The sequence below is a fragment of the Nelumbo lutea genome, chromosome 4, assembly GCF_056320005.1.
Source record: "Nelumbo lutea isolate HS-2025 chromosome 4, American lotus-T2T, whole genome shotgun sequence".
NCBI classification, from domain to species: Eukaryota; Viridiplantae; Streptophyta; class Magnoliopsida; order Proteales; family Nelumbonaceae; genus Nelumbo; species Nelumbo lutea.
In genome coordinates, this window is record NC_142687.1 from 57934343 (window position 1) to 58078521 (window position 144179).

The window sequence follows — 144179 nt, forward strand, 5'->3', positions numbered from 1 at the left end:
ACAGCTTAGGGTGAGGCAGGATTAGCAAGAACCCCAATTCTTCAGCAAGAATTGTTTAGGGATGTGATCACAGCTTCAAGATTATTTCTTCCACCAAGAAACAATATCAAGATCCAATCTTGATCACTCCAAGAGGTGAAGATTGAACAGGGTAGGGCAGCAAGAGTAGAGCAGAGAGAGAGAACTGGAAGCAGAAAGCAGTAGAACTGTGAGTGTTTGTCTAGTTCATCCTCCTCCTTTATTTAGACCTTAAAGAGTTAATCTCCTAATCTGATTAGGAGTTTCTTGATCCAAATCTTTATTTGGATCTGGACTCTTTAAGAGATAAGGCTTATCCCTCATCTTATATGCAGATCAGGATCAACTTCTCCTAATCCAAATCTTCATTTGGATATGGACTCTTTAAGTGGATAAGAGTTATCCTCTTATCCTTATCTGTTAATTCATACCCAGATTTGCCTCTATTTAATTAATCCAATTAACCCAACTAACCCAATTCAAAATGGGCTTTAGGCCCATTAGGCTTTCAAGCTCACTTCCTTTAATGTTGGCTAGCTTAGCTCTCTTTGTATGGCATGGGACCCTATCATTGATCTCCACATAAGCCACATGGGTTCAACCTAGCCTCTGTTACAAGGCCTAGCTGAATTCACTATTGAGTACAGTGAACCCCTGAGTCCATCAGTATGGGCTCTTAATGGGCCCAACATTTACACTAATTGGTCCTTGGGTCCAACCATCTTATGAAGGCCCAAGGATTGTGGGTGGATGTGAGATTAGCCCATCATGTTTATTATCCCTAAGTGGTCTTACACTTAACATCTTTGTCCATAATGATCAAACACTGCCTAACAAGAGATGACCTCTCCCTCGGTTGCAAGGTATAGTGTTGCACTCTCTACTCACATGGATCCTGGGAATTAAAACCTTTTGCAAACATTTTGTGAAACCATAATATATATGTATATCTTTATTTAAATATATTTTGCAAAACAAATTTCAAAAAGTTTGAAATAAACTGCTAATAGTTTAGGTTTCCATCAAAGAGAGTGCATTCCTCGATCATTCACTTTGTCCGACAAAGAGGTTGATCCTATTACTATGATTGCCCACTCAGGTGAATTCTCGGATTGCCTCAACATACCTAGGTTTTGCCCCCCTCTAAGTATCTCACTGATTGGCATATCAAAGATAGCCCAATCCAACACCTAGTGCAGTACCATAATCGAGTCTAGGGGTCAGGCGTAATATTCTAATTTTGCCTATCTGTCTCCAAAGTCAAGGGCAATACTGGAATTTGGTGCGGTTCAGGGTTTTAAGAAAACCCACACTACATGTACCTCAGGTCTCATCTGGCAGCTGAGACAAGCCACTCCAACCCACTTAGCGACACATCAGTGTTAGCCTTGGCAGGATAAATCTCTCCAGATCTATCCAACGGCTGTGAAGATTCTAAACTAACATAAGTCTCATAAGTGTCCAGTTTAAGAGTATTACACAGAAACACACCAATATAACATGAATCAAATATGTACTTTATTCATTTACAAAAAATGTCATAATGTACATCTAGCTGATTGGAGCTAAGTGTTAGACAGTTATGCCCTTTAGTTCCAATCAGATTGATGTAACTTTATGACATTTATTGTAAATGAATAAAGTACATAATTGATTCATGTCATTGTGGTGAGTTTTTGTGTAATTCCCTTAAATTGGACACTTATGAGACTCATGTTAGTTTAGAATTTTCACAGTTGTTGCATAGATCTGGGGAGATTTATCCTATTAAGGCTGACACTGATGTACTGCCAAGTTGGTTGGGGTGGCTTGTCTCATCTACCAAGGTGAGACCTGAGGTACATGTAGTGTGGGTTTTCTTGAAACCCTAAACTGGACCAAAATTCTAGTATTGCCCTAAACCTTGGATATAGATGGGCAAAACTAGAATATTACACCTAACCCCTAGACTTGATTATGATACTTCACTAGGTGTCGGATTGGGTTGTCTTTGATATGCCAATCAGTGAGATCCTTAGAGGGGGTCAAAACCTGGGTATGTTGGGACAGTCCGATAATTCATCTGAATGGGTGATTATAGTGATAGGATCAGTCGCTTTGTCGGACAAAGTGAATGATCAGGGATGCCTCTCTCTAATGGAAACCTAAACTGTCGACAGTTGATTTCAACCACTGAATTTTGTTTTGCAAAATATATTTATATAAAAATATACATATATATTATGGTTTCAAAATGTTTGCAAAAGGTTTTAATTCCCGGGATCCATATGAGTAGAGAGTGCAGCACTACACCTTGCAACCGAGGGAGAGGTCATCTCTTGTCAGGTAGTGTTTGATCATTATGGGCTGAGAGGTTAAGTGTAAGACCATTGAGGGTAATACCTGATGGGCTAATCTTGCATCTACCCACAGTCATTGGGTTTTCATAAGGTGGTTGGACCCAATGACCATTTAGTGTAAATGTTGGACCCGTTAAGAGCCCAAGGTGATGGACTCAAGGGTTCACTTTCTCCTACAATGAATTCGGCCAGGCCTTGTAACAAAGGCTAGGCTGAACCCATATGATTGATGTATAGAACAATGTTTGGGTCCCACACCATACAAGGATAGCCAATTGGGCAACAGGTTAAGAGGTTAAATGAGCACTTGGACTTAATGGGCCTAAAGCCCGTTCGAATTGGCTTAATAAGATTAATTAAATAAAGGGCGATTCTGGGATTTGGATCAGCTGATAGGATAAGTGGTTATCCCTATCCACTCAAAGAGTCCAAATCCAAATAAAGATTTGGATCAGGAAACTCCTAATTTGATTAGGAAGGCTGATCTTTATCTGCAGATAAGATAAGGGATTATCCTTATCTCTTAAAGAGAGTTCAGATCCAAATATAAGATTTGGATTAGGAAACTCCTAATGGGATTAGGAGAACCTCTCTTTAAGGTTATAAATAGGAGAGCAGGGTGGACCTCAAAACACACTAACAGTCTAGTGAATTAAGAGAGAAGACAATTCATAGTTTGACTACTCCTGTCTTCTGCTCTTTTCTTCCTGTTCTTACCTCCCTTACTTAGTTCGATCTCCCCCTGTGGGAGTGATCAAGAACCGTCATTGATATTGCTTTTCGCTAGAAGAGGCAATCTGAAGTTGTGCTCACCAGCCTTCTACTAAATTCTTGCTGAAGAATTTGGTTCTTGCTGAAGAGTCGTCCTGCTGATTTTGCTTCACCTCACACTATGTCATCTTCAGTGGGAGCAAATTTTGGTTTTCTCCTTGGGCGTGAACACTTTCGTTGGGAGTTACTGTTACTCCGTATCAGGTATATCCCTTTCCTCCCTTTTGGTTTCAGATCTGGTCCGGTTTGTTTCAAGATTGATCATTGAAAATACAATTTTCTAAAATAGGGAATGTGATTCCCAGATGGGAGAGTGAAATTTTTTGAAATTTCGCCTAACCTTCCTGTAGGGTTCGGCCATCCAATATAACATGAATCAAATATGTATTTTATTCATTTACAATAAATATCATAATATACATCAAGCTGATTGGAACTAACGGCATACACTGTCTAAAACTTCTCCTTGCCCCAATTTGAAAAAAAAAAAATGAAAGGCCTCCGGACTATTTGGGCATGGAAACAAGAGAATTGGACCAAACGGGTATCTTCCCTATAATACCAACCCTGAATCCATTTTTTAGGGAAAACCAAAAATATTTTGATAAGAAACAAAGATAGAAATTTGATATACACGATTTATTTTGATGTTCATTCTTTTCTTTCTTCTCTTCTACATTAGTTCAACATTTATCTAGTGAGATCTGTGAAGTTGTTTTTGCAACTCTTTTGTCAATGATTAACAAGTGGCCTGAGAACCACTCCAGTTGTCCTCTTTACAAACACAATGTTGATCATAAGGACTTCTCCACTTTCAGGGTGGCAGATGAGGGATGCTTTGAAAATCCCCACCATACCCTTTTAAATGTTACCTAACTTTTCGTTTCTCTACCATTTATCCATGATTGCCCTTTCAAGAAACAATCCAAGTTCCACCCTTGTCCACTTTTACATACTCTCTAATTGCTTGATCCCAAGACCCCTCCCCACCTTTGGACCGGGTGGAGGGTTCAGCTTTTGAACTTTTTGTCTGCAGGGAGCAAGACAATCAAGGGTCGCTTAACGTCATCTTCTCCAATGTTCTTCATTGGCAAATGGAGGCCTCTTCGTTTGTCTAAATATTGGTACAGAGGAATCAAAGCTGAAAATTCGAAACAAAACATCAAACAAGAATCCCAATAAAGATAAAGCAGAATTTGTGTCAAGATTTTCAAGCAAGTTGGTCTATGCGGAAAAATCTTTCAAACAGCCAAAGTTTTTCCATTTGAAGAGGTAGGGGAGATGAAAAAGAAAAGAGAAATTGTTAAAATCACCATAAAAAATATGTTTGAAATTAAAAAAAAATTATACAAATCACATTCAAATAGGGAGGATTTATCAATTGTAAAAGCAACTTGAATGTAATTTAAGTGATTTTTCAAACTGCAACCTAAATTTTAGTCTATTTAGGCAGAGCAGTAAATAGGGCCGTGCCGAGCCACAGATGGCATGATTTTGGACTGGCCCGACATTATGGCATGCGAGCCATGCTAGGCATGGCACGATGTTCCAGGTTCGTGTGCCAGCCCGACCTAGCCCGGCCTGGTTCGTGGCACGGCCTAGTATGGCCCATATATATTTATATAAATAATATAAATAATATTATATATTATAATTATATAATAATATATTAATAAAATAAATAATTATTTTCAATTTTATTATACTATTTTATTTAATTATTTTACATATAAACAATTATTTACATCAAAATTCAAATAAAATAAAAATTTTAAGATTTTTTTTCAATTTTTAAATTAATTTTTTAACTTTTGAAGGGATCCCGTGCAAATAAGACATGCAAAAGTCAAATTGTCAAAAATGGCATGCAAAAGTCAAAATGTCAAAAATGGTGGTGGGCAGAATAACGCGCGGTCCGCCATTTCACCGTCCACCTGAATGAGTGTAATGGCGGGATGGTAGGAATCGTAACCGTTTTCCTTCGTTGCGCAAGGTGATCAGCCGAGTCGGTTGGTTTTTCGTTAGTCATCCATAATAATTTAATCTTCTAATTTTAATGAAATCCTTTCTGCTTTTTCTCCTCTCTCTCTCTCTCTCTGTGTATGTTTGCCTTTCCTTGTTTCCCGAATTAACCCCCTCGGTGAAATCTGAAACGAAGAAGGCAAATATGAACGAGAAGGCCTCCGTCACTAAGGAACTCAATGCCAAGCACACCAAGGTATTTTCAGTTTTTTACAAAAAAAAAAAAAGCTAGTTCCAATCTTATTGTGTTCTGCTCGGTTTCTGATCGATGTTTTATAGTTATTATGATTTTTCCGACAGATGAAAACAAAGATGAGAATTTTCAACCCATTTCAATTCGGTGTAATGAGATTGGTTGGTTGGTTGATCTCTTTTCTTTCTTTGGGCCGAGAGCTTGATTGATTGATCAACTAATGTTCCTTGGGTCTGTGCTCGATTTCATATATATATATATATATTTTTTAATTTGAGTGTAATTAAGTAGAAGAAAAAAAAACGTGTTAGAACCAGCTTTCTTTTTGTGTTTTCTGGTTTTGTTTTTTGTGGGGTGGGCCGGTGGGGTGGAGGTTTGGTTTGTCGGAGCTCGCAGAGCACTATAGTTGGGACGAAGAGATAGGGAAATAACTTAAATGCCAAAAGCATAAGCGGCTCCTATGTTGTGATAATAAAATATGCATGAGAAACGCATCTTATTCATCATCTTGTTCACTTGAAATCAGGAATGACACAAAAGTGCAAAGATGGGATTTCATTAGAAATTTGTTCATACTCTAGGATTCCTTATTCTGAAGTAATGCTACTTGTGGCATAAAATGGGAAATCAATCAATAATTAAAGATAACTGCTAAACTTGCAATTAGCCTCATGTAGCTTCAGCATTCTTTTTTGTTTATTTTCATTTCTAAATTTGCAATGGTTTCTCTTTTATTAAAATGGGTTATATTATAAGCCAAGTAATGCCTCGATATTTGGATCCTCTTATGTGCAGATATTGGAGGGCCTTCTTAAGCTGTCAGAGAACAGACACTGCGCAGACTGTAAAAGCAAGTATGCATCTTTAAACATTTCTGTTTGGATAATAAGGGTTCTCCCCTTCTGTACATTAGTATTTACAAAAAACTGGTTTTATGTTACCCATCAGAAAAAAAAAAAAAGAAATTGGTCTTATGGTGTCATATATATAAAGGGCCACTACTAATGGTGGTCTTAGCTATCTCGGGTCTTGGGAGGGGTGGACTGGATTTGGACCTAACCTTAAGATATTTTTGCATGAAGTGGATATGGACCTAACCTTCAAGCTGAAAACTTCACAAAACAGACAATTGGTTTTAGAAAGTTCTTCTAATGAAATTTTAATTTCCTTTTTCTTTGTTGGAATGTAATATGGAGTTCTGTGGTAATTAAATTTGGAAACTTTATTGATTTAGCTCAATATCTAATAGTACAATGTGGTAATTAATGGCCTTTTAGTTAAAATCGTTGACTTTAAGTGTTGCTATTATCTAAATGTTGCCTGTGCTTATCATTTGGAAATGGACTTTAGAGACATTTCCTTTTGGGTGAGAAACAGAGCCAAATGTCTCTAGCATGCTTATTAGAGTCGGCTGCAGCATTTAATAGAATAAACTTCCCAACATTTTCCAACTGGGTAAGCAGTAAGCTGCTACATTTACTTAAGTGGCCTTTTGTGCTCTTTGTTCTTCTTCTCTCTTTTTCTTTAGGGGATCATCATCTCAAGAAGGAAGTCAAAGGTAATAAAAAGCCTAATGAGAAAAACAAGAAATAGAGTTGTTGTCCTTTTCAATAACAGTAGGGAAAAGAAATTGATCAATCCAAAAGTTGTTCTTTGGAAAAGCTCTGCTTATATTTGTAGCTGCAACTTGTGTATCTTAGTCCATGGTTTTAGTGAGATGATTGCTGTAAAGAAGGTTTTGAAACCTTTTTTTTTTGTTAGAGTTTTCATACAATTTTTTCTTAAATAAACTTTACATGGTGATGGGAAGTTCAAGTATAACCAGGGTTTTAGGACTGTTTTGGGGTTCAGATTGATAGAACATTAGAATGAACTGTAAGTTTGCCCAGGATGCCTAGAAAGGAAAACTTTGGGGTCTTAATATTCTGGAATGGATCTGAAAGCTATTTATCAGATTGTACAAAAATCTGAATTCGAATTGGAGACTGGGATGGTAAAATTAGTTGAGATTAGAATTGCAAACAGAACAAACATCATAAAAGGAACATAGATTCTAGTACAAAAAATGTATTAGGATTATCTATACTAGGTGTCTTTTTGATAGGAAAATATTCTCTGAGGTTCATGAATTCATTGAAAAGAGAAATTCCAGTCTTCTTCATTATGGGTTCAATCAAGGTAAAAGAAATAGATTACTGACCTAATTCTACCTTTGTCCTTGTTGACCCAAATTAATACCTACTTGCACAATAACCAACAAATAAGCTCTTTGACTGAATTTTTCCATAATTTTTGTCTCAAACTCCCTTTATGCTGTAAGCCAAGAACTTCCAAAAGTAAGCAATTTATTTTAGCTGTTAAGCTCTAATTTCCTTCAAGAATTGACATGTTTATATTCTCATGATCTGTATAAAGATCAAACTGTTTGTCATAGTTCCTTCAGTATCATAGATTTTGAATAAGTGCACAAAATTCATGTTTGTTCATTCGGCATCTCACTAAAACATGCAGAATCCAATATCCACATGGAGGCATGATAGGTTATTCCTGGAATTGATGCACTGCATCTTAACCCAAGTGCAATGAGAAATAGGCAAAGGTTCCCACACCCTTTGTACAAGGGCTGGTAAAGAAATTAATTCAAGAAGTGTAAATTCACTTGGCTACTTGAAATTTAGGAACATTAATAGGAAGACCTATGGAGTGAGTAGATACAATAAGGAGAAGGATTAATATGGCAAACTTATATGAAACTAAATAAGTTGTCAACATACTTGGCAATTCCGATTAAGATTAAGATGTGATGGAGAAGAAAATTGGGTCTGCCTCACTTAAGTAGTATTTATATTGTGTACATAAATTACACTTAAACCCTTAAATACCCTTACAATAACAAGTATACTCTCAACACACCCCTCAAGTTGAGCATAGATGTTGTACATGCCCAATTTGCATAAATTTGACTCCAACTTAGATCAGTGAACATCTTTGGTGAAATAATTTGCTAACTGAGATTCGGACTTAACAAATGGAGTCAAACTTCACCACCTTCAACGTTTTCTCTGATAAAATGCTTGTCAACCTCAATATGCTTGGTGCAGTAATTTTATATATGACTGTTAGAAATATTTATAGCTGCCTAGTTATCATAGTACAAATGTACAATCTCATCGGGCATTCATAGTCAATGCCAAATTTTGTTAGCAAATTGCACAACCATAAAATTTTTTAAACTCCATGGGCCATAGCTCTATATTTAGCTTTTGTGCTTGACCTTGCACCTACTGGTTGTTTCTTATTCCTCCAAGAAATGTGCAATAGCCTATAGTAGATCTTCTGTCACTCACTGAGCCTGCCCAGTCTGCATCTGTATACCCAACTACTTCAAGTTTTCCTCCTGCTTTATACAATAGCCCACGGCCTGGAGTACCTTTTAGATACGTCACAATTCTAAGGACTACATCCCAGTGAAGTATACGAGGGTTCTGCATGAATTGGCTCACCACACTGACTGCAAAGGAGATGTCGGGTCTCGTGATAGTCAGATAGTTCAGCTTTCCCACTAGTTGTCTATACCTTCCAGTATCTTCAAATATTTCTCCTGTATCACTGCTCAACTTAACATTTGGTTCCATAGGGGTCTCAGCCGGTTTTGCACCTAACAGTCCTGTTTCTTCTAATAGATCAAGGACATATTTCCTTTGGCACAAATTCACACCTTGTTTTGACCTGACAACCTCTATTCCCAAGAAATAATTTAATGTTCCAAGGTCCTTTGTTTGAAAATGATTTTGCAGAAATACCTTTAGTTTGCCAATCCCCAATTTATCACTACCAGTGATGACTATCATCCACATAGACCACTAATAAAATTTTCCCAGCTTCTGAGTCATAGCTGAACACTGAGTGATCAACCTGGCATTGCTCCATTCCAAAACTCTTCACCACTTCGCTGAACTTCCCAAACCAAGCACGTGGAGATTGCTTCAACCCATAAATTGCTTTCTTCAGCCTGCACACCTTACCACCCTCCCCCTGAGCAACAAACCCAAGTGGTTGCTCTATATATACCTCCTCCACTAGATCACCATTGAGGAAGGCATTCTTTATGTCAAGTTGAAGGAAAAGGCCAATCATACATAACTACCAAGGAAATTAGGACACAAACGGAACCAATTTTAGCCACCGGTGAGAATGTCTCCATATAGTCCACACCATACACCTGTGGGTAACCTTTAGCAACAAGTTTGGCCTTCAGACGCTCCACACTACCATCTGGCAAGTATTTCACAGTATACACCCATTTACAGCCCACAGCATGCTTCCCAGGTGGAAGAGTAGTAAGTTCCCACGTTTGAGTATGTTGAAGAGCAGAAAGTTCCTCCTCCATTGCCCGCCGCCATCCAGGTGAACTAAGAGCTTCTTGAACATTGTTAGGTAGGAAAATAGAAGACAAAAATGAAACAAACTGGCGATGTGATGTAGAAAGATGAGATAATGAAACAAAATTGGAAATGGGATGGAGTGTGGAACTACGTTTACTTTTCCGTAAGGCAATGGGTAGGTCAAGATCTGAAGGTTCAGCAATAGGAGCCATGAGAGGATCCGCAGATGAGGTAGAAGCAGGAGGAGGGGCCGGTGTTGTTCGACGTGTATACACTTGTCGGATTGGTGGTTGTTCAGTGGTGACCTGCACTGGATGAGGAGATGAGTCTACTCCAACAACAGCCTCTGGAACTGAATCACTGACAGGAAGAGGAAGAGGAGGTAAGGGTGAGGACAAGGGTGCTTCATGACTGGAGAAGAAGGGGACAGACTCAAAAAATGTGACATTAGGGCAGACATAGCACTTTCGAGCAATAGGATTGTAACACTTATACCCTTTTTGAGTCCGAGAGTAGCCAAGGAAGACACATTTAATTGAGCGTGCATCTAGCTTGTCTATTCCAAGACTCAAATTATGAACAAAGCACACACAACCAAAGACACGGGGAGTTAATGGAAACGGAGATAAAGTGGGAAGCAAGATGGAGAAGGGGGACCGACCATGAAGAATAAAAGAGGGCATCAAATTAATGAGAAAACATGCAGTGAGTACAACATCACTCCAAAACCGTTTAGGAACATGCATGTGGTGAAGCATAGACCGAGCAATTTCAAGAAGATGACGATTCTTCCGTTTAGCCACCCCATTTTGTTAAGGGGTGAAAGCACACGGAGTCTGATGAATAATGCCATGCTGTTCTAAATACTGTTGAAATGCAGTAAGAAAGTATTCACAACCATTATCTGAACGAAGAACTTTGATTGGAACACCAAATTGTGTGCGTATTTCAGCATGGAATTTTTGAAAAATGGAAAATAATTCACTTCTTTCTTTCATTAAGTAAATCATGTCATTCTTGAACAATCATCAATAAAGAAGACAAAATACTTGTACCCATTATAAGACTCTATTTTGATTGGACCCCAAACATCTGAGTGAACCAAAGAAAAAGGACTCAACATACAACTCTCAACTCTTGGACTGAAGGACACACGATGGTGTTTACCAAACTGACATGACTCACATTGTAAAACTGACAACTGACTCAATGATGGAACCAACATCTTGAGGACCTTGAGAGATGGATGTCCCAGTCGGCAATGCCATTGTAGAGGAGTAAGGGAAGTCTGAAGTGCAATTGAAGATCCACCACCGTCAAGGTAATACAATCCACTAGCTTCATGCCCCCCACCAATCTTCTTCCCCGTCTTGAGATCCTGAAAAACACAAATGGAATGAAAGAAGGTAACAGAACATTTAAGAGCTTTGGTTATTTTACTAACAGACATAAGACTGAATGGAAACTTAGGTACGTATAAAACAAATGATAAAGGGACAGAAGCCAAGTCAACATTACCAACACCACAGATGGGAGATGAGGACCCATTGGCAAGTGTAACAGTTTGTGGTGTGGAGGTTTCAGCAAGAGAAGAAAACACACCTGGAGTCCCGGTCATATGATCTGAGGCTCCAGAGTCAATAATCCATGAAGGAGTTTTAGATGACATGCAAACGATACCTGATTGGGCATATGTGGCAGTGGTATGTTGTGAAGTAGTTCGAAGGAGCCGTTCATACTCATCATGGGGAACACTCACCATCTCCCTCCCAGAAGTAGATGTAGATGTGGAAGGAGTTAGGTCTGCCAGTTTACTGTCACTAATAGCAATCTCGCCTGCTACAACATGATTAGCCCATTTAGAGGGAGGGCCATGTAGATCATAACAGAAATTCACTGTGTGTCCATCCCTACCACAATGAGTACACTTCCTTGTAGAGTTATTTTTTCCTCTGCCACGGCCTCCCCCTGAGTCACGGCCACCCCTACCAATCATGGAATTGCCACGGCCCCCTCTGGAATGACCTCCCCCTCTTGTACTATGTTCACCACCTCTAACAGTCACAAGTGTTGATCTATCATACTGTGTGGGGTTCTCTGTCTAGTCCAAAGAGATTCTACGAAGTCTTGAGAATACTTCTTCAAGTGTAGGAAGAGTAGAGCCTCCCAATATTTGAACTCTAACTGGTTCATATTCCGACTTCAGCCCCACTAAAAATCTTGTAACATCTAGCTACTCCCTTTGCTGTTGCTGAACTTGAATATCTGGAGTAAGGGGATGATAGACATTGAGTTCATTCCTTATATTCTTCATGCAGGCATAGTACTCTTCTAGTGTTTTGGTTCCTTGTTGCAAATCAAAGTACTCCTGATATAGCTGATATACTCTTCTTGTGTTATCTTGTCTAGAATATAGCTTCTTAGCATGCTCCCATATATCCTTAGCCGTATCAAGGAACATGAAGTTGGCATTGATTTTGGGTTCCATACTATTCCACAGCCAAGTCATGATTTGAGCATCTTCTTGTTCCCAATCATCAAACCCTGGAGAGTCAACCGGTGGCTTCTCATCTCTAACATGCTTTGCTTTCTTCTTTGCCTTGAGAAAAACTTCCACGGATTTAGCCCATGGAACATAGTTCTCCCCATTTAGCTTAATTGAGGTCATTTTACTCCTAGGTAGTCGGAAGAAATTACTACACTAGGTTTCTGATCATTGTAGCCATCTCCTATTGCTGCCATTGTACCTTTTCACAGTTGTCTCTAACTTTACTTCTCAACTACAAGCTGATTGATGTTGTTCACAGTTTGATATTTCAGCCCCTATTGCAGCCTCTAAACACCACTGCTGACTTCACACACTTGTTCTTATTCACACTACTGCTGACTTCACACACTTATGTCCCACATAATCATCAGTTTACCATTCACTAATCACAAATAGAGGCCCTCTTACAACCACTCAAGCACCACAGCACAGCCAAATCTGCTGTACCCAGTTCAAACTTATTTAGCACACTTAAGAGGGCATTACACAACCACAAGGAGTTCGGCAAGGTCACTGCATTCTACCTTATACCGTATCAAGAGGGCATTACACAACAACTTACAACAGCCCTACACATTCGGCTATTACACAACAACTTATAGCAGCCCTACACATTCGGCTACTGCACACACAGCCCTTCCTAGGGCAACAATGAACCTAGTTCTCTAGGTTCTACTCAGTACAACAGCTTCTTGTAGGGTTTCTACCCAGAAATATAAGTAACACTAGAAGAAGAAAGAACCGACCTTCCTTTGAGAATATCAATCAACCATTCACTACTGAAGTCACTTTCCTTGTTGAAGAAGGTTATGCGCAGCAGAGAGACAAGCTGCACTGTTTCTGACCTAGGGCGAACCAGTTCTCTCCATCGACTGATCAGAAACGAAGGTGAAGAGTCACGAACAGTGCTGAGGTGCTTTACCAACTGACTTAGGTCAGGAGCATTGCTCTGATACCATGTTTCGACTGTTGCTACAGTAGTCCGAACAGGAAGAAGAAGAAGAAGAAGAAGAAGAAGAGAAGAAGAAGGGTCTGTCGAAAATCTGATGGATCCCCATTCAGTCGACCCCCTTAATCTATATTAGGTTCTATTCATAGTTACAAAGACAAAAATAACCTTACTTAAGTGTGGGGCAGAGTAACTCCAATAACACTGCCACATAAGCAAGTTACTTAATAAACAGAAGAAGACTAAACTACCCCTATTCGGCACATCTTAACAAGGATGACAACTAAAAATCCCCAAAAAGACAAATTTGCCCTTGTGGCACTTACAAAACATAAGACTAACTATTCTAACATGATCAATAATATATACATGAGTGTAGGCTCTTTTCCACCAACCTTGCCTTGTACCTTTCTATTGTTCCATCTACCTTATACTTCATTGAGAACACCCATTTAAACCCTACTGGCTCTTTCCCCTTTAGAAGATCCACAAACTCCCAGGTATACGTGCTAGCAAGATACTAAGGGCATGCCATCTAGAACAAATAGCTGGATAAATGTCCTTATGTCCAAGAATCTAATGTACAACAATTGACTTTATTGGATAACACCAAAGGATGGTGGAGGGGTGCGTTAGAGAACAAGAGCGCAGTTGGCGGAGAATGCCTTTAGTGGAGTAAGAAAAGAGGGAAGTTGGAGGAGAGGTTGAATCCTCTTCAGGCAAGCTTGATAAGTAGAATAGTAGGGAGAGAAGTACAAGTAAAGGAGTTTGAAAGTTGGGTGATCTTAGAGTGGGGAAGAGAAAAGGTCTTGGGAGTAAGGAAACTACAAACAAAGCTTTTACTAGTAATAGGAATTTGCAAAACAGGTTCTGGTGGAGGAGAAATCAAAGGAAAGAGATTTTGACTTAAGGCTGGATTGGTGGTCACTGACGGTCGGAGTACTGGCAGAAGGTAGACGGACCTGCACGGCATGGATAGATATAGTGGGGATCCCACTGCATGCATGGTGCATCAATATGTTCGAGGAAATAGCAGCACCTTATGGAAGACTCATTCAATTGGATGATAGGAATTGAAAATGGGAGAAAATGGATATGATGAGGTTACTGGTCGAAGTAAAACATACATCAGATATACCAAAGCATATGAGTCTGTTATTTGCAAGAGAACGATATGTTTTGAGGCTGTTTGTTGAGGGAATGGATGACACATATTGTAGTGCAGATAAGGAAGAATGGGCGAAGAAGAACTTGAATGAGAAGAGTAAAGAGGAAGGAGGTTGGAGGGAGGAGGGAGAAGAGGTGGGTGGAAACACAAGGGAGGAGGTGCAGAAGAAGAGGAAGTTGAAGAGACAAAGGGGAGAAGAAGAAGATGATGGCGGCATTTTTGAGTAGTGGAAGGAGGGGGTGAGATGGCAGACCGAGAAGGGGGAGAGGTGGAGGTTGATGGCCTGGGCCTTTAGGGGGAGATGGTTTTAAAGAGGAGGAGGTAAATAGAAGGGGAGAGGAAAAGGTGATAGTTGGTAATAAGAAGGTAGACCCAGAAAAAGATTACTGCTTCAGTAAATTAATGGTAAACTACAAAATGGTTTCAAGAGTTAAAAAGCCAGTAACCGGAAGGGGAAAACATGAAAAAAGATCTTCATTTTCAAAGAAGACCAGGTTTGACCATTTGAGTTCTAGGAAAATCACTCACAGAGATCACAAGAAAAAGGAAGAAGATAGATGGATTTGGATGGTGACCAAGTATGAAAACGGAAAAAAGATCAAATTCTCAGGAGGAGAGGTAAAAGAGGAGATTTATAAGTTCGGTGGTGGAAGTAAATTTACAGAAATTTATTGCAGAAGAAGAGTCTGGAGATTCAATAAGAAGCAGAAGAACAACAAACTAGAGAAACAAAGAATTCTTAAATAGGCTGGAAGAGAGGGAGTTAGGCTCACAGTTAGGGGTGGAAGCAATAAAAAGGAAAGCTTCCAAGAAAGGGGCGCAGAAGAAAAGGGGGCACCGGGGAGGCTGATTGCTCCAGAGGAGAAGAGATGTTGTGACAACCAGATTTCAAGCACCATAGAAAAAACAAGTGTATTTAGAAGGAAACAAGAAAGAAACACAAGTAAGACGCGATGATGATATCTTGGTACCTCAGCATAGAAATGTCGAGGTGTGTCAATCTTGTTCACCAAGTTTTTTTGCCTTGGAAGTCACAAACAGGGAAAGAGGGGAAAAGTGAATCTCAGAGGAGGAGGCAGGGGAGAAGATAACAAAAAACAAAAGTCCTGAGTGGAGGAGGGGGAAAGTGGAATCCAAGATAAGGTATAATAATAGAAAGAGAAGGATTTTAATTACCAATCAGAGGCTAGAAGGAGAGAAGCAAGGAGAAGAGGGAGAAGTCTTAGAGTCGGGGGACAAGAATAGAGAAAGAGCTGATCAGACCCAGGGGATCAAGAAGCTTCGGAGATAGTACATAATGGGAAGGTGAATATTAACATTACTGGTGGAGAGGGAGGTTGAGGTAAGTAAGTGATAGGAATCGATCAGCACCCTTGAAGACTAATTCTAGAAAGAAGAAGGCCTTACAACAGGTCTTGATATGGCATAGTGATGGTACTTGGGATTTGGACTGAATTGAACACCCAAGGGTATTTTTGTCATTTTTGCAATTTTCTGTGGGGTCCAATGATAGGGTTTAGTTTGTCTAGTTATAGTTTGTTTATATTTAAAATTTCAGAGTCATTGCATAAGTAGGATTAGAGTTATTGACTCTTCTTTGAATTGAAATAGGATATAATAGCTTAGTTTGAGTCCTAGGATCATTGAGTGAAACAGTTTGACTCCTAAGACTATTATGAGTCTAACAGTTTGACTCCTAGAATTATTATGAGTTTAGAGTCTATAAATTTGGATGGACGTTTTACACAAAGGCAATAAATTATATTGAGTTTTCTTCAGCTTATGCTAGCTATGGTGAGTGATTCCCATGCCCTAGAGTGATTCTAGGCACCCTGTGAGTGATTACAGGTATTTTCTCTATTCTTTCTCTCCCTATTTTCTCTCTTGTTCCTCCAAGAAGCCATTACAGCCATCAATAGCCATAAAATTCTGATCCAAGAAGGCCATTCAACATTCTCTAAAGGACTAGAATTGAGCTGGTCCTACATCAGTAAGTCTCTCGGCTTAGTCTTCTGGTGAGGGGAAAGTTTTGCAAGAATAGCTTTTGAGAAATTTGAAAAAAAGAAAAGAGAAGAGAAAAAGAAAAGGGAAGAATACCTTGAAAAAAATAAGGGGTAAGACGAGGAAGGGGGAGAGGAGGAGGGGCTGGACGAGATTGAGTGAAATTTAGGGTCGAGGGAAGACGGGGGGAGGAGGGGGGAAGATGAGGATCCTTAGCTGGACAGTGAGGAGTTTGAAGGAAGGAAGAAGAAGGGAGATAGTAAGAATTTTTTTAGAAGTATCAAACTAGAGGGGGTATTACTTCAAGAAGTAGAACTGGAATATCGAATACTTCCTAGCTAGAGTGAGCAATTTGACTACAACCTGGGTTCTCAGTCGTCTAGAGTTCGACCAAGTGAACAAGCCAGATCTGATAGAGAATTTTTGGAGTACCATAGAGTTGAATACTTGTAATTTTGAGTCATTTACAATGTAATTTGTTAAGTAGTCGGTTTGTCATCTAGACAACCATTTTTCTGAGACGTACTGCTTTCTTTTTCAATTTTAATTAATTTTCCTTTTGATCCTAAAAAAGATCCTGGGTATTATTCTTATGGAGGTCATTACTTTCCTCCATAGAATTTGTCCATTCAAGATATGTCAAGGCCTTTGCAACTTTTTTAGGAATGGAGATATTGTCAATTGTAAACTAGAAGGCATGATAAGAGGGAGAAACATGATCATAAGGTACATAATGAGTAATGGGGTGTTTAGTACTGCATGACTTGACACCCTTTCTATGAGAAATTGAGATATCAAAGTCATTCACATGGTGATTAATAGAAATAGGAATAGAAGAGTCAAAAGGAATGCCGGTACCTGGTTAAGGGCTTACCTCTTGGTAGTCTGATGGTGACAGTTGCAGTGTCTGGGAACTCTACATTCTTAGAACTCTGAGGAACTCTACGGTACTTATGCAGGAAGACATGAAAGGGTGCACAATCTAGAATGAGGGGAAGATGAACTTGCCCAACTTGCTTCTCCTCCACACAACTCTCCTCTTGAGGAGAAGCAGGGTAAAAAGGTTCAAACTCGAAGAATGAAACATCCATAGAGACGAAGTACCAATGAATATTTGGGTCAAAGCACTTATAGTCTTTCCGATTAGAGTGGTACCCAAGGAAGATGCATGGAATAGACTTGGGAACCAACTTACCATGAGAAGAGGATAAGTCATGAACAAAAGGTCAACACCCAAAGACTCATAGGAATGGATAACATAGGTGACTTAGGGAGAAGGAGTTAATGGGGAGCCTTGTAGTTCAACACTCTGGAAGGCATACAGTTGATTACATAAGCAGCAACAAGCATCTATTTAAAAAACGTTTTGGTTAGGGATGCAAATGGATCGGATCAGATTTGAATCAGGGTATATCTGAATTCGATCTGATAGTACATATAGTAGATGTGATCTGAAGATCCAATCAGATCTCGCTAACATTGATTCTAATCCGAATCTGTTAAGAATGTCGGATATCCGAATATGATCCAATTCGATTTAATTTCTAGGAAATAAAAAAATATAACAGTTTAATAGTTTATATGAAGAAAAACAAAAAATACTAGTATTTTTTCAACTATTTTCATCATATATACATGTTTTTCGTAAAAAATAAATAATATTAAAAAAAATACAAAAATGCAATATAAACATATTTATAAATAAATAAATAACACACACATGTACATATACATATATATGTTTGGATCGGATAGGGGGTAATCCGAATTCGATTTGATTTTTAATTGGATCCTATTATCTGATCCGATCTGAAAATCCAACAGGGGTATCCAAATCCATCAAAATATAATTGGATCATGATTCAATCCATTTGTACCCCTAGTTTTGGTATATTCATATGCAGCATCATGCCACGAGCTACTTTAAGAAGATTCCAGTTCTTCCGCTCTACAACACCATTTTGTTGTGGTGTCTTTGCACAAGAACTACAGTGAAGGGATCCATGGGATGCAAAGAACTTATTTAGATTTCCATGGAAATATTCTTTCACATCATCATATTGGAATTTCTGAACCTCCACGTGAAACTGCGTAAACACTATTTGTTGAAAATGTTTTACAATTTTTGGAACCTCATCTCTGGTCCACATTGGAAGTATCCTTGTGTAGTGGAAAAATCATCAATCAAACTAATAAAGTACTTGTAGCCGCCCTCAGAGGGAATAATAATTCTTCCCCAAACATCAGAATGCACAATATGAAAGGGAAAATCTGACCTTTTATTACTTAAAGAAAATGAATTTCTACAATGTATGCCGAGCTGACACATTTGACACTAGAAGTTGGACACTAAACAAGACTTAAAAAAGTAGGAAACAAGTACTACAGCAACTCAAAAGAAACATGACCAAGGTGATTGTGCCACAAAAACATTACTCTTATTTACTTGACTAAACTGACTACTTGACCTGAATGTGGACGTCAAGAAACCAACTTTATTCTCAAGAATGTAAAGGCAATCTACCATGCTCCCTCTATCAATTGTCCTCATAGAGATTAGGTGCTGAAAAATATGAACTAGGGAAAAAGGTTACACTGTAATATAATTTAAAGAGTGAGTGATACTATTAATGGAAAACAAGTTAAGAGGAATTTTAAGGATAATACATTAGAAAGGGTCAGGCCATGGGTAAGGGATATTGATCCAACCTGCAATGGAAGAGAACAAACCATCTACAAGCCTCACTTTATCCCTCCCAGACAAGAGGTCGTAAGACTGAAACAAATTTGACTTACCAGTCATGTGATTGGAGGCCGCTGAGTCAATAATCTAGTTAGAATAGGAGCAAGAGAGGACACATGGAAAGCAGAAGCTGCATTTCATGCTGTAGATGCAAATGAGGTGGAGGGAGTATTAGTTGTATCATCCATCTGGTGTAGTGCCCTACCATAAGATTCCAAATAATCTCAGAAAGAGTTGATGAGGTCCTCCTTAGGATTAGAACCGGTTTATTGTTCCTGAGTGGTACCAATAGTAACACTTCCAGTTTGGGAAGCATTGGCTGCCATATTTGCTACACTAAACTTCTTCTGTCCTTTTCCCTTATTTGGTTCCTGGCTCTTGATTGCCCACTTGGGCTTCCCAACAATATCCCAACAGGTTTCGCAGGTGTGTTTGGGGCATTGACAATGGCTATACCAAAATTTATCTTTGTCATCATTCGCTTATAATCACTTTTTTCTCATACCATTGTTACCACCCTTTTCTGCTAGAGCAATCTGTTGCTCCCCCTCAATTGTAACCATCACACTTTGTTTGGATAATGGCATATACTTCATGGACTCAAGGAAGGTCACTACTACCCAAAATCTGAATGTGAAGAGGCTCATACACAAGATTTAATCCTAACAAGAATGTGAAAACTTGTTGTTGAGAGACTAATTGTTGTATGCTTTTGCATCATCATCATTCTTCCATTTGATAGTTTGGTAGTGATCCAACTCTTTCTAGACTGAGATAAGGGCTGAATAGTAAGTAGGCCAACTACGATCACCCTGCTTATAGGTAGATGATTCAACCAGTACTGATAAATCATAGCATAATGTCTCTCTGATGTGAATAGGTCAATTTTACCTGTTCTCAAATCTCACTTGCTGTATCATCCCACATAAAATTCTTCCTGACCCATAGCGACAAGGAACCAGGACATAACCATACTATTTTCCTGGTCCCATTCCTTGACTTGGGTTCTTGCACTATACTCTTGATGTAACCTGCTTTCCCCCTGGCTGTAAAATAGAGTTTTACACCCTTAGATCACTTTAGATAGTTCAGTCTGTTCAATTGAAGCCTAAGACCCTAGCCGGACCCAAAAAACACTGCTGCTACTTGGAATATACTAGTCACACAGCCCCAACATGGCAAACTGTAATCACATATGGTAGAGAGGTGAAGCAAATACTTGCTGGAACAGACCCCTATGATCCACTACAGCACCATAGCTGAGGCACACACCTCAACGAAAAACTTCCTCACAGCATCAATTGTCACAGAGAACTGCTAACCTTGGTGCTACAACTTAGAAGGAAAAAAAACGGGGGCACAAGTATACAAATCAGTCTGATGTTTGATTTGTAGTCTTTTACTGCCTAGGCTACCACTCTGATTCCATGTTTTTCACTCTAAATCTGCAAAAGTGGAGAAAGGAAGAAGAGAAGAGAAGGGAGAGAGAGAGGAGAAGCGAATAGAAAGTTTGGAAGGCTCAAAAGTCTCTGGCTGTTCGTGGTCCTATTGTTATTTGTAGGTGCGGACAACGTTACAATAAAAGAAAGGAGACAATTACATATATATTCCTACGACATAGACTAATAATAAAAAACAGAAGTAAGCACTAACAAAAGTGGAGAAAAGAAGAAGAGAAGAGAAGGGAGAGAGAGGAGAAGCGAATAGAAAGTTTGGAAGGTTCAAAAGTCTCTGGCTGTTGGTGCCCCTATTGTTATTTGTAGGTATGGACAACGTTACAATAAAAGAAAAGAAAGAATTACATAAATATCCCTACGACATAGACTAATAATAAAAAACAGAAATAAGCATTGACAACAGAACCAAAAGATATATGGCCAAGACAACAATGCCACAGTTCCAAAAGACTCAAATTTTTATTGGGATAAGACTCAATCTAGCACAACAACCCCTGTTCTGGTATGTTGTCAAAAAGATAGACTCCATTAGTCTTATGTCCACTTCCAATCGTCCTCCCCATGTTCAGGTCCTGGAAGACATAATGAATAGGAAAGATGGTCACAAAACAATTATGAGATTTTGTAAGACAACTAATAGATAGTAAATTTTTATGTAATTGAGGCACATGAAGGATAGAGCCCAAGGTAAGGTTGTTGGTAAGCATGACTTCACCTAGACCAGAAATTGGAGTATAAGATCCATCAGCCACTATAATCTTACCCTTCCTTGGAGCTAACTTATATGAGGTGAAGGATGAAGTTATACCAGTCATGTGGGCACTAGTCCTAGAATCTACAATCCAAGAGTTGTTAAAAGAAGAACAAGAAAGTGCAATACATGTTTTAGCAAAAACACTAGAATGATTTCTAGAACCAGTAGATGTAGATATGCCACTCTCTTCTAGGTGCACCAAGAGATTCTGGAGTTTATCCATTACATCAGAGGAGTCCTGAGAAGAAGGTGGAATAGAAGTAGGGTGAAAATCACTACCAACTATGGCCAAATAGGCATTACCTTCTTCCTAGACTTAAACCTCTCTGGTTTTAAATGTGGATTTAGCTTCAAGCATTTGTTCTTAGTATGTTTAGGCTTCTTATAGTACTCACATACCACCTCTTTAAGCCTTTCATTGAGAGTGTGCTTGCTTGGGTTTCGATTATATAAAGGCTGAGTGTTCAATCATTAGAAGTTGTATCATAGAATTCTCCTCTCTCCTCTTTCTACACCAGGGAGTAGGTAGCTAAAGAGAGATAATGTTTGCACTAAGAATATGTTGCCTAGTAAAGTCAAACCTAGGATTCAAAGCAGCTAGGAAATCAAAGAATCTATTCTCCTCAATATTCCTCCATTATTGCTCACCATTTTTAGGGTCCTTCATTCTAGAGCCTTCAAGTGATCTATTTCTTCCCAAAGTGATTGTAGAAAAGAAAAATATATGGCCATTGATCTCTCCCTCTGATGCATACTGCAAACCTCTATTCAGAACTGATACACTGTAGTTGTATTCTTAGCCTAGGAGTAGGTGGCAACAACCCTATCCCAAATATCTTTGGTAGTGGATAAGAACATGTAGCTACGAGAAATGTGAGGTTGCATTGAGAAAACCAACCATGACATTACAAATAAGTTATCTTCCATTCACTTAGAAAATTTTGGATCTTTAGGTTTTGGCTTCACCTATTTGCTTGTAATGAATCCCAGTTTACCTTTTCCTATGATGATAAGATTAGCTAATGGAACCATTACAAGAAATTTGTCCCATCAAGTTTCATAGTGGTTATTATGCTACAAGAGGTGTCAACATTTCCAGGAAGCACACTAGAAGTAACCAACACATCATTGGACTGCTCCATACCTTACAAAAGAACTTCTCGACAACCAAAAAGCACTCCAACAGCAAACTGACACTCAACAGACCCAAGGAGATGGGTCAAGGCTCGACTGAAAGCCAAAAATGATGGCAAAATCTGTTTGGTGGCACTATAGAGGGAAAGCAAAAAACTCCTAAAAATTTTCTAGGGTTTAGGAAAAAATGGGACCTCTTCCCATCAATCCAAAATCTTAAAATGAGTCAAGGAATCAAATGTTTCATGTAGAAAAACTCCTCCAAAAATGCAAAGGAAGGCTCAACAATGAATTTGGATTTTTAACCAATTTTTGTTTGGAAAAATCAAAATAATCCAGAGAAGCCTCAAACAACCACGAGAATCATACCAAAAACTTTCTAAAATCAGGGTGCATGACACCATATCAGATTAAAGAGTTTCTATCACCACTTGTACAGATTGCTAATGTCATCCAGTGGTGGTCTGATGCAGCAGGTCTCCCCTTGAGTCTGGGTCAGCAACAAAAGTCTTCCCACGATGAAGAGGTGCTTTGATACCAAGTTGTGAGATTAGGAAAAGAAGGATAAGAAGAAGATTCAAAAGTTTCATTTGAAATAGGTGTGCTAGTTATTGTTCACACCCTCAAATAAAGAATTTGCATTATGAGAAAAAATTAAAATAGTACCATTATTTGGGTGCCAAAATACAAAAAGAAACAAAGACCCAAAAACCCTTAGAATATATATTACTTGAATAAACAAAAAGATGCTGCAGTGGTTGATGAAAAGAAAACAGGTTCAAAAAGAAGAAAGAGAGAGAAAGAAGAGAGAAAAGAAGAGGGAAGAGAGAAGAAAGAAGGGGTTTGGTTGTTAACTCTGCTGCCCCATAAATTTCATTATATAGTTTAGTTTCCTTACAAGAATAGGAGATAAAAAAAGGCAAATTCTAATCCTATCAATAGAACAAATCATAACTAGGATAAGGCCATCCCACCCAACTTAAAAAGGATTAAAAGAAAATAACTAAGTGTAGGTATGGAACCACACACACTAGAACCTAAGTGTGGGTATGGAACCTCACACTCATTTGTTTTTTTTATCAATAACAATTTCATTAATTCACCAAAGAGGTTACATAAGGAAGACAAACACACTTATCTTCCATGTAAAATCAAGAATGGAACCTCACACTCATGGCTACTAACTATTTCTACACTCCTCAAGTTGGGAGTAGATATTTGTCATGCCCAACTTGCTTAAATTTGTCTCCAATTTGATTTTTGTGACTGCTTTGGTGAAGAGATCAGCTAACTGCATCTTTGAGGCAATGTAAGAAAGGCATACTTCTTGGGATGCAGCTCGCTCTCGGATAAAATGTCTATCCACCTCGATATGCTTAGTCCTGTCATGCTGTATTGGGTTGTGGGCAATATTAATTGTAATTTGATTATCGCAATACAACATCAGAAGCTTCTCATAATCAATTTCCAACTCATTAAGCAAGGATCTCAGCCATAACACTTCTGCAACACCATTGGCCATGGATCTGTACTCTACTTCTACACTAGAGGGAACAACAACATTCTTTTTCTTGCTTCTCCAAGAAACAAGATTTCTCCCCACAAATGCACAATATCCAGAGGTGGATCTCCTATCATCAACACATCCAACCCAATCCGCATTTGTATACACTTCTATTTTCATGTGACTACTATTTTTGAAGAGTGTATCTCTCCTTGGACATCTCTTTAAGTAGGCAAGAATTCTCTCTACTATAAGGAGAGATGTAAATCAATCCTCAAATATTAGGTGTAAATTTGAAGATTAGAAGAAAAAGGAAGAAGAGAAGTAAGAGCAGCAACACAAGAGAAGAAGATGGCGAAAAGAGAAGCTAGAAGAAGAAGATTCGAATTATCTTCCCTTTCCCCTCTAATCCTTTTTTATTAAGAATTAAAATTAGTGTAATGACAAGTATGCCCTTAAGTGGGCGGCCAACTAGGCAATAACATAAAGAGATTAAACAAAAAGAAATAACAGGCCCATTAAGAGAGGCCCATTAGCCAACAATAAAAGAAAAGATATTACAAGAGAAGATACTAGGACCCATTCGGCCTAGTCTCTTTACACTCCTCAAGCTGAGCATAGATGCCAATCATGCTCAGCTTGCTTATATAGTGTGTCATTTTCCCTCTTGGAACTCCCTTGTTCAAGATATCAGCCAACTGCTCGTCCGTTGTGATGAATGGCAAACAAACTTCTCCTGAGGAAACTCTTTCCCTTATAAAATGTCTATCAACCTCAATGTGCTTAGTTCTGTCGTGCTGAACAGGATTATGTGCAATGTTGATAGCTGCTTGGTTGTCACAGTAGAGCATCATTGGGTTCTCGTAGTCAACCCCCAATTTTTCTAGAAGGGATCGTAGCCACAGTAATTCTGACACACCATGTGCCATTGCCCTGTATTTTGCTTCAACTGAGGATCTAGCAACTACAGACTGTTTCTTACTCCTCCATGACACAATGTTCCCAGTGACTAGAGCACAATAGCCTGAGGTGGATCTCCTATCATCAATACATCTTGCCCAATCAACATCAGTGAAAGCTTCCAGCTTCATGTGTCAATGTTTAGCAAATAGAATACCTTTCCCTGGAGTACCTTTCAAGTAACACAGAACCCTTTCTGCAGCAGCTAAATGAGTATCTCTGGGAGAATGCATAAATTGACTAATAACACTTACTGCATAGGAAATATCTGGCCGAGTCATGCAAAGATATAACAACTTCCCAAGCAGTTTCTGAAACACCCCCTTATCAGATAAAAGCTCACCATCTGTAGTAGAAAGCTTATGATTAGGATCAATAGGAGTGGAGATTGGTTTAGCTCCAGTTTACCAGTCTCAACAAGGAGGTCAAGGACATATTTACGCTGAGAAATGAAGATACCATCCTTAGATCTAGCAACTTCAATGCCCAAAAAATACCGAAGATTTCCCAAATCCTTGATCTCAAATTCAGAGTTGAGAAATCTTTTTAGTTTACTGACCTCTTGAGTATCAGTACCCGTGACCACAATATCATCAACATAAGCGATCAAGAAGGTCACCAGAGAGACATTTCTCTTCAAGAACAGGGTATGATCGTATTGAGTTTGTGTGTAGACAAAGGAGACGAGCAGCCCTAAACCTCTCAAACCAAGCCCGAGGAGACTGTTTGAGACCCTAAATAGATTTATGCATTTTACACACCTTGCCTTGCATTTCCTTCCCATACACCCGAGGCAAAGACATATAGACCTCTTCATGCAAGTCTCCATTCAAGAAGGCATTTTTAACATCAAACTGGTGTAGGGGCCAATCAAAAGTAGCAACTAGAGATAACAAAACCCTGACTAAGGTCATCTTAGCTACAAGAGCAAATGTCTCAAGATAGTCAATGCCATACATTTGAGTGTAGCCCTTAGCAACCAACCTAGCCTTAAACCTCTCAATAGAGCCATCAGAGTGATATTAAATGGTAAACGCCCATTTACACCCCACTGGTTCCTTCCCTTCAGGCAAGTCAACAATATCCCAGGTATGGTTCTTATGCAAAGCATCCAGTTCAGCCATCATAGCATCCCTCCATTCAGGTTGAGATAAGGCTTCCGGTACGGACCTGGGTATCACATGGGAAGAAACAAATGCAAGAAAAGAGTAGTAGGAAGGAGAGAGAAGGTTGTAAGATAGGTGTTTAGAGATAGAATGGGTTGTACACTTCCGCTTGCCCTTGCGGACAGCAATAGGAAGGTCAAGGTCTGGGAAAGCTATAGATAGGTCAGAAGAAGGCTGACTTGTTACCTCAGTAATGATGGGAGGAGCAAGAGGCTCTTCTGTAGGAGTGGAAACAACCTGCCCATGTCTGAATCTATGCCTTTGGTACCACCTTTGGAGAACAAGAGGAGGGGGAATTATAGGAGAATGAGGTGGAGGAGGAGAAGGAACAGGAATATCAGAGGTAGGTCCAGTGGGAGAAGTAGATACCTCATGATAGGACTCAAGAGGAATGGGAAGAGGAACAACTGGAGACATAGCAAAGGTCTCTTCAGATTTCTCCCCCTCAGGAGAAATGCTAAAGAAAGGAGTCAACTCAACAAAGCTGACATCTCGAGATACAAAGCGGGTGCCACGAACTGGATCAAAACAGCAATATCCCTTCTGTGTGAAAGCATATCCCTGAAAAACACATTTATGAGCCTTAGGTTCAAAGTTGTGCCTTTGATGACTGTGAATATGCACATAGCAAGTGCACTCAAAAACATGGAAAGGAAGAGAGAAAATATCCTCATCCGGGAAGAGAAGGCTAAAGGGGGTTTTGATGTCAAGGACCTGGGAGGGCATATGGTTGATCAAAAAAGTAGTAGTAAGAACAACATCTCCCCAAAATTTTATAGGAACATGGGATGTAAACAAGAGGGATCTGCAACTTCAACCACATGTTTGTTCTTCCTTTCTGCTACCCCGTTTTGTTGTGGAGTGTAGGAACAAGAACATTGATGAATAACCCCAAATGTTTCAAGGTAGGTGGAGATGGTTCTCTCAAAATACTCCTTAGCATTATCAGAACAGAATATTTTGATACGAGTGTTAAATTGGGTGAGGATGAGTTCATGGAATTTTTGCACAATAGCTGGTACTTCATCCCTAGATTTCATGAGATAAATCCAAGTGTAACGAGAGTAGTCATCAATAAAAAGGATAAAGTACCTGTAACCCCCCATAGTTGGCAAATGATATGGCCCCCACACATCAAAGTGAACAATATGAAAAGGAGAAAGAGATCTTTTATTGCTTACGAATAAGAATGTCTACAATGCTTTGCCAGTTCACACGACTCACAATGAAGGCTCGATAAAGACACTCCCTTAAACATATTTGGAAACAAATGACTCAAAGCAGAAAATGACAAATGACCAAACCGAAAGTGACATAACAAGACTTTGTTAACAGACTCTGACAAAACTAACTCTAAGGCAACTCCATGAGGTGGTCCCAATCATCCTCTGAGATTGTAGGTCCCGAAAAACACAATGAGTGGGAAAAAAGGTTATGCTGCAATTCATGGATTTAGTTAGGCTACTAACAAATAAAAGGTTTGTGTTAAGTTTAGGGACATGAAGGACAGAGGATAAATAAAGGGTGTCAGAGGTCTTTATATCTCCTTTACCAGAGATGGGAGCAAGAGACCCATCAGCAAGGGATATTTTCTCTTTGCCAAAGAGAAGGTGGTATGAGAAGAAGAGATTAGACAGGCTAGTCATATGGTCTGATGCACTGGAATCAATCATCCAAGGGATTTTATGATTACCTGAAACTGAAGCATGGTTTGCAGAAGCACGAATACTTGAGTAAGCAAATGCTGATGAAGATGATGTGTTGTTGTTGGAAGAGTGAGATGAAGAAACAGTAGCTTCCAAGTGATTTAGTAGCCTCCCATGCTTTTCAAAATCTGCCTTCATTGCTGCCAACTACTCAATTGTTGATTTCTCTTCACCCTCCTTATTTCCTCCTTTAGGTACTGTAGCAACATTAGCTATCTTAGGCTTTCCTGCCTGACTCCCCTTCTTAGAGCTGTTATTATTCTTAAACCTATCAAGAAGAAGCTCAAGATGAAGCTTCCAGCAAGTGTCCTTTGTATGCCTCGGTTTCTTACAATATTCACGTATCTGCTCCCTTTTCTCAATAGGACCCTTTGGCTTTATTCCAGTATGTGCAAAGTGTTCTGTAGGTGGACCCTGCAACTGAACCTACTGCCTACTCTCCTCACTGCTTATCATAGCATATGCCTGAGAAAGAGTAACCTCATCTCTGGTTAGGATATTTTTCCTAATGATGTCTATTAAAGTGAGTCGAATAGGGGTAGTTTAGTCATCTCATGTTTGTTAAGTACCTTGCTTATGTGGCAGTTTTATTAGAGATACTCTGCCCACACTTAAGTAAAGGCAGTTTAGTCTTTATAAAGGTTATTAGAACTTAATAAACATTAGGGGGTCAAATGAACAGTGTACGAATCAGTTTTGACTAAACCCTCCTGTTCTCTCTTTCTCTTTTCTTCTTCTTCATCTTCTTCTTCCTTCTCTCCTGATTCGGGTTACTGTAGCTGCATTCGAAACATGGTATCAGAGCGAGGTTCCTGACCTGCTTCAGTTTGTAAAGCATCTCAGCTGTGTTCGTGACACCTTCTTCTTCGTTTCTGGTTAGTTAATGGAGAGAACTGGTTCACCCTAGGTATGAGACATCACAAATCGTTTCTCTCTACTGCGCACAGTCTTCTTCATCAAGGAAAGTGATTTCAGCAGTGAATGGTTGGTTGATACTCTCAAAGGAAGGTTGGTTATTTAGTCCTTTTGTGTTGCTGGTATTTCTGGGTAGAAACCCTCCAAGAATCGGTTAGTACTGATTAGAACCTAGAGAACTAGGTTCATTGTTGCCCTAGAACGGGCTGTGTACAGTAACCGAATGGTGTAGGGGCTGCTGTAAGTGGTTGAGTGGGTTAGGGCTGCTGTAGGTGGCCGAGTGGTGTAAGGTGTAATGCAGTGACCTAGCCGAGTTCTTTGTGGTTGTGTAATGCTCTCTTAAATGTGTTAAACAAGTCTGAACTGGGTGTAGCAGATTTGACTGTGTTATGGAGCTTGTGGTGCACAACTTCTATTGAGTGGTTGTAAGAGGGCCTACATGTGATTAGTGAGTGCTAAATTGATGCTTATGTGGTTCATGGGTTTGTGAAGACAGCAGTAGTGTGAATAAGAACAAGGCGTGGGCTCTCACTATTGTGTTTAGGGGCCGCAATAGGTGCTGAAATATCAAACAGTGAATAACATTAGTCAGTTTGTAGCTGAGAAGTCAGGTTAGAGGCAACTGTGAAAGAGTATAATGGCAGCAATAGGAGATGGGTACAATGATCAGAAACCTAGTGTGGTGGTTTCCCCCGACTACCTAGGGGTACAGATGACCTCAATTAAACTGAATGGGGTAGCTGAACAGAAGAACCGTCAACATTTTGAAACTGCTCGGTCTATTCTTCATCACATGAATGTTCCTAAACGGTTTGGGAGTGATGCTGTACTCACTGCATGTTTTCTCATTAATTGGATGCCCTCTTTCATCCTTCATGGTCGGTCCCCCTTCTCTATCTTGTTTCCCACTTTATCTCCATTCCCATTAACTCCTCGTGTCTTTGGTTGTGTGTTTTTTGTCCACAATCTGAGTCCTAGAATAGACAAGCTAGATGCACGCTCAATTAAATGTGTCTTCCTTGGCTACTCACGAACTCAAAAAGGGTACAAGTGTTATAGTCCCATTACCCGGAAATGCTATGTCTGCCCTGATGTCACATTTTTTGAGTCTGTCCCCTTCTTCTCAAGTCTTGAAGAACCTTCGTATCCACCCGTATTTCCTCTTCCTCTTCTTGTCAGTGATCTAGTTCCAGATGTTGTTGTTGGAGTAGACTCATCAACTCATCTAGTGCAGATCACCACCGAACGACCACCAATCTAGCAAGTGTATACATGTCGAATGACACCGGCCCCTCCTCCAGCTTCTACCTCATCTGCGGATCCTTTCATGGCTCCTATTGTTGAACCTTCAGACCTTGACCTACCCATTGCCTTACGGAAAGGTAAACGCAGTTCTACCCTCCATCCCATTTCCAATTTTATTTCATTATCTCGTCTTTCTACCTCACATCGCCAGTTTGTTTCACTTTTGCCCTCTATTTCCATACCTAACAATGTCCAAGAAGCTCTTAGTTCACTTGGGTGGCGGCGGGCAATGGAGGAGGAACTTTCTGCTCTTCAACATACTCAAACGTGGGAACTTACTACTCTCCCACCTGGTAAGCATGTTGTGGGCTGTAAATGGGTGTATACTGTGAAATACCTGCCAGATGGTAGTGTGGAGCGTCTGAAGGCCAAACTTGTTGCTAAAGGTTACTCACAATTGTATGGAGTGGACTACATGGAGACATTCTCTCCGGTGGCTAAGATTGGTTCTGTTCGCATACTAATTTCCTTGGCAGTTATATATGATTAGCCTCTGTTTCAGCTTGATATAAAGAATGCCTTCCTCCATGGTGATCTTGTGGAGGAGGTATATATGGAGCAACCACCTGGGTTTGTTGCTCAAGGGGAGGATGGTAAGGTATGCAGATCGAAGAAGGCAATTTATGGGTTGAAACAATCGCCGCGTGCTTGGTTCGGGAAGTTCAGTGAAGTGGTGAACTATTGTAAGGTATTTGAAAGGAGCTCCAGGTCGTGGACTATTGTATAAACCAGGAGGAAAACTTGAAGTAGTGGGGTATACAGATGCAGATTGGGCAGGCTCAGTGAATGATAGAAGATCTACTATAGGCTATTGCACATTCCTTGGAGGAAATCTTGTGACGTGGAAGAGTAAAAAGCAGACTGTTGTGGCCATGGCACATACTACCTACAAGTTAGTGTGGTTGAGGAATCTTCTACAAGAAATTGGGTTTCACATGGATAAACCTATGAGATTGTATTGTGACAACCAAGCTGCACTCCATATCTCATCCAATCCTGTATTTCATGAGAGAACAAAGCACATAGAGGTTGATTGCCACTTTGTGAGGGAGAAGGTCCTTGCTGGAGAGAAAACACAGAACATGTGGGCTCGAATGATCAATGGGCAGATTTGTTTACAAAAGCTCTAAGCTCAGGGAAAGTGAACTATCTATGTAACAAGCTGGGATTATATGACATATAGTCTCTAGCTTGAGGGGGAGTGTTAAAGTGAGCCGAATAGGGGTAGTTTAGTCATCTCATGTTTGTTAAGTACCTTGCTTATGTGGTAGTTTTATTAGAGATACTCTGCCCACACTTAAGTAAGGGCAATTTAGTCTTTATAAAGGTTATTAGAACTTAATAAACATTAGGGGGTCGAATGAACAGTGTACTAATCAGTTTTGACTAAACCCTCCTATTCTCTCTTTCTCTTTTCTTCTTCTTCATCTTCTTCTTCCTTCTCTCCTGGTTCGGGTTACTGTAGCTGCATTCGAAACAATGTCAAACTTAGGGTTGAGTCCAGTGAGAAATTCAAACACCCTATTTCTCTCCACCAACTTCCTATACATTTCAGCATCATTCTTACTCTCCCATACAACTGTCTCCATAACATCAATTTCTTGCCATAGGGATTTTAGTATAGAGTAGTAGATTGCTACACTCTTCTCCCCCTGTCTTAGGTTCTTCACAACACTTTTCAACTTATAGACTCTGGCTACATTCAACTTCTGTGAATAGGTCTCGGTAACACTGTTCCATATCTCCTTAGTCGAAGACATCCAGAGATAATGCTGACTTATGTGAGGTTGCATAGAATTGACCGACCATCCTATGACAGTATAGTTCTCTTGCATCCATTTCTCAAATTTAGGGTCAGTCTCTTCGGGTTTCACTTTACTACCTGTGAGATACCCGAGTTTTCCTCTACTAAAGACATAAATTCTTATAGACTGTGCCCAAGCAAGATAATTTGTCCCATCTAGCTTGATTGTGGTTACACCAGTCAAAACGGAATCTACAGAGCCAAGGCCTGAAACCGACACTTGCTTGAACTCACTTCCGTATGGCTCCATTAATCAAACGAAAATCAAAGAACCATAAATTTTGTCTATGTAAACTTACTTGAAGTCAAACCAGAACCCAGATGCTTGAAAACTAGGGTTTTACTTCGTCTAGCTATTGGAGAGGAAGAGAGAAGATGCAGCCGCTCCTACCAGAACTTCCCAACCTCTTCCAAACCTGAACCACCCTCCTTTAGGAGTCACAAGACACCTTCTAAGCACAGAGCGCCACACCCAAAGCTTCACCTTTACTTGTACCTTCAAAAATCTCTAATCTGCTAGGGTTTTGGGCAATAACAGAACAATACTGCTTCTTGGCAATATCCAGCTAGATTTAAACTCTCCAAACCCTCTACCAACTAGGCCAGGGATCCTTTGAACTATAGAGAATCTATCTCTCCATACACTCTCTTAATCTAAGGGTGTATGGGAAAAGAAGAAGAAAAAAAAGGAAGAAACAGACCTGCTCTGATTCCAAGATGTAAATCAGTCCTCAAATATTAGGTGTAAATTTGAAGATTAGAAGAAAAAGGAAGAAGAGAAGTAAGAGCAGCAACATAAGAGAAGAAGATGGCGAAAAGAGAAGGTAGAAGAAAATTTGAATTATCTTCCCTTTCCCCTCTAATCCTTTTTTATTAAGAATTAAAATTAGAGTAATGACAAGAATGCCCTTAAGTGGGCGGCCAGGTAGGCAGTAACATAAAGGGATTAAACAAAAAGAAATAACAGGCCCATTAAGAGAGGCCCATTAGCCAACAATAAAAGAAAAGATATTACAAGAGAAGATACTAGGACCCATTCGGCCTAGTCTCTTTACAAGGAGGTGGGTGGTCTTAGGAGAATGCATGTATTGGCTAACAGTACTGACAACATAAGAAATATCTGGTTGAGTTAGACAGAGATAAAGAAGTTTCACAACAATCCTTTGGTATATGGCCCTGTCCCCAAGAAGTTCTCCATTTTCTGCACTTATTTTATGGTTAAGCTCAATAGGTGTGTCAGCAGGTTTCACTCTTAACTTTCCAGTTTCTTCCAATAAGTATAGAACATACTTCCTTTGAGAGATAAAAATGCCATGCTTAGATCGAGCTACCTCAATTCCTAGGAAATAGTGCAATTCCCCTAGGTCCTTCACTTCAAATTCCTTGTGAAGATGTTGTTTAAGAGTTTCAATTTCACTAATATCACTCTCTGTTATCATAATGTCATGTACATAGATTGCGAGTAGAGTCAGGGAAAGACCTATCTTCTTAAAGAAGAGAGTGTGATCTGACTGAGCCTATATGTAGCCGAATTTGTCCAAAGCCAGTCTAAATCTATCAAACCAAACTCTTTGAGATTGTTTCAATCCATACAAAGCCTTCTTCAGAAGTAAAACTTTCTTTCCCGCTTCTATACCATAAAAACTAGGGGGTAACTCCATGTATACCTCCTCTTGAAAGTCTCCGTTGAGGAAAGCATTCTTAACATCCAGTTGGAATAGGGGCCATGAGAAGTTCGCAGCAATGGATAGTAGGACTCTAATAGTGTTCATCTTTGCAACAAGTGCAAAAGTTTCCGTTTAGTCTACGCCATAAATTTGTGTGAATCCCTTTGCAACCAATCTGGCCTTATACCTCTCTATAGTACCATCAGCATTATATTCACAGTAAACATCCATTTGCATCCAACAAGTTTCTTCCCTTCAAGCTGGCTAACTAGTTCCCATGTGTTGTTCTTAACAAGATCATCCATCTTTGCTTGCATTTCTTCCTTCCATTCAGGTATCAAAAGGGCTTCTTGCACCTTTCTGGGAATAGGAATAGTAGTAATAGATGTCAGGTAAGATCCATAGGATTTTGAGATACAATCATAGGAAAGGAACTTGGAGATGCAATGGGCAGTGGATGAGGTGCAACGATGCTTCCCTTTACGAATTGCAATTGAAAGATCAAGGTCATCTGACGGTGGAGGCTGAGAATTTGTAATAGTGGGATCAATAGTGGGAGCAGTAGTAGTGTCTAGATCTGGGGTTGTAGAAGATGTTGGAATTGACCTGGACTGCTGTTGAGAATGAGAATCAATCTGCCTCTACCACTTTCTGTGATACACTCAACTCTGCATTTTTTACGATCCTCTTCACAACTCTCCCCCTCAGTAACTGGAACAGGTAAAGGAACTTTTGGGGCTGAAACTGAAATCCCTTCCTCACTACTCTCCCCCTGGGGGGAAGCCCTATAATAGTAGGGCATATCCTCAAAAAAAGTGACATCCATGGACACAAAACGCTTCCCTAAAATAGGCTCATAATAGTAATATCCCTTACATTTAGTAGCTTTGGGGTCAAACTTAGAGCAATGAGGTCCAAGGATTTGAACAAAAAAAGTACACCCAAAAGTTTTGAGGGGAATAGTCAATAGGTCCTTATTTGGATACAAAAGACTGAATGGAATTTGCATGTTTAGAACCCGTGAAGGAACCCTATTAATAAGGTACATGGCTGTACGGATTGCATCCCCCCAAAAGCGTATGGGAACATTAGAGTTAAGCATGATGCTTCTGGCTACCTCTAAGATATGTCTGTTTTTTCTCAACAACCCCGTTTTGTTGAGATATATGAGGACAAGTGCTCTGATGAATGACCCCATCATCAAGGAGATAGGATGCCAAAGGCTTTGCAAAGTATTCCTTGGCATTATTGGATCTAAAAGTTTTGATCTTGGTTTCAAACTAGATTAGAACCATCTGATGGAAAGCCTGGGTCAGAGAAGGGACCTCATCTCGAGAGTGTATAAGGTAAACCCATGAGAAATGGGTATAATCATCAACAAATAACAAGAAATATTTGTACCTCCCCATGGTGGGAGTATGATATGGCCCCCAAACATCGGTATGCATAATTTCAAAAGGAAGGTTGCTTCTTTTATTACTTAAAGGATAAGATGATCTACTATGTTTTGCGAGCTCACAACTTTCACACTTCAAACTAGACACTTCGACTGACTCAACTAAGTTTGGAAAAACTCTTCAAAGACCTAAAAGACAAATGACCTAAGCGGTTATGCCAAAGCATAATCTTACTCCAAGACTGAGAGACAAACAATTTCTCCACTTCACTCTGCTTCCCTTGTGAATGTTCAAGCAGGTAGACTCCATTCATCTCACAGCCAATCCCAATCACCTTCTTCGTTTCCAGATCTTGAAAAACACATCGATCAGGGAAAAATGTTACTGAACAGTTTTGATTTTTAGTAATACTACTAACTAAAAGCAAGTTAGTACTAAGCTTGGGAACATGCAAAACTGAGGATAAGTTGATGGAATCAGACAATCTAATGTCTCCCTTGCTAGAAATTGGCACAAGGGAGCCATCAGCAATAGAAATTGTCTCTCCTAGAGGATAAACAATAGGTGCTAAATAAAGTAGATAAATAGAAATTGTCTCTCCTAGAGGATAAACAATAGGTGCTAAATAAAGTAGATAAGCTGGTCATATAGTATGAAGCACCTGAATCTATTATCCAGAAAGGTTTATTGTTACGTGGGACACAAGCATGACATGCGGTAGCTCTTGTACCTGTATGAGCAAGGGTTGAAGTAGGATGAGCAGGTGTGGTAGCTAAAGACTGAGATGTAGATCCAAAAATACCAGCTTCATTCTCTAGCTGTGTCAGTGCAGCCTGGACAACTGCTAAGGCATCCAAAGATGTGGTCCTTGTGCTGGAAGAAGATGCACTGTCAGTAGTAGTTGTTACATTAGCACTCCTCTTCTTGTTTCTAAGTCTAGCTGGCATTAGGTGAGGATGCAACTTCCAACAGGTGTCCCTAGTGTGTTTGGGCTTCTTGCAATGATCACAAAAAATATCTCTTTTGTCCTCCTTCTTAACTTCCCTTTCCTTCTCCCCTCCAACCTTGAATTTTGTTGCTGCCAAGGCTGCTTCTGTGGGCTGAAAAGATAGCATTATCTTCCTCCTACTCTCTTCATTGTGGACTAATGAGTAGGCCTGAGATAGAGCCACACTCTCCCTAGTGAGAGGTTGCTGTCTTGTAATATCAAAATCTGAGTTTAGACCGGCTAAGAACTCAAAAACCCTATTTGTTTCAATCAGTTTTCTATATGCTGCTGCATCCCTCTGGCTTTCCCATTCAATAGTTTCCAAGTGATCAATTTCATGCTGAAGGGATTTCAGAGTAGTAAAATACACTGAGACTGGCTTCTACCCTTGCTTGAGGTTTTTTACCTCACACTTCAGCTCATAAGCTCAAGCAACATTGAGGGGTTGGGAATAGGTCTCCTTCATGCTGTCCCAAATCTCCTTGGTTGTTTTTGCTGAGAGATAGTTTCGGCTGATGTGGGGCTGCACAGAATTACATAGCCAAGTCATTACTAAGTAATTCTCTTGAACCCATTTTGGACGTGGTGTATCTTCCTCTGCTGGCTTCTTTGTATACCCCCAGTCACATAACCCAATTTACCTCTTCCTCCAATGGCTATCATTGCTGATTGGACCCACTCCAAGTAATTGGTTCCACCAAATCTAACAGTGGGTAATCTGAAAAGAGTTTTCAGTCATGTTACCAGCTCCAAACAATCATTCCCCTTGTGTTTTTAACTCACTTTCAAACTTCTCCATTCCAAGAGAGCACTAATAAGCTAAAAATCCAAGAAGAAGACCTAAAAAAGGATATATATTTTTTTCTGCAACACTAAAAATTAGAGAAAACAATCCCAGAATTTAATTTCTGCAAATAAATCCTTTCCAAGAGAGCAAACACAGTCAAAGAGTCAATTCCTAGTATGAAGGGATAGGAAATCCATCACATGGACGCCCAAAGATTGTGGAATAAGGGGGCGAATTTCAAAAATTTTTCTCTCCCTTCAACTGGGAATCGAATTCCCTATTTAGAAAATCATATTTTCAAGGATCATTCTTGAACCATAAACAGAACCAGATCTGAACCAAAAGGAGTAGGGAGAGATAATACCTGATACAGAGAAGTAGTATCTCCCAACGGAGGTGTTCATGCCCAGGGAAGGATCCAAAATCTGCTCCCACTGAACATGGCACAGTGCAGGGTGGAGTAGAATCAGTAGTGTTCTTCCAAAAGAACTTGATCCTTCTCAAGAATCACCTGGACGGCTTGTGAATACAACTCCCACCAATATTTTCTCCAAAAGATTGGAATCAAGATCCAATCTTGATTTCTCCCAAGAAATGGAGATCGAACTGCTGTAGGTAGCGGCTGCAAGAAGGAGGCGGCAAGAGAGTATTTGTAGGGTGCAAATTCTCTCTTCTGTGATTTCAGCTCTGAAGACAAGAATCTCTATATTGCTTGTATGTGATGTCTAAAGGCTGCCGCCCCCTCTTCCTTTTATAGACTTAAAGGGATTAGCTCCTAATCCCATTAGGAGTTGCTAACCCAAATCATATTTGGATTAGAAGTCCCTTTAAGTGATAAGGGATAATCCGTATCTTATTTGCAGATTAGATCAGTCATCTCCTAATCTAATTAGGAAGTTTCCAGATCTAAATCTTATTTAGATCTTGGACTCTTTAAGTGGATAGGGTGTGGGCCCAATCCTATCAGCTGATGCATCTCAGAATTCGCCCCTTAAGTGACTAATCAAATTAGCCCAGTTCGAAATGGGCTTAAGGCACAATTAAGGTTATGTATTCATTTATCCTTCCAAACTGCCGCCCAGTTGGGCTTCCTTGTATGGCGTGGGACCCAAACATTGATCTACACATCAGCCACATGGGTTCAGCCCAGCCTTTGTTACAAGGCCTGGCCGAATACACTGTTATGGACAGTGCACCCCCTGAAACCCATCAGATGGGCTCTATGGGCCCAACACTTACCCTAAGTGGTCCCTGGGCCAAACCACCTTGTAACACCTAGGGACTGTGGGCAGATGCAAGATTAGCCCATCAGGTATTATCCTCAATGGTCTTACACTTAACCTCTTAGCCCATAATGATCATGCACTGCCCGACAAGAGAGGGCCTCTCCCTCGGCTGCAAGGAACAGTGTTGCACTCTCTGCTTATATGGATCCCGGGAATTAAAACCTTTTTCAAATCATTTCGAAACCATAGTTTATATACTTTTATATCTCATATAAAATATATTTTGGAAAACAAATCTCAACGATTGAAATCGGCTGCCGGCAGTCTTGGTTTCCATCAGTGAGAGTGCATCCCCGATCATTACCTTTGTCCGACAAAGGGGTTGATCCTGTCACTATGATCACCCACTCAGATTAATTCTCAGACTGTCCCAACATACCTAGGTTTTGGCCCCCGCTAAGGATCTCACTGATTGGTACATCAAAGACAGCCCAATCCGACACCTAGTGCAGTATCATAATCAAGTTTAGGGGTTGGGTGTAACGTTTCAGTTTTGCCCATCAATCTCCAAAGTCCAAGGCAATATTGGAAATCTGGTCCAGTTCAAAGATTCAATTAATCCTACACTATATGTGCCTAGGGTCTCACCCTGGCAGCTGAGACAGGCCACTCCAACTGACTTGGTGGCACCATAGTGTCAGCCTTGTCAGGATAGGTCTCCCCAGACCGATCCACTGGCTGTGAACATTCTAAACTAACACGAGTCTCATTAAGTGTCCAATTTAAGGGTATTACACAGAAACATACCAAGGGAACATGAATCAAATATGCATTTTTATTCATTTACAATAAACTCATAAAGTACATCATCTTGATTAAGGGCATACAAAACTATCTAACAGCTCCCACTTGCACTCAGGTCCAATCAGGTACTAGTCGGAGTCCCATGCTTTCCACGTGTTTCTCAAACACTTTCTGTGAAAGTGGCTTAGTCAATGGGTCTACCACATTGTCCGCTGATGCTACCTCTTAATATCATCGTCCCGTAGGTCCAGTGTTGTCATACAACAGTGGAATGGGTGATGTGCTGAGTTCCAAATTCAAGAATGAACACCTTCATTCATAAGGCAGCCTCACTTACGATAATGCGTTCGGCTTGGGTTGTGGACTATTAATTTGCTTCTTAGGACCCTTGTTTGCTGACATTCAGGAAACAGCACACGATCCTACCGTGAAAACATATCCAGATGTAGACTTTCTATCATCTGGATCCGACTGGAAATCGTCATCTGTATACCCTTGGATCTGTAGTGAATTACCATCGAATACTAGACAACTTTTTTGTCCTTTGAAGGTACTTAAGTATGCTTTTCACAGCAGTCCAGTGCTCCTGCCCTGGGTTGGCCTGAAATCTGCTTACAACACTCACTGCCTGAGCAATGTTAGGACGAGTGCACAACATGACATACATGATGCTCCCTACGGCAGAGGCATAGGGAACATCTTTCATGCCATCAATCTCCTCAGAAGTCTTGGGAGGCATCTTCTTGGAGAGAGTGACTCTGTGCCTGAAAGGAACATTTCCTTTCTTGGAGTTTTCCATGCTGTATCTCTTAACTATTTTGTCAATGTAGGCAGATTGGGATAATCCTATTATCCGCTTCGATCTATCTCTATAGAGTCGAAGACCCAGTATATAGGAGGCTTCTCCAAGATCTTTCATGGAGAATTGCTGTGAAAGCCATACTTTCACCGTAGTTAACATTCCTACATCATTCCCAATTAGTAGAATGTCGTCTACATACAGAACCAAGAAGGTAACCTTATCTCCACTGTACTTCCTATAAACACAGGGTTCATCCGGATTCTGCTCGAAGTCAAACGATTTGACAGCAGAGTCAAAACGGATGTTCCAACTTCTAGAAGCTTGCTTAAGTCCATAAATGGATCTATTGAGTTTACATGCCATGTTTTCCTGACCCGCAGCTATGAAGCCTTGCGGCTGCTGCATATAGATATCTTTAGTAAGATTTCCATTCAGGAATGCAGTTTTGACATCCATTTGCCAAATCTCATAATCATGGTATGCTGCTACAACTAGCAGGATCCTAATGGATTTAAGCATGGCCACAAGCGAAAAGGTTTCCTCATAATCGATACCCTCTTTCTGAGTGTACCCTTTCGCCACCAGACGAGCTTTGAAGGTCTCAACCCTACCATCGGGGCCCTTCTTCCTCTTGTAAATCCATTTGCAACTGATTGCTTTTACCACGGAGGGTGGATCTACTAGAGTCCCGACTCCATTGGTCTCCATCGAGTCCATCTCTGCTCTCATGGCCTCCACCCACTTCTGGGAATCTATGTCCAACATAGCTTCCGCGTAAGTCACGGGATCCTCCTCACTAGTCAAGGTTTCCACCAGGTAACTATCCTGGTGATAACCATAATGGACTGGTGGCCTAGATACCCGAGTGGATCTTTTAGGTTGGTCACTACCTGGAACTTGTGGGACATCTCCCACTGCTCTTGAGCTCTCCTCATCAAGAACAATTTCCTGACAATGGGTGTCCAGGATGTAATCGGTCTCCAAGAATTGGGCATTTCGACTGCAGTACACTTTCTGCTCACTTGGGTCATAGAATAGGTAACTTACGGAGCCTTTTGGGTAGCCTACAAATAGGCAACGGCTGGTCTTGGATTCCAACTTGTCTGCACTCATTCTTTTAACGTGTGCTGGACAACCCCAAATCTTCAAGTGTCTGACACTTGGTTTCTTTCCGGTCCAAAGTTCATATGTAGTGTTCGGAACCGATTTGGTTGGAATCCTATTCAGCACATAAATCGTAGTCTCTAATGCGTAACCCCAAAAGGATGTGGGTAACTCTGAGTGTATGAGAAGTGACCGGACCATATCCAATAAGGTCCTATTTCTCCTCTCAGAAACACCGTTAAGTTGTGGTGTAGCAGGAGGAATAATTGTGATATTATCCCATTGACCTTTAAGTAGTCCCTGAATTCGTCAGAGAGATACTCGCCACCTTGATCAGATCGAAGGGCTTTAATTTCTCTCCCCAACTGTTTCTCGACCTCTTATCTAAACTCTTTGAACTTTTCAAAGGATTCAGACTTGTGTCTCATTATGTACACATAACCATATTGTGAGAAATCATCTATGATGGTGATGAAATACACGTGTTGATTTCGTGTCCTAACACTCAGGGGACCACATACATCAGTATGTATTAGGTCAAGTGTGCCTGTACATCTTTCAGGCTTACCGTTAAATGGCCGTTTCGTCATCTTGCCTTGTAGGCAAGGCTCATAGGTGGGAAGATCTTCTACAGTTAGAAAATCCAAAGGTCCATCCTTTACCAACCTTGTGATTCGGTCAACACCGATGTGACCAAATCGGTAATGCCATAGACACGTGGAATTAACTGTATCACGGGCTCTCTTCTTGGGAATTTCAGCTGACGTAGTTTCGGTTATGTTAGTTTCTAGAGAAGGATGTAGAACATAGAGACTGTTCTCCAGTTCCCTGTATGCGATGAATCTGTTATTTCTTTTAATAGTAATCGTATTACTAAAGAAGACAAAATAACCATCTGCACACAATTTTGAAACAGAAATCAAATTTCTTCTTAAATTTTGTACATAAAGACAATCTTTCAATACAATTATTCCTTCTCTAAAAATTAACTCCACGGTTCCTATTGCCGCGGCTGCAACAGTTGCAGTAGTCCCCAAGTAGAGTGTAACTTCTCCTTCACTCAACCTTCTGCTTACCTTGAACCCCTACAGTGAGTTACACGCATGAGTTGAAGCCCCAGAGTTAATACACCAGGATGCAGAAGCTACCAATAAATTGGTTTCTATAACACAAGTTTCGAAATTACCTTTCTTGGATTCTAGGTAGGCAGGACAATTCCTTTTCCAGTGGCTGGTCTTCTTGCAGAAGTGACAGGCATCCGATGCCTTGTCTTTCTTCTGCTTCTTTCCCTTAGTGGCCTTCTTCTGAGGCTTCTTTGCCTTCCTCTTTTTCTTGCCTATCTTGCTAGCTTCAACAAGCATAGCTACAGGCTCATTCTTTCTAATAAGTTCTTCAGCTCTTTGCAACATATTGCTGAGCTCTTGCAAGCTGACATTCAGCTTGTTCATGTTATAATTCATGATGAACGGATTAAAGGAAGGAGGCAAAGAATTAAGGATAGCATCTATTTGGGTCGCAAGGTCCAGCCCGGATCCAAGAGCCTCCAGTTCGTTGATGTAACCCATCATCCGAAGACAATGATCGTGAACTTGTTGGCCCTTGGACATTTGTGTGGTCATGAACTATTTCAAGACCTTTTGTCGAGTAGAACGATTATACTCTTCATACATCGTCCTCAGACTGTCCAATATGTCCTTGGCAAGTTCGATCTGATCGAACTGCCTCTGTATTGGGTTGTCCAAGGAGGCAATGATGTAACACCGGGCAATGAAGTTTTTCTCCTCCCATTCCTGATAGTCTCTCCTTCGGGCCTCAGAAGCCCTGTCACTCGGATGCTCCGAGGCAGGATTCTTTGCCACTTTGTCCAGCTTTTCAAAAGCTAGGACCAGCATAAGGTTCCTGTACCGGTCGACATAGTTTGGGCCCTTAAGCTTGTTGTCGTCAAGAAGCTTTGCAAATAATCCGTTTGCCATTTTCTGATAAAAGAGCAAACATCAGTCCACGACCTATTTGATTCATGTTCATTACATAGATATGGATTTTAATCTACATTCCATTTCCATTTATTCACCTCTGAGATTTCCCTTCTTTCTCATTGATGGAGACTACGGGTTGTCTCTGGAAATGTGGGAAATCACATAGGGTGCATGGAGCCAACTATTTCAGCTGCATAACCCCACCACCTTTCTGTGAAGGATCATATCCACTCATCATATGAGTTTTCCCTTTGGCCTCTGTCAGACAAGGTTCAAAGCCGTTTTCAGGTAAACCTTTCTGTCCAGTGAGTGCTCACCCATCATGTTCGTGAATGCCAAGGTACCGTGAGAGAGTTCTCATTTTTTGGTGAAGCCCCTCCCACATCGGTCTATGATACCCCTATCATCTTATGAAACACTCAGACAAGCCCAACAGCAAATGGATAGCCCATTTTCTGGTGCGTTTCCTCATTACTGAAGGACCCATCCTCATGCTAACGATGGAAGGCCTTTAGAGAGTTCATCATATGAATCTCCCTATCACTTGCACTCATATCAGCTGGAGGGAACAGTTAATTACGCCCTAATTTGATTTAGGTCAAACCAAAGTGGCTCCCACTGACTTTCATAAAGTCAGATTTCGGTGGGCCTTAAATCGGCTAGGGTTCCACACGTAACCTCTTGATGAGGTGTGGGGCCCACCACTGAGGGAGGTCATCCAATGACCAGAAGGGACACCATGGCAATGATGTGCATTCAGCCATGGTGTACGTAAGAGCCACTATCGAATAAGCATGGGCCAAGTACTTCTGGACCATGTACGCAGCACATCACACATCCAAACATCTCATGTAGGGATAAATTGATCCAATCAATTAATTATCTGTAAGGCCCATTGGAAGCCCGTTGAAAATCCATAATATTAACCATTAATATTATCTAGGTATATGGGCTGATTTAGGGTTACCTAGTTCGGCCCATATAGCTTTCTCCTTTGAAGTGGGATTTTAGCAGTTTTAACTATTTAAAACTGGGCCTTTATAGGTTGGGCCGAATTAACCATTTAATTAAATATCAATCATCAGGCCCATTAGTGGAAAAATTAGGGCTGACTTTCAGCCTTGATTAAACCCTAGATTTGGTCCAAACAGTTTGAACCAATCTTGGTTCGAATGGGTCTAGGGTTTGATCTTTAATTAAATATTTAATTCAAGAAAATAATCTGAAATTAAATAATTGATAAAAGAAAATCAAGAAACTGCAAATCTTGCAGTTCTCCTTGTGCAAACCAAGAATTCGATCTCCTCTTGTACGAACAGCCCATAAATCAAGAAAATCATATAGAACTATTCTAAATAATAATCAGATTTATATAAAATTAATTTCAGATTATTTGCCCATCAATTTTGGGAACAAATTTCCCAAAACCCATATCTGCGCAAATTGGGTAGAACGCCTTCTCCCTATTTGCGCAGGTTCATATATGAAATAGAATGGTTCAAGATTTGAACCATGGCTCTGATACCACTGAAGGGATAGGAAATCCATCACATGGATGCCCAAAGATTGCGGAATAAGGGGGCGAATTTCAAAAATTTTTCTCTCCCTTCAACTGGGAATCGAATTCCCTATTTAGAAAATCATATTTTCAAGGATCATTCTTGAACCATAAACTGAACCAGATCTGAACCAAAAGGAGTAGGGAGAGATAATACCTGATACAGAGAAGTAGTATCTCCCAATGGAGGTGTTCACACCCAGGGAAGGGTCCAAAATCTGCTCCCACTGAAGATGGCACAGTGCAGGGTGGAGTAGAATCAGTAGTGTTTTTCCAAAAGAACTTGATCCTTTTCAAGAATCACCTGGACAGCTTGTGAATACAACTCCCACCAATCTTTTCTCCAAAAGATTGGAATCAAGATCCAATTTTGATTTCTCCCAAGAAATGGAGATCGAACTACTGTAGGTGGCGGCTGCAGGAAGGAGGCGGCAAGAGAGTATTTGCAGGGTGTAGATTCTCTCTTCTGTGATTTCAGCTCTGAAGACAAGAATCTCTGTATTGCTTGTTTGTAATGTCTAAAGGCTGCCGCCCCCTCTTCCTTTTATAGACTTAAAGGGATCAGCTCCTAATCCCATTAGGAGTTGCTAACCCAAATCATATTTGGATTAGAAGTCCCTTTAAGTGATAAGGGATAATCCGTATCTTATTTGCAGATTAGATCAGTCATCTCCTAATCTAATTAGGAAGTTTCAAGATCTAAATCTTATTTAGATCTTGGACTCTCAAAGTGGATAGGGTGTGGGCCCAATCCTATCAATTGATCCATCTCAGAATTCGCCCCTTAAGTGACTAATCAAATTAGCCCAGTTCGAAATGGGCTTAAGGCCCATTTAAGGTTATGTATTCATTTAGCTTTCCAAACTGCTACCTAGTTGGGCTTCCTTGTATGGCGTGGGACCCAAACATTGATCTACACATCAGCCACATGGGTTCAGCCCAGCCTTTGTTACAAGGCCTGGCCGAATACACTGTTATGGATAGTGCACCCCCTGAAACCCATCAGATGGGCTCTATGGGCTCAACACTTACCCTAAGTGGTCCCTGGGCCAAGCCACCTTGTAACCCAAGGACTGTGGGCAGATGCAAGATTAGCCCATCAGGTATTATCTTCAATGGTCTTATACTTAACCTCTTAGCCCATAATGATCTTGCACTGCCCGACAAGAGAGGACCTCTCCCTCGGCTGCAAGGAACAGTGTTGCACTCTCTACTTATATGGATCTCGGGAATTAAAACCTTTTTGCAAACATTTTAGAAACCATAATATATATACTTTTATATCTCATATAAAATATACTTTGCAAAACAAATCTCAACGGTTGAAATCAGCTGCCGACAGTCTTGGTTTCCATCAGTGAGAGTGCATCCCCGATCATTACCTTTGTCCGACAAAGGGGCTGATCCTGTCGCTATGATCACCCACTCAGATGAATTCTTAGACTGTCCCAACATACCCAGGTTTTGACCCCTGCTAAGGACCTCACTGATTGGTACATCAAAGACAGCCCAATCCGACACTTAGTGCAGCATCATAATCGAGTCTAGGGGTCGGGTGTAACTTTCCAGTTTTGCCCATCAATCTCCAAGGTCCAGGGCAATACTGGAAATCTGGTCCAGTTCAAAGATTCAATTAATCCTACATTGTATGTGCCTAGGGTCTCACCCTGGTAGCTGAGACAGGCCACCCCAACCGACTTGGTGGCACCACAGTGTCAGCCTTGTCAGGATAGGTCTCCCCAGACCGATCCACTGGCTGTGAACATTCTAAACTAACACGAGTCTCATTAAGTGTACAGTTTAAGGGTATTACCCAGAAACATACCAAGGGAACATGAATCAAATATGCACTTTTATTCATTTACAATAAACTCATAAAGTGTATCATCTTGATTGAAGCTAAGGGCATACAAAACTATCTAACATAGTAGACAATAATCAGTCCAATAATCACAGTTTGGTTTTTAGCTGCACCCTCCAAGAAACAGTCCAGTAATCACAGTCAAAGAATTCCCAATCCAAAAAACAGTTCGTAGGGTTAAGAATAAACCCTAGAAAATTCAGTTATTTTTTTTCTCCCAAGAAAAGGTCTCAGTCTAAAAACGGTTCATAGGGTTAATAATAAACCCTAGAAAACTCAGTTTTTTCTCAGCTGCACCTTCTAGATAAATTTAACATATCTCTTACTGCTGCTGGCCTCAAGAATAAGTGAACGATTTACCCAGAAATCTGATTCTTGCTAAAAAAACTCTGATCGCCACCTTCAATTCTTGATAAAAAATCAATCTTGATCCCTTTAACCTTCTCTGATTCTTCCTTATTACCAAAAGAAACTCTCCAATCTTCGAACAGTTGCTAAAGATCTCAGGTAACCTTCAAGAATCAGGCAAAATAAAGCTCCTTTCTAATCTTCCAGCCCTAGGTAATTCTATGTGGTTGGCTGGGTTAGATTCACATGAGAAGCCCTAGATCATGCTCTGATACCAACTTTAATAGACAAAAAGATGCTGCAGTGGTTGATGAAAAGAAAACAGGTTCGGAAAGAAGAAGAAAGAGAGAAAGAAGAGAGAAAAGAAGAGGGAAGAGAGAAGAAAGAAGGGGTTTGGTTGTTATTTCTGCCGCCACATAAATTTCATAATATAGTTTAGTTTCCTTACAAGAATAGGAGATAAAAAAAGGAAAACTCTAATCCTATCTAGAATAGAAGAAATCATAACTAGGATAAGGCCATCTGGCCCAACTGAAAAAGGATTAAAAGAAAATAACTAAGTGTGGGTATGGAACCACACACACTAGAACCTAAGTGTGGGTATGGAACCTCACACTCGTGGCTACTAACTATTTCTACAATATTCTTAACAGAAAGGATTACTATTGCTTCCTTTAGGATAATCTTGTAGGCCCAAGGATTGACAAAGATAAGAAAAATATCAGAAAATAAGTTTCAAAAGACATGCTTTCAAGAAAGAAGAATTTTAAGCAATAAATAAAAATAAATCAACAAATTTCAAAACTACTTAAAGAACTAGCAAGGATCAAGCAAGGTCACAAGAAAAGAAGAAAACTGTTAGAGAATAAAAACCTACTACAACTTTTAGGAAAGAAGAAAACTGTTGGAGAATAAAAACCTATTCAGGGACCTCATCTCACAGCTTAAGCTTTAGATTGAACGGTTCCTTAAACAAGTTGGGTGGCAGATAGAGGTATTCTCTTCTGACTGAACCTAGTTCTCTCCTCTCCTTTTCTTCTCTTCTCTTCTCTTCTCATTATTTCTGGTTTCTTTTATTTTTCTCCTGAAATTAAATTGATTCCAGGTTGTTCTCATGGTATCAGAGCCTGTTTGACCAAGTGGTCTAGTGTTTGATCCTCATCACCCCCATTATAACTAATTAATATTCAGCACAATATATGAGTGGGTCTGTGCTTGTCCATGCTTCAAGCCCAATGGAATTTCACGTGAAGGGGCATGTTAGAGAATAAAAACCTATTTGGGGATGTCACCTAACAGCTTAAGATTTTAGGTTGAATGGTTTCCTTGAGAAAAACTATCAGCTAATTTATAATAAGTGGATTCTACAAGATGAACAAGAAAACCTTGAAATCCCATCAACCCCAAAATAAATATAGAAGTAGCCCAAAACTCAAAAAATGGCTTTTACTTGGAAGGAATTACAAATTTGTTACTGAAATATGAGATGTAAGGATATTTCAGTTTTCTCCCACATAATGAATGATTTTATTCAGCTGATTGAACTTAACCCCTTATGTAGGCATGTTTCAGAGGCTGGTTGAGGTGGCTGGCTCTACTGGAAGATTTGGGCTGCACTTCCTGTTTTTGCCTTTGTTCTCTTAGATCTCTTTCATTGAAAAAGAAAGAAGAAAAAAATTCCTTTATTCCTTCTGCAATGTATGATGGAAGTCAAATTGATAGGATTCCATCTTGTGACCAAATCAAGATGAATGGATGGTTCAAATTATCAAATTTGGAGAGTGTTGGGTTATCACCTTCTTGGGTTCTTCATTGTAGTTTTGTTTGACAATTCTAAGATATTTTACAGAAAAAGCACTATTTAATTGGTAATTTTCTTAAAAAGGATCTCTGGTGGAACTGATCTGATTCTAATTTAGGTGAGGAGCTGTCTCTCACACTCTTGTGCATCATTTATATGGCATATTGGATTCACAAGTTAGTTATATTGACCTAAGTATTTCACTTAACAAATTCTTATCATGAAAGTATTGCAGTTTCTACTTGATGAAATCTAGTATTTTTAAGCCACACTTTTATAGCAATCACTTTATAATACATGGTTTCCTTCTGGGTTCACAAATTTTTCTGCCTTCTTTCTTTTCTTCATTGTTGTTATCTTTCTATTCTTTTATTTTAGTTGCACACTTGGAACCTCTGGATATTGGCCTTAGTAGTGATACTAAGTTTAACTATCACAAGTTGTTTAAAATTTATGTACTTCTGAGCCAAAATTTTCAATCCTAATTGTTTGTATAACTTCTGTGCAAATGTGCTTGATATTATTACCAGAGGACCACGATGGGCAAGTGTGAACCTTGGAATTTTTATTTGCATACAATGTTCAGGCATACATCGGAGTCTTGGAGTGCATATATCAAAGGTATTCATTGTTCCATTGTTTATACCTCGATCACAATTATTAGTTTTTTTAACATAATAAAATCATGGCTTCAGATGTTGATTACATTATGAAAATACTGACAATATGTTGCTGATTTCTTCTCTTTTGTTTTCTTTCTTTGTTTTATTGAAGGTGGTGGAGGGTTTCAATATTCTTGACACAATTTATTTGTGGACAGAATACAAAATTTTCTTCATATCATATTTTCAAAATTATGCTGGTTCACTAATGTTTTCTTTCTTACGCATTAATTCTAAACCAAGAAATAGCATCTAAACATCTTACTGACAAAAAAAAAACTTTTCCTCATTATGACTACCATAGCCCCCAACCTTTTCCTGCTTTATTGTAGTGTTATCCAAATATGTATGGCTGACTTTGTTTCTAAGCAAGGGTGTAGGCTGAAGAATCCGAATGATTTGAAAGTGTTAAACAACATAAATAGCTCTGCTACCATGTCAACTAACATAAAATAGAATAGCAAATCAAGGAGAAAACAAGAAGAAGAAATAGAGAAACACCAAGATTTAGTGTGGTTTGGCTTGGATAGCCTACATCTATGGGAGGAGAAGAAAAATATCCACTATGAGAACAAGAGATACAACTCTCTCTCTCTCTCAGCCACACTCTTCCCCACTCCTCCTCAAACCCTAATCTCACACAACCATTGGTTTAAAGAAAGCAACAAATGGAAAGGTATTAGAATTACACTGAAGCACCCTGTGTTTAACTGTAATATGTTAATAGCACGGCTTTCAACACACATACGTCAACTACAATCTTTCTTTGGTGTGAGCAAATCTAGTACAACACATGGGCTTAAGCTTTCACGGATCAGCCCCTGCTTCAACAACTCTGTTACTTGTCTTTGGAGCTCCTCATGCTCCTTAGGGCTCATTCTATAATGGGGTAAGTTAGGCAATGTTGCTCCCAACATTAAATCTATATGATGTTGTACATCTCTTAGTGGAGGAAGGCCATTGGGTAATTCCTCAAGCATCACATCAGCATATTCATGAAGTAGCTTCTTTGCCATCTCTGGAATAGGTGTTTTGTTTGCTATCTTCTTTGGAAGAGAGTACTGGCTGGCTTAGTTTCCTTCTTTGGAAATGAATCAAGATGCATTGATTATCTTCTTATTGTCTTTCACAAAGTTGTATGTGTTGTTGTCCCCACAATGAATGGTCTTATGGTCATATTTCCATGGGCATCCCAAAAGAATATGGCATGCATCCATTGAGACAATATCACACCATACTAATTCTTCAAATGTATTATCAATAGAGAAATTAATTAAGAATTTAGTAGAAACTCTTACCTCATTTCCTTTGTTGAACCACAAAAGCAATATGGTCGGGGTGTTGAACAGTCTTGAGTTGAAACTTGTCCACCATCTCTTGAGAAACAAGATTCTCACTACTACTGTTGTGAATAATCAGGTTACACAACTTCCCACCATCACGTGTTCTAAATATATTCTTTCTCAACCAGTCCCCTGGTAGCGATTCTAAAGGTGCAACCATGGAGTGCCGTGCCGTATCACTAGAGCTTCACCTTCAATCTCCCCATCCAAGTTTTTTTCCTATAAAGCATTAGCTTCAGTAGTTTCAACCACTTGTCCATCCTCAACATGACCTATATCATCTTGCTGTGTTCATCAATGACTTCATCAACCAGGTGTCTTTGCCCTACAATCCTTCTCTTAGGAGATTCATTGGAACGATGTCCCAACTCCATACACTTGAAACATCTAATAGTAGGCTGCCTTTGATTTCTCCTTGTTGCATATAAGGGCCCATGGATTGTAGTTCGTGTTTGGTTGATCCCATGACCCCTACCAGCCCCAACACTTCGACTTATTGATGAAGATGTATCTTGGACAGCACTTAGTTTCCACCTTGAGCTCTGACCACTAAGAGATTTCAGGTTTGATGAGAAGAGAAAGTGAAGAAGAAGTAGAAGAAAGAGTGGTGAAAGAGCAGTAGAACACAGATTTTGAGGAGAAGAACAGAATGTCAATATTCTGCCGCTGCCACTTTAAGTTAATATATATAGGTTATGCTAGTTACATGAAAGGACATATCTGCCCTTGGTGTTTACATCATAACTGCTAACAAATAACAAACAATATAAAACTGAAACTAGAAATAACAGAATAATAGCAAAATAACCACAGCTGTGACTAGATACATTCTACCCAATGGACAGAGTGGGACCACAGCTGTGGGGCCCACATCAATGTTCTCTACAACCTTAAATTTTGCACCTTTTGGTAAAGAGTTTGCTCATAATCTAGTGGTAAGAATTGCGATTTCAACTTTTCTTTCATTCTTCTTGTAGAGATGCTGGGTCGAATGGGCCTTAGTATTTGTTTTTATGTTTAAGTAGTGTGTTATTTTGTTTGTATGTTAATGGGCCTGTTAACCTCTTTTATTAGTTCTTGCTTAGCTGGCCGCCCATTTAAGGGCAGACTTGTAATTAACCTAGTTAATGAAGATTAATAAAAGAAATAGTGTGGGGAGAGAGGAGATCATTTGAAATCCTCCTTCTTTCTCCCTTCTTCTCCATCCTTTTCTTTTTCTTATTTTCTCCTATAATTTGAAATATTTTACTGTTCTTTTATTGGACTGAATAACATCTTGGTATCAAAGCAGGTCTTCCTCCTCTTTTGGTTTTCTTTTCTTTTCCCATACACCCTTCGATTAGAAGAGTATATGGAGAGATAAGTTGTTGATTATTCAGAGAACTTTTTTGCCAAGTTGGTAAAGGGTTTGGAGAGTCAGAATCTGGATATAGATTGCCAAGAAAGTGAGGCTGTTGATTTTTTGCCAAAAGCCCTAGTCGACTAGAGAGTTTCCAGTTGTAGGTTAGAGATACTGTTTGGTTGTGGCACTTAAGGCTTCGAGGACTCCTTTTGATCTCTAGAAGTGAGTGGTTGCAGTTGGAAGAGGTTTGGGAAGCTTTGGTAGGAGCGATTGCTTCTTCTCTCTTTCTCCCCAGAAGCCAGGTATAGTGAAACCCTAGTTTTGGGTCCTTTAGGTGTTGAACTGATCATAGTTAGGTTTATAAAGATTGAAAACATTGTTTTTTTATTTTTTGTTTGGTCAATGGAGCAGCTTGGAAGTGAGATGAAGCAAATCTCGATGTCAGAGGTTGGTCCAATAGATTCCCTTTTGACAAGAGTGACTACAATCAAACTGGATGGAACCAATTATTTGGCCTAGGCACAACCTATAAAGATTTATGTCTATAGTAGAGGTATACGGGGGTTTCTCACGAGCAATAAGGAGAAACTAACAGAGACTGATCCTACATATGAGTAGTGGATGCAGGAGAACTACATAGTGATTGGATGGTTAATTAATTCTATGCAGCCTCACATAAATCAACATTATCTTTGGATGACTTCGGCTAAGGAGATTTGGGATAGTGTTACAAAAACGTATTCTCAGAAATTGAATGTTGCAAGGGCCTACAAACTGAAGAATGATGTGAAAATTTTGAAATAGGGGGAGAAGAGTGTAGCTTTCTAATACTCAATGTTGAAGTCCCTATGGAAGGAGATTGATGATATGGAAACAGTGGTATGGGAGAGCACCAAGGATGCAGAGACATTCAGAAAATTTGTGGAACGAAACATGGTGTTTGAGTTTCTTACAGGACTAAACCCTAAGTTCGACATTACCAAGCAGAATATTTTGGCCAAGGATGAGGAGAGCAGGTGGCAGGTATAGTTACAAGGTCCACCTACAGAACACTTTGCTCATGTTAGAGTAAAGCCAAAGGGCCCGACTGGGAAGAAAAAAGTGATATGTGAATACTGCAAGAAACCAAGGCATACTAAGGACACCTATTGGAAATTTCATCCAGATCTTCTCCTTGACAAGTTTCGGAATAACAACATTAATAGTAATTTTAAGAAGAATGGTTAGACCGGAAAGCCTAAGAATGCTAATGTTGCCACAATGCCTGAAGGAGGGAATAGGGAAAGTGAAGAAAAATAAGCTATGGAGCAGCTAACAGCAGTAAAGGCAAAGTTTGAAAAGTATGGGAGATTACTAAATCACTTGAAAACCACTGTCTTAGCATCCAACCCTTCCAACAACACCTCATCATCCGCATTTGCTCACTTAGGTACTTGTGCTTTTGCAAATCATGCTATTGTTTCAGTTAATCATAAAATCCCTTAGATTATTGATTCTGGTGCATCAAACCATATGACCAGTTTATCTAACCTCTTTTGTTCATATCAACTCCTCTTTGGAAGAGAGAAGATATCCCTTGCTGATGGGTCTTTTGCTCCCATCTCTAGCAAAGGGGATATCAAGGCCTCTAACCACCTTATCTTATCCTCTGCTCTTCATGTCCCCAAACTTAATACCAACCTTTTATCTGTTAGTACCTTGACTAAATCCATGAACTGTACCATAACCTTTTTTTCTTACCCATTGTGTTTTTCAAGACCTAACATCTCAAAGGATGATTGGGAGTTGCCATGAGGCTAAGGGAATATACTTACTAGACACACCTGATAGGAGTCTTGGACCACCTAATGGAGTAGCCTTGGAGTCTGTTTTGTCAGAGTCTTTTGATAAAGTCATGTTACGTCATTTATGGTTTGGTCATTTACCCTTTTTTGCTTTGAGTTTGTTTCCCGATATGTTTAAGGGAATGTTTCTACCGAGTTTTCATTGTGAGTTATGCGAACTTGCAAAGCATTGTAGACATTCTTATTCAGTAAGCAATAAAAGATCTATTTCTCCTTTTCATATTGTGCACTTTAATGTGTGGGGGCCATATCATCTGCCTACTATGGGGGGTTACAAGTATTTTATCCTCTTTATTGATGATTATTCTCGTTATACTTGGATTTACCTCATGAAATCCCGGGTTGAAGTTCCAACCATTGTGCAAAAGTTTCATGAACTTGCTCTTACTCAATTTAACACCCGAATCAAAATATTCCCCTCTGATAATGCTAAGGAATATTTTGAGAAGAACCTTTCATCATACTTTTGAGAATTTTAGGGTTATTCATCAAAGTTCTTGTTCCTACACTCCACAACAGAATGGAGTGGCGAAAAGGAAGAACTGTCATGTAGTTGAGGTTGCTCGATGCCTCCTGTTTGCATCTCATGTTCCTATCAAAATTTGGGGGGATGTTGTTCTTACTTCCACATATTTGATTAATGATATGCCTTCTTAGGTTCTGGGTTTTAACACTCCACTTAGCCTTCTCTTTTCGAATGAGGATCTCTTTCCTCTTCCTCTCCGAGTTTTTTAGTGCACCTGCTATGTACATGTTCATAATCATTAGAGACATAAATTTGAGCCTAAGGCACATAAGTGTCTTCTTAGGATATGCCTCCACACAGAAGGGATATTGTTGTTTTGATCTGGTTCGTGGCACCCGTTGTCTCTAGGGATGTCACATTTGCTGAGTCCACTCCTTTCTTTGGTGTTTCTCTTGAAGGAGAGCATTTTGAGGAGCCATTTGTCGTCCCTAATTGTTCCTCTTCCTGTTCCTTTTGAGTCTCTTGTTGAGCCATCTTCCTCTATTGATTCTCCTTCCACTAGGTCTACCTCTCATGTTCCTGCTCCTCCAAATCATCCTCTTAGTTTTCCCTCACATCTCATTGTCCAAATGTGGTACCAAAGACAAAAATTCAGGCATGGTCTAGTTGTTTCCACTCCTTCAGCTGAGCCTCTAGCACCTCCCATCACTTATGGGGTAACAGGTCAGCCTTCATCTAATCCTTCTGCTACCTATCCCCTACCTATTACTCTTTTCTTGCCTCTGTTTCTACCCATGTGATTCCCAAGTCTGTACTAGAAGCCCTATCCAAACCTGAATGGAGGGATGCTATGATGACTGAACTAGATGCTTTGCATAAGAACTATACTTGGGGTATTGTGGATTTGCTTGAAGGGAAGGAACCAATGAGTTGTAAATGGGTGTTCACTATTAAGTATCATTCCGATGGCACTATTAAGAGATTTAAGGCTAGATTGATTGTTAAGGCTGCGTTTGGTTGGAATACGAATACAAATTTGTAGAGTGCAAAACAAAAATGTTTGGTTCATGTGAGTGCAAAGTGGTTCGAGATTTACACATCCACTTTGCACTCAGTTCATTTGTTTCAAAAGATACAAATAAGAATACAATTTTTGCAGATGTAACTGTTCCTTGCTACCAAATGGTGTTCCAGATACTCCCACCATTAAACAAATATAAAAAATGACAAACCATTAAATAAATATAAAAATAACAAAAATCCTTTTGTTAAAGACTTCTTTTTGAAATTATAGAATTTAACAAATCTCTTGCTGAGTGCATTCTTGAACATAAGAGTAGGCTCAGCTTCTTCTGGTTCTTTTGTTAAAAGTATTCTTCTGTTGAAAGACTAATGATTAACCTGAAAACATGAAAACGTGTTCAAGGTTGTTAAACATCCCTTCTGCACTTCTGTAAACACCTGAAAACATCACCTGGAGCAGAAGTTATAATTCATTGGCATTTGGAAATCTCAATTTTCAATGTGAACTTTCTGAGATTATTAGAGTTCATTGAACAAGACATACACCAAGCATGGTAACCATATTTGGGTGGATCATGCCAGAACCTTTTGCCATTTCCCCAATTCTTATGCAAGTTCCTCCAACCTATGCAACCCAACAATTGCGATCATGGATATGACATCACGTTAAAGTTGTCAGGAGCATGACAATTAAGTACATACAAAATAATGCTCCCACAAAGTACTGTTTTTATGCTACCTCTCCATTCAAGTAATTAAGGTGTTATGTCAGCATGACTTCTTTTATTAAAGATGCAACAGAACTCAGAAGGCACAAGAAATATCATAAAAATGAATAATATATCTTGGTGCAATGATTATGAGAATGGATGGATTTTCTTTTCCAAAAGAAACTAAGTACAAAACTTCTTCATGGTAGACATTAGAAAATATATGTATAAAGCACAACTTGATTGTCATTTTGTATTATAGAAAGCCAGTCTTACAAACTTAAAGTAGACACTAAATTGAAATCTTGAAGTTTCTTTTTTCTTTGCGATTGGGGGGCAAATAACACTTCTTAAACAATTTTATCAAAGAGTTTTTTTACAAGTAGCAGTAATTCAATAGTTTTATTAAAGATAGGGGAAACAAAGCAATTCACACTCAAATTACACGCTAGAGCCTAAGCTGCCAAATCATTCAATTCTACACTGCAATTTTTTATTTTTACACTGTTTGCCTCTTTCCCTGGTTCGCCCCAAAGAGCCCACTAAGGGTCTGTTTGTTAATAGCTGAAGTGGCTGAACTGAAAAGCTTATTGCTTTGTCTTTTAGTGAAGAAGAATGAGGTTATGAGATCCTAAAGGGATGAAAGCTGAAGTTGGATAGATTATTATACCTTGATATTTTAGTATTTAATTCTTTTATCCACCAAAAGACAAAGCAATAAGTCATTAAGTTCAGCAGCTTCAGTCATAAGCCATTATCAATGGCCCCTTAATTGTAAAAGAAAATAATATTACTAAACCTATAAAACAAAACCACAAGAAGAAGCACTATAAAAGTATGGGAAAACAAACTCAATGAAAAACAGATCAACCCATGAACTATGAAATTATGGTCTTGGTCAGAAACATATTTTTTATTTCCTTTTGAAAGATGAAGAAAATTTTATTAAGATCAAATCAAAGGATAATACAAAGAGTCTTCACTAGAAAAGGTGCAAGATGCAGTCTCAGCATAATCAAATGAAAAACAATGGACTGTCCAATTCATTGTTTATAAAGGAAAGATGTTATATAGAAGTGTCCATCAAGGTAGATATCCGATAGGCGTCGGGTAAAGAACTTAGTACAGTTAGGAGAATCCATGCAAACAATTCATAGAGGTAGATCAAGGAATATGGAGTATTTTATCAGCTTATACTTTTCTATAGACAATTGATTCTTCCTTTTTTCATCTTGTCAAGTCAGACAATGCAACATGCATCAGATTCTGATTCCTATGTTTGCATCCATGCAATATTACTTAATTTCCATTTTACAGGCCTCCTAGGCATAACGAGAACTCCAGTGGTCCAACAAACGGTGAGCAAACAAATCAAGATGTTGAGTTAGAGAACCTCCAAATGATAGCTTATCATGAAGTTGAAGGGATGAGAGATCCATCCCATGGACGCCCAAAGATTGCGGAATAAGGGGGCGAATTTCAAAAATTTTTCTCTCCCTTCAATTGGGATTCACATTCCCTATTTAGAAAATCATATTTTCAAGGATCATTCTTGAACTTTAAACTGAACCAAATCTGAACCAAAAGGAATATGAGAGAATTATACCTGATACGGAGAAGTAATATCTCCCAACGAAGGTGTTCACGCCCAAGGAAGGATCCAAAGACTGCTCCCACTGAAGATGGCACAGTGCAGGATGGAGCAGAATCAGCAGTGTTCTTCCCCAAGAACTCTGTCCTTCGCAAGAATCAGTAGAATGGTACGTAAGCACAGCTTCCTTTTCAATTCTTTCTCAAAGAACTAATGTCAAAATCCAATCTTGACTTCTCCCACAACTGGAGATTGAACTGGAAAACAGGGCGGCAAGAACAGGGAGGCAGCAAGAGAGTATTCGCAGGGTTCAGAATTCTCTCTTCTTGTTTTCAGCACTAAAGAGGATCTGATGTATATCTCCTAAAGGCTGCCGCCCCCTCCTTCTTTTTGTTAACTTAAAAGATCAGCTCCCAATCCCATTAGGAGCTGCTTATCCAAATCATATTTGGATCAGTCTTCTCTTCTAGTGATAAGGATAAACCCTTATCTTATCTGTAGATTAAATTAGCTTTCTCCTAATCCCATTAGGAGGTTTCTAGATCTGAATCACATTCAGATCTGGACTCTCTGAGTGGATAGGATTAAGATCCTATCCTATTTGCTAATCCATCTCAGAATTCGCCCCTTTAATTAACTAAATAAATAGCCCAGTTCGAAATGGGCTTTAGGCCCATTAAGCTTATGTGCTCACTTAACCTTCCTAACTGCTGCCCAGTTGGGCTTCCTTGTATGGCGTGGGACCCAAGCATTGATCTACACATCAGCCACATGGGTTCGGCCCAGCCTTTGTTACAAGGCCTGGTCGAATACACTGTTAAAGACAATGCACCCCCTGAAACCCATCGAATGGGCTCTATGGGCCCAACACTTACCCTAAGTGGTCCCTCGGCCAAGCCACCTTGTAACACCCAAGGACTGTGGGCAGATGCAAGATTAGCCCATAAGGTATTATCCTCAATGGTCTTACACTTAACCTCTCAGCCCTTAATGATCATACACTGCCCGACAAGAGAGGACCTCTCCCTCGGCTGCAAAGAACAGTGTTGCACTCTCTACTTATATGGATCTCGGGAATTAAAACTTTTTTGCAAACATTTTATAAACCATAATATATATATTTTTATATCTCATATAAAATATACTTTGCAAAACAAATCTCAACGGTTGAAATCAGCTGCCGACAGTCTTGGTTTCCAACAGTGAGAGTGCATCCCCGATCATTACCTTTGTCCGACAAAGGGGCTGATCCTGTCACTATGATCACCCACTCAGATGAAATCTCGGATTGTCCCAACATACCCAGGTTTTGACCCCCGCTAAGGATCTCACTGATTGGTACATCAAAGACAGCCAGATCCGACACCTAGTGCAGTATCATAATCGAGTCTAGGGGTCGGGTGTAACTTTCCAGTTTTGCCCATCAATCTCCAAGGTCCAGGGCAATACTGGAAATCTGGTCCAGTTGAAAGATTCAATTAATCTCACACTGTATGTGCCTAGGGTCTCACCCCAGTAGCTAAGACAAGCCACTCCAACCGACTTGGTGGCACCACAGTGTCAGCCTTGTCAGGATAGGTCTCCCCAGACCGACCCACTGGCTGTGAACATTCTAAACTAACACGAGTCTCAATAAGTGTCCAGTTTAAGGGTATTACACAGAAACATACCAAGGGAACATGAATCAAATATGCACTTTTATTCATTTACAATAAACTCATAAAGTACATCAATTTTGATTGAAGCTAAGGGCATACAAAACTGTCTAACAGAAGTCCTCTCGAAACTCCATGTATGGCTCGACCAGTAGTTGTATCAGCTTCTCTGTTCTCGTCTACAGTCACCTGACCAATAAAAGAGAGGTTTTAGTTTAAAGAGTCCCATATCAGCTAAACTGTCAACCAAATAGATGTACATACCCCATCACTGCCAGTCCTTCTGGTTGTAGATGAAGTATAATATGCCCCATTGGCACCTCCATAAGTAACAGTGGAACTCTAAAAGCTATAACTACAAGCCCAGGGACGTGCTCTATCTGCCCTGTTATAGTCATTCCAATACTGAACATGCTTGCTCTTCCTTTCTAAAAGATAAAACACAATGAATCTCTACTTCAACAGTATATACATTAGCAACTTCAAGAATATGAATATAATAGCAACTACAAGAGTATATATATAGTTTCAGTATGCAATTACAGCAAGGACTTAACCTTGAGATTCATCATCTGGATCCTCAACATACGGTTCCTTTACCTAGAATGCTTCCTAGGGTTTTCAGTTTTCTCTTTGGCTTTGGCTCCTTGTTCTTCTTCGGCCTCATCTTCAGATGTTATCTCTTTGATAATCGACCCCTTTGATTTACTGGATTATGGAGCTTGATGCTCCAAGAATCCATCTGGATGCATATCTGAGTCTCCAAAAAACTTTGAACTTGACCCAAACATGCTTGGTCCAATCATACTAGATTCAAACATGCTTTGGAATGGAATAGTGAAGAAAGGATCATCGAAAGGGTCCCTTCCCCCAAACTAGAGATTAGACTCCTGTGGCTACCAAAGCCACTAAAACCACCAAATTCAGCAAAAGGATCGCCAAAACCAAAGAAATCACCTCTACCTCTCTGCATTTTTTCCACGTACTTATTCCCTGAGAAAACCCATAATAAGATAACACCCCAAGGAACCAAAAATGAAGGAAGATTCAATGAACCAAATATATTCAAGATTCAAGAGGAAAATGAAGGACGATTCAAGAAAACCCATAGGATGAAGAAATATCAAACATACCTCTCAAGAAAAGGAAAACCGATGGATTTGGAGTTCAGATCTCTCTTCCGACGAGGGAAGTGACCTAAAAATGAAAAGAAAATGAAAATGAGTTCATATCTCTCATTACCTCGACAGATGGATGGATTTGGAGTTCAGATCTCTCTTACCTCTATCGCAGAACCTTTCTCTTCTCTATCGAACACTCGAAGAGAAAATAGTTGAAACCTATGCTTATTTACTTTGACCAAAATTGTGGCAAAATTTCCTTTGTTTTTTTATAAAGCAATATTTTCACCTATTTTTTATGCAAACCTTGGTCTATACACATTTTTGCATCGAAAATAGGCATATTTTTTAACTCTTACCAAACGAATGCAAATTTGGAACGGTTAGCTACTACTTTTGATTGGCCCCTCCACCAGTTTGATGTTAAAAATTCCTTCTTGAATGGAGACCTACATGAAGAGGTGTTTATGTCTTTTCATCCAAGGGTGTATGGAAAGGAAATGTAAGTGAAGGTGTGTAAACTGCAAAAATCCATTTATGGTTTCAAACTATCTCCTCGAGCATGGTTTGAGAGATTCAGAGTTGCCCTTGTCTCTTTTGGTTACACACCAACTCAATCTGACCATACTTTGTTTTAGAAAAGAAGCAACTCCTTGGTGACTTTTCTAATTGTTTATGTTGATGAAATTGTAGTTACAAGTAATGACACCCAAGAGGTGATTAAGCTCAAAGATTTCTTAACTCTGAATTTGAAATCAAGGATTTCGAAGATCTCAGATATTTCTTGGAAATTGAAGTTGCTAGATCTAAGGAAGGTATATTCATTTCTCAATATATGTTCTTGACCTCCTTGCAAAGACTGGTAAACTTGATGCTAAACTAGCTTCCGCCCCTATGGACCTCAATCATGAGCTCTTTGCTACTAATGGTGAACTATTGTCTATATCTCTGCATGACTCGGCTAGATATTTCCTATGCAATGAATGTAATTAGTCAATTTATGCATTCTCCTAGAGATACACATTTGGCTGCTGCAGAAAGAGTTTTGTGTTACTTGAAAGGCACTCCAGGGAAAGGAAATCAACCTCAGGATGTTGTGCTTTGGTGGCAGGGAACACTGTCTCATGGAAGAGTAAGAATTAGTCTGCAGTAGCCAGATCCTTAGCTAAAGCAGAGTACAGGGCAATGGCACATGGAGTGCCATAATTATTGTGGCTAAGATCTCTTTTGGAAGAGTTGGGTATTAACTATGTGAAGCCAATGATGCTCTATTGTGACAACCAGGCAGCTATCAACATTGTACATAATGTTGTTCAAAATGACAGAATTAAGCACATAGAGTTGATACTTGATAGACATTTTATACAGGAGAGAGTTGCTTCAGGGAAGGTTTGCTTGCCATTTATCTCTTCAGAAGAGTAGTTGGCTAATGTTTTGACCAAAGGTATTCCAAAGGGGAAGTTGACACACTATATAAGCAAGTTGGGCATGATTGACATTTGACATCTATGCTCAGCTTAACAGGGAGTGTAGAGAGACTGAGACGAATGGGCCCTAGTATCTGTTTTTATGTTTAAGTAGTGTGTTATATTTTTTTGTATGTTAATGGGCCTGTTAACCTCTTTTATAAGTTCTTGCTTAGCTGGCTGCCCATATAAGGGCAAACTTGTAATTAACCTAGTTAATGAAGATTAATAAAAGAATTAGTATGGGGAGAGAGGAGATCATTCAAACTCCTTTCTCCCTTCTTCTCCATCATTTTCTTCTTCTTCTTCTTCTTCTTCTTCTTCTTCTTCTTCTTTTTCTCCTATAATCTAAAATATTTTACTATTCTTTTATTGGACTGAATAACATCTCTTCCTTAAGAACTAACCTTTCTTTTCCCCTTCCTTTCTTCGTTCCTTTGATAACCTTTCCACCAATCCATGGCTGTCCCACGCATTTTTGTTGCTATAAACTTCACTGTCCTTTCTTCATTCATTTCCTTCCAATCAAAATAATTTTCAATGCTGTCCAACCAATCTAGAAACTCTTCAGGTTCCAACTCACCATCAAGCTCATTGTTATGAAGTTGAACACCATGCTCTTGATTGAATTGTAAAGCTTGCACTATTCGGTCTTCCCATCGTTGGTTGTTATTTCTTTCATGTTGATCACCTTTAGGTTGCTCAATGTCTTCTTCCCTTGATTCTTCACTAATAATGTCAGTGGGTTGTTCATCAACTCTAGGTGCTTGTTTTCATCTTCCTAGCCCCAAATCACTTGCTACATCACCATCCCTAGCAGCAGTTTGAGCTACAAGGTGAGCAAGATGCTTAATCCATTTTTGCAGACCTCTTATAGCCTCTTGGAAAACCTCTACTGTGACATGTTGTGGTCTTCAAGCACCCCTACCATGTCCACCCCTTGCAGCCATATAGCAAAACACAACAAGGAGATGAACTTTGAAGCAAACCCAAAGAGCTTGCTCTAATACAACTTGATGTGGACAAAAAAATAAACTACATGTAGCACTTCAAGTGTACAACAATAAGCACAAGAAATACCAAGCCATAGTTGTCAAGGCAACGCCTAGGCAACAAGACGCACCTTGCCTAATTGCCAAGCAGCTTTGTACTATGTATTATAAAATACTTTTTTTTTTCTTTATTTTTTGACATTATAATTATAAAATAGGCACTATTAAACTAAAATATTCATTTTGTGTGTTTATATACTGATTTCTTTTTATTATTTTCTTATTTGTTAGGGTTTAATCAATATATATGTTGAAGTTCGACCTGCCCTAGAATTTTGTCTTGTTCGTTGACTGTAAAGTAAAGTGAACAACAAGAAGTAGAAGTAGGAGAGGAAAGAAGAAGAGAGAAACGAGAGAAGGTCTGGTTCGAATTAGAGAAAAAGTTATCCTTAGATTCGGCCAGACCTGTTATTATATTATTAACTTATTGGAAAAGACTTAAGTGCCCTTATTTAAGTAAGAGGCACTCGAACTAACATAACAGTACACATCAACATTCTCAACAAGTGCAAAGACCAAAATACCCCTTCACTAACACCACTAACACTCCTCCTCAAGCTGGTGAGTATATATCATATAATCCTAGCTTGTTACATATGCAGTCCACTCTCCCCTGATTCAAACCTTTTGTAACCAAGTCTGCCCACATGTTTCCCATACTAACATATGCAGTTTCTATCACTCCATTCAGCACCTTCTCTCACAAAATGACAGTCAACTTCGATGTGCTTGGTTCTTTCATGAAACACCGGATTGGAAGAGATATGAACCGCTGCCTGATTGTCACAATAGAGCTTCATTGGAGTACTGATATCATATCCTATCTCTTGTAGAAAGTTCCTTAGCCACACTAATTCACAAGCAGTATGTGCCATGGCCCTATATTCTGCTTCTGCACTGCTTCTTGCCACAACTGTTTGCTTCTTACTTTTCCACGTTACCAGGTTACCCCCCCAGAAAGGTGCAATAGCCTGTGATAGATCATCTATCAGACATAGAACCTGCCCAATTAGCATCAGTGTACCCTTTACTACCAGTTTTCCACCACTCCTGTACAGCAAACCACGACCAGGAGCTCCTTTCAGATACCTCACAATCCTTAGCACTGCATTCCAATGTGGGACCAAAGGTTTCTGCATGAACTGACTCACCACACTAACCGCAAATGAAATATTTGGCCGAGTAATTGTTAGATAGTTTAGTTTGCCTACAAGTCGTCGGTATCTGCCAGGGTCTTCAAATACTTCACCTATATCACTACTCAGCCTCGTATTTGTTTCCATAGGTGTCTCAGTCGGTTTAGTACCTAGCAACCCTGTTTCTTCCAATAAATCAAGTACATATTTCCTCTGACACAAATTAATGCCATGCTTAGATCTTGCTACATCTATGCCCAAAAAGCATTTCAACTTGCCAAGGTCCTTTGTCTGAAAGTGTTCCTATAGGAATGCCTTCAATCTGTCAATGCCCATTTTATCATTCCCAGTCACAACGATATCATCCACATACAACACCAATATTATTTTGCCTGCCGAAGAGTCAAGACTGAAGACAGAATGATCAACTTGGCACTGTTTCATACAAACTTCTTGACCACCTCACTGAACCTACCAAACCATGCTCAAGGGGACTGTTTAAGTCCATATATAGCCTTTTTAAGTCTGCATACCTTACCATCCTCCCCCTGAGCAACAAACCCTGGTGGTTGCTCCATGTAGACCTCCTCGAGCAAATCACCATGCAAAAAGGCATTTTTGATATCTAGCTGATGTAGAGGCCAATCATACATAGCTGCAAGGGAGATGATGACACGAACTGACCCTATCTTAGCAACCGGGGAGAATGTCTCTATGTAGTCAATGCCATAGGTTTGGGAGTACCCTTTGGCAACCAGCCACACCTTTAGGCGCTCAACACAACCATCTGGCAAGTACTTAACACTATACACCCACTTACAACCGACAACCTGCTTCCCAGGAGGAAGAGCGGTGAAGTCCCAAGTGTGATTATGATGCAGAGCAAAGAGCTCTTCTTCCATAGCACGACACCACTCTGGAGAGGTAAGGGCTTCATGGACATCCTTAGGAAAAACCACAGAGGATAACAAAGATATGAACTGGCGATGGGAGGCAGAGAGGTGAGTAGGTGAAACAAAATTGGAAATAGGGTGCAGGGTGCAGGTACGTTTACCTTTCCGGAAGGCAATAGGAAGATCTAGGTAGGAAGCTGATGTCGGAGCTGGAGCTAGATTTGTTGACGGTGATGAAGCCGGAGAAGCTGCAGTCGGTACACGCAGGTGATGTGTATACACGTGACGGATGGATGGACGGTCAACAGATCGTGGCACCGGAGGCAAGGATGTAGGCATGACTGGAACCAGAGGAGGTGGATCAGCCACAGGAAGAGGAAGAGGAGGTGGTGATATGGAGGAAGTAGTATCACCGGACCCCACGAAGAACGGAGTAGACTCGAAGAATGTAACATTAGCACATACCAAGGAACGACGAGAACTGGGATGATAACACGTGTACCCTTTCTGAGTTCGGGAATAGCCAAGGAAGATACACTTCAGGGAATGTGCATCTAACTTGTCAGTCCCGGGACCCAGATTATGAACGAAGCAGACACACCCAAATACCTGAGGAGGAAGCGGAAACGGAGACATGTTGGGGAATAAGACACTGAAAGGAGAACGACCATCAAGAATAGATGTGGGCATCCGATTAATTAAGAAACAAGAGGTGAGCATTGCATCGCTCCAAAAGGTTTTGGGAACATTCATGTGGTGCATGAGGGAGCGTGCCGTTTCTACAATATGTCGGTTCTTTCTCTCAGCAACCCCATTTTGTTGCGGAGTGTAGGCACAGGATGTTTGGTGTATAATGCCATGTTGGTCCAAGTATTCTTGAAAAGATGAAGTCAAGTATTCACGACCATTATCAGAATAGAAAATTTTGATGTGAATGCCAAATTGATTGCGGATCTCAACATAAAATTTCTGGAAGATGGCAAATAATTCACTTCTTTCTTTCATTAAATAGAGCCACGTCATTCTTGAACAGTCATCAACAAAAATAACAAAATATATGTATCCATTATATGACATCACTTTATAAGGACCCCAAACATCTGAATGAATTAAAGAAAAAAGGCTCGACAGACGGTTATCGACCCTAGAACGAAAGGGAACACGATGGTGTTTCCCAAATTGACATGACTCACAATCTAAAACAGAAAGTTGACTCAATGAAGGGACTAAGGACTGCAACACTTTCAGCGAAGGATAACCAAATCTACAATGCCACTGGAGAGGAGAAATGGATGACTGAAGGGTCGTTGACTTTCTTCCACCACCATCAAGATAATATAGTCCACCGGCTTCATGCCCTCCACCAATCTTCATCCTCGTCTTGAGATCCTGAAAAACACACATAGAGGGGTAAAATGTGATGGAGCACTTAAGGGACTTGGTCAGCTTACTAACAGACATAAGATTAAATGGAAACTTAGGTACAAATAAAACAGAGGATAGGGATACAGGGTCTAGGTTGTTAGAATGTTAAAGTGATGTTCGGCTGATAAGAGTTCTTATTAGCCCAGTCTTATGTTTAACTTATCTTGTAACTGGGCCTGTGTTAATGGGCCTAATCCTGTTTAGTGATTTAAGTCATCTGGGTGTCCCATCACTAATCAGGGCATCCCAGTAATTTCTTGTACCTTGTACTATATTCATCTATAAATAAAAGACTGGTCGACTGCCTAGTACAGTTCGACATTCTCTTCAGTTCTGTGGTTCTCTTCTCCTCCTTGTTACTTCGAGTATAGCTCTTCAGATTACATGGTATCAAAGCATTAGCTCCTTCCTGGTTTCAGCAGGTGCACTCTCTTCTCTTGCTGTCTTTTCATCTTCTCTCTTCTTTTTCTAGGTTGCTGCAGTAAAGACCTAGGAGTGTAAGAGAGTAAAGCAAGTTCGAACCTAGGGTTTCTCTTGGTTGTAGGACTCAAGGGAAGTAAGACCCAGAAGTAAATGTCCTACTAGATTATTTCCAGCAAGTAGTAGCTATTGGACTACTAAGAGAGGTCTGTATAGGACAGACCTGGTTGAGGGCTGATTCAACAGTCCTAGCACTAGCCGAGAGGGGGAGAACTTCCTCTACAGTTGCAGCTTCGTGCTCTAGCAAGACTTGTGCAGAACAAGTGGTAAAGACTTAGCTTCTTCTACAGTTGCAGTTTTGGTGCATCAGCTTCTACAGTTGCAGTCTCGGTGCATCAGCAAGACTCTTACAGAACTGCGGCAACTTTAGTTACAGATTTTCTTCAGGTCGGTTATCAGCCCTACTCTTGGACTGAACTGGTTCAGTTACAGACCTTTACTTTTTACCAAACTGCAGAAACTTTTGCACCACACAGTTGCAGCCTTAAACTTTTACCAGCACTGTGAACTGGTTCAGTTACAGACCTCTACTTGCTACTGTACCCGAACTATGAACACTTCTACCAGTACTGTGAACACAGTGACCACTTTGGCCAGTCCTTAACAGAATCACCTATAGTACTGTGAACAACTCTTGGACTGAAGTCAGGATGTCCTCACTATCCGGTGAAGTTTCCTCTAGAGATAACAGACCTGTCACAAGGTCCTCAAACCTGGAAAACCCTAATCTGCACAGCTTGCAAATTACAAGTGCACTACTGGATGAGTACAACTTCAGAGAGTGGTCCGTCTCTGCAATGTTGTTCATTACCTCTCGTGAATTCACTGGCTATTTGGATGGAGACAGGAAACAACCAGAAATTGGCAGTCCTGAATACACCATGTGGCACAAGGAAAATGCCACAGTCATGTCTTGGCTGGCCTCTATGACTCCTAGGGTGGCCAGAACTGTTCATCACTTCCCTACAGCTGCTAAAATTTGGGAGAAAGTATCTAAGACATATGGACAGAAAAAGAACAATGCTAGAATCTACAGGTTGAACCAAGACATTGCAGCCCTAAGGCAAGGAGACATGTCCGTGGCAACCTACTTTGCAACACTAGAAGGCCTCTGGGAAGAGCTTGACCACCACCTGATTTTGGATTGGGAAAATGCCAATGATAAGGGGAGGCATGACAAGCAGACTGAGGAGGGCAGAGCCTTCAAGTTTCTGGCGGGTCTTGGCCCTGTATATGAAGGTATAAGGTCACAGATTCTAGGGAGAGATGAATTACTTGAGCTTCACCATGTCTACTACTTGGTGAGGAATGAAGAAGTAAGGAGAAAGGAGATGCAAGTTGACTCCCAGACACATTCAACAGAACTACTTGGAGAACATTCAGCCTTAGTCTCCACTAAGGGGAATAGATTTTCAAACAAGAAGTCCCTCAAGTGTACCCATTGTGGTGGTGAGAAACACACAAAGGAGAAATGTTGGGTCTTGTACCCTCATCTGAAGCTAGCTGCTCTGAGAAAGGACAAAAGGCAACATAAGGGCCACACAGCAAGTGGGAATCTTGCCACCAACAACAGTAGTGACAACTCACAGATTACTCAGACAGTGTTCTCTTCCACCGCAAGGCAGGCTACCAACTCCTTTGGACCAAGTACTTCGGGCTTCATAGCTAGTGAGGTAAAGGTTCTCAGCCGGGCATTAGCTCGTCTGAAGAACAATTCTTTAGCTTCCACCTCTCTTGCTAAATCAGGTACAACCTCTGCATTTAGTGCAACTAGTTCCATTAATTCTACCTCTTGGGTGATTGATTCCGGAGCCACTGACCATATGACACATATGTCCTCCTTATTCTCTACATATCATTTGTTGTCTGGCCAGGATAAGATGAGAGTAGTTGATGGGTCCCTCTCCACCATCTCTGGAAAGGGGGTGGTTGACCTAAGCAAGGATCTCTCTCTTAAATCAGTCCTACATGTTCCTAGTTTTACCTCAAATCTGTTGTCTGTTTCAAAGCTTACAAAAAATTTGAACTGCAATATAACTTTCTTTCCTTCTCATTGTGTCTTCCAAGATAGATTGATGAGGAGAACGATTGGGAGTGGTCATGAGTATGGGGACCTCTACTATTTTGATGAAGATGTCAGCTCAGCCTTGCAAGCTTCTACTACTAGTCTGGAATGTGTGGAGTCAATAACTAGGTTACACTTATGGCATGCTAGGCTAGGCCATTTGTCTTTTTCTTCTTTAGCAATGTTGTTTCCCGAATTATGTAAGGGCATTCCGAGTCAGAGTTTAATTTGTGATGTGTGTCAAATGTCAAAACAATGCAGATCAATGTATCCAATTTCTAGAAATGAAATTCAAGTCCCTTTTGATTTGGTTCATTCTGATGTTTGGGGTCCTTCTCCCATTGTTTCCATTGATGGCTTCCCTTACTTTATCAGTTTTATTGACCATTATTCTCAGTGCACTTGGATTTATCTATTGAAAGGACGTGATGAAGTTCCCCGGATAACTATGATATTTTGCAAGATGGTTGAAACACAATTTGATAAAAAGATCAAGCAATTCCGTTCAGACAATGCAGCTGAATACTTTGAAAGATCCCACTAGAAGTTCAGGACTGTTATCAATCTTGAACCCTAATGAATCTCAGGATCGAAGATAAGCAGAAAGAAAGAGGAGAGAAGAGAAAGAGGGAGAAGAAGCAGTAGAACACAAGGGTTGAAAGGAGGAGCAGAAGCTTCATGTTCTGCCGCCGCCACTTTAATTAATATTTATAGGTTATGCTCATTACATGGAAAGGACATATCTGCCCTTAGTCTTTACATAACAAATAGAGTAAAACGAAGACTGAAATAAATAACAACTGAAACAACTAAATGACCAATAGCTAACCCTAGGCAGACTAGAACATCTTCTACCCTACGAACACAGTGGGACCGTAGCTGTGGGGCCCACATCAGTGTTCTCTACACTCCCCCTCAAGTTGGGAATAAATGTTTATCATTCCCAACTTGGATAGATCTGCCTCTAGCTTCTTCCGTGATACAGCTTTAGTGAGGATATCTGCCAGTTGCATATTGGAGGTGATGTATGGGAGACATACTTCTCGTGATGAGACCCTCTCTCGTACAAAGTGTCGATCAACTTCAATATGTTTAGTCCTGTCATGCTGCACTGGGTTGTGTGCTATATTAATAGCCGCTTGATTATCACAATACAGCATCAGGGGCTTCTCATACTCAACACCCAACTCCTCAAGTAGTGATCTCAGCCAAAGAATTTCAGCCACTCCATTAGCCATTGACCTATACTTAGCTTCAGCACTGGATCGAGAGACAACATTTTGTTTCTTACTCCGCCAAGAAACCAGGTTACCTCCCGCAGGAGCACAATATCCAGAGGTAGACCTTCTGTCATCAACACTCCCAGCCCAATCGGCATCCGTATAGACTTCCACCTTCATGTGGTCATTGTTCTTGAACAGTATACCTCTACCCAGGCATCTCTTCAAGTATGCTAGTATTCTTTCTGCTGCTAGAAGATGCGTGGTTCTAGGAGAATGCATGTACTGACTGATAACACTAACGGCATAACTGATGTCTGGTCGGGTAAGGCATAGATATAGGAGCTTTCCCACTAACCGCTGGAACATAACTTTGTCTTCAAGCAGCTCCCCACTCTCTGCATTAATCCTGTGGTTCTGTTCAATGGGTGTATCTACAGGTTTGACACCTAGCTTTCCAGTTTTAGCCAAGAGATCTAACACATATTTCCTCTGAGAGACAAAGATCCCCTGCTTAGATCTAGCAACCTCAATACCCAAAAAATACCGTAGTGTACCCAGATCTTTCACCTCAAACTCTTGATGAAGGAGCTGTTTGAGGGACTCAATCTCATGGTTGTCGTTTCCTGTGACCACAATATCATCAACATAAACTGCAAGTAGTGTCAGTGACGACTCCACCCTCTTGATGAATAATGTATGATCTGACTAGGCCTGTACATAATCGAACTTCCCAAGGGCTAGTCTGAATCTGTCGAACCAAGCTCTAGGTGACTGCTTCAAACCATACAATGCCTTATTGAGCCGACAAACTTTCTTACCTGCCTCTGTATCATAGAATCCAGGAGGCAACTGCATGTAGACCTCTTCCTGCATGTCCCCATTCAGGAAAGCATTCTTAACATCCATTTGGTACAAAGGCCAAGTGTAGCTTGCTGCAAGAGACAATAGAACCCGAATGATGGTCATCTTGGCTACCGGGGCAAATGTCTCCAAGTAATCTATACCATAAGTTTGAGTGAACCCCTTTGCAACTAGCCGAGCTTTGTACCTCTCAATGGAACCATCCGCATTATGCTTCATAGTAAATACCCACCTGCATCCAACAGGTTTCTTTCCTTTGGGCAAGTCAACTAGCTCCCAAGTATTATTTTTCAACAGGGCATCCATTTCAACTTGCATTGCACCTCTCCACTCCGGGACTGATAGGGCTTCTTGCACTGTTCTCGGAATAGGGACATCAGCAACAGAGGTGAGATAGGACCTGTAGGAGGGAGATAGGCGAACATAGGACAAAAATTGGGAGATGCTGTGGGCTGTAGATGTGGTGCAATGCCGTTTTCCTTTACGGAGGGCAATGGGAAGGTCAAGGTCATCTGCAAAGGGTGAGGTAGCAACAATGGAAGGAGTCTTTGTGGGCCCTGGGACTGTAATATCTGGACTTGGAGCCGCAGAAGAGATTTTTACTGGCTGGGACTGCTGATGACCAGGATCAATCTGCCTACATCGCCTATGATAGACTCTCAACTCCCGATCCCTTTGACCACCCTCGCTACTACAGCCCTCATCATCAACTGGAATAGGTAAGGGAACAGCCCCAAAGGTATTAACCCTGTCCTCACTACACTCCTCCTCCCCCTGAAGAAAAAGACCCAAATCTCCACGCTCACTACTCTCCCCCTAAGGAGAGACCCGAGAATAGTAGGGTGTCTCCTCAAAGAAAGTGACATCCATGGATACAAACTTCTTCCCTGAGATAGGATCATAACAACAATAACCCTTTTGAGTTTGTGCATAACCAAGAAAGATGCATTTGGAGGCCTTGGGTTGAAACTTGGAGTGATTGGGACCAAGAAGCTGAACAAAACAGGTACAACCAAATGTCTTGAGGGGAATAGTGAACAACTCCTCATTGGAGTATAGAAGGGAAAAAGGAGGTTTCATATCAAGAACCCGAGAAGGAATCTGATTAATAAGATATACCGTTGTAAGGATAGCATCACTCCATAAGCGAATAGGGACGTTGGAGGTAAACATAATACTTCTACCACCTCCAAGATGTGCCTATTCTTCCTCTCTGCAACCCCATTCTGCTGAGGTGTATGAGGACACGTGCTCTGGTGGATAACCCCATGATTAAGGAGGTACGATGTCAATGGCTTAGCAAAGTATTCCTTTGCATTAACAAATCTAAGCACTTTTATCCTGGCATCAAATTGTGTTAGGTTCATTTGGTGGAAGATTTGGGTCAGGACAGGCACCTCATCTCGTGATCGCATAAGATAAACCCATGAAAAACGGGTGTGATCATCAACAAATAGCAAAAAATACCTATGCACAATATCAAAAGAACTATTACTTCTTTTATTACTCAATGAATAAGAGTTTCTACAATGTTTAGCCAACTCACAACTTTCACACTTCAACTGAGATGACTCAACAGACTCAAACAAAGTAGGAAACAGACTCTTCAAGGACCGAAAAGATAAATGACCCAATCGGTTATGCCACAACATAACCGGACTCACAACTTGAGAAACAAGTAACTTCTTATCCACTGACTCTTCTCGGCGAGAACTCTCCCCGAGCAGATAGATCCCATTCGTCTCACAGCCAGTCCCAATCACCTTCTTCGTCTCCATGTCCTAAAAAACACATCGGTCAGGAAAGAAAGTTACTGAGCAGTTCAAATGTTTGGTAATGCTACTGACGGAAAGGAGGTTAGTATCCAGTTTAGGAACATGCAAGACAGAGGACAAGGATATAGTATTTGACAGTTTGATGTCACCCTTGCCAGAAATAGGGACAAGAGAGCCATCAGCTATAGATACTTTATCCCTACCAGAAGATAAGTGATAAGTAGTAAACAAAGAGGGCAAGCTGGTCATATGGTCAGATGCACCTGAATCTATTACCCAACACGGTTCAGTAGTACCTGGAGCGGAGGCATGGTAGGCTGAGGCTCGAGTACCTGAGTGTGCAAAGGCCGATGTAGCCGGAGCTGATTATGACTGCGGTAACTGAGCTGAACTGCCAACTTCCTTCTCCAATTGTATTAGAGCTGCCCGAACTGCAGCTAAGGTCTCTAATGGTGTGCCTCTCGTGCCAGATGAGGATGCTGAATCAGTAGTCGTAGCCACATGAGCATTACTCCTTTTATTTATCAACTTTGCCGGGACCAAATGTGGATGCAACTTCCAACATGTTTCTTTTGTGTGTTTAGGTTTCTTGCAATGCTCACACACCACATCCCTTTTATCTTCCTTCTTTCTGTCCCTCTCTGAATCACCCTCTGTTTTGGGTTTGACAGCTACCAAGGCAGGTGTAAGCGGCTGAGGTTGCATCATGACTTTCCTCCTGGTCTCTTCACTGTGCACTAAGGAGTATGCCTGAGAGAGCGTCATACTATCTCTAGTCAAGATCTGCTGCCTCACAATATCATATTCTGAATTCAGTCCTGCCAGAAACTCAAACACTCTGTTTGTCTCAATGTGCTTTCTATGTATCTGAGCATCTTTGGGACTCTCCCACTCAAGAGTCTCTAAGTGATCAATCTCATGCCACAGGGACTACAAGTTAGAGAAATAGACCGACACCGGTTTCTCTTCTTATTTAAGGGCATTCACCTCACATTTCAACTCATATGCTCTGGCAACATTAAGGGGTTGGGAGTAAGTCTCTTTCATCACATTCCATATCTCCTTGGCTGTCTTTGCCCATAAGTAATTTCGGCTGATATGGGGCTGCATTGAATTACAGAGCCATGTCATAACCAAGTAGTTTTCTTGGACCCACTTGGTATACATAGGGTCTCCCTTGGAAGGTTCTGCTACATCTCCCAAGAGATACCCTACTTTGCCCCTTCTCCCAAATAGCCATCATGGCTGATTGGGCCCATTCCAAGTAGTTTGATCCATCAAACTTTATGGTTGTAATCTGAAAACCTGTCTCAGAACCACCACCATAACTGTTGTTCCCAAAACTGCCTTCTGCCTGCTCTTAAACTCCATTTCAGTCAAGAACCAGAAGTATCAAAGATTATGGTTACTACAGTCAAAACCAGCACTAGAAGTCCCGACAACAGTCACAAAATTAGTAGAGTACCAATCTGTACTCACGATAGATGTGCATGAAATATATATAAGACTGATCTGAAATCAATAACCACACACAACAGCAACAATCCGAATTGTTTTCACCCCTTCAAAAGTGTTTGAAACCTCAAAAGAAGACTGAAACACAGTTTGAAGAGCAATCTGATATGCTGAAGCCAATTCGAGGTTTTAATCAGTCCTAAGAGCCTTACGGATAAGGTTTGTATTAGGGTTAATATGAAACCCTAAAACTGATCAATGTTGAGGAGAATTCTAGGGTTTGCCGTAGGAATAAGATCACAAGTTTTGGCCTAATACTAGGGTTTGCAGTAGGGATAAGACAAAACCCTAAAGAAACCCTAGAGAATAGAGAGATAAAACCCTAGAGTAGTTCGGCCACCCTTACTGGATAGGTCCAACCTATCTTTTCTGATGTTACTTCTCTCAGAAAGTAAAAAACTTACAGTAGAATGCAGTTCGCTGCCTACCAAGGTTACCCGAACCCTAGCCTTCTCTGATTCTTCCTGATCACCAATTTGCTACAACTGTGATACTTCTTCAAACAACTGCTAATCCTCTGGAGATCTCCAAGAACCAGTCAACGAACTCTGCTTTCTCAGTCTTCCAGCCTTAGATGGTTCTCATGTGGTCGGCTGGACTAGACTCACATGAGATAACTTGGCTCTGATACCAACTAGAAGTTCAGGACTGTTATCAGTCTTGAACCCTAATGAATCTCAGGATCGAAGATAAGCAGAAAGAAAGAGGAGAGAAGAGAAAGAGGGAGAAGAAGCAGTAGAACACAAGGGTTGAAAGGAGGAGCAGAAGCTTCATGTTCTGCCGTTGCCACTTTAATTAATATTTATAGGTTATGCTCATTACATGGAAAGGACAGATCTGCCCTTAGTCTTTACATAACAAATAGAGTAAAACGAAGACTGAAATAAATAACAACTGAAACAACTAAATGACCAATAGCTAACCCTAGGCAGACTAGAACATCTTCTACCCTACGAACACAGTGGGACCGTAGTTGTGGGGCCCACATCAGTGTTCTCTACAATCCCTGAACTCATTCATGGAAGGTGCAGGCATGTTACATCAATTATCATGTGCTTACACCCCTTTGTGTCTGCTCTTTCCTCTGTATGTATCCCTTCTAGGTATTCAGAGGCGGCATCTGATCCAAGGTGGAAAGAAGCCATGAATGGGGAGATGAAAGCCCTAATGAAAGCAAGGACGTGGGAATTGGTGGACCTGCCAGAGGGGAAAGGCACTGTTAGGTGCAAGTGGGTATTCACAGTAAAGCACAGGGAAGATGGGTCAATTGAGAGGTACAAGGCCAGACTTGTGGCAAAGGGATTTACACAAAAGGAAGGAATTGACTACAAGGAAAACTTTGCCCCAGTAGCAAAGCTCAACACAATCAGGGTTCTACTGTCACTAGCAGCAAAATTCACTTGGGAACTTCATCAGCTGGATGTGAAGAATGCCTTCCTAAATGGTGATCTTCATGAAGAGGTATTCATGGAACCCCCACCTGGATATGATGTTGGAAAGAAGGTATGTAAACTAAGGAAAGCATTATATGGTTTGAAGCAATCTCCCCGAGCATGGTTTGAGAGACTTTGTTTGGCCATGAAGAAAGTAGGGTACACTCAGAGCAGTGCAGATCATACATTGTTTACAAGGAGACAGGATGACAAAATTACAGCACTCATTGTGTATGTGGATGATATGGTGATTACTGGAAATGGTGTGAAAGAGATGAAGAGCCTGAAGGAGTTCTTAGCTTCAGAATTTGAGATCAAAGACTTGGGAAATCTGAGTTACTTTCTTGGGATTGAAGTTGCTAGATCAAGAGAAGGAATCTACATATGTCAAAGAAAGTATGTGCTAGATCAAGAGAAGGAATCTACATATGTCAAAGAAAGTATGTGCTAGATCTCCTAGAGGAAACAGGCATGATGGGGTGCAGACCAGCAAACACTCCAATAGAACCAAGCCATGGATTACAAGAATCAATGGGTGAGGAATACTGTGTTAAGGAAAGGTACCAAAAATTGGTAGGAAAACTGATATACTTATCCCTTACTCGGCCAGACATTGCCTATGCAGTGCATGTTGTCAGTCAATTCATGCACTCACCAAAGGCCCCTCATATGAGAGCAGTGGAAAGGATCCTCAAATACTTGAAGACTTGCCCGGGGAAAGGAATCCTATTCAGAAAAAACAGCAGACTTGAAATTGAAGCCTACACTGATGCTGATTGGGCTGGGTCTGTTGGAGACAGAAAATCAACCTCAGGTTACTATACATTCTTGGGAGGAAACCTAGTCACATGGTGCAGTAAGAAGCAAAATGTTGTGGCTAGATCAAGTGCAGAAGCAGAATACCAGGCTATGGCACACGGGGTTGCTGAACTCTTATGGCTCAGAACTCTCCTTAATGAGCTTGGTATCAAGACTGAGGGTCCTCTCAAGCTGTATTGTGATAATAAAGCTGCTATCAACATTGCCAACAATCCCGTACAGCATGACACGACAAAACATATTGAAATTGATCGACACTTTGTCAGAGAGAGAATTATTTCAGGAGAACTCTGTGTACCTTATACTCCATCAGAGATGCAAATTGCAGATGTATTAACAAAAGGGCTGGCATCAACAAAGTTCAGGGACATACTTGGCAAGCTAAACATGATTGATATCCATGCTTAGCTTGAGGGGGAGTGTTAGAATGTTAGAGTGATGTTCGGCTGATAAGAGTTCTTATTAGCCCAGTCTTATGTTTAACTTATCTTGTAACTGGGCCTGTGTTAATGGGCCTAATCCTGTTTAGTGATTTAAGTCATCTGGGTGTCCCATCACTAATCAGGGGCATCCCAGTAATTTCTCGTACCTTGTACTATATTCATCTATAAATAAAAGACCGGTTGACTGCCTAGTACAGTTTGACATTCTCTTCAGTTCTGTGGTTCTCTTCTCCTCCTTGCTACTTCGAGTATAGCTCTTCAGATTACATAGGTCAACATTACCAACACCACAGATAGATGATGTGGAGCCATTAGCAAGGGTAACAGATTGTGATGTTGAGCAATGGGTGAGAGATGAAAACACACCCGAAGTTCCCATCATGTGATCGGAGGCTCCAGAGTCAATAATCCAGGGGTTGGGTGTGGATGCCAAACAAGCCATACCTGAGTGTGCAAAGGTAGTTGTGTTCTACTGCGACTTGGATTGAACAAACCTTTCATACTCATCCCGACCTTTCATACTCATCCCGAGGAACACTCACCATCTCCTTGCCTGGACCATCTGAGGAAGTAGAAGGCATCGGGTCAGCTGACCGGTTCTCCTGTCTAGAGCTGAAATTGGTGTCACTAGTCATGGCATGGTTGGCCCACGTCGAGGGAGGACCATGTAAGTCATAGCAGTAGTTAATAGTATGTCCATCCAAACCACAATGAGTACACTTCCGTGGACCCAAGCCACGTCCTCTACCACGAGCTCTCCCTGAATCTCTGCCTCCAGTGCGACCACCACCATGGATATGTGTAGGTCCACCACTACCACTCCTGCCAGGCTGGGCTCCTCGAGCCCCACTTCTGCTACCTCGACCTCTCGATACTGCAAATGCTCCTCGATCCCCCTAGTATCTGGGCTCGTACTAGTTCATACTCAGACTTTAGCCCCACTAGAAACCGTGTCACATCAAGCTGCTCTCGCTGTTGCTGTTGAACTTTGACATCAGAAGTGAGAGGATGATAGATGTTTAACTCATTACGGATATTTCTCACACTGGCATAGTACTCCTCAATGCTCTGATTTCCCTGTTGCAGATTGAAGTATTCCTGATATAGTTGATATACCCTAGTGGTATTATCCTGACCTGAATACAATTTCTTAGCATGATCCCACACCTCTTTGGCTGTGTCAAGAAACATGAAGTTCACACTGATTCTGGGTTCCATACTGTTCCACAACCATGTGATGATCTATGCATCTTCCTGTTCCCAGTCTTCATACTCTTGAGAATTAGCAGGGGGTTTCTCCTCTCTTATGTGCTTTACTTTCTTCTTCGCCTTCAGAAAAACCTCTACAGACTTGGCCCAAGGGACATAGTTCTCTCCATTCAGTTTAATGGAGGTCATTTGGACATTCAGGTAGTCAATAGATATCATGACACTAGGTTTACTATCACTGTTATCTGCCATTGCCAAACTCCCTTATCACTGAATTCTGAGCACTACACACTGCACACTACACACAAACATTTCACCGAAATCTGCACACTGATTTCAACAGTAATAAATGCTGAGAACTGCAACCCCACAAACCCTACTCACTGAAATCTGCACCCTGATTTCAGCAATATTAAATGCTGAAAACTGCAACACCACAAACCCTACTCACCGAAGTCTGCACACTAATTTCAGCAATATTAAATGCTGAAAGCCACACTTGTAACACCACAAACCCTAATCCACAGCTACCGGAAGTTTCACCATTAAGTAGACACTATTGCCCTTCGAATCACACACAAACCAGAATAAACCCTAGCATAAACCCTAGCATACTGCAATCTGAAAACCCATCATACGAACTGTACTACACCTCTCATGCATTCCATAACAGAAAATATGCATAAAAAAAAACTTTACCTCATCGCCTGAAGGCCAACCACACGAAGGACTGAGACACCACTGCACCACATGTACCAGCCCTAATTAGGGCTTAGAAACCACAGCAACCAATCACCAACAACACAATCGGAGGCATAGGAACCTCCAAGGGAAGAGGGCGATCACTCCTTTTCAGCCCTTTTCCCAGTCTCCAAATCACAGCTGAGAAACCCAAGAGAAACCCTAGTTTGAATGCGCAGAAGACAGAATTCTAGCAAGTCTGATTTGTTCAATGTGGCTCTGATACCATGTTGAAGTTCGACCTGCCCTAGAATTCTGTCTTGTTCGTTGACTGTAAAGTAAAGTGAACAGCAAGAAGTAGAAGTAGGAGAGGAAAGAAGAAGAGAGAAACGAGAAAAGGTCTGGTTCGAATTAGAGAAAAAGTTATCCCTAGATTCGGCCAGACCTGTTATTATATTATTAACTTATTGGAAAAGACTTAAGTGCCCTTATTTAAATAAGAGGCACTCGAACTAACATAACAGTACACATCAACATTCTCAACAAGTGCAAAGATCAAAATACCCCTTCACTAACACCAATAAGGAAGAACTTAAAATTTTGTCTAATCAACAAGTACTACTACTATTTTCTTTTCTTTTCCTATAAGAAAAATAAGGGTTCAGCCCTATATTTTTTTAATTTTCTTTTCCTTCTTTTTCTTCTCATGAATATGTTGATTTTCTATACTTTAACATGAACTCTATACTTTTCTTATGAAAATTATGAATGATTATTAAGGAAATATGGTTATGGTACCTAGGGAACTACCCTAGGATCTATGTTTTTTACATAAAAAAGTCCATCGCCTAGGCTCCTCCTTGTTGCCTAGCTTCGCCTTGGTGCTTTGACAACTATGTACCAAGCTGAAAGCAACAAAACAAGTTGGGTTTTTAGGGATTTCAGACCTGAACCTGAAGTAGAACACCTCCTGGAATGGTTCCACTATGGCAACAATGGCATCAAACTAGCCTCCTATGCAGACATGCAATGATAGAGGGATTTGAAGGTGCCAAAATAGGTTAATTCCACAAAACCCAAGCTCACAATACTTGAAAACCCTAGTTGGGGCTTAGTTACAACTCAAACAAGAGAGAAAGAACCAAAAGACTGAAACCAAAACCCAATAGATTTGCACCCAACTGTGCCCCTGACTAGAACCTGAATTATAAACTGGCAAAAATACCCCTGGTCCCAAACAGTCAACAAAGCTACCCAAAAATAACAATTTGTGGTCCCACTACAAAAACATGAAAAACGAAATACCTTCACATTTTTTGCAGTTTTTTGAATTTTCTGAGTTTTTTTATTTTTCGCATTTTTTTGTAATTTTGCACCTTGCTCCAAAAAGGTGCACGCCTCACGTTGCGCCTTGCGCTTTTAAAACACTGCTCCTTCCCTTCCTCTTTCTTCTTCTTCTTCTTCCTCCCCCTCTTTCTTCTTCCTCCTCATCCCCCCTCTTAAGGAGGCTTATGCCTCCTTGTGTTTGGGAGGCTTACAACTCTTACATTCTGAACTAGGCCTCACACCTCTAGGTAGTGGAATGCCTTGCGTCATGCCTCCACATTTTAAAAAATTGATCATAACAAGGTTTTAATCCTATGACTGTCATACCATGATATATTGAATCAAGTAGAATTCTAAAAACTAAATTGTATAAGAGGAAAAGAAGACAAAAACACGGAGCTGTGTTTCAGGGATTGATTAACCATTACCAGTCCATTGACAAGTCCCAGTGATGTATATAAATTGTGATTAAAAAGTTTACAAAGTTATATTTGCCCTCATGTATAAGAAAATTACAATTTCAAATAAATAAGATGGCATGTTGAACAACCTATCATAATACTAATATACATAGGATACAAATAAATAAAATTTTGCTTTTCCCTTCACACATTTTCCCTGGTTACTAGTTTATTCATGGTCCATGAGAAATTTGTAAGCTTTATCTATGTTTTAGTAGTATTAATAGATTGACTCCTTGACTTTGCACCATAGGTACGGTCAGCTACATTGGATACTTGGCTGCCTGAGCAGGTCGCATTTATGAAATGTAAGAATAAGTTACCATCATTTTCTTGTAATCTCTTTGCATAGAGCTTCAGAATGCTCTCATTCAATAACACATAATACACAGTTAATGTTTATAGGATAGTAGTCTAACCTAAGAGATTTCCCATATTAAAGTTGACTTACACTAAAAGACTGCAGCCATCTAAGCTGTTGCAATTTTCCAGTTTATAGATAAAAAGAGGAGGTAAATCCTAAGACAAGTTTGTAGTGAGCATAATTTAATTTTTTTTTGACAAGTAAAAGGAAATTTTCGTTGAAAGGAAAAAGAAAATTACAAACTGAGAAGGTTTTAAGGCAACACCTAGAATCAACTCAAACAACAGAAAAAACAAAAAACAAAACAAAACATAACCAATTGTCCAAATTACAACTTTGTAATCCCAACACCTCCCATAGACCCCAGGGTTATCTTTATTGACTTGTGCAAATTCAGGCATCACCAAAACCCAATCTGCAACAGATTTACCAACATAATTTAATTTTTGAAGTAGGGGGTCTTCTTTTGATTGTAAAACAAAATTCATTAAAATAAAATGGAAAGTACAATAGTACGTGATAAGACATTATGGTGGAAAGAGGATATACAAAATATAACTCAACCACAGCCAAGTAACATAGCAACATTAACATCCAACTATGCCCAAAAAAACGAACTGACCAAAAGGAAAAAGAACCCAAAGCCTACACCTTATGGAAAGCTGAACAACCAAACAAGGAAACTGCATTCTTCACTATAATCCAATAAGTCAGAATATGATTGCTACAACAATCCACAAATCACCTCTTCCAAACACATCAAATGAACCCCTTTAAAACTTCAACTCCCTTCCCTAGGTCAGAAAGAGTTGTTTTCTTTAACACATCTATCCTTCTAAAGTTAGTCCTAATAATTTTCACAACAAATTTCTGTTTCCAACCATTTCAAAGTCACAACCACTAGCTACAGGACTAATATGAAAACTCCTATCCAAAAATGGAAATTCTAGACTCCTTTTTAGCCAAAGAACAAGAAAACATCCTATTACCTAAACCTGGTCCTAACTAACTCTGCCTTATACTCTTTCCTTATGTTGACTTCTCACTCCATCTTCTATCCCTCGTTTCTCAATAACTCCAGTCCTTGACTGTCTCCTTCACTCTGGACATGTCAGATAAGCCTTCTTTATCTTTTTCATATCACAAAAATAGATCATCATGATCAAGATATGAAACCTTCACTTCCACCATACATCCATGTCTATCCTCAGAATAATGATTCCTTGAACTCCAGTTTTTCTCATCATTCGATAAGGGAACCTCTAGTGGCTTTGTGCTTGTATCTTCATCTTGAAGTAGGAGATCTACATGGATACCCATCAGGTGGTGGATATCACCTCCCCTTCTTCCTGGGTGTGCTGTTGATAGATTGTATCTAATGCTCAACCACAAAGCTGGAATCTCCATGTTGATTTGCTATCTCCCTTATATATGTAGGGTGTGTTGTTGGTGGTTTATAACTAAACCTCATTATAACTTGCTTTTCTTTGTTTTTAAGTCAAATTTTAAATTAATATTATACATGCTGCACCACTAAACTACCACCTTGTTGTTAGTTCTTAATTTGTGAACTTATTCTGTAGCTATGAGTAATGAAAAGTCCAACAGTTATTGGGAAGCAGAGTTGCCACCGGATTATGACAGAAGTGACATTGAAAGTTTCATACGGGCAAAGTAGGTTGGCACAAAATTTTATTAAAAATTTCACCTGAAGTTATAGGAAAATTCTAATATACCCGCTTCTCAGGTATGACGAGAAAAGATGGGTTTCAAAGCAAACAGAACAGCCAACTATGGAATCAGAAGGAAAGAACTCTTGTTCTAACAAGGAAATAGAAGATCGAGGAAATAATGGCAAATCCAACCACTCAAAAACATTTTCTGATGGAGATATTCCCACTAATCAGATCCTACAGGCTCCACCTTCAGCAACAAGACCCCGTTGGGTAATGTTGATATTTTCTGATTCTTGGCTTTATCTAAATTAGTTAGATTCTTTCTAAGTCAACTCATGTAGTAAATATTTTCTGATATTAATTTTGTTGTAACTGTAGGCTTGACAATTAAATGCATTAATGCAGTTAATAGGTGTTTTGAAAGGCTTCAAACTTTGTTTCAGAATGAACTGAAGATCTTCTAAAATTGATTTCATTTTAAGAGTTCACTTGAGTTCTAGTAGAAAGGAAATTAATTTGCAGGAAGTTTCCAGTAATTGATCCAAAAAAAAGGAAGTTTCCAGTATGGAAACTAGGGAAGCATTATGGTGATGTTGAAAATCTAGGATAAATTTTACCAAGTGACAGGATAAGTATCTAGAAACTTTTTGGGCTGAAAACATTTGAATAAGAGATGGTAAGGGACAAAAGTTGCTTCACATGTGAAACTTTTAAGATCCAAGTGATGGAATAATTTAATATTAGTTTGTTGTTTTCTTTGAGATTTTGAAGAGAACCTCCTTTATTATCAGTTTCTTTTTATGGAAAGATACTGTCTCTTCTTCTTTATAAAAAGGATATTTTTGTCTAGTTGTTCCCACATTCTTCTAAAGTTCTGCATTTTTGTTATGAAAATGTTATATGGATATTTATAATGGGTTTTGTATTTTAGGAAGGCTTCATTTTGAGTATCATCAAATTGGAAATATTTTTGGGGGAAATTTATTTAGCTTTCATGAAATTGTAAAGCTATGGCATTATGCTTTTGGGGGAATTTTTTCCCTTTCAAGGTTGTGATCAATTAGTTATTAGAAACTCTTTTAATACTCAACAAGGATTAAAAAAAATTCATGCTGTCTTCTTTTTTTCTTTTTTAACAAATGTTTTGATGAAACTATTCATTAGAAGTAAAAGGAGGGGATTTTTAATACAAATATTCATCTTTCACAAAATTTGTAGGCAATGGTTAACAATGTTGTTCACATTATTTAGCATGCAAGCATCTGACTCAATCATGTTGCTAGTAGTTATTAGTAAGTTTGCATGTCCTCCAAAAAAACCCATGATGGTGTAGCAAAGTAGAATTCAACAATACAATATTGAACATATAGTTGATGACACTGAACCAGTATCCTAAAGGGTATTGGACCAACGATATCTGATGAAGAGACGGTAGGGCATCCTACAAATCTGCCCTTTGACGAACTTCAGCTTGACAAGATAGGGGAGAAATTTCAATATGATTGCATGGACCCCATGGGACTATTATGGAGCTCTTTTAGGACTTTGAGGGTGACAACTAGCCAGCGAATCAAGAAATAAATCTGCACATTACTTTTTATTTGCCTCAATAACTTAAAATCCATAATTAAAATGCATGCCTCTATTTTTTTGGTAATAGATAAAAGAAAATTTTATTAAGAGAGAAGATAAACAACAAGGTGAAAAAGAAAAGCCACCCAAAAGGGTCAAAACCCCAAAGCTCAAACACTAACCTTCCTGCCCCACTCCCAGCCATAGCAAACAATTACAAATCAAGAAAATACATAGCCCAGCCATCTTCCCTAAAGACTCCGGAGCAGACCTACACCCAGAAACAGACAAAAGAACAGAACTCCCCCTTTGAAATTAACCTTCTTTCACCGGGTATATCTTTTCCAATTCAAGGAACATTCGTCTTACAAAATCCTCCCTCCTAGAACATGTCTCTATGACAAGTTACTAGTTTCAATTTATCCTAGGCTTCATATATCATAACCCTAGAATTCCCAAAATTTACACTTATTACTTATACTGACAAAAATAGCCTTTGAGATCATCCATAAACCAAACCTAATAGCTCTAAATAACTGCTACTTGAGATTTCCATAATTTTCTATAAAACACTTGATCCTTCTAGTATCACATTCTTTGGCATCTAACATCATCCTTCACCTTTTCATATCTACTCTCGCACTTGTCCAATGGTGTTTATATCCGAATATGGAAGTACTATAATAAAGATCATTTTGAACTATGGAATAATAGCCAACTTCAGACTTGGTTCTTTTGGGAGGTTTTTTTGGTCCCTGTGTAAACCCTTTTACATAGAGTTCATGATCCCTTATAAAAATAAAAAAGGAAAATAAAAAGACAAAAACTTGGCCTCAATTTTGACCAGAGTTCTATTTTCACATTAATGACCACTGTTTTTGCTACATAGTAACGACACTTTTCTGCTACATCGACCAAGGAATGTGCAGATGAATTGCCTCATACAAGATTGAGTATGGATCAGAATATCTTGAAACTGTTTTAGGTTTGATAATTATGTTCAGTAATTTGTTAAGTTTCATGGTTTATGTTTTTAATCTTATATACAACTTTATGTCCTATTCAATTATGACAATTTTTTAATATATAATAAGGAAAATGACCACAAGAGATTAAAAAAAATGAAAGAAAGAAGAATATTTATTTGTGAATTTCTTTTTCCAAAAGTGAAAAACAAAGTAGGAATGAAATCAAGTGCAGTGTTGCCAGACTTGGATTGGACGAGATGGTTGGACCATCAAAACTGGAACCTGCAGCTAAAATGGTTCTCTAATCTGATGTGAATAAGTCAAACAGTTAAACTGGATGGTTGAACCATTTGACCTGTGGCCCAGTCACCAAAATGGCTCTGTCTTACCTGACTCTAATGGCATTGAGTGTGTTTAATTGGGTTCCTTTCATTACAATCCCCTATTAGGATGTATTATATGAACAGATTCTTAGTTAAGTCAGGGATCAATTGGGTAAAAATGTACACTGGGCCTTCACCACCATGGGTCTATTGTATTTCTAGATGGACTCACTTCTTTTGTTTAGATGTCCATTCCATACTTTTGTATTGAGCTTTTTTATTGTTGAATTTGTTTTCATTACTTCTGAAAGAAAAAATAAAAACAAATCAGAATTTTTAGTTCAAGTTTCATTAAAAGTTACAACTTTTATGTTTTATTTCTCTTATTTTCCTTTCCATTTTCAGTCTTTTAGTTTTTTATGTAAAAGCTCAGCAATTATTTGAAGAAAAAAAGAATATTTAGGATCTTAATCAGGTTACTGATGTCTATAATCAGGCCTCTTTAGATATGAAGGACAAGGTGACTGGCTTGCCTCCCCCCAAGGTGCCACAAACAACAGAACAAAAGTTTGGAATTCCTGGGCAAAAAGCTGGTGTTGCTACTGATCTGTTCAACTTGATGGATGCTGATATTCAAAAGGAGAAGAGATCCATTCCATCCACTTCGTACAGCTCCTCTTGGGCAACATTTGATTGTAAGAACATAGTACTACTAAATGTGCTTTGGAGGTTAATACGGTGGTTGGTATTACTTGGCCAAGTAAAGATAGTTTATATACTTGCTGTATATTATCTTTTTAAAAAGGCACTTGCTAATTTTACACTGAACTATTCATTCTGGACATCGATTTGGATGTGCTTACTATTCTCTTGGTTAATAGCCAGAGCTGCAAATGGATCTAATCAAATTGGATATGCCTAGATCCTAGTTTGATTTGTTAATTTTCGGATTCAAATAGAATCTTATCCATTAGATTTAGACTGGACTTGGAATGAATTTGGATATTGAATGCTGCATCAATAAATTAAACTAAGAATGAGCGGAATATCATGCATTATTAATAAGATAACTAAAACTGGTTTTGATATTGTATATTATAAATAAAACGAATTGAAATAAAATGTTATTTGATACTTGAACTTGCGACTCTTTAGTAAGCATATTACATTTAAACCAGTTTCACTGGATAAAATTCAGAATACCTTCACTGGGTTGAACTTGAATTCCAATTCAATACAAACGGATACCATTTGTTGTCCTGAATATTCATCAAAATCAGCTATTTTGATGATTATCCTGGTTGGTCATCCGAAATTTATTCTAGTTTGGGAAAAATCATCCTTGATATGATTAAATTCAGTTTCAGCTCATCATGGTTTTCTAATATTAGCTGACTGTGAACTAGTTTCAGTTTACAAGAGTAATTGATCTTCACATATCTTTACTGTTCTGCAGAAAGAGCAGATCCAGTGTAGTTAATCTAAAGGTTTTGCCACTGGGAATAGAAATTTCAGCTGCAGAGTTGACCCATGGCCTTACCAAGTTCAAATAGGTGAAAAGACGGTGACAGTTTGAAAGACTTGATCAAGGTTGGTGATGCTTCACATTTAGTATTCAAGTTCCTTCTCAAAAAATAGGAAACACTTTCTAGAAAAATTGATAGTTTTGCGGCATTGATCTTTTCAGAGGCAAAGATTTGCATTAATGGACTAAAAGTTTTTTTCCTTGAAAATACACTGTACAAATCCTTCACCTAGGTATCAACCTCACTGATCAATAAGTAGACATCCTTTTGAATTAGACATAACCAAAAAGCTTTCAAGTATTTATAGAAAGTGACTTAACAGTCTTCCACATCAAGTACCATATTGGTATTCTTTGCATTTCCTTCTGAACAGACAACTAAAGCATAATCCATTTTTTCAAGGAAATCATTGACTTTATAGATTGGCCCATCAAGTGGTGCCTTCTGAACCATGCCGACACAATGCCCCATTTTAATGCTAGCTAGAAAGAAAGTTCAGGCTATATATATGGATGTGTATCAGTTTATTTTCAGTGAAGAGTCAATCGAGTAAATTGAATTTGATTTCTCTAGGACTATTTTTTAGTGGTGACTCCAACTATCTCATAGGTTTCATGTCTCTAAATGACTTGTGTGACTCCAATCTCAATTTAAGGTTATTAAGGTGATAAGTTGGAGACTCTAATTCAGGGCTGTTGTCTCAACCCATTATCCCCTTTGTTCCTTAAACCTTATCCTTATTCAATTGTTCTTAGCTACTTTACTAAACCTCCGATCATGTTGCATTAGTTAGGCTTCAAATTGTCAAAAACTGTTATAAGAGTATGCTTAGGGGGTCAAACAATGAGGGTAATGGCTTCATGCAATGGTAAAACTGTTACCATTATCAACAAGTTAAACCAACAGATATCGAATTGATCATTAATTTAGGAACAACTACAAGAAAGACAGTAATATGATGAATGGGGTTGGAGTGAGACACCAAAGTAGAAAGAGACGAATTATTGGCAAAAATTGTTTCTAGATTTTCTCCATTGGCTATGATAATTTCCCCCCATCCCAAGAAAATGTTTGGGAGAAGTTTTACCAACAGGTACCCCCATCATATGGTTGGAAGCACCCAAGTCAATGACTAAAAATTTCAAAAGAACTCTAGAACAAGTACAATTACTAGATAGGCCTATATAACAAAAGGCAGAGTTAATAGCACAGAAGAACTGCTACCCTGAATGAGTTGTCTTATCTCCTTCACAATTCAAGTGGCTTGATCATTATGGAATAAGGGCAGCAGGTGTATGATGTATCTAAATTCTGAATTCATAGTTGGTATTCTGGTAATGAAGCCTTAGGAAAACAGACCTGGTTTAATACCCAATCTACCTTCCCTTTTTGGCAAACAGACCTGGTTCCATGCTACTAGGTGAAATTTTTTCTCATCATTTACCTTATCCCACAAGAAATCCCTTATGGCTTTCCCCAAAGAATTGATCACCAACCTGAGAACTGTGAACAGTGATACAAAGAATATACTAGCAGATTGGATGACGCACTAGATTTAAGGTCACCTTACCCTCTGCCCCCTTTGACGGATATGCCTTCTTCAAGTTCGCCAATTTTTAATTAAACCTTTTGTGATCAGACAAGAAATAAATAGAATAATGGTAGAAAATTGTCTAGAAGATATCTAGATCTGAGAAAAACAGATGTACAGATGAAGTGGAAACTAGGGCAGGAGAGCAGAAGATATTGAACATAACTAATCTCAATTTCCTCCCCTCTTTTATTAATTTTATAATAAAGCAGAAGTTATAATACCATCCCTCTTTAGTAAAAATGGGAATAAAAGAAAGTAAGCAATTTACAAGCCACTTAATTATAACAGAAATAAAACTCCTCATACTTCTAACAGTCCCCCCTCAAGCTAGAGCATAAATGTGATAGAGTTCCATCTTGTTGGAAATATGATTAATCCGAGCTTGACTTAAATGCTTGGTGAAGAGTTCAGCTAGATAATCCACTAACCTCACATAGGTGTAACGATTTCTCCATTGGTGGTCTTTTCCTTGACAAAGTGTCAATCCACTTCTATGTGCTTGTTTTCTTCATGAAACATGGGATTGAAAGAGATATGGATTGTTGCTTGATTATCACAAAACAATTTTATAGGAGATGAAACTTTTAGACTAGTTTCTTTGCCTCAATTTCTATAACCAGATTAATTGACAAGTTGTGTGTGCTATTGCCCTATACTTCAGCACTACTCCTAGCAACCATACTCTACTTTTTACTCCTCCAAGCAACTAGATTTTTTCCAAGAAGGGTACAACACCCAATATAATGAAGAACTCTATCAATACCTTCCCAATGACTTGTTCTTGGTTTTTACACAAATTGGCTCAGTAACCCCACACTTAATGAAATATTTGGCCTTGTGATAGTGAGGCCAGGATCTTCTAAAGAGCTCCCCTTCACTATCAGATAACTTAACATTCAGCTCGATAGGAGTATCCATTGGTTTTGCTCCTAATAAATTTGTCTCTTCTAACAAATCAAGCACATACTTCCTTTGTGACAGGGAGATTCCCCACTTCGACCTTGTTATCTCAATACCTAGAAAATATCTCAAATGCCCCAAGTCATTGGTGGTATGAAAACTGCTGTTCTAAAAACTATTTCAGCTCCTTGATCCTCTGTATATCACTTCCTGTAACAATAATATCATCAACATATATAGCTAAAGATAATCTTAATGGGAGGTGTATCTCAACTAAAAACCAAGTGCTCAACACTACATTGTCATAATTTGAACTGCTATATTACACTTTTGAACCAACCAAACTAGGCACACGGTAACTGTTTGTTATCTTAAGTCTACATACAACTGAAGATCATCATGGAGGAAGGCATTTTTCACATCCAACTGAAGTAAAAACCAATAATAATAGCCAAGGAAAGAAATAATAACACATATAAAGCCCATCTTAGAAACAGGAGAGAATGTATCAATGTTGTCAACTTCATATGTTTGGGTATACTCTTTTGCCACCAACCACACCTTGTACCTTTCCACACTACCATTCAGCCAATTCTTAATTATGTAAACCCACTGACAACCAACTCTCATCTTCCTAGGAGGGAGAGGAGTAAGATCCCAAGTATGATTAAATTGGGAGGCATGAAATCCCTCACCCATCTCTTCTTCTTCCTTGCTGTTTCAGGTCTATTTTCCACTGTTTTCTTTTGACTAAACATACTATTTTACAACATTTATTGTCAACTTGGTATTAGAGCAACCCTACCATTTTTCCCTCTTTCTTTATGTAGTCGTATGAGACTACTAACAGCCCAAGCTGTGGTGTATAATCAACAGGAAATTAAGAAGATGAGAGGAGAGAATGAGAGGAGAAAGAGAGAAGAAGAGAAGAAGAATTCGAACGAAGGGTTTTAGAAAAGAAGAGGATTATTTCTATTTATATTAATTCTGAAATAAGGATAAGACTGCTTACATGGCAAAAATAAAATCCTAATAAAAGACTAATAACTAATTGTGGACTGACTTAAATGACTAATAGTTGTATACGAGTACAATAGAAAGAGGTGGGGACCACATCAGTGGTTTCTACACTCCCCCTCAAGTTGGGAATAGATGTTTGTCATTCCCAACTTGCATAGATCTGTTTCTAACTTCTTCTTTGAAACTGCCTTGGTGAGAAGATCGGTAAGCTGCATGTTGGAGCTGATATATGGAAGACAAACTTCTTGAGATGCAACCCTTTCCCTAATAAAATGTCGATCCACTTCAATGTGCTTGGTTCTGCCATGTTATACCAGGTGATGAGCTATATTAATAGCAACCTGATTATCACAGTAGAACATTAGAGGTTTCTCATAGTTAATACTCAATTCATCAAACAGTGATTTCAACCATAGTATTCCAGCCACACCATTTTCCATGTACCGATATTCAGCTTCAGCACTGGAACGAGAAACAACATTTTGTTTCTTACTCCTCCAAGAAACAAGGTTACCTCCTACAAAGGCACAATATCCAGAGGTAGACCTTCTATCATCAATACAACCGGTCCAATCTGCATCTGTATAAACTTCTATCTTCATATGATTATTATCCTTAAATAGTACACCTCTACCTGGACACCTCTTTAAATATGCCAATATCCTCTCAGCAACAAGTAGGTGGGTAGTTCTAGGAGAGTGCATATACTGACTAACAACACTGACTGCATAGCTGATGTTTGATCGTGTAAGACAAAGATAGAGTAGTTTCCCAACTAATCTTTGGAACATAGCTTTATCTTCAAGAGGCTCTCCACCTTCTTTACTAATCTTGTGATTCTATTCAATAGGTGTATTGGTTGGCTTAACACCCAACTTTCCTGTTTCTTCTAACAAATCAAGGACATACTTCCTTTAAGAAACAAAGATTCCATGCTTGGACCGAGCTACCTCAATACCCAAGAAATATCATAGCTCTCCCAGGTCTTTTACCTCAAATTCTTGATGGAAAAGTTTCTTAAGAGACTCAATTTCAGTGTTATCACTCCCTATTACTACAATGTCATCCACATATATAGCAAGTAGAGTCAAGGAAGTATCCACTTTCTTAATAAACAAAATGTGATCTGATTGAGTCTGCACATAGCCAAACTTTTCAAGGGCTTGTCCGAATCTATCAAACCAAGCTTCGGGGGACTGTTTTAGTCCATACAAAGCTTTATTCAGCCAGCAAACCTTCTTACCTGTCTCTGTACTATAAAAACCAGGAGGTAACTGCATGTACACTTCTTCTTGCAAGTCTCCATTGAGGAAGGCATTTTTAACATCCATTTGGAACAAGGGCCAAGAGTAACTGGCTGCAAGAGATAATAACACTCTGATAGTGGTCATTTTTGCTACTGGTGCGAAAGTCTCCAAGTAATCTATACCAAAGTCTGAGTAAATCCCTTTGCAACTAATCGGGCCTTATACCTTTCAATGGAACCATCAGCATTATGTTTAACAGTAAACACCCATCTACATCCAACTGGTTTCTTCCCTTTAGGTTGATCAACTAGCTCTCAGATATTGTTTCTCAGAAGGGCATCCATTTCGACCTTAGTTGCACCCTTTCACTCAGGAATGGTAAGGGCTTCCTATACTGTTTTGGGAATGGGAATATCAGCAATGGATGTAAGGACTTGTAAGAGGGAGACAGATGATCATAGGACAAGAATTATGAGATACAGTGGGTTGTGGATGAGGTGCAACGGCGTTTGCCTTTACGGACTGCAATGGGAAGGTCAAGGTCATTCAATGGAAGTGAGGGCTCAAAGATGGAAAGGGCTCAACAGCTGATGGCTCATCTGTAATGGAAGATGGAAGAGATGTAGTACTTGGATCTAGATCCTCAGAAGGAATTGGGACTACCTTGGACTACTGATGACCGAAATCAACCTGCCTCCACTGTCTGTGATAAATTTTCAAATCCCGACTTTTTTGACAACCCTCTCCATTACACCTCTCTTCACTCAATGGAACGGGTAAAGGGACTTCTAATGTGTTAACCCCAACCTTACTACTCTCCCCCTGAGAAGAAACCCTAGAGTAATAAGGTACATCCTCAAAAAAAGTAGCATCCATGGATACAAATCTCTTTCCCGAAGTAGGTTCATAGCAGCAATATCCCTTTTGAGTTTGTGCATAACCAAGGAAAATACATTTTAAGGCTTTAGGGTCAAATTTGGAACGGTGAGGGCCAAGAGTTTACACAATGTAGGTACAACCAAAGGTTTTAAGAGGGACAAAAAATAGCTCTTTATCAGGATATAAAAGAGTGAATGGAGGTTTCATGTCAAGAACCCGTGAAGGGATTTGGTTGATGAGATACACAGCTGTGAGAATGGCATCTCCCCAGAAATGTATAGGCATATTGGAGTTAAATATGATACTTCTAGCTACTTCTAATATGTGCCTATTCTTTCTCTCAACCACCCCATTCTGTTGAGGGGTATGAGGGCAGGTACTCTGATGGATAATCCCATGGTCAAGAAAATAAGAGGATAGTGATTTTTTAAAGTACTCTCTCACATTATTGGATCTAAAGACTTTGATTTTTACCCCTAACTAGGTCAAAATCATATGATGAAAGGTCTGGGTCAGGGTAGGAACCTCATCTCAAGAACGCATCAAGTAGACCCAAGAAAACTGGGTGTAGTCATCAACAATCAGCAAGAAGTATCCGTACCCCGCCCCCCATAGCAGTGATGTGATATGGTCCCCAAACATCGGTATGCACAATGTCAAAAGGAACACTACTTCTCTTATTACTTAATGAATAGGTTGTTCTACAATGCTTTGCAAGCTCACAACTTTCACACTTTAAACTGGACATCTGGATAGATTCAAATAAACTAGGAAACAAGCTTTTTAAAAACCTAAAGGATAAATGACCCAATCGGTTATGCCTAAGCATGACTTAACCAATAGACTGAGAAACAAAAGACCCTCTAACTTCACTACCGTCCCACTGTGAACTTCTTCCAAGCATATAGATTCCATTTGTCTCACGGCCAGTCCTAATCATCTTCTTTGTCTCCAAGTCCCTAAAAACACATCAATCAAGAAAAAAGGTTACTAAGCAGTTTTGGTTTTTAGTAATGCTGCTAACTAAAAGTAAATTGGTGCTAAGTTTATGAACATGCAGAATAAAAGACAGGGAAATGGCACTAAACAACTTGATGTCTCCCTTGCCAGAAATGGAAACAAGTGATCCATCAACAATAGACACCTTGTCTTTACCAGAGGATAAGTGATAGGTAGTAAATAGTGAAGGCAAACCAGCCATATGATCAGATGCACCTGAGTCTATTACCCAACAGTGATCAGTGTTACCTAAAGCTAAAGCATGATAAGCTGAGTCCCGTGTACCTGAATTAGCAAATGCTGAGGTGGGAGGAGCTGATGTTGTGACTGGCTGAGATGGCAATGCTGAATTACCAACCTCCTTTTCCAACTGAGTCAAGGAAGATCGGACAGCAACTAGAGTGTCTAGTGGTGCTGCTCTTGTGCCTAATGAGGTTGCACAATCAGTAGTAACTGCTGTATTAGCATTCCCCTTTCTGTTCCTGAGTTTTATTGGAACTAGATGAGGATGTAGCTTCCAACAGGTTTCTTTGGTATGCTTAGTTTTCTTGCAATGTTCACATATTAGGTCCTTCTTGTCTTCCTTCTTCATATCTCTCTCCTTATCCCCCCCAAACTTGGGTTTAGTTGCTCCCAAGGCTGATTCAAGTGGCGAATGCTGTAATATAACTTTCCTTCGACTTTCTTCACTATGCACTAGAGAGTAAGCTTGTGATAAGGTCACACTGTCTCTTGTTAGAAGCTGTTGTCTCAAAATTTCATACTCAGAATTCAGACCAGTTAGAAACTCAAATACCCTATTGGTTTCAACCTGCTTTCTGTAGTTTTGTGCATCCTTTTGGCTTTCCCACCCAATTGTTTCTAAGTGATCAATCTCATGCCACAAGGATTTCAAGGTGGAAAAATAAACCGAGACTGGCTTCTCTCCTTGCTTAAGGTTATTTGCCTTACATTTTAGCTCATAGGCCCTAGCAACATTGAGGGGTTGGGAGTAGGTTTCTTTCATGATATCCCAAATTTCTTTAGTTGTTTTTGCCCAAAAATAATTTCGGCTGATATGTGGCTGCATGGAGTTACACAGCCATGTCATAACCAAATAGTTCTCCTGAACCCATTTGGTATATATTTAGTCCCCCTTCGCTAGTTCCTTAACATCTCCCAGTAAATAACTTAGCTTTCCTCTACCCCCAATAGCCATCATGGCTGATTGGGCCCACTCTAGGTAGTTTGACTCATCAAATTTTACAGTGGTAATCCGAAAACTGTTCCCAGGTATGCTACCAGCACCACCAGCCCGTAAAAGGTTTTCCCCTTGTCTCTTAAACTCCACTCTTTGTCAAGAAAAGGTTAAAGAATGCTTCTTGTATCACCAAGACTAGGTAATTACACCCAGAATTTGCTATCAGCCGAACCTAAGGTCAAGAAACAATACCTTTCTATCACTAAGACTAGGTAATCTCACCTAGAATTTGTTAACAGCCAAACCTACTTTATCCTTCTAGGGTGGCAATCCACCCAAAAAGTTAACCTTCCAAGAACAACTTAGAGTGCAGGGCTAAAACTAACTACAGCCCTAGAATTGGCGACAGTCAAGAAACTAGAATCTTGAACCTAGAACCAACCAAAGGTCAAGAAACAAGCCAAGAATACAATCAATGGATAGAAAAGGGGGGGATCTCTCAGTTACACCTCTTAAAGTAACCAAAAAACTATTCTTTTAATGTATCAAGAACAGTTCAGTAGGAAAAAACTTTTAGTTGAACCTTTGAAATAACCAGAAAAGGTAATCATTTAATAGATCAATATCAAAGACTAACTTACTTCAGCAAAACTCTGGCCGCAACCTTCAAAAATAAGTCTGAACCCTAATCTTGAGGGTTCTTCCTTCTGACTTTCTGGCCGCAACCTTCAAAATCAAGTCTAAACCCTAATCTTGAGGGTTCTTCCTTCTGACTCTTCCTGATTGCTGGTCATCCTCTGATGCTTCACCAACAATCTCCAAGATTCAGCCGATGATCCCTTTTTCTGGAAATTTTCCAACCCTAGGAAATTCTTATGCAGCTGGCCATGTCAGACTATCATAAGATTTCCTAACCGGGCTCTGATACCATGTAGTCGTATGAGACTACTAACAGCCCAAGCTGTGGTGTATAATCAACAGGAAATTAAGAAGGTAAGAGGAGAGAATGAGAGGAGAAAGAGAGAAGAAGAGAAGAAGAATTCGAAGGAAGCGTTTTGGAAAAGAAAAGGATGCTTAATCTGCTGCCCCCCTCTTTCTATTTATATTAATTCTGAAGTAAGGATAAGACTGCTTACATGGCAAAAATAAAATCCTAATAAAAGACTAATAACTAATTGTGGACTGAATTAAATAACTAATAGTTGTATACAAGTACAATAGAAAGAGGTGGGGGCCACATCAGTGGTTTCAACACTTTAATCCCATATATAGTGTGTATGTAGAACTAAGGTGTTAGTTGATTAATGATTCGTTCAGCCTAGTTGGTGGAAGGTTTTTGGAGATTTTTAGATCAGTTTTGATACCCAAAGTTTCTTGGAGAGCTGGCCTAAAACCCTAGCCGACTAAAGAAGAATTGGAGTTGAGGGTCAAGGGATCCTTCCAGAGTTGCACTTTGAGTGTGAAGGACTTATTAGAGGCCCTTAGTGAGATCAATCTAGGTTGGAGAGTTTTCTATCATCACTGGTAGGAGTGATTAAGTTTTCTCAATTTCTCCCAGATTGCAAGGTGTGTGAAATTCTATTTTTCTTTGTTTTTTCTCTTCTCAAGTGTTGGGAGATCTTAGTTGAAGCCTAAATTATTTTTTGTTTATTTCATTTGATCAATGGAGACATCTGGAGTTGAAACAAGGCAGAATGGTGAACTCAAAAGTGGTTCGAAAGGGTTTGTAGAATCCCTACTAGGTGTTGTGACTACAAAGAAGCTGGATGGCACCAACTAATTAGCTTCACACCAGCAGTAGGGGCAAGTGGGGGGTACTTGTTAGGCAGTAAAAAGAAACTTAAAGATAGAGACCCTAATCTTAATAAATGATCACAAGAGAATTATACTATTATTGGGTGGCTTGTGAATTCTATGCAACTACATATTAGTGAGGAATACCTATGGATGGATACAGCCAAGGAAGTATGAGATAGTGTGGCTGAAATATATTCTCAAAAGAAGAATGTTGCAAGGGCATACAAGCTAGAAAATGAAGTCAACAATTTAAGACAGGGGGAGAGGCCTCTAGCAATATACTTCTCTTTGTTGAAGTCTTTATGGCAAGAGACATACAGAAAGTTGGTGGAGGGAAATAGGGTGTTTGAGCTCCTTATAGGACTTAACCCAAAGTATGATATTACAAGACCAAATATATCCTCCAAGGATGAATGGATGATGTTACATTGTCTGAGGCATATCCTTTGGTGATTGGTGAGGAGAGTAGAACAGGTGCATCTTCAAAATTCTACTATAAATAATTTTGCTAATGTTGGTGTGAAGCCAAAGGGTAGTGAGAATAAGAAGAAGGCAGTTACATGCAATTACTGCAAGAAGTCTAGGCATATTAGAGATAGCTGCTAGAAACTACAACCTCATTTGATGTTGCAGAGGTTCAAAAATAACAAGGGTGGAAATGCTAATGCAGCTATTATACCAAATAGTGAGAAGAGGCTTAGTGAGAAGAACTCCATTATGGAGCAATTAGCAATTGTGAAAGCTGAATTTGAAAAGTATGGAGAACTTCTGAACCACTTGGAAATGGAAGTTAACTCCACTTCTACAGGCAATTCAGCATCTACAGCCTTTGCCCACTTAGGTACTCATGCCACTTCTAGATCATGCATCCATTGTATCCCTTAGATTATTGATTCTGGTGCATCTAATCACATGACTAGTATACCTTATCTTTTTTGTTCCTATCAACTCCCTAAACATCTAAGGGTTATACTTAAGAGTATGGGATTACCTGGAAATTTTTGCTCCCGTTGCCAAAATGAATTCTATTCAAGTTTTCTTATCCTTGGCAGCTTATTTGCCTTGTCTTTTATATTAGTTTGATGTGAAAATTGTGTTTCTAAATGGTGAGTTCATGAAGAAGTGTATATGTCTCTCCCTCCTAGTATTGTAAGGACTTAGCAGGAAAGGTTTGTCAATTGAAGAAATCTCTCTATGGGCTCAAACAATCTCCACGAGCTTGGTTTAAGAGGTTTCGTATTACTCTTAGTAGAGTTGGCTATGTTCAGAACCAATTTGATCACACTCTATTTGTGAAGAGGAGAGATGCTTTAGTTACAGTCTTCATTATTTATGTTGATGATATTGTTGTTACTGGGGATGATGTGGATGAGATTAGGAAAGTTAAACATTTTCTCAATACTGACTTTGAAATTAAAGACCTTGGTGCACTGTGCTAAGTAATATACAAAGAAGAAACTTTGCTCTCTTGGGAAAATGGCTATGGAGAATGCTGCAAGACCGGGACAAGTGATGGGCAAAGGTGGTAATGAGCATTCATGGGCTCTTCACTAACAGCTAGGATGCTGGAGCATTGACAAGGGCAACCCAAGCTTCTCCTTGGAAGGCCATCAATGAGGTATTACCTGTGTTATTGCCTTTTATCAAGTACAATCTTTGTATTGGTAATCGTATCAAATTTTGGGGACATGTATGGTTTCGGTCATTCCCCTTGAAGTAACAATTCCCCTAACTTTTTGCACTCACTTGCTTTAAAAATGAACCTATTTTCAACTTCTTGGTTCCTTCAACTTTGAGCAATGGCTTTAATTGGGATTTGGGATTTTGAAAGGGCATAAGAGACTCTGAATTTCCGAATTTGCTAGCCCTACTTGATCTTTTGGAAGAAGTCTTTCTTGACCCTTTCAAGGATGATAAGCGAATTTAGACTTGTACTCCTTCCGGCTCCTTTTCTTGTAATTTTTCCAAGCCCTGTCTCAACCTTCTTATAGCTCTCTACCTCCCTTTCCTACTAAGGAGTATGGTGCAAGCCTATCCCACCTAGAGCTGGTTCCTTGATATGAGGGCTTTTCAGAGGTCCTCTTGCTATTACTTACCCCTTGATGCTATGCAATTATTTCCTAATTATAAATGTTTGCAACCCTGGATTGTAACTCTTTCAAAAACAGCTACTAAATTTGGTCACTTGTTCTAACATTATCTTGAGTCATTATATATAATTAACAAAGTTCTGTTTGCTTTTTTTTTCTTAATTTAAGTGCTATAAGCAGAGGGCTTAATAACCAAAAAAGTGTTGAGTCTTTTTCCCTGAATTTCTTATGTATATAAATGTAATTGACTACTACATAAATATGTTGATTCATAAAGAAATAAAGAGAGCAGCTTGATAAAATGCAATGAGATAAAACAACGTCGGTACTTCCATTTACTAGAAAGAGAAGGATTTGAAAAATCATTGTCAGATTTTAGTCTACCATGAGAGGGAATACATATTATTTTCTCTTATATACCAGTTTCTTTACTTGAAATGGAAGTTTTTCCATGGAGAATAGCTAACTAAAATAACTAAATGGATGAGCTTCCTTGTAAATCTAAGAGTGAGAACTGGTTTAAGAATTTTTAGACGATGCCTGTCAAATATAGGTTTTCATGGACCATCCCAGGCTTAGTACCTATGATAAGGGCTTTATATCATATTACCAATATGCTAGTATCATAAAAGTGATAACCAATCAGGTGGTATTGAATAAAATTCATGGGGGATTTTGGTTGGTCAAAGTTCTTCTGATATCATATCTTTCTGGAACCATATATGAGTGGGTCAGGACGGGCCTTTTTACAAACCTAGGCCAAAGACTGGAAATTTCTGGGCTGGGCTAGATCATGCTATAATTGATCACCTCTGCACTGACAAACGATATTCTTTTGATCACTAGTGATATGTTATAATAAATCTGCAAGTTTGTAACAATGTTTTCTGCCAAACAGTAGTCCCTGCGGAAGTGTGATGCTTATATAATAATGCAATTTTGTATGTCATTATTGGGACTCCTTGTGTGATACAAATAGAAGCAATGTGGCCTATTTGATTAGTTATAAGGTTTTACTAGGTGAATTTAGAAATGATTTGGTCTATTTTTGCTTTCAGGAGAGATATAGCAGTCCGACTGAATACTATTTATAGGATCAACCATTCTCAGGTATAGAACATATAATTTGTTGACTGCTTTTCTTCTTGTGCATGTAAAGTAGGCACAGAGGTTGCCTCTTAATCATTAGATAGATGGAATACAATAAAAATAATTCCACCCCCACCTAAAGAAGAATAGAATGCACAAATTTCTGCATGTTTGGGTGGTGTCCATAACCATACAACTCTATTTGGTGGAAGGGCAATTGGCAATCTTTGAACCCACATTCCTAATGTAACAAGTGGGGTTCTCTCTTCATTTACATATCAACTTCCCAATATCCATCCATGTTGATGCAACCCATGCAAGTATTCCTCTTGTTTCCAAGCAATTTTCTAATATGAATTTATTCTTACAGCATCAGGAATATCTATTGAGAAGAATGCCCACTTCTACCTGCCTTGTGCAAAGCTCCAGCTAGTTTTGCTTCACATCGTAATCCTTGAAGGAGCAATATGCACTCACCAGAAAGCATGGATTAAATTGAAGAGTATATGCAAAACCACTGTCAAGGATGTATAAGCATGGCTCTGTAGTTATGAGTTTTTTAATCAATTTTATAAAAGGTATAGTTTCTAGTTTGAGATTGAGACGGATCAGGTTGTTTTGAACTCCACATTCGTATGATGCTGAATTAATAAATGCCAAGTTCCAACTAATTAGGCTCTATTTTTGTGCCAATGTGTTTATTTCTTCTTATTATAAGATCATTTAGATTTAGTCCTCTTTAACAGCTATTAACTGCATGGCTGTTTCCATTCTAAGTTGAAGTTTGTCTTATGTGGAAGTTGATATTGGTCTTCGAAGTTATTCTATCTTGTGATTAAGAAAATAGTTAGAAACATTTGTATTTTGTTTGTATTTTGTATCGGTTTTTGAACCTACCAATATGCTAAATACTGGGAGTTGGGACATGTGGCCACTTTTGAAGGGTAAAAGGTAAAACCCTTTCTAAAGATGTTCTGGCTCAATTCTTGAAATTAAAAGAAAAATAAAATACAAAGTCAATCCAAGTCTATTTATCTGAATCATGCGATACAGAAAAAAATGTTATGGCAAGGGTATGTGCTGATCTTGTTACTATGCAGTCATCTTAAGGCCTTACATTTTTCAGGACCTACTTTCTTCAGTAAATGTACTTATCCATATTTTTTTTGTTTAATTTATTCATGTAAATGTATCTTGTGGGTTTTTTTTTATCATTTTAATTTTTTTAATCTACCCTCTACTTGGGAATAGGGCTGTAAACAGTATTCAAAAATCTGATTTCGAATTTGATATTTGACATAATCGAATCGAATTCGGATAATTCGAATATCTAATTTATTGAATTCGGATATCCTATTCGTACCGAATGGTTAATCAGATTCGAATTCAGATATAACCTGATTCAATTCGATAAATATTCAAATTCGACCGATTATTTAATTCTTATATAATATATAAAATATTTTATATAATTTATATATTTAAATACTTTATATCAATAAAATATTTATTTTATATATTTATTAATTATCTAAATTAATTAATTAATTGAATCGAATATTTGAATATCTAATTAAATTCGAATTTGGATGTTAATTTTCAATATTCGTCGGATATCTAATCGAATTTGGATATCGAATTTTTTTAACCGGATTCAAATTCAGATATTGCCTTATCCGATTCGGATTCGATCCGCTTACGCCCCTACTTGGGAAATTCAATTATCACTTACTTAAGTGAGACCTGGGAAAATCAATTTTGATGTGGGTCCCACATGTTTTTGAAATAAGAGCATGGATAAGTTCGTCAATGGAAAGTATGATCCCATTAACTAACTTTCCCTCTTCAAAATTCCAAAAACGAACCGGGCCTAAGGGTGTATTAATCAGTATTGTCAGACTCTGAACCGGTGACCAGTGACCCGGTGAGCTTTTTGGTTCTGCCCGGTCTGAGTGACAATACAGACTCCAATTGTGGTCGAAGAGAATCTGGTCTGGCATGGGATTAATTAACCTTCCACATTGAAGCTTGTCACTGCTAGATAAACAAGCTGTAGCTTATGAGACTTTTGGCAGTCATTCACCATTTTTTACTCAGTCTTGCTTATCCGAGTAGTTAATACGCATCAACAAAGGATATTTCATTGATATCTAGATCTAATAAAGGTTTTATATGTTTAGTATTTCTTTTTCTCTTCGGATAATCATTTTACAATTGTGACAAGTCTACAGTAACATTGGTGGGACTAACGTTTTAAAAAATGTTTCGGAAATGGAATCATTTCGGTCATCGGTTTCAGGGTTGACGATTTGATCATCCAGTTCAAATGGATGGCCTATTCTAACAAATAAATTAAAAAATAAAAATAATTAATAATTAAAAAATGGTCAAAACCATTGAACGAGTTGACGAGGTGATGGTTCAATTGCCTGAGTTAAAGATTTATTGACTTTTTCAATATTTTTTTACCAAAACTGGGTTTTAGATAAAATGGAACTGGTTTCTTAGATGGTTCCCAGACCGAACGGTCCAACCGTCTGGATCAACAGCAGTTCGAAAACCTTGGGTGAGACCATCTAGTTTATAAGCCAATGAATTACTTACACGTGTAAAGATAGATGATAAATCCGATAGGCCCCACTTGGAGATTAGATATGCCAGAAGTTTCTTGGCTGGATGACCCTGACTATATGAGATCTCTTTTCTTCTTCTTTACTTGTCATTTTTCAATGAACCAATGACTGCTTCTTTCTTGGCATGTCCATAAGGAAGCCAAGGACTGAGTCATGGTGATAACCTGATCAATTTCATTTTTACAGAAGACCATTTTGATATGGTTGTAAGCTAGATTTTTTCTATTATTTTTGGATGATAATGATGGGATATCCATTAAAACATTGGGGCCCACACTCACATTTACCCCACATATAAGATTATGCCACTCAAAGAGATAACCCTTAGATTCAACCTATATTCCTATGCTCAGAGACAAATTTTTAAATGTTTAGGCCTTTTGATTATGATTAGATCTCCTACATTTTTCTTTCTCACATGGAAGCTAGCTCATATATGTGCCTTAAAATAGTCCAAGTGATAACAACCCAGTTGCTATGATAGAATTCTCTTTCTTATTTTATATGCATTGAATCCTGATTAACAATATTTTATCTTACATTTACTGTACATATAATCATATTTAACTAAATTATTGGGGCCTAAGCAACCCAAAATCCCTACTTTAAGGTCTTTGTCGGATGCAGTTTAGTGCATCTCAATTGGGTGTTCTTGTGGGTCCTAATGTGATAATGTAGGGGTCAGCTCTAGCCTCTAGATATATCAATGATCCTTAAGATGTGATCCAATAATTTAGTTATGGGAACATGTCAGGGAGTCACACAGTTAAGGATCCAGTTATGACCCACCAAATTTCCTGTTATCGATGCTAATGCCCCGGATTCCATCAGAACTCTGAAGCTAAGTGTGCTTCAAAACATGATTGGCTCAGCCCAGTTCATTGACTTGACTGCATTACCACACTCAAGTGTAAGATGAAATATTTATTGTTAAAAGCTTTATGAAATATCTCTTTCAGCTTGACTAATACATATTGGAGAAATCTCATACTAAGCTAACCATGCAACCTGATTATTAATAACTAAACCTCTTTGATTATGAGAAAATGAGAATAGACCAATTCAAGTTGAGTTTGGGAAAAACATGCTTCAAATGGAACCCAAGGAGATATTTATTTCTCTTCACATAAAGGAAACAATACCTGGCTTTAGATCTCTCAAGAGTTATCCATATTCTTTTGGCCAATTCATAGAAGTAATTTCATGTGAAAATGCATGTTAGACAAACATATATAAAGAATACAAAACGAAAAGGTACTAGTAAAGACAACATGGGCTGTCTTTATTTAAAAAGGGCTTACAAAGAGAACAATTTTCAATTCATTTGTTATTAAAAGCCCTTTTGTAAGTGTTGAAAGTAGTTGGGACATTTTAATAGTTGAGTTGGTCTGACCCTTTGCCTCTAAGTAAGGGGGCAAAGTTTATAATGACTTCCTTATTTTTTCAATTTAGTGAGATAGACATCTCACCAGCCTTCTTCTTCTTCTCCGGGTTTTATATAACTGAAATCCCATAACATCTTCCTTGGCTGCATCAAGCGTGGCTGCACCCTAGGCCACATAACACCAATTCAAGATCCAAATATCCAAAATTTCCACCAATTAATGGATATCATCAGATAAATGGACTATCATGCATGGATAGCTAAGAAAAATTTTGATTTGATGCATCAATTAAAGGTAAAGGGTAAGTCATTAGCTTACATACAAGAGACTATCTAACAATGGGATGGTTTGTGGGTCTACTAGGCATGCATATTTTGGAAGTATATTGAGCAAGGTTTTTAAAACGAATCGGACAACGAACCGGTTAGGGGTCCAATTCTCGGGTCGAATGGTCCAATCATTCGATATGAACAGATGGTCCATTCTGACAAAAATAAATAAAAAATGGTCAGAACCGTTAAATAGTTCGAATGGTTCAACCGCCCGGATTAGTGGTTTGCTGATCAAATCAATGGTTTTTGGTCACCTGACCGATTCCTAGTTTTTCTAGTCTGACCCATGATATTGAGCATGATCATAGCACTGGTCAAAATCAGCATGTATTGGCTTAAATATCCCTCTCGGTGTTAAATTTGGACAGGAGCTTAATAGGATGAAATTGAAGTTCAGTTAAACTAGGCCAAGTTGATTACATCATAGATCCTTCACTTATAAAAATCATAACTAAAACATGGGATATAACCACAAACAATTTGAATAACTGGTTCAGTCTACCTCTCACTACAGGGTTCACTGTGCCAGATATCATTTAGGTGGATTATTGCCGGTTCACTGGACTAGGCTCTTCTGGGTTTTAAGGATACAGTTCAAGATGAAGGTCTCTCTAAACAACCATCTCAACTTCTTAATGTATGGAGGTGGGATGCCTTAATAATATACATTCACACTGACCAACTAAAAGATGCTAGCTTCACAAGGACCAACTGCATGATGCACCAAACCCTTTAGCTGGGTAATTGTTGTGGGCCCATTGGGTTTCCCCTCTTGAAACCACTCAACCTCTTTCTCCATTATTCGTATTCATTGTCCATTCCCACCAAACTAGTCCCAAGAATATATATTCTCAGTTATTTCATATTTTCACTTCAATCCAATCTCTTTAGAAGGGTTTGGAAATAGAGAGATCTAGTGACATCTGACCATAATTTAGTGATACCCAGAGGAATTTCATAACAACAATCTCGCTTTTCCATATGAATCATAGATTATTGCATAGGCAACCTACCAGATACCCTACATTCATTATGAATCAAAGAACTTTTTTAATGCAGAAGCCAATATTAAAATGCAGCCATCCCGTACCTCAATAATCTATTCATGGATGGAAACAAAATAGTAAAAAACAATAAAATGAAGAGAGAATAAGCATTTTTTAAACAAAACCCAAAGCCTTGTATGCCTAATTGTAGGATATTACATTCTTGGCATTGCACTAACAAATAAATTATCAATGCCCTATCTTTACATTAAAGCAAGAGAAAGATCCTCTTATACACCTATTAATGTTTTTTTTCTTATATATATAGAGAGAGAAAGAAATAATGATTATATTGGTTATTTAATTTATTCTAAGTTGGGCTTGGACATTAATTTAGGCTCACGGGTTTGGGATTTCTCAAAAAAACTTGATTGGAGCTCGAGTCTGACTTGACAATATATTATATAACAAAAAATATATATTATATGATATATATACATAATATTTTTTTTTCTTTGGTCATCTTCTCTTTCTTCAAGTCATAGTGAGATCTTTCATTATTTTTGAGTTTTGAGGTCTTTTAATATAAATAAAATAGTTGTTTATTGAATAAAAAAGAAAAAAAAAATCATTTTCTCAATTTATGGCCAAGCTTCGGGCTTTATACGAGAGTTGAGCTTGGGCTCAAGACTCTAGGTACAAAGGTCAGGCTGGTCTCAAGCTCAAGTCTAAATATGTTCTATTAATACAGAGACAAAGCTCAACTTGGCCCGGCCCATGAACAAGTCTATTCTCATGACACTAGGTCCCATATAACCTCTCTCTCTCTCTCTCTCTCTCTCTCTCCATTTTAGTCCATGTGTCACCCAACCAAAACGAGTCTTTAGCATTGAAGCCTAAATGATGGAGATCAATAAATAAAAACAAATAAAAAATAACATTGGTTTTCTTGAAAATGCAAAAAAAGCAACTGTAATAACTTTTTAAAAAATATTCTTACTTTTGCTTACATTAAAATACCATTTCTATAAATAAAATATTATAAAATTTGCATCTCAAAAAAAGTAAAAATCATAAAATTGAAATAGAAAAATATTTTAAGGAAGGTTGTTGTTAATATAATATTAATGGTACAACCAGTAATGAAAAATATAAGAAAAAAATAATAAAATTGTTAAATTAATTAGGTTAAAGAATATTAAAAATTAAAAATTAATTATGTTACATAACTATAAATTAATTAATTGATATTAATTGAATAGATTGTCATCATATAACTTGAGGAGAGAGAGAGAGAGGGGGAGGGGGGAAGAAAATACCCCTACCTTAAGACTTAGGAGAGAGAGAGAGAGAGAGAAACGAAAAATAACAAATAAAAATAAAAGAAAATAGTGATTAGTTTTGGTGGTAAAAGTGGTTATTTTTGTGATATTATTGTAATATTTTGAAAATATAGGGTCACATACGCAATGCCAAAAGAATGTCATGATCAATTTTGATGGCATTGATATAATATTTTGAAAATATAAGGTTATACACACAATGCACAAAGAGAGCAATGATTACTTTTGTCGACACAATTATAATATTTTGAAAATTCAATGTCGTGAGAATTGATTATTGTAATTTTTTTGAACTTAGATTCCATTAATTTCTTAAGTGAAGAGGTTGTCTTTAGATTCCATTTAATCAATTGCATAAATTCATGTGCGCAACAAAGCCGAATATAGATGTGGGATGTCTTATGGCACCAATACATAACTTAAGTGTTGAAATATTTTTATATAGAACAACCATTATCTTGTCTCATACATATCTTATGGCCCGTTTGGTTCGCGATCTGAACTGGAATCAGATCGGAATGGCCTATTTCACTTGCCATGGGAATTGGAATCGGATTCTAATTTATGTTGTTTGGTTCATTAAGAGGTTGGGATTGGGAATTGGTCAAATTACACAAGTAGGATCGCTTGATAATGGAGGTGGAGGTAATCAATGTGAAAAAAGAGAAAGCCTCAACTCAAGCATTAATTAATGCTTGTGATCAAAGTGTGAGAAAAGATGAAGCCCAATTGATCACTTGTCGAATGGAGGATAAATAGGACTGCATGAGAATGGAGAATGAGGAGGTAATCATTAATACTTATGTAGTGAGAATGGGCCATACTTTTCATATTCAGCCCCGGCGGTTTCAAGCTGATCTCCCGCTAACTTCTCTCTACTCTGTTCTTATTCATCTTGTGAGGAGGTGATTACATTTGCATTTTTACATTTTCCAGTTTTAAATTTTTTTTTATTATTATTTTTTCTTGAGTCTGGCATGAATGAGTTCTAGATGCAGATTCCAATAGGTGTCTTTAGTGTGTTTAGGCTTGTATTCACAGATAACATCTTCCTTCCTAGTGTTAACCTTCAGCTTCATCCTAGTATTGGCACAATGGTCAACCTACAACTAGATAGACTAAACCTATATTTTTCTCTCCTCACTACTCACCATAGCATATGCCTGAGACAGTCACATCATCCTTTGTTAAAACATTTTGCCTCACAATATCATACTCCAAGTTGAGTTCGTTGAGGAACTCAAAGACCCGCTTTCTCTCCACTGACTTCCTATATGTTTCTGTATCCTTTGTGTAATCCCTAACTAGGTTGCAAAAGTTGTTGATTGATCAATCGATTAGTTCTCCATACACATTATGTATGGGCAAAGAAAAGAGAAAGAAGTCAAAAGTGAGAACCCACTCTATATCAAGTTGAGAAATACACCAACAATAATTCAGAAAATATAGGAAAAAAAGAAAGAAATGAAGAGAAAGGAGAAAAAAGAGGTTTCAGCAATAGGTTGTGGAAGAAGAGGAGAAGGGAAGAGAGAAAAGAAGAGTTTGAACCTCTCTCTCTAGCCCCCTTGATCTCTTTTATTAACTTAATTCTAAAATTAAATACAATTACTTGGATGCCCTTAATGGGGCAGCCAGCACTAAAGAAATAATTAAAGAAAACAAAACAAAGCCCATAACTAACAAGCATAACCTTAAACACTACTTAAAAGAAATAAAAAAACACTAAGCCCCATTCGGCCCATTCTCACTACAACTTGTGACCAAAGCGTGAGAAAAGAGGAAGTTGAACTGATTACCTATCAAATGGAGGCAGAAATCACCTCAAGCAAGCCACACTTTCAGACCAAACCCATTTGAAACTTTTAACAATTTCTTAACTCAAGCACACTTAAGTTTCACCTTTAGATTTTTAAGGGTCATTTACTAGAACACCCCTATAATTTTATAAATTTACTTAAACCTAACTTATGGTTTTCATTTTACTAAAACACCCCCTATAGTTTGCAACCTATTTACTTTTTCTTTTTCTTTTTTTTTTGAGGCAAATGCAACCTATTTACTTAATCAACTTTTACTAACAAGTGTTTATTTTGCCATCTAAAAATAGTGACATAATCACCTAAATTTTGTAGAAAATGTTCAAGGGCATGGGCCTATGATTATTTATTCCAAAAGTACCACTAACTCTTCTTCATACATAAAAGAAAATTGACCAAATAGATCCAAAAAATGTGCTTGCTCATGTTTTATCAAGGGTAAAAATGGTATTTTCATTTTTAATTACTTTTGATTAAATTTATTCAAATGAAAATTAATTAGAACCAAGGTTTTTAAAACTGACCCGGACAATGAACCGGTCAGGGGTCCGATTCCCGGGTCGAATGGTCTGCCCGTTCTGACAAAAAAATAAAAAAAAAATTAAAAAACGGTCAAAACCATTGAACAGTTCAAATGATTCAACCGCCTGGATCAGCAGTCTGTTGACCAAATCAATATTTTTTGGCAAAAATCCGATTTTAGGGAAAAATGGAACCAGTCACTTGGCCTTACTCCTCCTCATAGTAGGGATGGTATATGATAAGCCTTCAATCAGCCTACCAACCATATGCTATTATCTTTCTGTTTTATTTTATTCATTCATTCATTTGTCAGGGTTCAGGTTGACGGATCCCAACCAAATTAGTTGAATTAGGTTGCTTTCGGATTGACATTTACTCACATATACAATATATGCGAAAATGAATTGTTTAGAGAAAAGATAAAAGACATAGGGCCCCAAAAGGAGAAATTTGTGCCTTTACAGGGAACTTTCAACCAACCAAACCCCTCTCTCTCTCTCTCTCTTTGCTAGATTTTTTAACTCAAAATGATAGTAAGGTATAGAGCTTACATTAAAGGGAAAATCTATGATGCTGGAAAGATATGATAACGAAAAAGGGTTTTTGATTAATCACAACCCTCTCTTATCAATTTTGGTGAAAACCCACTTGATTGGTTTCTATTTTTTATGCTGCTAGTTGATTGGTTGTAAGTTTTCAAATATCATCTTTCTGGTATCATAGTCGAACCCTATAATAAATAATTCCACGTAAGGTATAGAGTTGATGTGCACTGAGGAAGAAAAGCATGTTTATCGGTTACATGGTCCCATTCTGTTGAAACTTTTGGACCGTTCAGGTTGCCCACAAAATTTTAGGGGTGCAACTTGGGTGGATTGGGGCTGAACTTTTGTCAAAATTTGAATGGTTTCGACCTGAAGCCCAACCTCAAAATAGTATAAAATGCTAACTCGGACCAACCCTAATTGCACCCCTATCTACAAAAATTATCGGGTAAGAAAAACAACAAAATCTATGATACATTGTATAGCAAACAAAAGTTTATTTTTTTTTTTTATATTTTCTTATTAAGTCGCCTGTTCAAAAGGTTAAAAGCCATATACCCATACTAGCCAAAGAGCGATGATCAGATGAGAAAATTCTGGTTGAGAAAACTGCAATGACCCTACCTTGTGGGGTACACAAAATTTAAATGGTAGGCAAGTGGGTTTTCAAGGAATCATTCAACTTAAAAGCTTAAGCTAGGTTTCTGAGTAGGTAAACTTGGACAAGAACAGGCCCACCCATACCTTGTGTTAAAATTTAATTGATTATAATAAAGGCAATAAGGATCAAACACTAGATCACTTGGTCCACAGACTCTAATATCATCTCAAAGAACCATTCAACTTAAAATCTTAAATTATTAGGTGAGTTTTTTTAATAGGTTTTTATTCTCTAACAAATTAGGTTTCACATTTTAAGAAAAAAAAATTGTCCCATTTGTGCTCTAAATGACCATCTCTCCCCCACTTCTCATTTTTCTTGTGTTCCCTCCAAAGAAAGTAATTTTTTTTTCCTTCAAACTTCTGTAAATTACAAAATGTATGCATTAATTTCCTTAATTTTTCCTGTTTATTTCTTTGTTGTTGTTTCTCAGAAGTCATTTTCATCTATTATTTAATTTATTTTCCATCCATTCCTCCCGGTTTGGAATAGTATATATGTACGCTGAACATTGGAACTAGGAAGAATAATTCAATCACTCCAACCATTTGCAAATTCGGTTGCAAATTTTGAAAATTCAACCTGCATTTATGGCTTGAGGAGTTGATATAAAGAAAATTCTAACATTTTCGGAACAGGCCTCTCTTACCACATTCTTTGTACTAGGCATCATTTCGAGGATGGAGACGGCATTTAATGGATCAGAATTTTAGTTTTCTTTCTTTCTTTCTCTCTCTTATTTTTATTTTTATAAGCTAATTAATTAAGGCTTGCATATGGTTAGGGGTGGCCATGAGCCGATCTCTTCATACTCAGTTCGTGAAAAGCTTGGCTCGATTCGATTTCAATCAAAGTTCAAGTTGAGCTTGAATTAATAAATCTCGGCTTGTGAGTCGAGCTCAAATAGCTATATACATACATACATACATACATACATATAATAATAATAAAAAAAAATAGTATATATATAATATTTTTGTTTTTATATATAATAATAACTAATTATTATAATTCTTAATTTTTTAAATATCAAATAAAAAATATTTTTATATATATTTTTTATTTTTATAAAACATTTTTCTCAAGTTGAGCTCGAGCTCGAGCTTATGAGCTTTTGACTCAAGTCGAGCTCAAGCTCAAGGTTCTAGCTCAAGCTCGAGCCCGAGCTCATGCCTTGTACTACCTTGGTGAGTCAAGCTCAAATAGCGGCTTCGCTCGAATCAACCCCTAGATATGGCCTTAAACAAAATGGAATGGTGAAATAGGGTTCATGTAGCCAACCCCATATAATTGGAAAAGGCTTGAAAGATGATGATAAACTAATGATTTGGGCTTTATTTTTCAATCTTTTATTTTTCTAAGCTAATGGCTTAAGCTTGGATTAGTATTAAATAGAATGGAATGACAAAATAGGATTCATGTACCTGCCCCATGTAGTTGGGACTTGGGATAAGGCTTGAATGATAACTACAATGAAGATAATGACTAGGGGCTTTACTTATTTATTTTTTCTTTTATTTTTCTAGGCTAATTATTTAAGCTTGGATATCAATAAATAGATCAGAATGACAAAACAGGATTCATGTAGCCAACCCTATATAATTGAATAAGACTAATAATAATGATGATGACGAAGCAAGCGATTTAGGCTTTTTTTCTACCCCATATAATTGGGGTAGGCCATAATGATGATAATGATGAAACTAATGATGCAGGCTTGGATATGACAATAAACAGAACAGAATGGTAAAATGTGATTCATGTAGCCAATCCCATACAGTTGGGATAAGAGTTAGATGATGATGATGAAAATAATGACTTAGGCTTCATTTGAATAAATTTTTGCTTTTGAGCTTTGGGCTTTGAAAAGCAAAATTGAACTAAAAAAATATCTTGAGCATTTTGGTAAGAGTTGATTTAAAAAAAAAAAATTATAATCTGAAGTCAAAACATTTTTATTCCTAAAATTTGGGATTTAAAAACAAAAATCCTTAGACTTATCCAAATACAACCTTATTTATTGGATAGAAAAAAAAGGCCTGAGATTTCATTATGGCTGTATTTGATCTGAAAGAAAATAAGAAAGAAACAAAAAAAGGTGAAAAGGTTGTTAAAGAATTTCACAAAATTTTCTAATAAATTTCTTTCAAATTTCTATTTCTCTCGTCTCTTATTTTCTACCAAACCAATAAAGTCGGGTCTCCAACCCTCTATCAAGAAACATACATGGCACAAAATCCAATGACCAAATCTTGCTGATTTTTTTGGTAGACGAGAAAAACATAAAAAAAAAAAGAAACAAAGCACAACAAATCACCCATATGATAAGAGATAATTAAGAGCTAGCGGTGTAAATCAGGCCGTGCTGGATCGGCATGGCATAGCTCACATGCGGCACGTGCAAAGTGTGTGCTGTATCGTGTCAGCTTGCGAGTTAAGTCAAGCTGTGCTTCCCTCCCCTGAGATATTTTGGGGGGTTGGCCCGGCATGGCCCACAGTCTGAGCCTGTGTGGGTTCATGCCATGCCACAGGCTGGGCTAATCCACGAGGCCGGGCCAAACCATGTTTTTTTTTTTATTTTTTAAAAAATAATGAAAATTTTAACATAAATTAAAAAATATATACAAAAAACGAAAAAAAATCTTAAATTTTTATTTTATATGAATTTTGAGGTATACAATTGTTTATATATACAATAATAAAATGGAATAGTATAATATATTTGAAAATAAAATTATATATATTAATATATTATATAATATATATATAAACATATATGAGTCGTGCTAGGTCGGGCCATGGGCAGCACGGTCCGATTTACACCTCTATTAGCAGCGCATCCCTACCAGCCACTATTACGAAAGCAAAACACCACAACTTGTTGAGCAACCCGTGGCCCGGCCTGATTTACACCTCTATTAGCAGCACATCCCTACCAGCCACTATTACGAAAGCAAAACACCACAGCTTGTTGAGCAACCCGATTAGCATTCCTGCTAATCCAACTAAAAGATATTGCCTGAAATCTTTGAGCTAGTCTCCCAATATCTCTTAAAATTGGCCAAACTTTTGAAAGATCTTTTTTTCCGAATCTTGGGATATGTCTAAGATAAGCCCTTGGAATCCGACTTGGCAATGAAAGAAGTTACTCCACAGCTCAACGCTTCAACTAAGAGGGTGTTCTATAGCATAAATGAGAAATTGGGTAGTGTTTTTCCATCCACACCACAAAAACAAACCACACCCCAACAAAGTAATTATTCTACACCATGGACAAAAATGTGCGGACTGATCCATAGCACACCTCCATGGGCATTCTGCAAGGTGTGGTATATTTCAGTCTACACATTGTATTTAATTCCATGCATCTCAACTACAACATTTGAGATAACCTATGTTGTTAATCATTAAAAAATAATATTTTTTTGTAATACACACAATAGAAAAATATTAAGTAAATTTCTAAGAATTTTAATAGTTAATAAAAATAATATCATTAATAATTAATAATATTAAATAACAAATAATGATATTAATATTAATTAAAAACGAGTAGTAATATTAATGATAATTGATAATATTAACAACAACTTTAATAATATTTAATAAGAATTAATAATATCAATAACAATTAATATTAATAAAAGTAATATTTGAAACTTAATCATTAATAAAATAATATTAATATTAATTAATAAACATGAATAGCATTGCCGAGTGGTTCAAACAGAGAAGAGTATTATAGTATGAGAATAAACAAATGATGAATACTTACTAGTTACCATCAATGATCTGATGCAGCAGTGGTTGGAGGAGGAGTGGCAAGTGGTTCAAACTAGGTTTGTTAGTAATACCCGAAAATCCAAGGCCAGATCTAACATCCGATCTGATTATCTTAGATTCAAATGATGTATTTATGTAATTGGATCGGATTTGGATGTTACAATCTACATCCGATTAATAATCAGATTGGATTCATATTTGACCCCATCCGATCCGATTAAAATGTGAAACCAATTATTATAATATTTATTAATTTTAATATATAAATTTTATATAATTATATTTAAAATTATAAAAATGTATTATATTATATATGAATTTATATGCAATAATTTAGTATGTTATATTTATATTAAATTATTGTATATAAAAGTTGAAAAATAAATAAATTTTATTTTTCTGGTATTTTAGAAAATTTATAGCAAAGTCGAATTAAATTCGGATCCGATCCGAGTCCGTTAGGATTTGAATTCGAATCCAAGCCGATTGGATTTAGATGTAGGTTCTCAATAATTGGATTGAATGTGGGTTTTATTGCATCTGATTTGAGTGCAGTCATAGTTCAAATAGAGAAGAGTAGCAATGGCGAGTAGAGAAAAATAACAACGGTGAGCTCACAAAGAAAATGTTGCAATTGTAAAAAGAAAAGAGATCTTATACTAGGGTTAAACATCCATGCAAAGTATGGGATTGTTATTCCATATGCAAAACAGTGTGGTGTAGATGCTTCCATGAGATAAACCTGTAGATGAGAAAATGGACTACCAATCCAAGAGATAGTGTAGATCAATCCACACTACAGCCAACCAAACGCATGGCATAGAGGTGGTGTAGGTTGAAACTGAATATATCATGGCCAATCCACACCACATAAATATCTTCGACAATTGCTTCTAGAATTAAATAGATGAAAGGAAACCAAACTACCCCCACCGCCACTAGAGTACCATTAGAATTTAACTTTACATAACCCAAAGGAGGTCTTCTCCAGCTATAAGATCTCAAGTCTGGACTTTGACGAATCAGGTGATGGAATAACCTCACACCACTCTTGTGTGTGTGTGTGTGTGTGAGAGAGAGAGAGAGAGAGCCTTTTTCATAATCTTGTAAGAATGATCCTTCTTACCTTGGAAAATCAACTCATTTTTAGATTTCCATTTTGAACCGTCATTGACCCAGATGGTCAGACAGTTTAACCCGAGAACCATCCAGGCAACCAGTTCCCTTTTACCCCAAACCCGGTCCCTGGCCAAAAATCATTGAATTGGTCAACGACCCATTGACTCGGGCAGTTGAATCGTCAACCCATTCAACAGTTTTTTGCCATTTTTAAATTTTAATTTTTTTTATTTTTTAATTTATTTGTCAAAATGGGTCGTCCATTCGGACAGGGCAGTCGAACCACCGACCAAAAACCGATGGCCATAACGGTTCCGATTCCAAATCATTTTTTAAAACATTGTCCAAATCAACCAACAGACTATTGCTATTATAATCTTCCAAATCAACTCATTTTTGCACTAGGGGGCATGAATCACGATATGTGAACCAAAAACCATAGTGATTTTGATTGTGCACTACATATTAGGCAAGAATCACCATTAACAACATGTCTTTCCTTTAGCTTCGCAAGCATGGGGATTGATCCTTTTACACATCTCCAATAAAAAATTGAACTTTTGAGGTAGTCTTAAGTTTCCAAGTATTTTTTTGGGTATTTTGCAATGGAGAAGAGAGGGAATAATTTAGATTAACACTTATAAGCCTTCTTACAGAGCCAAGAGATAAGCTGATTTAACAACAAGCTTATCATATTTTGACATCTTGTACGTCCTACTCCATTGACTAGCTCATAAGTATCTACAAGATTGCCTTCACCTCCTTTTCTACGAACACACTTCTGAGAATATCTACCTTCCAAGTTCGAGCTTGTTGGTTTATGAGTTGAGATACCTTTAAGGCTCTATTTGCTTTTCTGAAAGTTACTCGAGTAAATGCATTTACCCAAGTAAGTGTTTCCCAGGAAAGACTTATTCGAGTAAGTACATTTACCCATGTTCTTTTATTTCCCATGTAAATAAAGCAATGACCATTTTATCCATAAATATCCAAATATTAGAAGGGGCACTTTTGTCCCATTCAAGTGTTGGAAACTCCCCCCCCCCCCCCAAGTGGGAAAGTTATTTACCCACCTAAGAGATGGGTATCACTTACCTGGGTTAGTGATAGTTAGGAAAATAAACTTTTCCTGGTCCCCACATAAATCTGAAAAAAGAACATGGGTTTCTTGTTCAATGGGAATCAAAATCCCATTGACCAACTTTCCCCCCTCTCAAAATCCAGAAAAAGAATGCCCCCTAAAATTTGAGGATTGGGAAGTTTCTCAAATTAAATTATGAAATGAGGCAAATCTAGAACCCACAGGTCTTTCTAAACATTAATATCTACTCAAAAACCAACTCTCCATATCACACCATTTTTCAAGAGATCTCTACCATAGAGAATACTTCTCCATGCCCAAGATGGATGAGAGCCAATATTGAGGCTTTCCAAAAAGAAACAACATGGGAAATAAATATTTTTCAAGACCTTTGCCAACATCGTGTTATGATTTTTCAGCAAGCCCCAAATTGTTCCTCCCTTAGATTTAGGGAGACAAAGGTCCTTCTAAGCTACCTAATGAATCCTCTCATCTCTTATTCTTTTGGCCCCAAAGAAAACTGGCCATTGCCCTGTTCATCTTTTTATAGACATCATTTGGAAATCAGAAATGCATCGTTGAATAGATAGGAGAGGTTGAATATAAGGCTGTAATAAGAACTTTTTAACTACAATTGTAAGTTTCCAGGAGTCTACTTTTGACAAAATTGAAGAGAGTATGTTTGAGAAGTGCTCAAATTTGTTTCTTCCCATCATCGTTGGAACTCCCAAGTAATTTGCTTTGATTTTTCCTTGAGGCATCATTGGTTCAATTCTCATTCTTACCCAAGATGAAATTCTAAAATGGATAAAAACAGGTAAAAATAGGCAGAATGAGAAAATATTGCTATAAATCAAACACTTTTTTTCCTAAAAATGAATTCTTTTCAAACTAACAAGTGTCCTATCTTGCTCATTTTCATTCTTCAAAAAAAAATGTCCCGGTATTCATAAACCGCCAGCCTAGGTCTCCAAAACTGTTGGCATAGATGTTTACCAATGGATGGCCAATAATCAATGTTTACCAATTGTCATAAATGTTTTGTAAAAGTGCTTTCGTAAAATTACTTTTGTGAAAGTACTTTCATAAAAGTATTGTCATAAAAGTGCTTTCATATTTATAAAAGTGCTTTAATGTAAAAGTACTTTTGTAAATGTGCTTTCATAAAAGTACGTTTGTAAAAGTGCTTTCATGTAAAAGTACTTCTGTAAAAGTACTTTTATAAAAGTGCTTTCACAAAAGTAAACATCTATGGCAGCAGTTTTATAGGCAAAGTTTCCTCAAAGAATGAAAATGAGCAAGGTGGGGCATGACTATTTTTAATGGTGCAGGCTACTCAATTTTTGTGCTATGGGGTTGATTTTTCATTCTAAAAAGAATGTAGCCCATGGCAAGAATTTCGAAATCAAATACTCTAATGTTATTTCCTTGCCCTTTTTTCCTAGAATGAGTAAGAATTAAAAGAATGAGGCCCAAAGCAGTGAACCAAAGTGCTCTCTACGTTTTATATTCTTACCTATGCATGAGTTATTGAGTTAAATGACTAGAGAGCTGATCTAAAATGTAGAATTGATTTAAGTCAACCTTTGTAAAGAGAATGCAATCATCTGCATATAGAAGATGGGTGATGGTCAAAACTATGTGGCTCAAGGAAAGACCTTGAAGATTTAGATTTGCAACATTCGTTTTAATAATTCCCAATAGGCATTACATGATACAAACAAAAAGGTACGGGGAAAGAGGGTCCATTTGTTTGGTTGAATGAATCCTCTAACAATGGCATTTAGAAGCAATGAATATGATACAGAGAAAATGTAGGCCATCATCACTTTCACCCATTTTTTAGCAAAGCCAATTGTCGCATGATTTGCTTCTAGCACCTTCTAGTTCATACTATCATATGCCTTATGCATATATAATTTGATTGCCATTGCATATGATTTCTCTTTGGACTTTTTCCTAAGTAATGAAAAGCCTCATGGACAATTCTTATATTATCAGATATATTTCTACCATTTAGAAAAGCACTTTGAGGGTCCTCAATTATATTATTTAAAACTAGCCTTAAGTCTATTTACCATGACCTTTGCATAAATTCAATAAATCACGTTACATAAGGAAATTGGCTTGAATTGCTCAACTGAGTAAAATTTACATCCGAAGGGACTTGTTCATTGTTAAACCTGAATTGGAAAGAGACAATGATATATGCTCTTACTGTGTTCTAGAACTTGTGAAAAAACTCTCCATTAATACCATCTAAACCCAGCTGCATTTATAATCTCTTCTACTAAAAGAGAGGCACATAACATCTCATTCTGCCTTGCAAAAATATAAGAGGTAATGTAATTACACACTTCCCCTACGTCTTGAATCCTAAGAGTTTGTTCTCAGTGAACAAAGCACCATTGCTATCCTGTTCTCCTCACAAAGCGCACCTCACAGCCCTATCCCACTATGTATTGAGATCATCTCCCTATTATTAACAACACAAAACATGGGAGATGTTCCTGATGTGTGGCAGATAGGCATTGTGAGGTTGATGTGAGGAGCGCTCTATGAGAGCAAATTCGAACTTGATAGCAATCACATAATGAAGCCCATCTAGTGGTAGATCTACAGAATAGACTAAACACGCCCTAGTATGAATGTATCACATGCCTAGACCACAATATCACATCTCAACATGCATTTGGATCATCTTCCAAAGTTGTCAGTGGGAGATGTTCCCACTACATAATTGGGATATGTTGTAGGGAGTTTGTAGGGCACAAATGTGAATTCATGCTCAAGATTGAAGAATTTTTGTTTTTTATCTACTTTTACTATAAATTGGATATAAATAGACCAATCCATAGACTTGATTTTGATGGTCAGATCAGAATCCTTTTATACCGGTACAATGAAATGAATAGATAAAGAAAATGGGTTCCTGAATTTCTTTTTTTATTTTATACTTGTTAAAGGGATTTCAATCCAACAGCTCTAAGATGGCGTACACCTTTTGGTCTAATGGTCACAATTAAGCTGAATCAGGATTTGCTCCTTATAAGCATACTTCACACCAATCTCACTGCCCCATCCCACTGTGTATTGGGAACATCTCCCTGTAAATACAAACATAAATTATAAGAGATGTTTCTGATGTGCGGCTGAGATGCCTTGTGAGGTTACTATGAGGAGCAATATATTAGTAGCAGATCTGGACCCAATTAAACCACATGTTTCTGATGGAACAGTCGCACAGATGGGTCCTGCTATCTTCTATCTTAGATTCTCATGTAAGACACATGAGCCACTATACACCTTCGAGATATTTCAAAGTGAAATAAATCATCACCTGAAAATGCCCTGAAGATGCTTTGACATCAGATGCACCAAACAAGGGTATTTTCGTCAAATGAACCTATGAGAGACATCATTTGGGTCTTTAGATTTTGGAGGGACCGGGGAATAATAGCGTTTGCTCCTCGATAGCGAACCAAAGTGAAATTCTCATTGGCACCCTACAGAGTGCGCCCCACAACTCATCCCAGTCATATATTGAGAACATTTCCCCATAACAAGTTAGGAGATATTTCTAATGCACGCATTTAGGGCGCTTATGGGGCGTGCTCTATGGGACAACCAATCTGAACTCACCCTAGCATTTTCCAACTTCACCTGTTACACATTTTCCAACCCCACAAGCACATTCCAAGGTTTTAAAAGCTAACCTAGAAGTGGAATCGCTTTGTCCACCAACTTTTGGGTTAACAATCCAACCATCCGGGCCAATGGTTCAAATGTTTTAATAGTTAAAATCATTTATAGTTCATCCTACCCTTTGGATTGGAATATTAGGGTAAGATGGATATAAATGTTATGAGAAGGGGGATGAAATGAGAGTGAGAAGAGAGCTTTGTTAAGTAAAAATGAAAGAAGGAAGGTTGAGGGAAAGAAGAAGAGATATTGGATCTGCTCCTCATAGAACATGCCTAACACTGACCTCACAACAAGTTTCAATCGTGCATTTAGAACATCTCCCTATGAATTAAAAATTTACGAGCATGAGATATTCCAGATGCATGAATGATACGTGTTGTGAGGTCAGTGTGAAGCACGCTTTTTGAGGAGTATATCCGAACTCAAAAGAAGAAGAAGAAGAAGAAGAAGAAGAAGAAGAAGAGGAAAAGGCAGAGGTGAGGGTGACTTGGTGTAAGTATATGTAATTCAATACCATGGAATTTATGATAAGAACCATGACTAAAAGCCACACGAAGAAATCTCATTCGTGATAAACACAACAATCAAGTAAAGCAAAACATTTGCGAAAACCATAACAACGATCAACGTTCAAGGTATTAGAATGTGTAGTAAGCCTTTATAATAGCACAAGAGCATTCTACAGAGGAATGTAAGTTGCACGCACATGCAATGAGCATAAAACATCACCCACGACTTGTGATGAACATGAAACATCATCCACGACTTGCAATGAGCATAAAATATCATTCACAACCTACAATGAGCATAAAACACCCCTTCACAATTGACCTACACTTCCTGTTAATCATGACGACCTGCGATGAGGTGTTTTGAGGGTGATTCAAAGATCATACCTTTGACACGTGGCCATGAGAAAACCCATGAAGGGACGTACAACACGTACTATGTGAAAATCCTCGAAGAAAAGAAAACCCTGCTCTTAAAGGATCTCTGTAGACACGTGGCGAAACCCCAATGGAATTTACCTAGCAACAAATAAAGAACCAAGATCCCCTTCCTTAACGAGAAAAGTCCTATTTTGGACATTTCTCTTTATATTCATAGGATCTCCCCTATAAAAAGGGGAGACACAAATCACAGGGCACGAGCCTTTTGGTTTCAGGATCTTCTAACTCAATCCCCCAACATTCCTCTTGGATAAATCAGACCCATCCCTCACATCCTAACCTCAACTCTAAACCTGTACCAGCTTTGTCCTTCAAGGAGACCATCCCTTATTGCCTTACCACCCTACCTTCACTTGTAGTAGTGATGGCAACGGCGATGGCAATCTACAGCAGTGACGGTGAAGATGATAGCATATCCGAGATCTCTCTTAGATCTTTCTCGTAGATCTCTTAGCTCTAAATTTGAGATCTCTCTTACAAATCTCTGAACTTGATACCTTTTAGACCTCCCTCTCTCTCTCTCTCTCTCTCTCTCTCTCTAAAATTTTAAATAAGGTATATTGAACTATTAACAGTTGTCTAAGTCAAACGGTTCAGTGGTCAAACCATTAGAGTCAATGGTCTGTTGACCAATTCAATGGTTTTTTAGTAAAATAACGATTCAGCACCAAAATGGAACCAATACCTTGACTGATTTATAAGTCAAACGATTCAATCATTTGGATCAATGACGATTTTAAAACAATGGCACATCCCCATGTATTTGGAACATCTTCCCCTCATAAATATGGGAGTTGTTCCAAATGCACATACGGATGTGCCTGGGGCGTGCTTTGTGAGGCGCCATTCAAATTCCACTGGCTGACCGTTATTCCTTTATTTTTAAAAGATAGAACACTTAAATATACCCTAAGTTTTTATAAATTGACTTGAACATAATATACCTTATGCTCATAAAAGTCCTATTTTACCCTTCATCATTCTTTAAATTTTAAAAACCTTGCTATTACCCTCAACCACCCATCTCTTATTTTAAACTGCCTCCCCTCTATTACGCTATTCATCCACTAGCCCCCTATTTTAATTCAAATCCATCTAATGTTATTCACTTATTTGTTCTTCTCCTACGCCATAGATCAACCACCGGCCCCACTTGATTCAGTTGTGTATGCTTGTCCCTCCAAAACAATGAAGTTTGATTTATACAAGCTTAATAGAAAGCTCTAGTCTCTACATCTTGAACCAAGGTTTTTAAAACTACGCCGGATAGGGAATCATTTTGGGTTCGGTTCCCAAATTGAAAGGTCCGATTATCCGGTCTGAATGGATGGCCTATTTTAACAAAAAAAATTAAAAATTAAAAAAAAAAAACCTAAAAACAGCCAAATTTGTTCTTGGGTCGAATGATTCGATAATTTGACCGCCCAGGTCAGCAATTCATTGACCAAATAAATGGTTTTTGGCTAAATAGTGGTTATGGAATCAAAACAGAACCAGTCAGGTAACCAGTTCCCAGTTATTCCAGTCCGACCGTCCAATCCGATCTGGTTTTGAAAACATTGTCTTGAACCAGTTACCCGCGTCTGCATGTCAAAGATTTAAGAAGAGGTATACCTTCATTCCTATATGCCATATATCGTGAATAGACCTGTGCATGGGCCGAGTAGCCCAACGGTCCAGCCCGCACCCCGATCATTCTTGGACATGTAATTAGGCCTGCGGACCTGATCTCGGGCCAAAACACCAAGCCCGATTTTGTGTTGGGCCAGGCTCGAAATTTGTCAAAAAAGCCTGGCCTGAGCCCAACCTGGCCCGACTCATTTATTTAATATAAAATATATAATATTTATTAATATATATATTAATAACTTAATATATACATTTTTTATTTTTTTCTTTATAATTTCTCTCTCTCTCTCTATTCAGCCGCTTCAGTAGCGGCATGAGTTATATACTTCGGGCTCGGGCCTAGGCTTGGACTTCGGGCCCAAGTTATAGGATTGATGGTTGGGCCAGGCTTGGACTCGGGCCTTAAAAAAATCTGTTAATGCAGAGTGAAAACCTAACCCGGCCCATGAATAGGTCTAATCGTGAAGACTGTTGTAGTTGCAGAAACACAATATATTGTTTTAAAAGTCTTTTATTTTTAAAGGGTAAAATTGAATTTTTAAAAAAGATAGAAAAAAAAATGAGAGTGTGTTTGGATCCAGTGGAGTCAACCATGCTATTTAAAAAGACTATATTTGAAGTCAATTTATACAAACTCAGTTAGTCTTTTACCTTTTTTAAATAAAAAATAAAAAATCGACGAGAAAGTCAAACTTGTAACCAATTAACCGGTATCGCAAAAGGTATAACCGATCAGGTGTTCACGGTATCATGTCTTTTCGGCAGCATAAAGTTTCCTATAAAACAAAACAAAAAGTTGGAAACAGTGACGTCTTTCCTAAATTCCTAGTTCCTCGCTGTATCAATATTATCTCCCAGATAATTGGTTGCCGACTTACGATCACGTTAATATACGAAAATACAATTTTCAAATGACTATTATACCCTCCTTACAGATTATCAAGGATCAAGTGGATGGTCATGATCGCATACTCATGTCAATCTGCAGGTGGTAAGCCTTCAAAAATAAATGTCAATCTGGTGGTCCAGGTCCCGAAGGCTGCGTTTAGTAGAGGTGTAAAATCGAATCGGGCTAAACTTTAGACCCCGGTTCGAGTTTGCAGACATTTGGTATTGGTGTAAAATTACATGTTTATCGTTTAATTACATCAATAATTGATGTAACATCTCTCTCTCTTAACAGTGGGTGGTGTCTATCTGCGGCATTGGAGCAAATCTAGATGGGCGTTCATTCTCCTTCACTGCCACCACCTCTAACGGGGATTCGGGGAACTTGGAGGCTGATTCAGATGGGTGTTTTTTACTTGGGTGTTCTCCTTCACCACCACCACTTCTGGCGGGGTTTGATTGGGGGAACTTGGAGGCCAATTCAGATGGGCGTTCTCTACTTCTAGGTAGCAATCTCCAATTGGGTGCAACCCCATTGTTTCTCTCTCTCCCTCCATAGCTGCAGCATCTCATCGTTCCTGGGCATTTTGCTCCCGTTGTGCCTCTGCTGGTAGCATAGGGACTTCGGGATCTGGTAGACTGATGGGGCATAGGGAAGTGAAAGGCAGCGGCACAGGCCTCCCTCCATGGCTGCAGCATCACGCACATTGGTCATCAGTTTCTTCAATTCAGGCTAGACAGCCTGATTCAAATTTCACAGGTCGGTTTGTCGAATTCGAACATGATATCGGAACTAATCATTGGCGAGGTAGCTCTTCTTAACTGCCATAGTGAAAATTTTTCAAGAGCTAATATAGTGGCTCTGTCTTTTTGCCCTTTCTCTCTTCTAAGCTTCTGAGAAGGGAGATCTTTACACCCCGGTTCCGCCCTTCTCTATCTCTCCCTCCCTCTCTGATAAATCTGCTGCAACAAGATGTAACCAAACAAGACAAGTGTAAATGAGCACAATGGCCGATCCATATTTTACACTCTCACGGAACCATCGTGTCTCAACTCCATCAATGTAAAAATACATTTACACCGAAAACAAACGCAGCCTAATGTATACAAGGCCCTCACGGCCTCACTTGATTTTTAAAGATTTATTGGGTGGGTCCCTTTACCTTGGCCCCAATTGGGGATGATCATGGGCTGGGCCCGGCCCGAGTTTTAACAAGGCATTAAACAACTTTGAGGGTTGCCCGCACCAACGGACTTGATAAATACATATTCAGGTCCGGGCCTTGACGGGGTCAGGTCAGACATCCGGGCTGGTCCATGTGATTCACAGTATTTATATATTTTAAAATTTTAAAATTTAATTTACTTTTTATAATCAGAATAACAATAAAAAATATAAACCATATGCACATATCATTTATTCAGTAAATTATTATATATACCATATATAATACATATATATCATATATAAATTTATACATACGCTCTATATAGGCGCACCCTCATGTATATATTTGGCAAAATATTATACATACACGTAAGATACTGACATATATACATAAGATTTTACCAAAAATAAACATATATACACAAGATTTATACCAAATATATAAGATATAAGATATATATATATATATATATAGATAGATAGATAGATAGATAGATAGATAAGATATGTGATTCATGCAGTCTGGACCACATCATAAACGATCATTCATACAAGGCACTGGCTTGATAGGGGTGCAAGTGAGACAAGTTGGGTCGGGTTTCTGACCAACCTGGACCAAATCCTAAGATTTGGGCCTAAGGCCTGATATTAGATTGAACCTAAGGTTAAGCCTGACATTAGATTGAACCTACGTAATGATACGTTTGGTTGCTGCCATTGGGATGGGAAAATGAGAATATTCCCATTAGATTCTCATTTTCACGTGTTTGTTCGCTGGGATGGAATGGGAAACTGTGGGGTGTTGGTGGATGCAGGGTCACACTGAAATGGTGCAACCCCGGTTCGAAGAGAAAATTGTGAGAAAAAAAATGTCGAGACTTTTGACTGAAGCTCCGTAGCCGTCCTCTCACCGTCTCCCTGTGTCTACAGCAATCAAGTCTCCGACAGCATTCTCTACGAAGATAAGACCAGATCCATGACCATAGAGTAAAGGTGACTATATATTCTTCACATTTTTGGCATCACCGATCTCCTCATGCTGTCATGAAAACATGGCCATTCGTCAACTAAAAGCCATTGTTTCCGACGGTATAGAAGTAGATGTTTTACAGATCTACACTTGTGCTTGTAGAACCTTAAACCAACATGGTCGTTCGTCGGCTAAAAGCCATTGTTTCCCGTTAAAACGCGCCAAGGTGTTTTTCTAGGTTCAAGCCCGCTTCAAGGTAAGAGTTTTCTTCCCTCGGATCAGTTTTTCCCATGAGATATATTTCTCTTCTCTCAGATTTGTTAAACCAGGTGCCAATTATTCTTTTTACTTTTTTTATTTTTATATGTTTTCTCGTTTGGGTGAAGATTGGAGGTAGTGAGAACAACTCCAGATCTTGCTTCGCCCTTGTATCTTCTGCAACTTTGAAGATGACAAACCTTTCCTACATGCTGCTGAAGTATTAATTTATAAATATATTATTATTTGTTAATTTTTTTCTGAGCATTCTTCTTTTACTAATGAGGGGGAGATTGGAACTCACCTCGTCCATGAGTGTTCGAAGAAAGACATGAATAGTAGGTTTCCCTTCTCAGCAATCAAACACCAGAATGTCAAAATGAGAATAAAATTTCCTTTCCCATCCCATCCCTTTTTGACAACCAAACGGACTGTAAAGGCTAGCTAAAGCCTAAGTTAAAGGATCATAAATCCAAGCTCAGACCGTATAAAATTTTGGGTTCGATCGGTTCGGGCTCCGGTTGGTCCCGCCCAAATTTCACCCCTATGGATTCGGTTTACTTTACACTTTCAATGAAGACTATATGCTTATCGGTCGAATAGTTTCCATGCTTTGGACGGTTGGTATACGAGACTAACGGCGCAAACATGAACGTGGCTTATGCGTATGTCCCCTACAAAAGGCGTCCCAGTTTTTTGAACCGTCTACATTGTGCCGGCTCTGCAACCAGCAAGGCTTCAACGCTCCGACAATGGCGTCCCTGCAACTCGCCCTTTTCTCACGTTAAAGCATCTGAAATCTCTGGGCTTCGGTCTCTCGGCTTCGCTGTCTCTGAAAACGCTCTGATGTGCTCTTCTAATTGGGCTGTGGCATTTTCAAGTCAAGAACTCTCAGCACATGAAACCTTTTCAAAACTCCGGCCGGTTCCTTTTAAGCATTCTTTGTGCACGATATCTCTCTAGCTCCTGTCCTGTTGTTTTGTTTTGAAATTTTAGGGTTTTATCTCCGAAAACGGCTGTTTTAGATGCTATTTCGGATCTTTTAAGCAACAACTTCTGGTTTTCTAACGCTTTCTGATCTTTGAGGCAAGAGCGTTTTTAGTCCCTCTTGCAGTCTTACTTTCATGGTTCATCCATTTGGGTATAGTCTCTTATCTTTTAGTTGAAACGTGGCTTTCATCTTCTTTGCGATCCCGAAGCTCTTTTAATGGCTGTCGTGGTTCCATAAATGTAGTTCTGGTTATGTTCATCTTAGAATCTCATTAACCTCTAAGATTTCATTCCGAAAAATCCTCTTTTAATATCATTTTCGGAAGCAATGGCCAATTTATTTCAGACCTCGTCGGCTAAGAACAGGTTTCAGACGGCCATCAAGATCGTGAAACCCACGTTCATCGCCGTTGGAATCATCTCAACTTTGCTTCTATTCATGCTCGCAATCCCGTATTCCATCAATCTCTTCCTCTCTACTCTTCCTCGTCTATGGACATCCATCCAAAGCTGGTTAGATCCTCCGTATCTCTTCATCGTCTTCAATTTCATCATAATCGTCATTGCAGTTCTGTCGAACTTCCAGCAAAAGATTACTGAGATGAAGAACAGCGAGGATGGTGTTATTGAAATAGAGAATCGATCGCTACAGCTAAGACGAGTCAATTCAGGTAATACAGAGTCGTCGTCTCGTTTTCAGAGGAATTCGCCTGTAGTTTGGCATGAGGTGGACGAAATGCCTACGGAGTCCGACGACAAATCTGTGATTTCAGTTGAAAAATCCATCCAGACGTCGTTGGAGAGCTGGTTTGATGCCTCCAGCTTGACGGATTCCGACGAGAGGCCAAAGCCGAAACCGAATCCATTCGAAGGTTCTTCGGCTCATTTCTCCGTGAGAAAACCAATGGAAACCAACCAGAAAACAGCAAGAGTGACGACGGCCTCGGACGAGAAGAAGGATGAGAACGAAACGCTGGATCAGAAGTGGAAGGCGATCATGGAGGGACAAAAGAAGACGCAGGCTCGGCAACTGAAGAAGTGCGAGACGTGGGAAGTACCACACCGTGCCCCTGAGCCCGACCCAGAACCGGCGCTGTCGTCGGTGACGACGGCGATGACGGTGAGGAGCCGAAAGGAGCTGAGGAAGTCGGAGACGTTCAATGACACGGCGTCATCGGTGTCGTCTGGGTCGAGTTCGTCGAGGAATGCGGCGCAGAGGACGGAAGTGTTGATGAGTCACGACGAGTTGAATCGGCGAGTTGAAGCGTTCATCAAGAGGAGGTACGACGAGTTGCGACTGCAGAGGCAAGAATCTGAAAATCGTTATTTGGAGATGGTCAATCGAGGAATCTACTGAACAAAGAGGGAGACAGAATCTGAAAACTGTTGTTCTTGACCCCTAAATTCCCATTTAGTTGCAGAAAATCCTTGGATTAGAATCTATCTCTGATATCAAAGTCAATAATTATGTTCTTGAATATAAGTGAATATAGTGAAAACCCAGGATAGATTTGCAGGAAATTGTAATGGGTTTTTTGTTTCTGTTTTCCTGTTCTGATTTTAGTGGAGAACTTAACTTTGGCTTGATAGGTAGATAGAGATTGATTGGAGATGGAAGATGATGTAATGGAGTTTGGGTATTTTGACTCTCTGTGAATATTTTGTAAAGGAATGAAAGAGGGAAATAAAGAAGAAGAAGATGAAGATGATGTATTGTGTTATTGTGTTTGTACTTGAGAACACACTTTGTCATGTCCAGTGAATCTGAGCTGTCTGTCTGGTATTAATACTAACTACTCTAAACTGACTGAATATTCAGGGTTGGGTTTATTTTCTGTTATCTGAATCCATCGTTCCATTGATTTTATTGTCTATGGATTTCATGCAATTATAGGAAAATTCCCAGTTCCTATAAAGTTAAATATTATCTTTCGATGGGTCCCACCAGGCCTAGGGCCATGGGGTGAAGATACTTAAGAATTGCATGAACTGATTTTGTATTTCTGTGAGAGAACTCTGGTTGGGTTGTTCATTGTGACACACAGATGGAATGAATTGTAATTATCCTTTTTTTTTTTAAGTTTAAAGTTGGGTGTATTTTGGACTTTGGCAGATCGGGACGGCATCGAATGAAGAACATAAGAAGAAAACGGTCTCACCACCAAATCACTTCCATAGGACGGGATATTATATTAACTACGCCTAACAATTAAATCAGAGGAAGTCAGTCAATCGCCTGATTTACTTGTCTAAACATATGTTGATACTGAAGACCTCCTTCGGTTAGATCTTTCGCTAGTCTATGGGCTTCGTTTTTCAACCACGGGGAATGTCATGAAACCTATAAAATCTACTCACATATTTAGGCCTGACTTTTATTAATTCGGGCTATACAACCATAAACACAAGAATTATCCTCTTTCTTGAGGCATCAAAATTGATCTTAATTGTATCCTCACTTGGGAGAATCCACTTTACCAATATAACCTTGTTGTGTCTCGGCCCATTCTGATATTTATTAACATTTTGAGCTTCTAAACGGTCTCTAATACTTTCTAAAGCTTTCTTCATGATGATCTCCAAAGGGCGATGGCCTATACTATTTCTTTTTGAAGATGCCTTCATTTCTATTCTAACATAGGTGCCAAAGGACAGAAGCAACTTTCTCCCACATTAGCTCTACTTTGTTGGATTATATTGAAAGGAAGTAATTGAGCTAGCTAACTTTGTTCATGTCGCACCTCAACCGCTCACTATACATGATCCTCAACTTTTTCTTTCGTTTTCAGATTCTTCATCAAGACGGAAGCTAATTAAATCTTTGATGGGGGCATTTGTAAGTTGTAACCCAATTATCCTTCCAAATTTTATATGTTCTTCCATCTCCTATCCTCCACATTAGGCAATTTCTTAAACTAACATTTTATTTGCAAATTCCCCTCCAGGCCCAAGAGGCCTTTTGGGGGGTTCCAATTTTCAGGAGATTTCTTTCCTTTCAGACATTTTTCATTTATTATGTTAACCCATAGGTTATCCTTATCTTTCAAGGTTTTCCAGGATAGCTTCATTAGGTTGGCCTCATTAATGAATTAATTCCATTTTCCTTATCCCAAGCCTACCATTGGATTTCAACAAGCAGATGAATACTTTCTAGAGCTTATCTAATTCACTTGTGGTTTGTTTTGGAAATTCTAACATGTTAATTTCACACTAAAACATACTAGCTATAACTAACTTGAGCATAGTGGCCCTTGCCACCTAATGACAACAATTTGCTTCCCTAACTTTCCATTTTCTTCCTCATCTTATCACTTATTTCCTTAGAAGTTTCCCTCCCTATTCTATCATTTATCATAGGGGCACCAAGTATTTACCTCCCTTTTTGCTTCTTGGGATTTCTACTATTTTGGCAAAAAAAAATTTGAAGTCTATTAGGGAGGTTTTTTGAGAAGTATATGGAGGATCTGTTAATGTTTGGTTTTTGCCCTAAAGCTTTGGCATATCTCTTTATAATATACTTGACCTTCGAGACGACTTAAATTGAAGCCTTAGAGGATATCAAATGGTCATATATGCAAATTGAAGTATTGGAATGGAATAGTAGGGAAACCTCTACCCACTTTGACCCCCAGATCCTTTTTTTTTTTCCAGTGTTGTCCTCGATGTGCCGAGTAAGCGCGTCAGTACACATGACAAAAATATACGGCGACAATGGATCCCCTTGCCTAAGGCCGAAGGGTTCACGGGGGGATTTAATGTCCCATCCAATTCATTTTTTGATTGAGACCCATTTTTTCTAGAGTTTTCCCAATATATTGCCATTTTCATGTCTATTTTAATGCCATTAGGCTTGTTTTGCCCTTTTAGTTTTTCATTTTATGGAATATTTCGTGAGCTATTAAAATATTGTCTGTGATTTGTCTCTCTAGTACAAAAGCCAATTAACGGGTGAGACTAATTTATTTGAAATTGGTTTTAGTTGATTTATTAAAATTTTTGCTATAAAATTTATAAATGACATTGCAGAAACTTATAGGTCAGGATTCTGGAATGGTCTTCTCTCTCCAGGTTATCTTCTGAAAGTTGTATTTTTGGGTCTTGTCATTTTTCCTGAATGGAAAAAAGCCACCACCACCTTTATGGAATTATGGCATAATGACGCTCCCATCTTATCCAAAGCAGTACAGCACTAAATAGAACTTAAGATTTAAGGAAGCCTGGGCAAACATTCCCACTTGGGTGGGTTTGGTATGACTTAAGACGCATGGAATAAAAGAAAATCTTTCTTTGCCTCTGGGGCTACAGGCTACAGCATCTGAAAAGTTATCAGGGGCCCATAACATGCTAACTATTATACCTTGCCCATGTTTAGAAGATAAAGTGAAACCCACCATCGAATGGGTTCCACCATTGACGTCTGCTTGGTCTATGTAATTGGCTTGAGGCATGATTGCAAGTGTGCTTTTGGTGCATGCATTTGGGCGGTGGAGTACAGAAAGTTTTATTAAAAGGAAGTTTTGCATGAGACGCAAGAAGACTTTATTAGCAAGCTAGTATGGCATACTTATAATTACAAGGCATTGAGTGTAACAGAAAACATTTCAAACACCTGATCTGCACTGGATAGTGGGTCAAGCTTGTCCTCCTTGATACAATCTGAGAAGTCTCCTGAGTAGGATTAGGATTGATAGGATAAGTTTTTGCATGAGACACATTAAGACTTTATTAGCAAGCTAGTACGACATACTTAAAAAGGCATTGAGTGTGACAAAAAAATCTTTCAAACACCCGATGTGCACTGTTAAAGGTCATATCTTGTCCTCCTTGAAACAATCTGAGAACTGCCAAGCTGGTAGAAATCAATATTATTTACCTTATCAATCACCTTGATAATCAAAGCTTCCAGTGACAAGAAAGAGACTCTTGGGCCGGTGGTTCTCCTTTCTGTCCCTGGTTGTCATGGTTGGCCCCTCCCAACTTCCAAGTGACTCTCCAGCCCATGGACATGGAACCTTACCTTACATTAACATTCGGATGGGAGCCTGGGAACGCTCCTGATGTCCCGAGTCCTCACTGTACATCATTGAGTAGCCTCATCAACTTTGGTCTTTGTATCAGAAAATTTAGGTTTTTTAACTAATTAACAGCAAAAAAAAAAAAAACAAAGATTATCAAGACCGACAAGCCCCTAGTATCATGTCTTTCCCGTATGATAGTCGAACCCTTTCAGATATGAAAATATACACCCCAACCAACCAAAGAAAATTTCAACTTAGGCTCCATTTCAAAAATATGCAAATAAAGTGTGAATGCAAATACGCAGAATGTAAAACAGTCTATTTAAATGTAAAATTGGGCTAGTTTTGCATTGACAAATTTACCTTCTTACCAAACAGACTTTTAGCTGTAATGGATGCAAACATGAATCCCAATAAAATATATACCCTTTTTAACAAATCCCACATTGAATGCAAATTTACTTCTTTTTAATACATTGAAAAATGTATTTTCTGTCAAGCATAATTGTATTCTTGCCAAACACCCAAAAGACTAAACCAGAGTACTATGTTTACCCTAAACCAGGATTTACACTCTATCTGCATTGTTCCCAAACTGAGCCTTAATACTTCTATCCTTGATTCCAATACTTCGGATACCTGATTCCAATACTTCTATCCTTGACCGGTATCAGTTAGGTTAGGATTAAAAGGAGTACAAATACAAATATGTATGTATTTGTACTGTACATATTTGTATTTATACTGTTTCCAAAATGAGCTTTAATATCAAATTGAATGAAAAATACAAAAAAAAAGAGACCATCAACCGTTCAACATTCACGATACGATTTTTTTTTTGCATGCCAAGATTTGGATACCTCAAAGCCAAGCCCAAATTCCATTTCCCCGTCATATGAGATCCCTAGTTCCTTCTTCGTGGTTATGACGATTGCATCCAATGGAAAAACCAGTTCTCAAATCTCAACCCAATTCAAGTAGTCACATGTAGTTTTCAAAACAACCTTTCAAGAGTGTCAAAACTGATAACTAAAATAGCAGCATAGTTCTCTACTAAAAACAAAATGCAACAGCAAAACTAATTTTATAATTACTGCAAAATGCATGAGACATTGAGACTTAAGGAAAACAAGACGGTACTCAAATTCCAATTCACTCATCAGTATTTAACAGGAGACAGGATGTCTAACTGGGAACCCAGCTGTTCCTCCGCAGCCTTCTCAGCTTTGACCCTCAGTTTGGTCAGTTGCTTCCTCCTCTCATATGCTACCTGGGCCCTCTCCTTTCTCTTCTTCTCAAGTTCCTGTAGACGATAGAATTATTAACAATTAGAGGATGACTCTCAAGTGCAAGTTTCCTTCTAACGTGGTTAAAATAAAATACTAATTAAAAGAGTAGAAAAAGTACATATGACTACTTTTCTAAGCGCAGTTTTTCATTACAGGCTCGAATTGCACGAGTAATTCAGTGATGATAAATAGAACACAATTCGAATTCAATGATTTTACTTTTAAAACCATGGAACAGCATGGTATCAATCATCAAATGCAATAGTGACATTCAAACCAGAGAAAAAAAGGCACATTGATCAGAAGGGCCATACCTTAACTCTTTAAGCAATGCTTCTGTAGCTTGTCCCAATATCAAAGTACATTTTCATTTGGGTTCTCTATGTATAGCCATGTCCTTTTGGCAAGTTACCATTTATTTAGCTTTTCCCAATCACAATGATCATATATTATTGCAAGTGTATACAAGATTCTCTCAAGGTTTTGGTGAGGATGAAGAGCATGATGGAGTTCGTGATTTCTTAGAATCGAGGCCTTTGTGAGAAGCTGGCAAATTCTTGATGGTGCTAATTGCCAATGAGCTGATGATTTACACAAGATTAAGGAGTGCAAAAGCAGGAATTCTTTACAAAGTGGATATGGAGAAAGAGTACAAACATGTAAATTGGAATTTCTGGAAGAATTGGGTGAAAATCTGCATTACTGCTCCCTTATTTTCTATTTTAATCAATGGCAGTTCACATGGTTCTTTTGTGAGTTAGAGGGGTTTGAGGCAAGGGAAATGCCGCTCACCTTTCCTGTTTACAGAAGCCTTGTGTTTGACGATGCAAAAGGCAATGGTTTGCAATTTGCTACAGGGTTTTAAAACTGATAGGAAGGGGGGAGATAGCTCTTTTACGGTTTGCAAATGATACCTTATTTCTGTACAATAATTACAAAGAGCAAGTAGAAACGTTGAGATGGTTTTGGGACTGAAGATAAACTTGTATAGAAATGAATCATCATGGTGGGTCAGGGTGTAAATTTCCATGAATTCTCTGGAACTCTGGGCTGCAAAATTGGAAAGCTTCCCTCAAAATATCATGGTACCCACTTGGACCAAACTGCTGACTGCACCTTCAGTTCCATTTGGGCCCCTATATTAGAAACCATAGATAAGAGACTTTCAGAATGGAAACCTAAATATTTGTCAAAGCCCAAAGGGCCTCCTTCCAAGGTAACTTAGTGCATTGAAAAGAAATTGTGAGATTTCCTTTTTTTTTTTTTTTTTGCAAAAGGGCGGGAAGGATCTAAAATTCACCAAGTCAGATGGGAGAAGATTTATAGTTGTAAAAACAATGGCAGTTTAGGAATTATGACAATAAAGGAAATAAACACTTCCCTTCTAGACAAATGGTAGTGGAAACTTGGAAATCAGGAAGGTGGTCTCTGGAAGTGATTGAAGCCAAGCATGGCAGAAGTGAACTAAGATGAGACTATAATGAAGTGACTTCTTATGGTTCCAGTCTTTGGAAAGGCAATAGTAATAATAGCTAAATTCCCGGGAAGGTGGGTAATGCAGGAGCTGAAGAATGAAATTTGGAATTTTCTTAAATTTTCTATAGTTTTGTATTGGACAGCATGGGTATTTTCGTAATTTTAACTAGTTCTGTGTGGGCCTGCGCTCTAACATCTTGTTCCTCTAGTTTAGTAGGGATTATCTTTCAATTTTCAGTTTATTTGCATTAGTAGATAGAACGTTGTGTTTCTTGATGCACAAAGGAGTGGCATTTTTGTGATTATGATGAATAGTACTTCGGGCCACAAGTCACTCTACATAAATAGATGTATTCTCTTCCTTTTGAAGCTAATGAATGAATAATGAACAAATGAATATTTCTTAAGAGCTCTCTTACTGAATGGAGTGATTCTGTGACCTCTTTTTTATCGGTAGATTCTAGGACTCCTTGGAGTGATTCCTTGGGATTTCTCTCTTTTCTCTTTCTCTACCCTTTCTACTCTCTCTTTCTGTCTTATGTTAGTTTGTTCCAGCCCTACTGCACAAGTTTTGGTATTAGAGCTAATGCTTAGTCACCATGTTCTCACAAAGTGTCCGATTCTATGGGCCTAGGGTATCATTTAAACAATCTCATGGGTCTAGAATCAATGATGATAGGATTTTTGAACCATATGATGGGTTTATGGTTGATTTACTTGAAAATTTGGTGGAAGAAAGTAGATTTAGTAACATTGGCTATAGGAGTAAGGTTATCAAGAATGTTAGAAGAGAAAGGGAAGTGCCTAATTTCAAGGGAGAAAAAGACAGACAAGCATTCTATAATTGGATTGCTATAATAGAATAATATTTTGATTGGCATGATATGTCTAAAAAACAAAGATTTAGATTTGCACGCAGGAAGCTCGCGGCTATTGCTAAAGTATAGTAGAGAACTCTTGAGCAACAACTAAAAAATAGAGGTGAAGATAAAGATGTATTTGCAAGAAATGTACACTCCACAATACTTCCATGATAATCTATATGTGGAGTTGACTAATCTCAAGCAATGTATGCCATATGTAGTTCAATATATGCATAAGTTTGATGAATTATATATTAGATGTGGCATTACAGAAAGTGAAAGGCACAAATTAGTTCGTTTCATGAATGGACTAAGGGATGATATCAAGAATGAACTGTCTACAATTCAGATTTATGACTTAGATCATGCCTTTGATTTGGACCTTAAGATAGAGAAGAAGCAGCTGATTACAACAAAGAATTTGAAGCCAATGAAAAAAAAGTACAAAAAGATGATTTCTTGCATGTTGGTGCCCATCTTGGAGTTAAAGTTGTGAATGAAGAATTTCAACCTAAAGAAGTTGTAAACATTGAAGATCAAAAGGGTGCAACCCAAGAAAATATTAGAATTGTTGAAGAAGAAACTTCCAAAACCTATGGTCAACTTGAGGTTAATGATCAAGAAGAGATAGAAGTGGAGCAAGTTGAAGAAATTCAGGTGTAAGTTGCAAATGTATTGGTTGTAGTAGATGTAAGGAAGTAAGTCACGACTTTACCTTACAAGTTCAACTAGAATCAATTCAAGAATTACAAGTTGACATAGTACAAGTTCCACCAACATCAATAATGGCAAAAGTTCAAGAGTTTGTTGAAGTACCAAGGGGAGCTGAACACATGGAGATGGAGATTTTTCAACCAAAGATTGAAAAAAAAGTTCCAAATGCTACAGTTGAGATTTTGGATATGAAAGTTCATAGTGATAAGCAAGGAGAAGATTCATCACAAGATAAGTTGATTGGTAATGTAAGTGGTCAAGAAGCTAATGGTATTGATTATTTAACAATGAAGGTTATAGAATGCAGCATTTCAGACATACATTGCTTTCAAGATTCATTTATAGCTATGCGACATCTACTCTACAGTCTAAGTATGTTGGAGTAGCTATGGGAATTACTACTCCTTTTGTCATTGAGGTACATCAACTTTTCACCCACAAGTTGTTCAAAACTCGAGGACGAGTTTTTTTAAACCAGGGGAGAATAATGTAGGAGCTGAAGAATGAAATATGGAATTTTCTTAAATTTTCTATAGTTTTGTATACTTGGACACTATGGGTATTTTTGTAATTTTGACTAATTCTGTGTAGGGCCTAGGCTATAACATCTTGTTCCTCTAGTTTAATAGGGCTTATGATGTGGACAGAAAGACAAATTACATGCAGTACCTCAAGTATACAGCAATAAGCACAAGAAATACCAAGCTGAAAACAACAAAATAAATTGGACTTTTTGGGATTTCAGACCTAAACCCGAAGTAAAACTCCTCCTAGAACAGTTCCGCTACAGTAACAATGGCAGCAAGCCGGCCTCCCGCACGGACATGCAGCGATGGAGGGATTGGAAGGTGCCAAGATGGGTTGACTCCTCAAAACCCAAGCTCCCAATGCTTGAAAACACTAGCTGGGGCTGAGCTACAGTTCAAACAAGAGAGAAAGAACCAAAAAAAAACCCTACAGAAACAGCCCCCTTCTCTTTTATAAGACTCATTGGCTTGCTGGACAAACTAGTTAAAATATTTACACATAAGCCCCCTAGAATGTTTCCCTCTCACCAACAACTCCTTACGAACAAAACTAACTTCAAATGAACACTTAAAAGATAAATTTTGTTACAAAAAGACCCAAGAGACCAAAACCCAATAGCAATGCACCCAACTGCCCCTGACCAAAAATCTGATTTATAAAATGACGAAAATACCCCTGGTCCCAAACTGTCAACAAAGCTACCCAAAAATAACAATTTGGGATCCTACTACAAGAAAAACATGCAAACTAGAAAACATACACATATTTTTTCTTTTTTTTCTCTTGCCTCATCATTCATGTCGGGTTAAAAAGAGCTCAACCCCATGCGAGCAGCAATTTTAGCAGCCTTGCACATATTTCCATCTAGATTCATAAACTCCTCTTCATTAATCCAAGAGTTCTCGATTGATGGTTTTCTTTTCCACTTGACCATGAACCTAAAATAGGCCCCATTTCTAGTGTTGGTGACTCGGACATTTTCTACACTCTCTACTTGTTCAAACTCATTAGAACTACTTGTCCTCACCCATCCTTTGTTGTTGGTTCTAGGTCCCCATGGTAATCAAAGAGGTCCGCTACATTAAAAATGGGTGAAATGGACTAATCAGTTGGTAGCTCAATTTGGTATGCATTGTCATCAAACCATCTCAGCACTTGACATGGACCAATTTTTTTTTCTTCAACTTATGGTAAGCCCCAACAGGAAACCTCTCAGGTTGCAAATAAACCATGACTAGATCGCCCTCATGAAACTCTTTCACTCGGCGATGCTTATCCTTAGCTTCTTTATACCTTTGGTTGCTTTCTTTCAGCTTCTATCGCACATTCTCTTGAATCTCTTGAATGGATTCAACTAAAGCTTCGGCATCATCACTCACTCGCCGCAACCCTGTTATAGGAGCAAGATCATCAGCACTTTTAGGTGACCAACCATACACAACCTCAAAAGGAGTCTTCCATGTAGATCTATTAACTGAATCATTGAAGGCAAATTCAACTTGTTGTAGGATGAGATCTCATTGCTTTAGTAGTCTCCAACTAGGCTCCTCAACAAGTTGCCTAGGCTTCGGTTAACCACTTCAGCTTGTCCATCTATTTGTGGGTGAAATGTACTGCTATATTGTAGAGTAGTACCCATACGCTTCCATAAAGTTCTCCGAAAGTAGCTAAGGAATCTTGTGTCACGAACTGATGTGATAGATCTTGGCAATCCATGCAACCGAACAACTTTGAAAAACAAGTTAGCTACATGAGAAGCATCAGAAGTCTTTTGGCAACCAATAAAATGGGCCATTTTAGAGAAACAATCAACCACAACAAAAATAGAGCCATTACCCCTAACTGTTCTTGGCAATTCCAACACAAAATCCATAGTAATATCAGTCCACAGTGCTTCTGATATGGGTAAGGGAAGATACAAACCTGTATTTTGATGTTGCCCCTTAGATGTTTGGCACTTATGACATCTATCAACAAAATAGAACACATCCTTTTGTAGCCTTGGACAAAAGTACCTTTTGGAGACCATTTCAAGTGTCTTTTGTGACCAAAATGTCCCTTGCAATGCAAATCAGCAATGAGTAATGCCCTCAAGGATCCTAATGGAATACATAACCTATTGCCCACGAAAAAGTAGCCATCATTCCACACAAACTTCGCTTGAATATCCTTGTCACCTGCTGTATAGCTTCTACAAATAGGGACAAAATAAGGGTCATCTTGGTATTGGTCTTTGATGGAGCTGAATCCCACAACATTAGTAGACATTGTTGACACCAAGTGAACTCTCCTACTAAGAGAATCAACTACCTGGTTTTGCTGTCCAGCCTCATGCTTTAAAACAAAATTATAATCTTGTAGAAAGTCAATCCATTTAGCATGTCTTCCCTTTATCTTCTGTTGGGAGTTAAGGTGCTTCAATGCTTCATGGTCTGAATACAATACAAACTCCTACTGAATAAGAATAATGCCTCCAAAATTTCAGCGTTTGCACAATGGCATAAAACTCAACATCATAAGTTGGAATACTTCCTTCTAGAATCATTAAGTTTCTCACTAAAGTAAGCAACTGGACAGCCTTCTTGGCTAAGGACAGCTCCAATCCCAACATGGGATGCATCACATTCAACTTCAAAGAGATTGTTAAAATCAGGTAAAACCAATACCGAAGACTTCCTCATCCTCATCTTTAGCTCTTGGAAGCTTTTCTTAGCTGCGGGAGTCCAAGTAAACTCACCTCCTTTCAAGCATTCAGTAATGGGTGCCACAATAGTGCTGAAATTCTTTATAAACCTATGATAAAATGTTGCTGGCCCATGGAAACTACGAATTTCAGTTAAGGTCTTTGGTATTGGCCACTCTTGAATAGCTATAACTTTTTCTTGATCCACCTCAATCCCCTTGGCTGAAACAACATACCCCAAAAACACTAACCGATCTGTCACAAAATTACACTTCTTCAAATTTATATATAGTTGATTTTGTCTCAAGACTTCTAGGATTGCTCTCAAGTGTTCTAAGTGGTTGTCATAATCTTTGTTGTGGATGAGTATATCATCAAAATAAACTACCACAAACTTCCCAATGAACGGCCATAAAACTTGGCTCATGAACCTCACAAAGGTGCTAAGAACATTAGACAACCCAAATGGCATAGCCAGCCATTCATAAAGACCTTCCTTAGTCTTGAATGCAGCCTTCCACTCATCCCCATCTCGGATACGAATTTGATGGTATCCACTCTTCAGATCTATCTTTGAAAAAACTTGTGAGTCGGCCAATGTGTCTAACATGTCATCAAGGCGGGGTATGGGAAATCTGCATTTAACTGTAATCTTGTTAATGGCACGACTATCAACACACATACCCCAGCTACCATCTTTCTTTGGTGTGAGCAAAGTTGGTACAGCACATGGGCTTAAGCTCTCACGGATCAGCCCCTTCTTCAACAACTATGTTACTTGTCTTTAGAGCTCCTCATGCCCCTTAGGGCTCATTCTATAGTGGGGTAGGTTAGGCAATGCTGCTCCCGGCATTAAATCTATATGATGTTGTACATCTCTTAAGGGAGGAAGGCCATCGGGTAATTCTTCTGGCATCACATCAGCATACTCATGAAGTAGCTCCTTCACCAACTCTAGAACAAGTGTTTCTTTGCTAACTTCTTTTGTAACCAGCACGTAAACAACATCCAAATTCCCATCTTGATCCAATTTATTTAAGGTGAAGAGAGTAGTGGTTGGCTTTGTTTCCTTCTTTGGAAATGAATCAAGTTGCATTGGTTTAAAAGTTATCTTATTGTCTTTCACAAAGCTGTATGTGTTCTTGTCCCCATAATGAATGGTCTTACGGTCATATTGCCATGGGTGACCCAAGAGAATATGGCATGCATCCATTGGGACAACATCAAACCATATCGATCCTTCAAATGTATTACGAATAGAAAAATTAACTAGGCATTTAGAAGAAACTCTTATTTCATTTCCTTTGTTGAACCACAAAATACGATATGGTCGGGGATGTTGAACAATCTTGAGCTGTAATTTATCCACCATCTCTTGAGAAACAAGATTCTCACTACTTCCACTATCAATAATCAGGTTACACAACTTCCCACCAGCTGTACGTGTTCTAAAGATATTCTTTCTCAACCAGTCCCCTAGTAGCGGTTCTTGAGGTGTACCCATAGAGTGTCATATCACTAGAGCTTCACCCTCAATATCCCCATCCAAGTTTTCTTCCTCTAAAGCATTAGCTTCAGTAGTTTCAGCCACTTGCTCATTCTCAACATGGCCTATATCACCTTGTTGTTCATCAGTGACTTCATCAACCAAATGTGTTTGCCCATCAATCCTTCTCTTAGGACATTCATTTGAACAATGTCCCAACTCCATGCACTTGAAACATCTAATAGTAGGTTGCCCTTGACTACTCTTTGTTGCATTTGAAGTCCCTTGGACTATAGGTTGTGTTTGGTTCATCACACGACCCCTACCAGCCCCAATACTTCGACCTACTGATGAAGATGTACCTTGGACATCACTTAGCCTCCGCCCTGAGCTCCAACTCAGTTGAGCTTCAACCTTTAGAGCTAGCTGATATGCATCCTTTACCTTATACGGGCAATGTAGGCTGACTTGATCTTGTATTGGCAACTTCAAACCATTGATATATCTACCAACTTTTTGTTGTTCAGTTTCTGGCATATTACTCCGAAGAGTTAATCTATTAAATCTATTAAACTCTTGTGTACTCCTTCACACTCTTTTCCCGTTGCCTTAAATTCTACACCCTTTGGTAAAGAGTTTGCTCATATTCTGGTGGTAAAAATTGGGCTTTCAGCTTTCCTTTCATTTTTCCCCAAGAACTAACCTTTCTTTTCCCCTTCCTTTCCCTGTCCCTTTGGTAATTTTTCCACCAATCTAAGGCTGTCCCACGCATCTTGGCTGCCACAAGCTTCACTTTTCTTTCTTCATTCATTTCTTTCCAGTCTAGAAGCTTTTCAGGTTCCAACTCACCATCAAACTCGGAAATATGAAGTTGAACACCATGACCTTGATTAGATTGTAAAGCTTGCACTATTCGGTCTTCCCACCGCTAGTTGTTAATCCTTCAGGTTGCTCAATGTCTTCAATTGATTCTTCACTAATAATGCCAATGAGTTGATCATCAACTCTAGGAGCTTGTCTTCTTCTTCCTAACCCCAAATCATTCGCTATGTCACCATCCCTAGCAACATTTTGAACTACAAGTTGAGCAAGATGTTCAATCTGTTCTTGCAGTCCTCTTATAGCCTCTTGGAAAACCTCTACAGTGACATGTGGTCTTCTACCACCCCTACCACGCCCACCCCTTGCAGCCATGATAATATAGAAAACACAAGGAGATGAACTTTGAAGCAAACCCAAGGAAAGAACTTGCTCTGATACCACTTGATGTGGACAGAAAGACAAATTACATGCAGTACCTCAAGAATACAGCAATAAGCACAAGAAATAAAAAGCTGAAAACAACAAAATGTGTGGCTATCATTGGTCAAGAAGATTCGAACAGTCATTGGATGGAAATCGGATTTGGTCCTCACAAGACTGTGCTCACACCATTCGCACAATGCCTTACAGCTTTGCAATGGGAATATCTCCCCATGAAAAAAAGCATACAAGTACGGAGATATTCTCAATGTGCTGCTGTAAAAGGCTGTGAGAACGGTGTGAGTACAGTCTTGTCACTTGTGAGCACTGAATCTGATCTCATTGGATGAACAAAGAAACACAGTTGAAGTGGATTGTAATGGCCTGTATAGGAGTTAATGAGGCAAAATAATCTGATTCTTTAACAAAGAAGAGATGTGGGGTTCCTAGGACAAGGAACATCTTATAATGGATAAAACCGTTGATTTTCTTGCTCTTAATGGACTGGTTTAACAGAAGCGGCGAGATGATCTAGTAGTGCTGTTGAAAACCACTCTGATGACATCATCTATAACTTCACCAAATAAGACAGTTAAGAGGAGGAGGGGGAGGTGGAGGAAGAAGAAGATGAAGAAATAGGTAGTTCCAAACACTTTACTCTTCTTAAAATCTGCAAAATTCTTAGAGTTCATTCTTTTAAGGATGTACTCTAAGAATTTTGCAGATTTTAAGAAGAGTAAGTGTTTGGAACTACATATTTCTTCTTAAAACTAGGGATGTCAACAGTTTGGGTCTGGGTCCAGATAGGGTAAAACCGAAACCAACCCAAAATGAAATATCAAGAAACTGGAACCAAACAGACCCTATAGGGTTTGTAATTTTAGATCCGGAACCGAACCTTTCAGTTATTGTGACAATTGGGTCTGACCATGGACTCGATTATGATAAACTTGCTGAAAATACTATACATTTAATAATATATACTAATTTATTTATTATATTATACATTTGATATATAATTATTTAATATATTATACATTTAATACATATACATGGTTATATACACATATATGGCTTGGGTTGGGTCTGAGTCGGTTTTGAACTAGTAGAACCAGTTCCAAACCAACAATAATCCGAACAATATATCAGGAATTGGAACCAACCATTCGGTACAGACCCTGGAACCAGAACCGGCCCAATCAGTTTGGGTCCTTTGGATCAGACCCAACCCATTAACAACCCTACTTAAAACCCAAATGAGGGGGAACCCATGCAAGTATAGCAAATATAAAAGAAACCAACATGAAGTAACCTTCAAAGTGAGGATACATGGAGAAGGCTGGGTGTAATCAAGTTGAATCAAGCCAAGTAACAAGCTGCCCGAGCTCAAGCTCGACTCAAAAACACAAAGCTCAAAACTCGACTTGATCTCGATTGAGTTTCATGTATTTGGCTCAAACTCAACTCAAATCGATACTCACGAGCTACTACCCAGCTCGACTCAAGCCAATTATAAATAAATTAATATTAAAATCCATAAATAAATCAATATTAGGTATATTAAAATATTAAAAATAAAAATATATTAAAGAATTATAGATAAATTAATATTATAAATTCTATAAACAAAAATATATTATTAAAATCAATTATAATGGTATCAACTTATATTATAAATAAGTTAATGCCAAAAATTAATGCTTATTTATATTATAAAAATATTAAAATTAGTATTTTAATATGAGCTCAATTAGGCTCGTGAGCCACTCGATCTGAGTATTGTGAAGCTAAAACTCATCTCAACCAACTACCGACTCAAACTTGGTTACTATGAGTCAAGCCCAAGTAGCTCACGAGTAGGCTCAGCTCGCTTACACCCCTTGAGACCAAGAAAGTGAAATCTAACTTGCACTAATAAAAGAACTAGAAATTCATTAATTGGGCCAGAAGAAAAACTCCAAAAACAAGAATCGTACAAAGGCTATAAATGATCTTGTGACCATTTCTCATAGCAGTGCAAAATTCCACCAAATAAAAGATGCCAATATTCTATGAAATTCTTTTTTTATCATACGTAATATTCTATGAAATTCTTCATACAATAAATTCAACCATAGGCCTTGAAAGAAGACCCCTTTTAATTCAACAAAGCAGCACACTAGATGCAGTCAATAATCAAAATAGGGCAAAATCAGAATGCAGCAAACTGTTTTTACAATTCACAAGGATAAAGTGCAAAACTACCCTTGTAAGCATATCTGAATGTGTTAGAGAGTAGCCTAACAACTTACAGTACTTGTATATTTTCTCTATTAAATTAATAGAATAGCAATACCATATGTAGTAAAAAATATAATGAAAAGAAGTTTTTATAGCACTAAAAATATTATTGATTATAAGAATAAAATCAAAACTAAGATAATATTATATCTTGGGACGAATGCAGAATTAGCTGTGCAAAGGTGACATCAGCCATAATAATATCCAGTTTCACTTACATATTCATGTTCATGTTGCAATTGATTTATTAACAGTTAGATTACACAATGAACCATGAATTTTTAACAGTTACGTTTTGGTACATAAAACTTGTTTTTCAAGAACAAAACCAGAAATAATCATAAAGAATTGAATATTCTAAAATTTCATAAGATTGAACACAAAAAATGGTTCTGAAAATTAGTCAAGTTTAGTTCCAGAATGAAGGTGC

General features: G+C 38.6%; 3 protein-coding genes and 1 pseudogene across 13 annotated transcripts in view; 2 read left to right on the forward strand and 2 right to left on the reverse strand.

Annotated features, from left to right (window-relative positions):
* The first annotated feature begins 4989 nt into the window (after positions 1-4989).
* Positions 4990-100076, forward strand: AGD15 (ARF-GAP domain 15). 5 transcript variants are annotated; one of them, XR_016095111.1, is made up of 11 exons: positions 4997-5346; positions 6139-6197; positions 48692-48782; positions 80435-80489; positions 82129-82219; positions 82293-82491; positions 85581-85779; positions 86541-86674; positions 97646-97844; positions 99375-99426; positions 99776-100076. XR_016095111.1 is itself a non-coding variant. In XM_088941949.1 (9 exons), the coding sequence occupies exons 1-9, from the start codon at positions 5185-5187 to the stop codon at positions 99836-99838; spliced, it is 1017 nt and encodes a 338-aa protein (XP_088798075.1). In that variant the 5' UTR covers positions 5046-5184; the 3' UTR covers positions 99839-100076. The 5 variants fall into 5 exon arrangements, 1 of the variants encoding a protein (XP_088798075.1); XR_016095110.1 differs by lacking the exon at positions 97646-97844 and having other exon boundaries at positions 4990-5346; XR_016095108.1 differs by lacking the exon at positions 97646-97844 and having other exon boundaries at positions 5046-5346; positions 85581-85825.
* Positions 55215-59770, reverse strand: LOC148860763 (uncharacterized; annotated as a pseudogene).
* A 24599-nt stretch (positions 100077-124675) lies between the features above and the next one.
* LOC148860764 (uncharacterized) lies at positions 124676-127891 on the forward strand. Of its 3 annotated transcripts, XM_088982428.1 has the most exons (3): positions 124676-124945; positions 125085-125178; positions 125864-127891. In XM_088982428.1, exon 3 carries the CDS (start codon positions 126499-126501, stop codon positions 127525-127527), a length of 1029 nt encoding a protein of 342 aa, XP_088838554.1. In that variant the 5' UTR covers positions 124676-124945; positions 125085-125178; positions 125864-126498; the 3' UTR covers positions 127528-127891. The 3 variants fall into 3 exon arrangements, with proteins under 3 accessions (XP_088838554.1, XP_088838553.1, XP_088838552.1); XM_088982427.1 differs by having other exon boundaries at positions 124676-125178; positions 125309-127891; XM_088982426.1 differs by having other exon boundaries at positions 125085-127891.
* Positions 127892-130669: 2778 nt separating this feature from the next.
* LOC148860765 (large ribosomal subunit protein uL13w-like) overlaps positions 130670-144179 on the reverse strand; it is a 14751-nt gene continuing 1241 nt past the window's right edge. The window contains exons 4-6 of one of the 5 annotated variants that reach the window (XR_016112839.1): positions 132379-132491; positions 131044-131243; positions 130670-130838 (exon numbers count right to left, since the gene is read on the reverse strand). Coding sequence is in view for 3 of the 5 variants with exons in the window: in XM_088984135.1 (XP_088840261.1) it covers positions 131189-131243; positions 132379-132491 (168 nt within the window). In the remaining 2 variants the exon portion in view is untranslated. Of the gene's footprint in view, positions 131244-132141; positions 132492-144179 lie in introns of those variants that run through there. The other 4 variants (XR_016112840.1, XM_088984135.1, XM_088984137.1 and 1 more) reach the window with 4 other exon arrangements.

Coding starts and splice junctions, on each gene's coding strand:
- AGD15 (XM_088941949.1), top strand. CDS start 5,185: ATGAAATCCTTTCTGCTTTTTCTCCTCTCTCTCTCTCTCTCTGTGTAT. Junction 80,490..82,128: donor GCAGGTCGCATTTATGAAAT/GTAAGAATAAGT, acceptor CTTATTCTGTAG/CTATGAGTAATGAAAAGTCC. Junction 99,427..99,775: donor ATAGGATCAACCATTCTCAG/GTATAGAACATA, acceptor TTATTCTTACAG/CATCAGGAATATCTATTGAG.
- LOC148860764 (XM_088982427.1), top strand. CDS start 126,499: ATGGCCAATTTATTTCAGACCTCGTCGGCTAAGAACAGGTTTCAGACG.